The sequence below is a fragment of the Lithobates pipiens genome, unplaced genomic scaffold, assembly GCF_037356315.1.
Source record: "Lithobates pipiens isolate NorthernLeopardFrog02 unplaced genomic scaffold, aLitPip1_a1.2 Scaffold_28, whole genome shotgun sequence".
Lineage (NCBI taxonomy): Eukaryota > Metazoa > Chordata > Amphibia > Anura > Ranidae > Lithobates > Lithobates pipiens.
In genome coordinates, this window is record NW_027507789.1 from 49,097,209 (window position 1) to 49,241,387 (window position 144,179).

General features: G+C 43.9%; 1 protein-coding gene across 1 annotated transcript; it reads left to right on the plus strand.

Moving 5' to 3' along the window:
* The first annotated feature begins 37,529 nt into the window (after positions 1 to 37,529).
* On the plus strand, positions 37,530 to 93,030 carry LOC143935366 (protein-glutamine gamma-glutamyltransferase E-like). Its single transcript, XM_077459187.1, has 13 exons — positions 37,530 to 37,698; positions 47,417 to 47,590; positions 49,227 to 49,469; positions 50,688 to 50,806; positions 52,952 to 53,080; positions 57,759 to 57,936; positions 60,641 to 60,770; positions 69,497 to 69,600; positions 72,286 to 72,528; positions 79,016 to 79,381; positions 87,143 to 87,300; positions 91,662 to 91,795; positions 91,883 to 93,030. Exons 1-13 carry the CDS (start codon positions 37,692 to 37,694, stop codon positions 92,067 to 92,069), a joined length of 2,172 nt encoding a protein of 723 aa, XP_077315313.1. The 5' UTR covers positions 37,530 to 37,691; the 3' UTR covers positions 92,070 to 93,030.
* The last annotated feature ends 51,149 nt before the right edge of the window (positions 93,031 to 144,179 follow it).

The following is a 144,179-nucleotide window of genomic DNA, read 5'->3' on the forward strand; positions in this document are numbered from 1 at the left end:
AAATTTGAAAAAAAACAATATTTTCTTTTTTCTATTTTAAAAGAAATCCAATAAAATCAAATTTTGGCATAAATTTAAGCCAAAATGTATTCTGCTACATGTCTTTGGTAAAAAAAAATCCTGTTAAGTGTACAATAATTGGTTTGTGTGATCATGGACATATGTACGCAGATAATCATGTACGCAGATAATCATGTACGGATGTGTGCCGATGATCACGGACATATGTGTGCAGATGATCATTGGGACATGTGATTTTGTTGTTACATATGTGGGACAGGTGTTTTTACTGTGTGGAGACGTGTTTTGGGGACACTATTCTGGGGACTTGTGCATTTACATTGTGTGGGGACACTGGGCTGGTGATCAGTGTGTAAAAAGGTGTAAAAAACAGCTCATACTCACTGATCACTGGCCGGCTGCAGCGATCTGCTCTCCTCTCCTCACTGACAACTTCCGAGTGAGGAGAGGAGAGCCGATTGCCTAGCAACCGACTCGCTATTTACATCACATGATGGCTGTTATTGGACACAACCATCGTGTGATCAGGAGGAGGGCCAATCACAGAGCCCTCCTGCCAATCGGAGATGTGCCATGTCCCAGTGACATGAGCGTATCGGGATCGCGCCGCTGCCCAGGCACACTCGTGCGCGATACCCCTCCTTCTGAGGGATGTTCCTGAACGACCACTCAGAAGGAGGAAGCGCCCACCCGGCCATATATGTGCAGTGACCAGGTGGGAAGTAATTAAAGACTGGCTTTTCTAACATCCCTTCTGGCTACAGATCCTGCTTACTATTCCACTACTTTGATCCCTGACTCTTGGCTTGGCTTACTATCCATTCCGGTTACTGAACTTTGGCTATGTTTTGGCTACGTTTGTTATTTTTACTTTTATTATTAAACAAGTGTGATTTAACTGTACTTCTGTCTCGGTCTGACAGTAGGCGAAGGCCATGAATTTAGAAGATACAGTCAATCCACTTGTTGATATTTTTTGCAGATTGGATGAGCAAGATCATCGCATGGATCAGTTTGCCATAGCGTTACAAATGCTCCTGAGTCACACGGCTCATCTAGAATTTCCCACTGTGGCTGCTTTGGTACAACCTGAGTTGCAGGCCGTCCCTGCTGCTGCGCCAGTCTCTGTGCAGGCACCTGCCTCAAGTATTACCTCTATAAGAGATATGTCTGGTTCTGCTCCTCTTTCCCAGCAATTTGGTGGTGATCCAGTTCAATGCTGAGGGTTTCTCAACCAGGTTGAGATATACTTTGAGATGCTGCCCCAGGCGTTTCCCACGGACAGAAGCAAAGTCGGTTTCGTGATATCTTTGCTTTCTAAGAGAGCCTTGGCCTGGGCAAACCCTCTATGAGAGATGCAAAAACCTGTTGTCTTGAGTTACCCTGAGTTTGTGGCCTCCTTTAAAAGGGTATTTGACATTCCCGCACGCTCCACTTCTGCTGCCAAGTGCCAAGTGCCTCATGCCCATAAGAGTACGAGAACTGTTGCAGACTACGCCAATAAATTCTGTACTCTGGCAGCAGAGGTCACTTGGAACAATGAGGCCCTCATGGCTGCTTTTTCTCATGGTCTCTCAGATTCCATCAAGGATGAGATAGCAGCCCGAGATATACCAACTGAGCTGGAGAAGTTGATCACTTTTGCTATCTTCATTGACTCCAGACTCAGAGAAAGACTCTTTTAAGGAGCACTTGCAGAAGTCTCCTGTACATTTGCCTCTGGGCTTTGCAGTCCCACCCTTGCCACCCTCACCTGCCATGCCTCCTGGTACCGATTCGGTCAGTGAAGATGAACCCATGCACTTGGGCTTCATGTGTCTCTTTGCAGATGAGAGAACCTTTAGGAGGAGGGAGAGATTGTGTCTTTATTGTGGCCAGGCAGGTAACTTTTTGAAGTCTTGTCCTACCCATCCAGGGAACGCCCAAACCTTGAAGTCCTGTCACAGACAGACCTTCAAGTGGCGTTTTTTTCTACCACAGTTATCCAGAAGGATAAGCCCCTGGTTTCGGTCACCCTTTCATTCATCGATATACAGGCTCTAATTGACTCTGGGGCTTCAGGCATGCTCATTGATGTTGCCTTTATATCGAAGTACTCAATTCTGCTGCAGCTGCATGACACTCCACTTGCCATTGAGGCTCTTGATGGGAGACTTCTACAGCCTGCCCGTGTGACTCATGAGATGGTTCTGTTGTCCATGGCCGTAGGGGCTCTTCACCATAAGATAATCCAATTCCAATTATTTCTTCATCTAAGTTTCCGCTGGTTCTTGGTTATCCTTGGTTACAGAGGCACAACCCCTCTTTTCTGCTCCGTGCTGAGGTTCTCTCCTGGTCACCACAATGCAGGGAGACATGTTTCCAGAAGGTAGCCATGGTCCTGTGCACCTCTTTGCTGTCTTCCCTTCCGGAGGAGTACTGCGATTTTTAGCGATGTCTTTGACAAAGGTCAAAGCGGGTTGTTTGCCTCCACACCGGCCATATGATTGCGCAATTGACCTTCAACCTGGTGCTATACCCCCTCGTGGCAGGGTTTACCCATTGTTGGTTTTGGAGAATAAGGCCATGGAGGAGTATGTTGGAGACGTACTTTCTCTGCAAATCCTAGTCTACTGCTGGTGCTGGTTTCTTCTTTGTGAAGAAGAAGAGCGGTGAACTGAGATCTTGTATTGATTATAGGGGTCTCAATCACTTCACGATTAAGAATGCATATACAATCCCGTTGATTAGTTGAGTTATTTGACCGCCTCAAGGGAGCAACGGTTTTCACAAAGCTTGATTTGAGAGGGCCATACAATCTCGTGAGGATTAAGGAGGGCGACGAGTAGAAAACTGCTTTTAATAACAGAACAGGCCATTATGAGTACCTCGTAATGCCTTTTGGCCTTTGTAATGCCCTGGCAGTTTTCCAGGAATTTATTAACAATATCCTCCGAGATTTGTTGCAGGTATGTGGTGGTTTATCTTGATGATATCCTCATATTTTCCAAGTCCCTGGAGAACCACGACACAGATATCTGTCGTGTGCTTCAGAAACTAAGAGAGAACAATCTCTATTGTAAACTGGAAAATTGCGGGTTGCATCGTAAACAGGTTAAATTCCTGGGCTATGTCATTTCCACTGCTAGTCTTTCGATGGACCCAGAGAAACTTTCGACAGTCCTACAGTGGCCCTGACCCGTGGGTTTAGGTCCTCTGCAGTGGTTTTCTGGGCATTGCCAACTATTATCGAAAGTTTATTCGTAACTTCTTGTCTCTGGTCAAGCCCCTGACTGATATGACCAGAAAGCACTGCAACCCAGAGTTGGTCTCCAGAGTCCATTAAGGCCTTTGAGAGTCTCAAGGCTGCCTTTGTTTCTGCTCCTGTTTTGGCACATCCTGATCCTATGTTACCTTTTATCCTTGAGGTTGATGCTTCTGAGACTGGTGTTTGCGCCCTTCTGTCTCAACGTCCTACCTCTGAAAGTGCTATGCATCCTTGTGGCTACTTTTCCAAGAAATTGTCACCTGTGGAGTGCAATTACGAGATTATTGACAGAGAGCTGTTGGCGATCATTTTAGCCCTTAAAGAATGGAGACATCTCCTCAAAGGTACCACTGTGTCAGTTCTCATTCTTACTGACCATAAGAATCTCATATTCTTGTCTGAGGCTAAACGGCTCTCTCCCAGAAGGGCACGATGGGCTCTTGTCTTGTCACGTTTTAATTACATTGTCTCATTCTTACCTGGTATTAAGAATGTAAGGGCTGACGCCTTGTCACGACAATTTTTCTCTACTTCCAAGTTGGAGTCGGTTCCGGTTTCTGTGATTCCTTCTGATCGTAGTCTGGCTGTGGTTCGCTCCAGTCTCACTTCTCCTTTGGGTGACAAAATTCTTGCTACTCAGGTCCATGCTCCTCCTGAGAAACCTTGTGACTGCTGCTTTGTCCCAGAGAGTCTCCGTACTGCCATGTTCCAGACTTACCATTGCCCCAAGGCAGCTGGACACCCTGGGAAGAATCAACTCGTTTGGGCCATTTCCCAACAATTCTGGTGGCCTAGTCTACATGCTGATGTAACTGCCTTTGTAGCTGCCTGTTCCATGTGTGCACAGAGTAAGACTCCACAATACCTTCCGGTGGGCCCCCTACAACCCATACCCAATGGAGAGAGGCCCTGAACCCACCTGACTATGGATTTAATTGTGGAGTTACCCAACTCCCAAGGCAACACTGTTACCCTTATGGTGGTTGACCGGTTCTCAAAGATTTGTCATTGCATTCCACTTAAGAAGTTGCCCACTTCTAAGGAACTGGCTTCCATATTTGCTCGGGAGATCTTTCGCTTACATGGGCTAACCAAGGTGATTGTCTTGAACAGGGGTAGTCAGTTTGTGTCCCGGTTCTGGCAAGCCTTTTGTGCGCAGTTGGGAATTCAGCTTGCTTTTTCCTCTGCGTATCACCCGCAGTCTAAAGGGGCCGCAGAACGAGCCAATCAATTCTTGGAGCAATTCCTATGTTGCTATATTTCTGACCATCATAACAACTGGTCAGACCTATAACTGTGGGCAGAGTTTGTTCACAACAGTGCCTTGAATTCTGCTTTCCTGATTTATGGTGAATTATGGTTTCCAACCTTCCATGTTCCCCGACTCGTTTGTTCTGCAGAGTATTCCTGCATCTCTGTGGTCTTCGTTCCACTTGGGCACAAGTCCAGGAGGCTTTGCGTCATGCTAATGACAGGTATAGACTATGCTGACTGCAGACACCTGCCTGCACCTTCCTACCAGGTTGGGGATAGGGTCTGGCTGTCATCTCGCAACCTCTGACTTAGTGTTCCCTCACTGAAGTTTGCACCTCGGTTTATTGAGCCTTTCCCTATTCTTCGCAGGATTAACCCAGTGGCTTACGCATTAGACTTTCCTTCTAATATGCATATTTAGAATGTATTTCATGTCTCCTTATTAAAACCTTTGGTCTGCAACCGCTTTACCACTTCTGTGCCACGTCTTCACCCTGTACAGGTTGAGAACCATGAGGAGTATGAAGTACAGACATTGTTGATTCCCATAGGTTCTGTGGGCACATACAATACCTGGGGTACTGTACATTACCATTGAAAAGGGTATGGTCCGGAGGAACGCTCTTGGGTCTCATCCTTGGATGTACATGCCCCTGTCCTCCTCTGTGATTTCCATAGATAGTTCCCTTCAAGCCTAGTGGTCCTCCGAGGGGGAGGGGTCATTGAGGAGGGGGTACTGTCAGGGCTGGGCTCAACCCTTCCTTCTCTGAGCTGGCCGCTCAGCTGTCGGCTAATTACCAGCTCCCATCTCTCTACACAGTTACCCAGCTGTTGATGATCTGCTCGTCAGTCCTGCCTACTTAAGCTGTCCAGTCCAGAGGAGCTCTGCCTTGGTCACATCAAATGAAACTATCTCCTGCGTTCCTGTTTAAAGACGGGCTTTGCTGACATCCCTTCTGGCTACAGATCCTGCTTGCTGTTGCACTACTTTGATCCCTGAATCCTGGCTTGGCTCACTATCTGTTCCGGTTACTGAACTTTGGCTATGTTTTGACTACGTTTATTCTTTTTACTTTTACTATTGAACAAGTGTGATTTAACTGTACTTCTGTCTAGATCTGACTTCATGGTTTATGACACGCTGGTTGATTCATGCCAGATATCCTAAACCCTGAAAGTCTCTCCAGTCAGAACAGCTTTCCAGTTAGCCAACCCCAACAGGTTCCCGGTTCAATATCTATACTGGTGTCCTCTCTGTGACAGTACTGAAGTCCACAGTGACTGCCCATCCATGTTCCAGTTAACACAGGGCTCTGATTTTCTAGTCAGACCAGTAGGTCTGGGGCTTCCTTATTCAGTTAATGGTGCAGAGCTAAGGTATTTTTGCTGTCCTTTATGTTTCCTTTGTCTGGTACTGAGGCTAGGTATAGGTTATTTGCTACAGTAGCAAATATAGCTTACTGGATATTTTTGAGGGAGTTATAATTCTCCTTTTCTTTCTCAGCTTGCTTACACTTTATGTACTTTGCATGTTGGGCACATGGGGGATCCTTCCTATTTATTTCTGCTCGGGTTGATAATGTAGCTCTAAGACAGCAGGGAGCACTCAGGAGCATGCACACCCTCTACAATTTCTTGCATAGTAAGGAGAATAACTTGGATAAGCAGTGTTAATAGTCAAAGCTATACATTTGCTTCACATGGTGTATTTCTTCAATGAGTACACCTAGTTCTCTGGAATTACATTGTTAGTTTCAGATAGCTGTCAGGATCCTGAATTAGTTTGACCATGTGATATCTTCTCTACAGGCAGGCACACTCTACACTCAGTTATATTGTCCTCTATGCCAATGCATCCTGAGTAACAGATCACTGTCAGATTGTGCTTGGTGCTATTTTAACAGAACACAGTCAAATAGTACTTGGGGACTTGGATTATTAATCCACAACAGCTGTTGTGGATTAATAAGTGCAATTGTTCCCATACAGATCCACCTACCCTGTTAACAGTGCTTCACCCCATCTGTCTGAGCGACCAGAGGATCCCTTTCATTTTTCTGTGGTCTCTATGTAATTTGAGTGGGTATAATACTGCCCGGAGCTTTGATACAAGCCTCCTCATTGCCTTTGGCATTGTAGTTCTTTTAAGCAGTTGGGGAATTAGTTTGGTGCAGAAGCGGGAATGCTCTAATGCAAGCGCACCGCAGGACTTCATCCCATTTAGCTCCTGTGTGAAGGAAGTTCCTTATCCTTATGGTCCGGTTCAGCTCTCTGCTGGGAATAATTGCTGACCAATGGGCCTCTTACCTCTTCTGCTAAATCTGACACAGACATACTGAGCTTTTCTGGTTTGGGTCAGGATCTCTCGGCAGATTTGTTATTAAATATGGACTATCTGCTCTCTCTGTAAAGGAAGAATTGTTTTGATTGATTTTGGTCTGTGACTATTATGTCCACATCTGAGCATTTGTCTTCTTTTTGTTGGGGTTGTCAGCTTGTCAGACCATGGACAAATGTATGGTCAAATGGCTGTCATTTTTAATTGTAGCTATGCCAGTCCACTAAAAGCTTCCTGATTTTGCTATTGCATGGTTCCCCTGTCAGCATTCAAGCATTTTCCAGAGTGGGAGTGATGCTTGGTCAATTTTGCATTTCTGATGCTTGGGTACAGGAAATGATTTTCCAGGAGTTGTGCTCCTTCTCCCCTTTTTGGATTCTCACCTTCAGTTTTCCTATGTCTCTCCACAGATTAGCATATTTCCATGAAGCCCTTTCAGGTCTTCAGGATCAAGAGATCATTGCACCACTTCCTGTGGCATAACCATTTCATGGGCTTTACTCCAACTTGTTCAGCGTTCCCATACACAAAGGAGGCATTTGCCCCATCTTGGATCTCAAAGTTCAGAATGTCTTTATTTAAATATAAATATACATACATAAATTCAAGGACATGTACCTTCACATCTAGGTTTCCAAGGGTTTGCTGTTGGGCCTCTACACTACAAGTTCGTAGTCTGCCCTTTTGACGCTTGTTTTCACTGTCCACCACTTTGTCTACCAAGTGTTAACCCTAGTATTTGCCCTGATAAGTCATTGTGGGATGCTTAGACAACCTCCTATTGGAGGAACATGGCGCTGGCTCTTTTGGGCAATGACTGTCTAGAAGTTGCAGTGGTTTGAGTGAATCTTGATCATTCAAAAATTGTTGCTGGAACTGGTTGTTCATTTGGAGTATCTGGGTCTAGTCCCAGACACAGCTCAGGCCAGAGCGTATCTTCCACAGGAGAAACTTTAGACTTTCTGGTCTCTGAATCAATTTTCCAGTCTGGGAGTTGTCTAATTCTTTGCTACTGAATGAGAGTCCTAGGCCTGATAGCCTTCTTCAAGATTTGCCCAGTTTTACTCCAGACCTCTACAATACAACTTTATGTTGTCATGAGACAAGTCAGTTGAGTCCTTGAACAGGTTTCAAAAAGAACCAAAAACACTGCGCTATTCGAATGTGTAACCAGTATACAAACAGCAGCTAACACAACATCTAGGTGTACAAATGTGACATAATAAATTTTTGTGAAAAACATGTAGCGCTTATTTGTTTTTACCACATTACAATGTGACCAATGTAATCAATACATGTGTTAGACTGTGCACAAAACACATAAAAAAGAAATATATAAACACTCAATTACTGTATATGTAAAGCTAGAATGTCCAAGTAAATAAATATGAAAAAAATGTGTCCACAAAAGTGGAAAAACAGCATGAAAACAGATGAAGAGTTCTCCAGATTTTCCAAGGTTACTGTGTGTGACACGATGAAGTGAAAAACAGTCCTACACCTTCTCCAAAGGATAATCACACAATCACCGCGTGAACCCTCCACCACATAAAATGGGGGCTTACCAGATTTAATGGATCCTACTCAAAATTATATTTGGAGGATCATATGTGCTTGTAGGTATACATAGGCTATTTTTGGAGTGTTGTCTTTTTCTGGAAGGCTTTCAAGTGTAGCTATTTTCTCTGCGGTATGTCTCCATCCACATAGATCATCATAGGTAGTGGGATAGATATAAAGGAAGAGAGCAGGGACCAAAATAGTGTAACTCCGTTTTTCGTTTCAAATAATTTAATTAAAAATTATCAAACTCACGTGTACAAAGAACATAAGCGCTTTTTCAGTAAAATCTCAGGCTGCAGTGAAGTCCCGACGCGTTTCGTCTTAAGCAGACATCATCTGGGGTACCCCAGATGATGTCTGCTTAAGACGAAACGCGTCGGGACTTCACTGCAGCCTGAGATTTTACTGAAAAAGCGCTTATGTTCTTTGTACACGTGAGTTTGATAATTTTTAATTAAATTATTTGAAACGAAAAACGGAGTTACACTATTTTGGTCCCTGCTCTCTTCCTTTATATCTATCCCACTACCTATGATGATCTATGTGGATGGAGACATACCGCAGAGAAAATAGCTACACTTGAAAGCCTTCCAGAAAAAGACAACACTCCAAAAATAGCCTATGTATACCTACAAGCACATATGATCCTCCAAATATAATTTTGAGTAGGATCCATTAAATCTGGTAAGCCCCCATTTTATGTGGTGGAGGGTTCACGCGGTGATTGTGTGATTATCCTTTGGAGAAGGTGTAGGACTGTTTTTCACTTCATCGTGTCACACACAGTAACCTTGGAAAATCTGGAGAACTCTTCATCTGTTTTCATGCTGTTTTTCCACTTTTGTGGACACATTTTTTTCATATTTATTTACTTGGACATTCTAGCTTTACATATACAGTAATTGAGTGTTTATATATTTCTTTTTTATGTGTTTTGTGCACAGTCTAACACATGTATTGATTACATTGGTCACATTGTAATGTGGTAAAAACAAATAAGCGCTACACGTTTTTCACAAAAATTTATTGAGTCCTTGAACAGGCCTATATAGTTGGCACTGAGGGCCAGGTCGTCCTTGTACTGGTGGCTCAGGAAGCCAGCTCTGGAATAGGGGCACCCCTAATTGCTGTCTGTGTCACTGTTTGGGGGATTGCTTCTCTCTCTAATTGCCATGATCACCAATTTCATATAGAATGAAAGTGAAGGTAAATCCGACATTTGGAGTTGCCAAAAGAACATCGATAGAGGAGAAATTTTCCAATGGGGACATGGAGAACAATGAGGATTTCCCTTACTTTGGAATGATATCCTCTCACTGCCTGTTGAGTCTACAGGGCATGAAGTGAAAATAAATCTCCTTAATGGCATTACCAAAATAAAAATACAGAAAATAAAAAAAAGTTTTGGCTTTAAATATACTTTAAGTAAGTGCTGCACTGAAAGAGACCTTAACTAAAGATAAACCCATATTCAAGACTGGTGCAAGGGGAAGTTGACCTTTTGTCCTCATCCCTGCCCTGCTATATTTGGTTAAGCATTCTGTCTCTGATGCCTGTAATGGTAGATCAAATGGCCACTGTAACCCTGAGGCCCCTTTCACAAGACAAGCTCGCTTGGATCCGCCTGTCTGTTTTTCAGGCGGATCCGAGCAGGCCATCTATTGACTCCTATGTGGAGACGGATGTCAGCGGAGATGTGTCTGCCATCTGATCTGCTAAAATCAGAACATATGCTCACCATCCATCTTGGCGCATCGGATCAGATGATGTCTGATAAAAATGGACATGCTATTTTCATCCGATTTCTCCATAGGAATCAGCGGTGCTCTGTCAGGCCCCTCTCCACTCAATAAGCAGAGACCGACCTGTCATCCGCCGGCTCACTGGAGATCAACAGAGCGATCCCCTTCTGAGCTGGTGAACTCCGCTGAGTGGATCCGCCTTGTGTGGAAGGGGCCTAAATATCAACTTTTTAAAATGAGCTTTAGCTGCACTTTATTCTGATAAGTTCTGCAACAGAATTTTACCTAAAGAGGTAAAACCGGTTGACCCACTAATGTACTTGTATTGTAAAGCTTTTATACTTATATTTAATATTAGAAATTGAGTTAACGTTTAGCAGATTGCTTTTGCAAAGCACTGTCCTTAAACAATATTTAATCTAAGTATAGCCAGTAGTTGTTTAAGCTTGTTTTTTCTGCAACTGTTTGTTGAAATATACAGTCAAATTTAGCATTGCATTTGCAGTATTATAAACTTATTTGCCTGTATTCTATGATTCACATTATGTGAGAAGAACTGCATGGTACTTTTGTAAAAAAAAATTTTATTGAGAATACAAATAAATGATTGTGATTGATATTTAGTTTCAGTTTTAGTGGTCTGGTTCTCAGCTATGCAGGTTGCAGTTTGCATATTCCAGGTGCATTTAGCATTTTTCAATACATGTTTTTGATCCATTGGTGTCTGTGGAACCAAAAACCAGAAAAAAGTCCCTGGCCATCTCCATAAAATGCCATGTTAAACGGACTGTAGTGCGTTTCTGCAAAACTGAAAACGCACTAAAAAATGCATAGGTGTGAACAAGATCTTAAAAAAGACATGTCAGTCGTATTTAACTTTTGGAGTTATGTAAAGGGATTCCCTGGGTAAAGCTCATGTGCAACTTTGTGTTGATAACTATGCCATTCTGTTATGCTGACTTTAGCTTCTCTACTTCTAAGACTATGTAAGAAAATGTGACTATATGCCCAGTTTACTATATTCCCATATCACATCCCATAAAGTCTATAATGAAGAATGAATAAAATCAAAACCAAAAAATAAATAAATAAAGGAAGGGGGGGGGGGGGTGACTTTCAATTATGACCTCTCAGCAAATAATTACTTTGAACATAAAATACAATGCAAAATCTTTATTTGTATACAACTGGTTGAATTTAAAAGCCATGTATTAAGGCTATACATGGTAATAAATATTGATGTATACTTTACACCTGAATAGGTGTCTACATCAGGAGCTATAAAGTGAACTATCCAGATGTACAGATATAAATACAATATAGTGTACATCTGGATAATTCACTTACTGGCTCTTGATGTAGCCTCCTATTTGGATGTAAAGTATAGATATACATCAATATTTATTGTTCTGTACAGCCTTCTATATGGCTTTCAAGGTGGTCATACCTTGAAACATTCCTTTTTTTTCCTCTTTTTTCCTTCTTTGTTACTTCTAAGTCCTTGTACACACGGTCGGAGATTCCCGACGGAATGTGTCCGATCGGACCGTTTTGTCGGATATTCCGACTGTGTGTGGTCTACATCGGACTGTTTCCGTCGGAGTATCCAACGGTCCAAGTTTTCCAACTTGTTGGTAAAATATTCAGACAAAATGCTCTGATCGGACATACTCCGATCATGTGTAGAGAATTCCAATCGGACAAAGTGCCACGCATGCTCAGATCAAATTCCTACACCAAAGCTATTGGCTACTAGAGTGAACGTAGTCCCGTCATAACTAAATAACGTAATCACGTCGGATTTTCCGACAAACTTTGTCCGACCGTGTGTATGCAACAGTTTCGGACAAAATCCATCGGACAAAATCCGACGGACAAAATCCAATGGATTTGGTTGTCGGAATCTCTGACCGCGTGTACAAGGGCTAAGACTATAAACAAGTTTGCAGATCCAGAAACACAGAGGAAAGTCAGAGAATTTTCCGCCGTTCATGATCAATATTGTAGCCTGGGGACCATGACAATAACTCTAGGACTAATCTCCCTACCTAAATCAAGTTTTTAAGGACATAAACATATTTTATTAGTACATTGCTTTATTAAATTCACTGCTCAGTTGTTTGCTTGTTTGGATGTTTTTTTTGTTTATGTTTTTAATTAAAGTCTGACAACTAGATAAAAATGTGGGAAAGTTCTAAAAAAAATTTTATGTTTTACTTATAATTACTATATACTATACTTATAATTACTATATATATACATATACTATATACTATAATTGTATCTGACAGTTACTGTATTAAACATACAGTAGGCACACTACCATTGTCAGGCTGCTGTGGTTTATTTTTACGAATGACCTCCAGCCTGCATGTGAACACTATGATTGGCTGTCTTGGTAATCACATGATCAGGAGCCCCACTGGTTCAACATGTATCAGCATTATGACTGGCATGTAACATTGACAGAAAAATAGGTCAACAATGGCAGCTTCCATGTTTCTGTAATAACACTTTTTTTTTTTTAAGTGGAACTATACAGCATCAGAAAGCAAAAATTTTATTTTATTTTCCCCTAATTCATCATCCATGTCTACATGATTTATTTTGCTGAGAAATCACTTTTAAAAACACCCCCTAACATTTCTGGCTGTGGCCATCTTAAGTAAGGCCAAATGATTCATGTAGAATTGACTTCCTGGAATCCATCTACCCTTATTTCAGGTGTACAAACAGGAGGGCGTGCTTAGCTGAGAAAAACCCTCCTCCCCTCCAGAAGACTCCTGGGCTATATGACATCATTTGTCTAGGCAAGAAACCAGGAAGTAACTAAAGAACCGTAAAAAATGTGTTTAAAACAAGTAAATATGATATGCATTGCTATCTCTTTAAAAATGCAAGCAACATAAGGATTAAAAATAGCCAATGTTGATTCAGAGAGTAAAGTTCCACTTTAAGCAGTTGCCTTCTGTCATAGAAGCATAGGTGGCACTGGATCGTGGACAGTTAGCCCCCGTACACATGGTCGGAGATTCCGACAACCAAATCCGTCGGAGTAATTCCAACGGATTAATTCCGGATGAGGTCCGGAAGTGATGTTGCATACACACGGTCGGACAAAGTTGTTGGAAAATCCGATTGTACATAACGTGATGACGTTATTTCATTACGACGGGACTACGTTCAGACTAGTAGCCAATAGCTTTGGTCTAGAAATTTGATCTGAGCATGCGTGGCACTTTGTCCGTCGGAGAGGGCTACACATGATCGGAGTATGTCCAATCGGAGCATTTTGTCTGAAAATTTTACCGGCAAGTTGGAAAAGTTGGTCTGTCGGATATTCCGACGGAAACAGTCCGATGGAGACCACACACAGTCGGAATATCCGACAAAACGGTCCGATAGGACACATGCCATCGGAATCTCCGACCGTGTGTACAAGGGCTCAGACTTTCTAAACAATTTCCAGTCTTTGCTTTAAGAACCTAAGAATGATAATGGAAATTCAAAAAAAGGGAAATTTCCCTTGATCTTACTTTTGTTCTAAATAACCTACTTAATTCTCAATATTAAATGGTGCAATCTACCAATGAATCTTTGGATGATGACGGGTGGAATATTATTTGGACTCTAGTTTTTCAAAATGTTTTTGACAAATGTGATATTGTAAGTGGAAATCATTTAAAATTATGGAAGTGTCTATTTAAATTAAACATTTTCCCCAAAAAATAAAATTAAAATATATTTTAAGAGTATGTTTTGGTCTTATTATTTCTAAATACATGCATATTTAATATATGTTTTACAAAAAGGGTACATTTAACCATACATAATTATTTGGTTTTAGATTGTCTCTGGTTGTTGCGATGTCTGATCGACTTGTTCAAACTATTTGTGCATTTCTGCTAATCTGTATTGATAGCATGTACATACACACAGACACACACACGTATACACCCACACATTTAGTAAATACACATTAACATGCATATACGGTGACTCCTAGACCTGTTTTTTTTAGGACTGTCATATCAGGTGTGTCTAAGATGACACATTTTGTTATATTTAGTAACGTCATGTGGCATTCAGTTGTTATTTAAAACATCATTTAAGGTTATTTTTCTTTTTCAGTGTTTAAAAATCCATGTCAAAATGTATACAATCTTGAAAATCAAACATAGCCAAATATTAAAAAGGATACCATAAGTAATAAATGGTTACCAAACTGAAAAAATAAAATAAAAGGCACTCCTCAAACAATCTTTTACAAAAATTTCTGAAATGTGTTTATGGCATTATACACACTATAATTATACTCAGAAGGTGCTCAGGTGAAAAGTACTAATTGGTGTTTAGTTTTACTCATCAAAGTGTTTTTAAATATTAATTAGTCTAATAAATATATCACAGAAATCATTCACAGCTGCTGTCAGCTTTATTTGGGTAGGTGGTGTAAATATAAAAAAAAGGTGACTTCGTAAACATTTTATCAATATAATATCTCACATAAATAAACAACTGTTGTGATCAAAAGGAATTGTCTTTTTTCTTTTGCAACATTTTTTCTGAAGAAGGAAAGAAGGAAACAAACATTGTGAATTTGCGAGCAATGAAGCATGAATGACATAGTAATAGGCGTTCCAGCCTTAGGCAAGGAGATAAAAGATACAGAAAATCCAAACAAAGGCAACACGTCATCTAGTGAGATTACACAACCTGTAGACTGGGAGATCATAAAGGGATCCTAAGAGCCATAATGCCCAAACTATATATGCCCTTCTCTAGGGCTGGTGCCAATAACAATAGCTCAAAATTGATTAGGATGTCAAATGTCAGATCACTAACACTATAACATCAATTGCAAAAAGGAAAGGTGGAAACTAAAATTTTATTTATCAGGAAGTCAGATTTACATGCAACAGCACCTTGTCTATATGCAAAATTATATGACATACCATTATGTTCAATTCCAAGGGGCAGGTTAGGGCAGTATAGGGGCGGGCTAAGGCAATATAGGGATTGACTAGGGTAGTATATAGATAGGCTAGGGTAGTAGTATATAGACAAGCTAGGGTAATGTATAGACAGGCTAGGGTAGTATATGGACAGGGAACAGGCTAGGGTAGTATATTGACAAGCTAGGGTAGTATATAGACAATCTAGGGTAGTATATGGACAAGCTAGGGTAGTATATAGACAGGCTAGGGTAGTATATAGACAGGTTAGGGTAGTATAGGGGTGGGCTAGGATAGTATAGGGGCAGGCAGAGTGGCCTGGGGGGCAGTTGTCATCATGACATACAAAACTGCTGTAAAATAGATCTTGATCAACAATTTGCTGGGTAAATAGAAGAGAAGGAGATGCCATGGTTCAATTTGCTGCCCCTCTCAAAGTGCTGCATGGGTCCAATGGACCCACTGGGACCCATGATAGGGCTGGCCCTGGGTGCAGGAACTGAGCAAAGAAAGAAATAGGGGGGAAAAGGGAAGAAAATAAATTCCAGATGCTTGAGCACACTGAGCATCATACTGTTACGTGTAAAGTAATATAGGAGACCACAAGAAGGGTATCAAACACTTGGGAACATAATAGGTATTTCAGGGTTACCAGATTTCCAAATTTTACCATGGGTGCTGGCAGAACAACATGGTATTAATCAAGGTATATACCTAAACCCAGAGTTGATTCACCTTGGGGCAGGTCCACCATATTTGTAACATAGAACCTAACTGTGTACAGTCCTGAAAAAACTAGGGGGATAAAATGGTATAGATTTAAACAGGCACATAAAAGTACTTAGTACTTGTAGGAATTTTCGAGCTCAAGTATATTTCTTAAACTATTTTTGCCACTGCTGACCAAATCTCCTCCCAATCCTCGCTTGCTACAACAGTGCTGAATTACTCTGCCCTTTTTGTTTGGTAAAGAGTAGTAGTTTTGGTATGCGACTCATTAATCTTAAAAGAAGTGAATGAAAATGAAGGCAGATGAGCTTCGAGCAGAAGGTAAACATAGGGTTCAGTTGGGAATGTGGGAAGACCTTCCAACCAATACAACAAAGACTTGGATATGGTAACCTTTACATGTCACAATATACATAATTATTTTACATATTGTACAGGACGCCAAGGGTGGGTCTTGGACTGGAGATATGTGTCTCATTATTTGAGTTGGAGTTCCTTTAACACTTTTTGGACTATTCAGGGGTTCTTACACATGCAGGGTGAGGGGTTCTGGGGTGGTCAAGTTAGAGAGGAGAAAACTAATTTACAGTTCTCTCAGAATTGATGAGTCCTTATTTGGGACCCAGAATTTGGAATCTATTGGTGAGAAAGAGCCTCCAAATCTGTCAATGGAGACCTTTGTCCTGGAAGGGTTAACCTATCTGCAGGAGAGACCTGAAAGAAAGCAAGAAGCAGGTGTCTGTAAGGTGGAGTGGAGTAGGACACAGCTGGGTGAGCCCCCCTCATCCATTCATAAAGATGCACTGTAGCTTAGAGCAATGAAAAGCTCACTATGAAAGGGGGAGGTGGACCTTTCATTTTTCCGCCCGTACTCCATTTATGGAATGGATTGGATTTTATTGCTGGAGGCTGCAGTACACCTTTTCTGAATGGAGGAAGGGAGTGGACAGGCTGGGTATACAAAATGTGTCTGTTTTCTCCAATTTAAGGGGCGAAATACTTGGTGTAGAAACAATGATGTATTTCTCACACTATGACTTGACAACAAAGGCTCTATCTTTATATGTTGAAGGACCCAAGAAATTGCACCATTTTGAATAGAAAACAGTCAAAAGTGTTAGACTGTGAATGTTATGAACATTTGTACTTAATTGATTTACGTAACACATAGATAAAAATGGTTGTTTCTAGTTGTTTTTGCTTCAGTTTCTTATGTATAAAAGTACTGTAGATAATGTTGCTATAAAATGTTCTGCTACTGCTCCCATACACGAGAACACCATAAGGTATCCCTAAGTCATTTAGTGGGAACATGGCAGTGCCCACATACAAGGCGGTGCATTCTGGCTGTCAATTTTTAAAATCTGCCAGGTCAGTTTTTTTGCACTGTATGTCATTTACAGTGGCTCAGAAGTGGCAAAACCTCTGCGTCTACACCAAAGCAACTCAATTTATAAAAGTAGTCCCCTCAGGATTTTTGGCAAAAGGAACTTGGACACTACGGCGCATGCGCTGATGTCATTGGCGCATGTGCCCTTTAAAAAGTGCACATCGTGCCATTTCTAACAGGGGTCGTGCCGTGGTGGCTCCGGCGAGCATGTGTGGGAGTGACGTCACAGGACTCTGGCCAGTCACAAAGCCGGAGTCCTGGCCCAGGAAGGAAGGGGGGCAAAGATGGATGCTCGTAGGGACAACGGCGACAGCGCGGGATTCGGTGTCAGGTAAGTGACACATAATGGGCTACTATGCAATGCATAGTAGCCCATTATGCTTTACCTCGTTGTGGAAATTTTTATTAATGTATGTTGTCAGATGCCCCTCAGTGTCTGTTTTGCTGTAATACACTCATGCGAGGGTATTCACACATACAGACGCTGGTGGAAGACCATTGGATGCAGAAACCTTCCTGTGGACACGGCGGATCTGTTTGCTCTTTTAAGGATGTTTGTTTATGCCTCCCCAAGGGACTGGCCACTCCACAGTGATCGCATCTAAACTCCTAAGTAAGCAGGTCTGCGTACTTGGGAACCATAGCATAACCATACAAAATTATGGCCCACTGGGCCATAATGTAGTATGGCTCGCATCATTGGTAGCAGTGGAAATGTGCACACGGTTGTGTTTGGAACCATCTGCTCGCCGCATGGTTTTGCACACCACCGTCTGCACACGTCACTACTGCATTTCTATTTGAATATATGCATGTATATCATTGGTTCTTTTGAATGAATACAAGTATTCTTATTATTATTATTATTCACGATTTATATAGCGCCAACAGTTTACGCAGTGCTTTACAATGTATAGGGGGAACAACACAATTACAGTACAATACAAAGGTACAGGAGGGCTCTACTCGTAGAGCTTACATTCTAAAGGGAGGGGGTGGTGGAACAAAAGGTAATAGCTGCAGAGAATGATTTTCTGAAGACAGCACACTCTTTTGTTATCCATGTGTTTAGTATAAATAATAGTAGCTTAGCTATTTTGTTCAGGATCATACTGAGCTTGAGGTGATACCAGCATCTGTTTGTGTTACTTGGAAAGATAAATGAGCAAGCTTTCCCAGCATTATATAAGAGAGCTGTATTTGTGCTTTTAAGCTCAAATAAATTATATTCTTACAGGGAGAAGCTTAGAATTTCCCTGACAACCTTTGCAGGGAAATAAAGACCCACCAGGGTTTACTTCCCCTTTAACTATCCTTCATAGGAATCTGATCAGTGGTGGGGCCAGCATTGCAGCAGAAGATCACTTCTATAGTCATCTACTGCTGGCTACAATCAGCAGTAGCAGTGATCCGATGCTGTATGGCTTCCAATGTAAACATGGCACGGAAGCTCTGTGTTTACTTTCTCTTTCACAGCACACTCCTATGGAGCGATCTGTAAAAGTATCAGAAGCAGAGGAGCTGATTGTTTCCCAAAGCACCCTCCCCATATTGAGGGCATGTGGCCTGGTATGGTTCAGGAGGGGGGGGGCGCTCGCTTGTCCCCCCCTTTTCCTGTGGCCTGCCAGGTTGTGTGCTCGGATAAGGGTCTGGTATGGATTTTATGGGGGACCCTACGCCATTCTTTTTTTACATTTTGGTGCGGGGTTTCCCTTAATATCCATACCACATCTGAAGGGCCTTTATTTTATTTTAATTTTGGCACTTTTTTAAATGATTTTTATCTTTATTGCTGGGATCCGACAATACATTACAACTGCCAGCAATTTTAAATTACATTTTTTCCTTTTGAAATGTAATTTTGCTGTGGTACTGTTATGAACATGGGAAAGACACGCTATTTTACAGGCAGACTAAGGACACACCTCAGGCACAATATTTAAAGGAATATTACATTTTTATTGTTTCACTTTAAGCATTATTAAAATCACTGCTCCTGAAAAGACTTTTTTTTGCATTGATACATGTCCCCTGGAGCAGTAACCTAGTCCCCTACTCCCCACAGACTTTTTATGGCAATAACTTGCATATAAGCCTTTAAAATTAGCACTTTTGGCTTTTCATGGTTGTGTCTCATAGACTTTAACGGTGTTTGCGTGTTCACAGAAATGTTTTGCCTGTTCGCATGTTCTGCTGCAAACTGAACCAGGAGGGTGTTCGGCTCATACCTATTCCTGGGTACTAGTGGCCAAATGGTCAAAAACTGGGACAGAACTTAATGCCAGTTGAAAATGCATTTTTAAACAACGTCCCACATTTTCATTGTTTTGGTGCTTGAAACCAGTAAATTTATTGGAACGCAAAATAAAATTGATAAAATAGAGTGAAAAGCTAGCATTTTTGCCCACAGCAATTTTAGGAAACCACAATCACTTTAACCGTATGCCGACCGGGTCACGCCGATATATGTCGGCGGAATGGCTCTGCTGGGTGAAACCCTGTATGGGTACGTTGTTGTACCCTTTAAGAGCCACCAGAGGGCGATTGCTGGCACGAGCGCCAGCACGGGTATTTGTGGGTGTAAACATACAAATCCCTGTTCTGTCGCAATACTGCAGTACCGATAAAAATTACAGATCACCACAATTACTAGTAAAAAAATAACTAAATATAAAAATTCCATAAATCATTCCCATAGACGCTATAACTTTTGCGCAAACCAATCAATATACGCTTATTGTGATTTATTTTATCAAAAATATGTAGAATAATATATATTGGCCTAAATTGATGAAGATTTTTTTTTTTTTTAAACATTTTTGGGGATATTTATTATAGCAAAAAGTAAAAGAATATTGGTTTTTTTTTCAAAATTGTTGCTTTTTTTGTGTATAAACAATAAAAAACGTAGAGGTGATCAAATACCACCAAAAGAAAGCTCTACTTGCGGGTAAAAAAGGATGCAAATTTTGCATGACCGTGCAATTGTCAGTTAAAGCGACACAGCGCCAAATTGTAAAAAGTGCTCTGGTCAGGAAGGGGGTAAAATCTTCCAGGGCTGAAGTAGTTAACTAGCTGGGGACTGCAAAAACGACCAGACAAAAGCAGTCTTCCGATGACAGTGGACATGATTTCAAACGTTGGTACAATGGCACAACCTGATTATTTTTGTGATTAAAAATGGATAGGGAGGGGCGGGACTGGACGTTAGCCTGGACGGATGTGCGAGGGTTGAGCTCCTGCTATCCAGCCTATCTGCTCACCCCTGGCCACAGCGCACCCCTCTCTTGCCCGCTGGAGCTGCCCAGACTGCTGCACCATAGCCTGTAGAGTGGGTACTGCGAATCCCCGGTCCATACAGTGCTGGGAGGGACGGGAACGGATCCAGGCCTGGGAGAAGCGGCCATATTGCTCCACCCGAACGCTTGTAGCTGGGTGGTATAGCAGCCATCTTGCTACACCCAGGCGCGGGGCTGCTGCTCGCCCATAGCCATGTCACACCCCTCCCTCGCCTGATGGAGATGCCCAGGCTGCCACACCGCTGTCTATAGTGTGAGCACATCAACAACTCAGTCCCCAAAGTCCCTGGAAAGAGGTAGAATGGCCCCTGGCCTAGCAGTGGCCATCTTGCTCCACCTGGCTTCTGGCTTATTAATGTTATAGCGGCCATCTTGCTCCACCCAGTGCTACCATTCATACCTAGCCACAGTCCGCCCCCTCCTCGGCCCCAAGAGCACCCCAGACTGTCTTACCACTGCCCTGCAGCACATATTCCGGCTCTCCCCTGCTCTTACAGAGGCCTGGAAGGAGGGCTGCTCCCAGTTCCAATCTTGTGGCCATCTTACTCCACCCGGACACTAACACTGCAATAAGAGCCCACTTCCACCGCCAACACGGGCCGCATTAGCTGCTTTACCACTTCACTTATAGGTGTGTTTGGCTGTTGATGGCCGGCTGACGATATGTACCGCTGAGCTCTGTGCTATCCCGACAACTGCAGGCTGTGTTCCCAACTAATCATACCCGACTTGCTGGTGGCGGCTTCCAGTTCTAATCCTGCTGACTTTGCTGAACTACAACAAGGCTCTATCCAACGTTACCTACTTCGTACAACCTCACAGGACTCCCCTACAGAGAAAGACAAACTCTCCACAAGCCGAACCCCAGGCAAACTGAAGCCTCCTCCCCCGACTACAGCGGCTTGCCCTACCACTGGGAACAACTCGGTTGCATAGCCGACTCCCCCGATGGACCCTCTGGATCCCCTGGCCGGATTTGTACTGTCCCTTACCACAAACGTAGCCATTGTTCCAGAACAGATGCCTTCCTCAGCCTTGAGCGGGGCTCCACATCCACTGCCCTACTTTCTGCCTTCAGGGCTGACTTTGATTCCTGGGCCTCCAAAATGGAAACTTCTCTCCAAAGTGAACTGAATGCCTCCAAACAACGGGTTTCGGCATCGGAGACTGCAATTTCTACAATGGCCACCACCCAAGAAGATCATATGGCCCGTATAACGGCACTTGAGCTCGCATTTACGGCTCATCTCTCCCAGTTACGGCAACACCAGCTTCGAATAGCAGATAGTGAAAACCGGAGCCGCAGGAATTACATCCGGCTGCAGGGTGTTCCGGAGGCAACCTCGGATACTGACCTCAAACCCACTATCATTGCTATCCTAAATCAGGTCCTGGAGAGGGAAGTTACGTCCCCTATCGAATTGGACAGAGTGCACAGAGTTGGGGGTGTGGGGGGCAACGGCAGGGATCGCCCTTGTGATGTCCTTTGCCGGGTACACTACTATACCCTGAAGGAAGCGATCTTGCACAAGGCCTGGCGCCTGGGCCCACTGGACTTTCATGGATCCTCCATACACCTGTACCCAGATCTTTCCCGCAACACGCTGTACATGCGGCGAGTGGTCTGCCCACTGCTGGAATTGATTCGCCAAGTAGGTGCAACGTACACGTGGGGCCACCCCTTCAGCATCAAAGTGACCTGGGATGATAACCACAAATTTATCCTATCAGATCTGGACCAGCTTTCTGCCTTCTTTCTCTTCCTGGACCGGGACCCTATCACCGTCCCAAATTGTCTGGATCCTCCAGATGACCATCAGCGAATATCGGGTCCTCCCCTGCAACGCCGGAGACACTCACGATCTGGATTGGTATCCCCTAGTCCCAGAATACGGCGAGCCACATCACCAGAAGACTAATCTGAACTCTCTCTTTCCACGAGGAGGTTACGGGTCTTGTCCTTGATACAGACTCCCATTGACTCCTGATAATTGTGTAATTTGAATGCTATGGGTGGTTTAGCTGTCTGGCTTGGCTGGTGGAGTCTTCCATTGCCCTCCACGGGTACAGTTGTGCTAGCTGGGGCTCTGGAAAGGTGGACATTACCACTGATGTTGCTTATTGAGTTGCAGTGGACACGTTCACTGTGTCTCCTTAAAACGCTGGACCTGCGGATTGACTTGACGTGTCTCGAATACGGTCCCCTGGTTTGTCCTGGGGCTTCCAAGTCTCTCCTCAGAACCAACCCTAAATATACCTGTGGCTCAAGACCAGTAGCCCTTGTCAAGGGCAACTAATGTACATTTACACTGTTATCTGAGCTAGGCCAAGACAACGATCTTGGATAAAGCTGTTATGAATGTGGTAATTGGTGTGTCCAACCTCCACATGACCACATAGAAATACCTGCCTTTATTTTGTCCCCAGCCAGTTCATACCTTGTTTTTCACTGCTTTTATTTTTTTTGTATACTCCTATAATGTTTATGTAGCCCAAGGGTACCATGGTATTAGCTATACATTCTACCCTTTAGTGCCTAAGAAGTTGAGCATTAGACGCCATGGTCATTGGGTATGTTACACTTATGTTATATGTGCCTGCTAAGTTGTCGGGATCACAACTCAGCTATTCTAACCTCGTTCTCTCCCCCTAAATGGGATCGGCACAATTCATGCCTACTACGTGATATTTCATGAAGTGTTACGTTTTCACGGACACTCCAGGATTCTTCTGGAGCCGCCTTACCCCAGGGGCTCTCTCTGATCTACCTCTTTTCCATCTCCCCCCCCCTCCTTTCTCCCTCCCCCTCTGTCTTCGGACATCTCTTCCTTTGCTCCGCTACCCTTCCTATTATTATCATAATTGTTTTTTTTTCTTTCTTTTTTTTCTGTCACTCTATCATGGCCCACACAGTGACTTCTCAACCCAGGCTACAATTTTTTGTTCATACAATGCGAATGGCCTCAATACTGCTGCTAAAAGAGGACAAATCCTTTATCAGATGCACAAACGCCTAGTTAATGTGCTTCTGCTACAGGAGACACATTTTCACTCTGCCTCCACTCCTTCCTGTTCCAGCAGATACTTCAACAGATGGTTCCATAGTACTAACCCGACCCAGAAAACCAAGGGAGTGTCTATTGCCTTTCATAAGACGCTCCCTATAGAAGTGCTTGATCACCTGTCTGACCTTCAGGGAAGGTATGTTTTCGTTAAATTCATGTTATGGGGCACCAAATTTATGGTAGCTAATATTTACCTCCCAAATGTTAATCCATGTTATCGTCTGCGTTGCAGTACTTGAAGATTCTGTCAGGATTCCTGGAGGGTAAGCTCGTCTTGGGAGGGGATTTTAACACACCTCTAGAACCTCTCTTGGATTCCTCCACCTCGCGATCATGTCTCTCGTTCCCTAAACTGAGGGCACTGAAACGTGCATTTTACGATCTGCATCTTGTTGGCGTTTGGAGGGTGCTACACCCCACATCCCGTAACTATACCCACTTCTCTCATGTACATCACACTTATAGTCGCATAGACTACTTAATGTGTGATCACAGCTGTCTAGATTGGTCTCCTGAATGCACCATAGACCCTATGATTTGGTCTGACCACTCTCCCATACACATGACATTCTCAATCCCCTCCACTCCGATTAGGGAGTGGACATGGCGATTGAATGATTTGTTGCTTACAAACTCGGAGTGTGTGACGAGGGTTACGAATACCATATCTAACTATTTTGTTGACCACGCCTCCGATACGACGTCGCTGCCTTTTCAATGGGAGGCACTAAAAGCAGTCCTACTTGGAACCTTCATCCAACTGGGTACACGTCTAAAGAAGGAACGTTCAGCCGCCATAACAGCTGCAATCCAAACTCTTAGGAACCTAGAAACTGAATATTAACGATCCCTGACAGTGACAATGCTGGCTGACGTTTCTAGGGCGCGATCACAACTCAGAGAACTATATGAGACCTCTGCACGCACATATTCGGATAAGCTTGCTTTCCACCAATACAAGTTTCAGTATAAATGTGGTAGGTCATTGGTTAGATCACTGCATCCCAAAGCATCTTCCCCTTTTGTGCCCCATATCCGGGGGGCGCGGGGGGAATTGGTCTCCTCACCCTCTAAGATGGCTGAGGAATTCAGGGACTTCTATCAATCTCTGTACAATATCCCTCTGTCTCGACAAGTAGGTTCCCCTTCTACCGAGTTGGCAGACCAACTATCCTATGTCTTGGAAACCACGCTCCCTACATTAGATAGTGACACCATTGCTGACCTGGAAACCCCTATCACTGAGGACGAAGTTGCCAAAGCCATAGCGGGAACGCCAAGTGGAAAGAGCCAAGGCCCCGACGGCTTCACTCCTAAGTTTTACAAACTTTTCGCTGCCCTTCTCACACCCTTTCTAACTAAGATGTTCAACACCTTGACAGAGGGTTCTAAGTTCCCTCCACAAACACTCAAGGCCCACATCTGCCTCATCCCAAAACCAGACAAAGACGCCAGTCTCTGTGCAAACTATAGGCCGATATGCTTGATTGGTGTCGATTTGAAAGTCTTTGCTAAAATCCTAGCCAATAGATTGCAACCATTGTTGCCCAGGATAATACACTTAAACCAGGTCGGCTTTGTGAGCAGCCGGGAGGCTAGGGACAACACTCTAAAGACCCTCCTTCTGACTAGTTATGCCCGGTCCCATAATATTCCACTATGCCTCTTAACAGTCGATACAGAGAAGGCATTTGACCGGGTAGACTGGCAGTTCCTCCGATTATCCCTGCAACAAATAGGCTTGGGAATTAATATGGTAGCGAGAATAATGTCCCTATACTCCACTCCATATGCTAGGATTAGACTGAATGGTTCATTATCTCCAGCCTTTTCTATCTCAAACGGGACACGTCAGGGGTGCCCATTGTCCCCCATCCTCTATGTTCTAACTATGGAACACTTGGCTATTGCTCTACGCAACAATCCTTCTATCCAAGGCATAACAGTCGGGCCCACCCATACTAAACTCGCCCTATTCGCAGATGATCTGCTCCTGTAGGTGACTCACCCACGCACATCCTTACCCTCAGTATTGCAGGAATTCCAAAAATTTGGAGCGGTTAGCAACTTCAAAGTTAATTATAGTGAATCAGAAATCCTTAACATATCCATGCCTATGTCGGACATACAAAGACTCTCGACTACTTTCTCCTTCAAAACTGGTTCCACTTCCATTTGGTATCTCGGAATCCAAATACCGGCGGGCGCGTCCCAGCTCTTTGCCCAGAATTTTGCCCCCCTATTCCTTAGGGCCCAGGTAGATCTAGCTACATATACGTCCAAACGGCTCTCATGGCTAGGTAGAATGCATGCCTTGAAAATGGACGTTCTTCCTCGTTTCCTGTATTTGTTCCAAACTGTTCCTATCCACATACCTAATTCGTACTTTAAGAAATTACGCCAGCTGTTCTCCAAATTTATTTGGAATGCTGCCCTCCCCAGAATACGGTATGAAACATTATCTTATCCAAGGGTTTGGGGGGGGGGGGCGAAGCCCCGGACGCCTCCCTATACCATAAAGCAGCAGTGCTCACGCGCATACTAGATTGGTTCCACCACTCTTCTACCAAGCTTTGGGTTCAGTTGGAAACTTATATGAACCCAATAGAACTCTCCGCTCTCCCATGGACCTTGCCCACGGTCCGGGGGGTGGAGGTCGGGCCCCCTCAACGACCTTACTCGTCACACAATCCAGATTTGGGACCGTATGCTGACCAAAAGGGGCTTATCAAAATACATGGGGCCTATGACTCCCTTCTTTGGGACCCCGGCCTTTCCTCCAGCTATGTGTGTATCAAAATTCGGACCATGGCAAAAAGAAGACCATAGGAGACTTGCCCAAGTCCTTCGGGCAGACCCTACTTTAAGGACAGATACCCCTACCAGTCTGACCTCCCGACATCCCATGCAGTGGATGCAGAGACAACAGACTACCTCCTACATCCGGACTTTTCCATCCATTCCAGACATCCTTGCTGAACCGACAGGATTTGAGGAACTGATCTTGCAGGCAGAACCTCCAACGCATGTGGTATCTCAACTTTACTCCCCCTTGCTCAATATCTCCTCCCCTGACCTCCCTCCGTTTACGGTGGCCTGGGAGACAGAACTACAACACCCTATCTCTCATATTGACTGGCAAAAAAGTTTTATCCTGATGCACAAAATATCCCTCACCACTAAGACCCAGGAAAAGGGATTTAAACTGGTAACGAGATGGTACAGATGCCCATCGACTATAAACCATTTCAACCCGGAAGTACCAGATACCTACTGGCGGTGTCTTAGCTCCCGGGGAACCATGCTCCACATATGGTTGGAATGCCCTCCAGTACAAGGGTATTGGCAACAGATATTCAAACTATACTGCAAGCTGATGGTGACCTCTTTGCACCCCTCACCTGAGGTGGCTCTCTTATCTATACTCCCTGGTACATTCAAATCCATCAAAAAAGATATATTACGACACTTCCTGGCGGAGGCCAGGGTAGTGATTCCCTGTCATTGGAGTTCGACAGTCATGCCTTCCAAAAGGATTGGGCTACGGAAGTCGACCGCATAAGGGACCTGGAACGTCTGTTGGCAGAGGAATGTGGTAAAAACGAACAGTTTACTCTCACCTGGACATCATGGTCCATGTTCCCATACTCCCCTGAGTTTATCTCCTGGGCTGAACATGGCCTGGACGACGTCGCCCTGGGACCATGATAGAGTGATCCTTGTCCCCTATCTCTATGCCCCCTCTTATATGCCCCTGATCCTTTTTCCTTTCTATATATTTCCATACACCCCTAGGAATCCATCTAGCCAATGTACCATGGCTTCGACTTATCTATTGTTCCTGACTCGATGTAAGAACCCTACATAATATTTTTCATACAGATTTTTATATAATTTCGTCTGATGCTCTGCGCAAGGGGCAGCCTTGATCCCCTTGGCTGAACTGAGGACGAAGGGTACTTTAGCTTATATGCTTTATTTTTTTTATTCTATATTTTTTTTCTTTCCCCCAAACAAGGATTGTTATCACAAAAGGTTTCCTGGTAGGCTTTGTATACATGCTTTCAATCCTTTTATCTGTACCATGGACATGTTTTTGTTCAGACACATACGATGCAAATTGTTGGTGTATCTTGTGATTGTTTGTAATGTTTAACTTCTCTTTCTCAACCTTTCTACTGAATAAAATAAGATTGAATTAAAAATGGATAGGGAGTGGTTTAAATCTGAACTTTACAAATTAGGCAAAATGTACCCTTGCAGTGTTGCCCCCCCCATCCTGCACTCCAAGGGTGCCATGTTCGTTAAGCCTAGGGGGTGCTCACTGCTCACCTTGAAGCTTCAACCTGTTGGTGAACCCTTACCATCATTACACAAAATGCCGGAATATTTACCTTGCATTGTACATGTAGGAAGATAGAGTTCAACTCTATAGAGTTCAACAGAAGTGCCTTAAAGAGGCAGCAGCAGAAGATAAATTACATAGATTGAGGGGGCCTACAAGAGACTTAACAAGCAGTTTGCCTATGTCCAAGTATGTCCAAGAATTCAGCTTGCCCAAAGATTACAGTGTGATGCCAGCTATACCGGGCTGTATTTAGACAGTGTGTTGTCCTAGCCATAATCGAATGACAATGCGCATTTGTAAAAACCCCTGTTTTCCTTTTGTCTTTTTTTTTTTTTTATTGATATTAAAATGTGTACAAGGTTACCAAAAAAAAAAAAATGAAGATGACCAAACATGGCATAAAATACAGAGAGTACAGAGTCAGAGTCAAGATATATTCATACAATTGTAATTCTAGTCACTCTTTTGACTATTTTAGTTAAAGTGACACAATTAACATTTTGCATACATAATAAAAATAACTACTTAAAGCGGAGGTTCACCCTAAAAAAAAAATAAAAAAAAATTACATAACCAGGCTCCTAAAAATATATTAAAAACATTTGAAAAAAAAAGACTTTTTTACTTACCAGAAATGCCTATTGCTAGGCAGTCGTCCTAATCAGCCACTTCCTATACCGCAGCGCTCTTCATTCTCGGTCTCCTCGAGTTGTCTTCTGGAAAAAGGAGGCGCAGTGTCTTCTGGGACCTGTGTGTGTCTGCCAGCCATTTCTTTGTGCTGCCTGTCTCATGAGCAAAAGGTAAAGGTATGAAATTCCTTTCCGGAATGTGGTAGGGGAGTTAAAACATCCCGAAGAAGATCTTTGTCTTTGTTCTTGGTGTTTTGGAGGATTGATCGGATACGTAGGTATTTAAAAAGGTAATTCCGAATAATGTCGAATTTTAGTTGGAGCTATTGGAAAGATCATAATTTGGAGCCATTATAAAGATCTTCAAGTTGACGAATAACGCTTTCAATCCAGGTGCTAATGTTGTGGTCTGGAGATGAGAGCTGTCATTTCTAGAGGAACTAATGGTAGCATACTGTTGTGGATACCTGGAGCTGATTGGGCTATAAAGGACCTGTTGCAAGTACAATTGTGATTAGTATGTTGTTAGAAGACTGTTGTTTAAGTAGGATTGGCGATAATGTGGCTCTCAATACGTGAAGAACTGAGCTCTCAATCTGGATCCAGAGGAGTGCCACCGGTGTCTGGTCTAATCTAGGATCACCGACTTGTAATATGCTGTTATGTTAGGTGCACCAAGGCCTGCTAGATGAGTGGGGGTACAAAGGAGGGATGACTTAATATGAGGACACTTTTTGTTCCAAATAAAGGAGTTCAAGATAGACTGTAGTTTTCGCAGTTGCTGGGGCAAAAATCTTCCAAAAGTCCTGAAAAAGTAAAGTGTGACAGTAAAAACATTTTCGCTAAGGCTATCTGCCCAGCCCATGAGACTTTTGTCCTAAGATATGTGAAGGCGTTTATTCAATGAATCGGTTGTAGTTAACAGCCAGGATTTTGTTAGAAGGTGTTGTCAGTTGTACATCTAGGTAAGGTAAAGAGTTGTTTGGTACTTTCACCACTCGCACACCCCCCTGTGGTGTAACCCCGCTTTGCGGGAGTTACTAGTCGTCCCTGGGGCTGCCTTATGGGCCTCTAGGGGTATTATTTTTCTATACCAGGTCATATCCCCCCTCAGCATTCGTGATTTTTCTACGTTGCGGGCGGAGTTTGACCTGCCCCAATCTATGCACTTCCGATACCTACAGCTGCGACACGCACTTAGATCCCAGTTTGCTGAAGGCCTCCCAAACGTCCAGACTCTGTCCTTGGTTGAGCTGCTGCTGCGTGACACCTCGGCTCAATTGATTTCCACATTCTACAACTTATTGAGGGCGAGGGCGGCGATACAGATCTCTGAGAGAGCCAGGATTAGATGGGAGGAGGACATGGGTCCGCTGGAGGGGTCAGATTGGGATGAGTTGCTTGATAATGTTAAGCAGGTATCTTTGAAACTCCCAGACCGCCTTACGCAACTGTATGTAATTCATAGATCGTATCTAACCCCAGTCAGGCTGGCGAAATTCCAACCCGATCATAGTCCGGGATGCCCCATGTGCCCAAGTTCTTCTGGAACTTTCTACCATTTAATGTGGATATGCCCCAAGATTCAATCTTACTGGGTGCAAATAATTAACTTCCTACACGACCACATGGGGTCACCCTTACAACTAGACCCGAAAGTGTGCGTACTGGGTATGTTCCCAGACGTTGCTATGGATACGTACCTGACCACGTTTCTACAGTCAACGTTATTTACCGCGAGAAAACTGATAGCGAAACATTGGATGCGTCCGGCTCCTCCTGTGGCCCGTGACTGGATCATAGAAATTAATAGTAACTTACCATACATAAAGTTGGTGTATAGACATCGTGGATGCCCTGCCAAATACAACAAGGTGTTTGATAGATGGGTAAATGCCGTGGAAACTTGTGTTGTTTAATATGGGAACAAATAGTGGTTGTGACCTGGGGATATGGGGGGGGGGGTAGGGGGGGTGGTGGTCCTGAGTTGGGGGTGGGCGGGAAGCTCCTATCGTAGTACTATTTTGTTATTCATGATGTCTATCCTCACTGTATTGGGGGTGAACCCCTACTGGCATTTGTATTCTATATAAGATATGTGTGGTTGCACCCACTACTTTTTTTTGTAATCTTTTTGAATGATTAATAAACCTGCGTTTGTTGATAAAAAAAAAAGAGTTGTTTGGTGCCCAGGAGAAAGGAGTGAGAATAGATATCTGAGTTTTAAGAGTAGCATCAAGAAGAATATCTAGCATGCTAGATTTAGAATAATTTGTTTTGTATAGAGATACGGAGCAAAATATTTCCAAGGTATATTGCACTGTGGGGAGAGAGAGTAATGGATTCAAAAGGGTTAGGAGGATGTCGTCTGCCTATAGACCTATTTTAAATTGCTCCACACTGACCGGAAAAAACCTGATATATTGGGGTTAGATCTTATTGGGTTCCATGAATAGGGCAAATATGATAGGGGAAAGTGGGCAGCCCTGGAGAGTGGCATTTGTTAAAATGGGTCAGATAATAAGCTTGAGGTCCAGACTCTGGCACTTGGGAGACAGTAGAGGCCCAGAACTGCAGAAAGAATGGGGCCCCCAAGCCCAAATTTTATAAGGACTTCTTTCAGATACATCCAATGTACCCTGTCGAAGGCCTTCAAGAGACAGGAGCAAAGAAGGCCTTCAACCACTCACCTACTGAATTAGGTCTATAATGCATTTTTTCCCATCAGAGGCCTGGCGCCCCTCTACAAATCCTACATGATCTTTATGAAAAAGCTTTGGGACATATGGGGAGATTCTGGCAGCCAAGAGCTTCACAAAAATTTTGGTACATTCAGAAGTGAAATGTGCTTGTAGTTAGCTGGATTCTCTGTGTATTTACCTGGTTTAGGAATCTTTAGATATATCACCAGAGTTTTCATTGATGGAGAATGTCTATTGGAGATATGGGGACAACAGATCTTTGAATGTTTTTGTAATATTTGTTGCTAAGCCTGTCTGGGCCAGGGGCTTTACGTAAAGGAATTTTGGCTATTTCAGCATTTGTAAAAGGCTTAGAAAGGTCATCTATTTTGTCAGGTTGGAGAGAGGGAAAATCAATAGAGGATATAACATTTTGGATAATTGCTAGGGTTGGATGAGGGCCAGTGGGAGAGTATTTTAGGTTGTATAATTTGGAGTAAAATTCACTGAATCTATTGGCCATATCTTGGGGATTAGAGAGTCTTTTACCTTGGGAGTCTAGCAGAAAGAAGATATTGGGTTTTGCCATTTTGCATTTATATTGTCTTGCCAGAAGCGCAAAAGGTTTGTTGCCTTGGGCGTATTAAGTGATATGCAGCCTTTTGACGTAGAAGTCAAAGTTGGTGTATAGAGGGGAGTGTAGCTGAGTTCTTAATTTTTGTAATTTGGCCTCATCTTGGGGACTGGGGGCAGATTTGTTGGAGCGCACAATTACCCTGATATCTTGTAGAGTTTTAGAAATGGCTTGCTTACGTAGCCTTTTCCCCTGTGCACCAAACTTAATCAAAAGAACTCTGGTGTAGGCCTTATGCACATTCCAGAGCAGAGCATCGTCGGATACAGAGCCAGTACTAACATCGTAAAAGTTGTGGATCTCAGTTTTGATCTTTTCCTGGTAGGATAGATGGGAGAGAAGGGAGCAGATGCGTGAGATCGCTTATCTGGAGAAACGAACAGTTCCAGGGAGACTGGAGCATGATCTGACCATGTGATCAGACCTATTTGTATAGAGGTTGCAGGAGGTTTTTGTTGACCAGGAAAAGATCAAGCCTTTGCCAAGGCATGTAAGCACCTCCAGGGGTCACACAGTTTTTGTAGTTGGACATGCAAGGTAGGGTGGTAGAACGCTAATGTTAGTGGAGTCAAGAGAGTGGTCTAGGACTGTGTTAAAATCTCCACACATGATTATTTGGTTCTTGGGGTAAGGACTACATTTTTTGATGACGTTCATTGGGGGCATATATATTGACCAGGACTAGAGGGTGGTTATTGAAAATAGCTGATAAGATTAGGAAACGACCATTGGGGTCCGCTTCGACAGAGCTTAGTTGAAATGAAATGAGTCGCAGATTGCTATCATGACTCGCCGAGGTGAAGAAGCAGCGAGTGTATGTTTCATGGTGACAGATGGGAGACTTCTCGACAGTCAAATGTGTCTCTTGTATACATAACATGTCCGCTTTGAGGGATAGCGCCTCCTTCCACATGAGCCTACGCTTGAATGGACTACTGAGCCCCTTGACATTGTGTGTGACAATTTTAAGTGCCATGCGTAGTAGGAAAGTAATGCTGCAGTATGCCCAGAACAAGACTACACGTAATCCATCCACTCAAAGACCACATAATACTGACAGAAAAATATAAGTTGACAAGGCATAGGATAAAACAGGTTTAAAAAAAATGAGGAACATAACAGCAAAGTTAGCTTAACAACTTTTAACTTTTTAGCATGGCACACTAGTAACCAGGGGGTGGATTAACAAGTAATGGCTATCCTTTCTGGAGATAAGGTAGTTTAATAGGACTCGAGAAGTTGCCTTTTTATAGTTAGAGTGTGAACTTCAGTGTTCCCAACTGAGGACCAGGAGCTCGAGATTTTAGGAGGGACTGAACCCATGTTGCGATGTTGTTGTGGGGGGGTGGAACAGGGTATCCCCAGTTGTGGAGGAGTTTATAGCCTTCCTTAGGTGAATTCATCTGTAAGATTTTATTTTAGTAGGTCACTAGCAATTTAGTGGGGTATCCCCCATTGGTACACCAGGTTAGGGTCCCTGAGAGCCTTGGTTATAGGAAAGAATTCTTTCCAAATTTGCACAGTGGCGGCAGAGATATCCGCAAACAAGGTGATCTTTAAATAAGGATTAGGTAGGGTGCGCATGGATCTGGTGATTTTCATAATTTGGTCTTTAGTATGGAAAAAAATCAATGAGATCAAGCACATCCCTTGGGACGGGTTCAGGCAGATGCTTCAGTTTGAAGATCCTGTGTGCTCGATCAATTAGAAGATCTGATGGAGATAGAGAAGGAATGAGTTTGCGGAGGAGATACAGCACCAGGTCCAAATTTTTTATGGATTCAGGGATACCCATACATTTTATATTGTTCCACCTTGAACGGTCTTCCATATCTGCAAATTTGGCATTTAAGTATTGAAAATTTTCTGTGTGGTCAGCATGTGAATCAATCATTTTGTTATAAGCATGGGTAAACTCCTCCATCTATACAAGAAAAAGACAACTTATTCTGGTGTCTCGGTCTTCAAAGTGTGATACCGACAGTTTAAGATGGTAGTGTCAAAAAGGTCTTGCAGCCCTCCTTAGAATATTGGGTATTCAAATACTGGAGAAAAAAAAAGGAAGGCACACTGACCTAGTGCATTACCATAAAATATAGCTTTATTGAAAACAGAACACAAAGCAAAATGGCTACTCACAAACGAGTATTGATAAAAGGCATAATCAATATAATTGGATCCATCACACCGAACATCGACACGTCCAGATCTGATGTCAGATAAATTGATTGATGAATACCCCAACATAAACGGCTCTGTGTTCTGTTTTCAATAAAGCTCTATTTTATGGTAATGCACTAGGTCAGTGCGCCTTCCTTTTTTGTTTTGTTTTGTTTTTAAACTCCTCCATCTGCCTTTCAATTTGATCAGTGCGTTCTTCCAGCTGATCTATTCTGTTATGAATATGTGAGACTGAGGAGTGGAGTTCTGTTTGGATATCTTCTGTGGAGAGTTAGGAGCATTGATTTCAGAAAGTGTTTAGAGACTGGATTGCTAGTAGCAGGTATAGCAGCCAAAGAGATCAGGTCATCTCCCTCCTGGTTAAAATTGTCATGATCCCCCATGTGTTTCTTACTTACAGGTGCCTTGAAAGGAGAGTGAGCTGGTAAGTCAGCAGCTCTGGATTAAAATCAGGAGGCAGGGGAAGGAGCGGCGAGCGTGCTGTGTCCCTGCCATCTGTGCCATCTTGGGTCTCGACTGCCGGGAGAAGTACTCTGTGAGTTTTTGTGGTACTGGGGGCTTAAATTTCTTTTTAGATATGTCCTCCATGATCCCCAGTGCTGGCGGGTGAGCCTGGAGCTGTGAGCGGCGATCCTCACTGCTGTTAAGCCACTGTGGTTCTCCCTCAAGGACTGAGCAGAGCAGTTACACAGCCATTCCACTCTGCAGCCGAGCCAAGCCCCCTTGTATAAGATATTTACTGGCAGAAAAATAAAGGTTTTACTATCCAAAGTAAAAAAAAGGGTAGAAGATTTAATAGATATGTAGCGGGGTCTCTTTAAGGACTATAAAACTACTGTTCCCGGAACCCCGCTGGTTCCCAGGATGTTTTGAGTTATGTCTCAAAGACTCATGGGGGAGGATATATATAAGGTTCGAGTGCAAGACCTGCAGCCTGGGGACCGTGTACTGCTACGCAATCTGGGGATCCCTGGGAAGCACAAGCTTGCTGATAGATGGAGATCGGAGCCCTATGTCATTTGCAGAAAGCTACCTGGATTGCCTGTATATAAGCTAAAACCAGAGGGGAAAGTGGGGCCCTTGAAGACTTGGCACAGGAATCATTTGCTCCCGCTTACTGAAGCAGTCAGAATACCTCCAGTGAGAAATCCACCTGAATCTGTTTCCATTCTGGATACCCCGGGACCCAGCACTCGGTCTCAGACCTCCCGGGTTAGAGATGGACAAGATACCCAACGAGGTGAAGGTGGAAGAGGAGAGCTTGAGTGGCTGTGGCCTTCATCAACTCCAGGAAATTCTGCCATAGATCTCCCACCTACTGAGGATACACAGGATGGGACACTGAACCCAGAAGCTACAGAGTTCATTCCATCTAGTGGTGTGCCTGAAGGCTGGGAAGATATCCCTAGCATTTACTCAGAAGAGGGAGGAACCGATGTTGTCAGAATGTGTTCCTGAAGTAGAGCCTGTGGCACTAGAGCCTGAAGTCCCAAGAGAACAGAGAGCTCGCCGAGTTGTGAGACCCCCCAAGAAGCTAACCTACTCTCAAATGGGGGAGAGCTCTGAGGACTCTGTTGTGACTGCTAGAAGAAGTGCTGAACGCTCTAATCCTTCCACTGACCATTTGGTGGAGGGCAACCCCAGCTCACTCTCTGGCACAGTTAGGCAGGCCACTCATGTCAGTGTGACCTGTGGGACAGGGAATCCCACCTCTGAGTTCTGGTGGAAATTCCCTGTACCAACATCATACTCAGCACTTTCAAAATTGGTACAGGATATGTGTTAAAAGTTTATCTTTGGGGACCAAAGAGTTTAAGTGGGGGGAGTGTGTAGCGGGGTCTCTTTAAGGACTATAAAACTACTGTTCCCAGAACCCCGCTGGTTCCCAGGATGTTTTGAGTTATGTCTCAAAGACTCATGGGGGAGGATATATAAGGAGGGGGAGAGGCCTAGTTCTTCCTCTTTGGACACCCCCCGCTCTTCAAGCAAGAGGAGATCTGTGCTGAACTGCTGAGGCACAAGGCCTGAAGCCTGGGCCTTGTGCTCTTTTCCAAAGAGCTCTCTGCCAGCCTAGTTGCACCTGAGAGACATTTTCTCATTCCTTGCTGCAGTACACCAGAAGGATTGAAGACTCGGAGGTCGGTGGATTCCTGTTCCTAGACGAAAAGGGCAGAGAAACCGGACTTGGACTTGTCCGGGTGGTGAGAGCTGTTTAAAGACAGATGCTTTATCTTTATTATTCGTTTGGATTACAAAGTTGTTCTTCAAGTGCACCACCGAAAGATTGCTAGCGAATATTGTTTTACTGGACTTCCATCTAGATCAGTCAGGCCTGACTGCATAGGTAGACAGTGCTGGGTGTTAGTTTACCCATGTGGGGAAGTAGCTGAAAAAGGGCAGCGCTAGAGTTGCATAGCAATACTTTATTATGCTGATTACTCTGTTTATCTTTATTACTGGTTACTGCAGGGACCTTATTATGTGTTGCAATCCAAATGTTTGATTCATGTTATTCCTTTTATAAAAACAATAAGTAAAGTCAGTTATATACTTTCAAGGATTGTCTATGAGCTTGAGTTATCCACCCACGCACACACACATATTTAGAGTATAAGCGATTTAATGTGTATTGCTAGATACTAACTGTGCCAAAGTGGGTAGTGCAGATTGCCGGGGGGGTTGGCGGAGCTGTGCTCAGGACCCAAACCAAACTTGCGGCCCTCTTAAGTGAGGGTATCGCTATAGATAGATAATAGAAAGTTGAAAAAATTACTGAAGGTCCGCTTAAAGTTCAAACATAGCCACGCTCTAACAGGAAGTCAGAAAAAAAAGGGACTTGGAAGAAGCCCAGAACAATAGAAGGTAATTTTTGGGTTAAAAATATGAAATTGAAAATAATTTTTTTAAATCAGAATTGTCTGTCACCGGAAAGACTAATGCTTATTGTATTAGTGCTGACAACATGTAGTCTGCTGTCTATGCCTCAGCTGTATAAGCCACCTATTAAGAGAAAGGGAAGATTCCCCAACTAAAAAGATCCTTCTGACTCCCTCTTAACATCCCCTGCACCCCCCCCCCCCCCCCCCCATCTCCTGTGTCAAGATTTAACCCAAAAAGCCTTTTACTAAAGAAAAGGTTTTACAGTTTTTACATTTGTGATGCTTTCTGTTCCCTTTACCCCTGTTAATCCACGATTGCCAATAAAAAATAGAGCTGTGAATAGACTTTAAAAAGCAAAACATGTGGCTGGTGTCATTTGTCACAGAAGATCCTCCTGCAGGTATTTCTTGATTAAGAAATCAAGCTCTTTCTGTCCGGATCATGCTAATACACCCATAATACCTGTACAACAGGTATTAATAATGCACAGGATAATCATCTATAGATTGTCACAATGAATCCATGCAAATACTGGCTGACTCTGCTGGTTTATTAAGGTCAGCGGAGGTTTTCAGCTCCTCCTATATCTGTCTCTAGTTCAGTATCTAATTGTACATCTTTAGTTACTGTCAGTATATTCCTACACCACCTGGATGAACTCAAGCCACTGATGCTTAGCCTGGAATCAATCCATCGGCATTTACACAGCGATCTCCCAACAAAGAGCACATTACAATGGCAGGTGAGTGAAATAAATGTTTCAGGTAGCGACAAGCTGATTACACAGAATTACTATTTGAGGCGGTCTGTTAAAGTAACTATGATTATATGCTATTATTATTATAGGTCGACGCACATTACTCCCTTCTTGATTGAAGGGTGTGTGCTCCGGTTGGTCAAAGTTGCTTGGTGTAACAGAAACTTATGGACTGATAAATCTAATTTTACCTTTTTACTCCTATTTTCTGGATTTTTTTTCCAGTTTTGATTAAATAAAAGTGTATGTAAACCCATTCTTGTTTTTAGCATTGGATAACATAGGGAATGAATACAATATGTTATGTTATGTATTTTTATTTTTTGCTGTTTATATCCCACTGGGGAGATATACATTCAGCTCCTGTCCCAGAGACACAACAGGAAGTCACCAGTACAGGTGTTCCCACTGAAAGATCTCCACCCGATTCCTGTTCTAAAATCTGAGATTTTCTATACTTTCTGCACCAGAGACAGTGTCAAACTGATACACTATATCACAAAAAGTATTCGGACCCATGCCTTTACAAGCACACAAACTTTGCTGGCATCCCTGTGCAGCTATAACAGCTTCAACTCTTCTGGGAAGGCCGTCCACAAGGTTGAGGAGTGTGTCTATAGAAATGCTTGATCATTCTTCCAGAAGTGCATTTGTGAGGTCAGGCACTGATGTGGACAAGAAGGCCTGGCTCGCAGGCTCAAATCAAATTCATCCCAAAGGTGTTCTATCAGGTTGAGGTCAGGACTCCCCAAACTCACTCATCCACACTTTATTGCCAAAATTATTGGGCCCCACCTCTAAATCATTTGATGGAGGGAGGATTGTGGTGTTTGGTTGTTTTTCAGGGGTTGGGCTTGGCCCCTTAGTTTCAGTGAAGGGTATACTTAAGGTGTCAGCATACCAAGACATTTTGGACAATTTCATGCTCAAATTTGTGGGGACAGTTTGGGGATGGCCCCTTCCTTTTCCAACATGACTGTGCAGCAGTGCACAAAGCAAGGTCCATAAAGATATGGATGAACGAGTTTGGGGTGGAGAAACTTGACTGGCCTGCACAGAGTCCTGACTTTAACCAATAGAACACCTTTGGGATGAATTTGAGCGGAGACTGTGAGCCAGGCCTTCAGGTCCACATCAGTACCTGACCTCACAAATGCACTTCTGGAAGAAGGGTCAAACATTCCTATAGACATACTAACAAACCCTGGACTTGTTATTGTGCAAAAGAAAAAATCATTAGCTGGGAACATAAACTTAGATATTGAGAAACCCTAACCTTAATCTTTGGTGACGTTTGTTGAAATGGTGATCATATGACTTTACTTAAAAACAAAGGGGCAGGGTTAGTGTTGGCTTTGTGTATCAATAAAAACAGGTATTACGATGTCATTGCATAGTCACATGATGATGCTATGTCTTTGTTCAAATTTTTTTTTCAAACCAATTTTACTTAAGTAGCTCTCACGGCAAATATAAGGCTAATTTTAATGAAGTTTCATGGACAGTGAAGTCAGTAATTTTGCAACTAAATCAGCAAAATGATTGATTATTCCAATTAGGAGCCGAAAGTTTCTATGTCTACTTTTCTTTAACCTCTTTTATTACATTTAGAAGTGTATTGCACATACAGAACAAGTTACACATATTTTTATTAACCTTATAATCTCTTATTTTATTTATAACCTTTTCGAATTTCATGTTTATTTTTCTCCTCATTGTCTCTCACAAACAGCAGAAAGACTCTGGGTAAACAAAGCAAGCAATGCATTTATTAATCTCTATGTAAACTACGGTACATTAGTTCAACAGTTGAACAAGTTAATTCACTGTAGATTTAGGGAGCAAGTACAGACATATACAGTAAATGCTAGGAACGGAATTTCATTTGTTAATTCATATACTGTAAATACTGTATATACACTTTTTGTTATTAATGAAAATATCAAAATGGCTTTACTTTAGTAAGTATAGTCTGTAAATGTTGCTGTACACATATTATTTTGTTATACAGTGCAAATTGGGAAGGACTGGGCAGGGGCACTGGGGGGTGAGTGGGCATTTCCTTCCCATCGTTAGGCGAGTGCTTATACGGTTGGCTGGGCTGGTGGCCCTGAAAGGATACCTAAAAGCAGGATTTGCAGGCGTTGACATGTGCTGGACATTATATAGCTATCTTGTTCAGAGTGAAGTCTTCCAGCTCTTTGTGGCCCTGAGATATTATATAGGAAATTGGCACACCGATGATGTCAGATCACATCCAACTTTATTAAAGCAGACAAAACGCACTGCTTTGCTCCTAGGACCACACCCAAATTTTTAGGCATTCAGGTGTTTTTTTTTTGTTTTTTTAACTGACAATTGCACGGTCGTGCGACGTTGTACTCAAACAAAATTGATGTCCTTTTTTCCCCACAAATAGAGAATTATTTTGGTGGTATTTGATCGCCTCTGTGGTTTTTCCTTTTTGCGCTATAAACAAAAAATTCAGACAATAAAATAAACACAATATTTTTTACTTTCTGCTATAATACATATACAAAAAAATATATAAAAAACAAATTTATTCATCAGTTTAGGTCAATATATATTCTTCTACATATTTTTGGTTAAAAAAAATGCAATACGTGTATATTGATTGGTTTGCGCAAAAGTTATCACTTCTACAAACTATGGGAAAGGTTTATGGACTTTTTTTAATGTTTTTACTGGTAAAGGTAGTGATGTGCGATTTTTAGTGGGACTGCGACATTGCGGCGAACAAATCTGACCCTGAAGCCCCATACAGACTATCAGTTTTTGTGCTGAGTTTTTCCTTCAGGTTTACCAAAACCATGTAGTGCAAGGGCCTGCCTGATTGCATACAAATTGAAACTCCTAAGGTTTGACCTCATATTATATGGTTTGGGTAAATCTGAAGGAAAAACTCAGCAGAAAAACTGATAGTGTGTATGGAGCTTCAGTGACACTTTTTGGGGACCAGTGACATTATTACATTGATCGGTGCTAATATAATGCACTCATCAATATATAAATGACAGGGAAGGGGTTAACACTAGGGGGCGATCGAGGGATTAACTCTGTTCCCTGGGTGTGTTCTAACTGTGCAGGGGCTGGGCTCACTGGAACACCACAGCAGATCTCCATGATGTCTCCCGTCAGAACGAGGATCCGTCTTATTTACATACAGTGATCGCCGATGGGCATCGAGTCCGTGGAGCACATGGCCGCGCTCCCGCAGCGTGAAGTGGGAGTGCGTGCACCCACAGTGTCCCATGCATGCCATAATGGGTTTGCGCTATTGAGCCGACCTGCTGCCGTATATATACAGTGGCTGGTCGACAAGTGGTTAATGAGCCTATAGATATAGGTGTGTAACCATGCATTGCTTATAGATCAGTAAAAAAAATCAGTAAAAAATAAATCTGAGTTACTAGCTAGTACTTTTACATGCATATGATTGCTTATTCCAATTAGGAGCCGAAGGTTCTATGTCTTTTCTTTAACCGCAGACTGCAGAGAGAATCTAGGCAAACAAGGCAAATAATGCATTTCTTAAAGAGGGATTCCACCTACAAAAAAAATATTAAAAGCCAGCAGCTATAAATACTACAGCTGCTGACTTTTAATAAATAGACACTCATCTGTCCCGGGGTCCAGCGATGCTGGCAGCCGAGGCCGATCGATCGCTCGGCTGTCGGCTGCTGCTGCCACCATTCTAGGTGAGGGAATCAGGAAGTAAAGCAAATCGGCTTCACTTCCCGGTTCCCTACTGCGCATGCGCGAGTCACGCAGCGCAATAGGAATTGTCCGCGCTGTCTCTGGGACCCGTGTGTGTCCCAGCAGACAGCGCGGCAGGACAGGAAATGACATAGACTCCCACGGGAGTCTATGCCCGGAAGTGGGTGTAAATACCTGTCTTTGACAGGTATCTCCACCCCCCTGAAAGGTGCCAATTGTGCCACTGGAGGGGGGGAGGGTTCCGATCAGCGGAAGTTCCACTTTAGGGTGGAACCCCGCTTTAATCTCTATGTAGACTACATTAGTTCAACAGTTGAACACGTTAATTCACTGTAGACTCAGGGAGCAAGTACAGACATATTCAATAAATGCTAGGAACTTACATCTAATTTTCCACACTGTCACACTTTGAATGACAATTGTGCGGTCATGCAATACTGTACCCAAACAAAATTTTTATCATTTTGTTCACACAAATATAGCTTTCTTTGGTGGTATTTAACTGTGTTTTTTTTTATCTTTTGCTAAATAAACAAAAAAAGACTAAACATTTTGAAAAGAAAAATTTGCTTTTTTTCGTTTCTGTTTTAAAATTTGGAAATAAATAATTGTTCTTTATATAGTTAGGCCAAAATATATTCTGTTACATTTCGTTGGTGAAAATAACCCAAATCAGTGTATATTGTTTAGTCTGTAGGAGAGTTATATTGTCCACAAACTATGGTATATATCTGAAAAGGAATCAATCTTGATGTACTGGCGGCCCTCATTTTTTGAGGCACAAAAATATCAGTAGACAGTTCAAGGTATTTAGTAAGAGGCATGGCGAGTTTTTTAAAGTTGTAATTTTTTGTCATAATTTTTTGGAAAATGTTTTTACAATTTTTTTAACATACTGTAAGCAGAGCAATAACATGTTACTGTAGTAAAATTGTACTACTCTGGGGAAGTAATCAAGATTTTTTGTTTCACACATTATCATTGCTATAAGCAAGAATTTTACTGAATGAAACTGATTTATTCAGTTTGTTTTGTGATTGGCTGTGATTGACCAGAGCTAATCACATGGTACAGATGGACTGTGACTGGCCCTGTCTGTACCAAGTGATCGCATTGACCAATCACAGCTAGCAACACAATTGTACACAATGGATGGCATGAAAGAAAGCCATACATTTTTTGCAACTGCCATGTGATCTGCTGTGATTGGTCAAAGCGGTCACATGGTACCATTGGACACAGCTGGTGACAGATGGTGCCACTGTGTGGCCCCCGGGTTTGCCCGAGTGGCACCTTCTGAGAGGACATCAGATGACATCCACTCAGAAGGAGGAAAGTCCCGCCCAGCTCTCAATCTGCTATAGGCCAGATGGGAAGGTGTTAAAATACAGTAGGTATAGTTTGTATCATAAACAAGCATATTTATCAGAAATGATATAGAACCACTATATTTCAGCCCAGGATAATTGGTACAGGATTATATACTACTTCCAAACCAAAGACGCATTAGTGTTGATTTACTAAAACTGAAGAGTGCAAGACCAATCATCTTCCAGGTTTTATTTGGCAAAGTTTAACTGAACAAGCTGAAGCTAGAAGCTAGAAGCTAGAAGCTGATTGTTGGCTACCATGCACATCATTGTCTTTAGCTGTTGGTATTTAACCCAAAGAATAACATGATTGTTATGCATGCCAGAGTGACCCAAGGGACCTCACATGGGTCAATTAACTATTTATGGATCCAAAGTTACAGTTGTTGTAATAATTGTTGTAATAATTGTTGCAAAATTAGGGAGTGGGGTGCCAGATCTGGGAACACAACCATCCATTGGGCCTGTCCCTCTTTAAGGTTTCATGGTTTCACTCAGAGATGGGGGGGAGGGGGAGCAGGGAGGAAAGGCTCTTTCATGCAGTATACAATCAATGAAACTCAAGCCTTAAAGTGATACTAATGCCACGTACACACGATCGGAATTTTGGACAGAAAAAGCTCTGATGGTTTTTCCAACGGAATTCCGACGAGATTTTGCTCAAGCTGTCTTGTATACACATGGTCACACCAAATTCAGACCATCAAGAACGTGGTGACGTACAACACGTACGACGGGACTAGAAAAAGGAAGTTCAATACCCAGTTGCTAATGGATTCCATCTCCTAGTTGAATCTGAGCATGCGTGAGTTTTTGCGTGTTGGAATTGCATACACACGATCGGAATTTCCTATAGAAAGTTTTTCCTTTGGAAGAATTGAGAACATGCTCTCAAATTTTTGCTGGTGGGAATTCGGCCAGCTAAATTCCGATGGAGCATACACACGGTCGCATTTTCCGATGAAAAGCTCTCATCTGTCTTTTGCTGGCCGAATTTCCGATCGTGTGTACGCGGCATAAAGCTAAAAATGTTTTTTTACCTTAATGCATTTCTTGCATTAAGGTAAAAAATGTTCTTTACTTATCTCCCCCTTCCTTGTTTGAAGGATGAAGAGAGGGGAGAATAGACAGCGATGTGCACGACTGTATCTCTTCACCCCTCTCTTCCTCTTCACACAGCATTCAGGCAGTCAATCAAATGCAATGAGGAGGAATTGGGGGGTGGAATTAAGTCCCGCTGTGTAAGTCTATGGAGAGTGGCTCCATAAACACTCCATAGACACACAGCTCAGGAGCACGCAGACACAGTTGCCTCCATAGAAGAGGAGGAGCCAGGACCACTAGAGGGAGAACCGGGAAGAGGAGGATCAGGGCTGCTCTGTGCAATACCACTGCACAGAGCAGGTGAGTATAACATGTTTGTTAATTTAATAATAAAAAAAAAACTTTAGTAACACTTTAAAGATACATGCTATATAAACATAAATCACAAAAAATTACAACAAACTGATATAAAGTTGTTATTACAATAAACCCGCTAAAACAATAAAATATTTTATTTTTTTTGCTGATAATCTTTAACAAGAATACAAAGAAACCAAAAATAAAAGCAAACCTTATCGAGGATGTGGGTGAACTTTGAGCTTTCTCCATACTCTCCCATCTTTGAGACGTTAAAGAGGGGCTTGTCCTAGGCAGGGTTGCAGTGTGCTTTGTCCTCATCATCGGTGTGCAACTTTCTGCTTTCATTCGCAGGGCCTGGCTGGGCTCGCTTTGGTTAGCACTCAGAGTTGCAGAGGCAAGGAATTATCATACAGGCTTGGAGCAATATCTCCTCTCCACATGTCTATTCTGAGACATCATGTGATGGAATCAGGGGTATGCCGCCTATGAGGTGACCTGAGACAACTCTTTTTTTTTTCTTTAATTAAAAGAAGGCAGCAGGGAAATGTAATTTGCTTTAAGTTTAAAACCATTTTTCTTTGTAAATATCAGTGCTTTAAAAAAAATCACTGATCCCAACCCAATCAAATTTTTAAACATTTATTGCTCTGTGATCCCACTGGGGAGATTTCCCGTTACTTTCTTATTTCTTCCAACACCAGGACTAAAAAAGGAGAATAGGTATTATCAAACCAGGAGATTATAAACAATTAAAAGTTAAATAAATTACAGATAAAACAATATATTCTTTTTGAGTCAGCCAGAATAAAGTCCATTCTGCACTGAATGCTACATGCCAGTCCAAAAGTTCTAATTCTACTATAAACAGGCACCTGTTTTTAGAAGGTCAGGTTGAACTTGAGAAATTGAAAAATGAAACCTCCGCCATAGTGCTTCACACAGGAAGGGCTTGCCAGAAATATATGACCCTCTAAATATAGAGACATCATATAATACATGGAGCAACTGCTGCCCCTTACTGGCAAAAATCTTCTCCGGTTATCAGAGAAATGGCCAAAAGGATAGAAACACAAAGTGCATGATCTGGGTACTCCTCAATTCTCCTCCATAGTCATCCGGTGATCAAACTCATGCTAAGAAGAAAAATGAGCCACGCGTTCCTGCTTTATTAAAATTTGGTAGAACTATTCATGTATAATAGCATGTCACAGTGTTGGATGAAAAAATTCCTATCTGGGACAATAAGGGGACACTTGCGGGTACATTTTTCTTCGTAACATAGGTGTGATGACCAGATAACTGTTGAGAAGAAGTGAAGTGTACCCCAGTTCATGCACTTTTTGTTTGCATCCTTTTGGACATTTGTCTGGTAACCATAGAAGATTTTTGCCAGTGAGGGGCAGGAGTTGATCCATGTATTATATGACTTCTATATTTTTATCAGATTTATTAGTATTTGACACTTTATATTTTAATTGTTTTCACATTGTATTTTTTTTTTAGAGTCACAATTGTATTATCTCATCTATAATTAGCGCTGCACTTTTTGTATAGTAAAATATCTCATAGCATGCAAACTGCTTTTCATTCCACAAGCTGGTTGGTTTTTTCTACCAGTGCAGTTTCATATATCTTTGCAAAGAAGAAAAAATACATTGCAGCTTACCAGTTTCTAGATGTGGTGGCTGCCTTTTTTACTTTTTGTGCACATAGTGTTCCTTTCAGTAACACACTTGCTGCGCATAGTTGACAGCACTCACCGTCACCGCACTGTATGTATGGAGCAGAAACGTGGCCATCCACTTTTCTGGGAATAATGTAATTGATGAGATTGCCACCCAGGCATAAAAAACAGGAAGTTATCAGCTCACTGGATTAACAGATATCTTTTGCACTTTTTCTAACAACCCTTTCAATGGTATATTTAACAAATCAAACGGAAGCAAATAAGAAAAGTTCATAGTTAAAGTGGTTGTTAAGTCAGTGTTTTTTTACCAGCCACTCTGTTATAACAAGCTATACTATACTGTGTATGCATTTTTTTTAATTCTGTTGCTAAATATCTTTTTTCACATCGCTGATGTGTGGTCACCTGACTGCCGGATGCTCTCCTTCCCTGATCCAAGGACCACAGTGGGAGGGACTGAGATTTCCTTCTGATGTCAGCCGGGCGCTGACATTACCACACATTGGCGATGTAGAATAAGGTGGAATAATAAAATTTAAAACAAAATACACATACTGTGTAGTATATCTTGTTAAAACAGAGGGGCTGTCAGTAATTGTGGGAACTAAATTTACTGCCACACAGAAAAGCAGAGGGGGGTGGGGAGGGATGGTTCAAACACAGGAGCTGACAGGCAGAGAGAGATGGGGAGAGGGAAAGAAAGGGCTGACGGAGGCATGTAAACTGACCTGTATCATGGATCAGTAGCCATGATTACGGTGATCGGCACACCTAGTGGGACACAGGAATAGGCAGGATCAACCAGTTTTTTTTTTACAGTATACAAATGGACAAATGATGCAGCACAAGCACTATGAGGCTTAACATGTTTTAAAGGAACAGGATAATTTTTTTTAAGGGTTTGAACCTCTTTAAGGCTTAAATATACACAACTTAACCACTTGACGACCAGCTCACTTAGATATACTGCGGCAGTTCAGGCTCTCCTGCGCGAACCAACGTATTTGTACGTCGGTCCGTGCAAGGAGGATCGCGGGCGTGCGCGATGATATATCGGCCTAAACTGATGAATAATTCGTTTTTTTTATATAGTTGTTTTTTTAGATATGTATTATAGCAGAAAGTAAAAAAAATATATATATTTTTCAAATTGTTTTTTTTTTGGTTATAGCGCAAAAAATAAAAACCACAGAGGTGATCAAATGCCACCAAAAGAAAGCTCTATTTGGTGGTTAAAAAAATGACATATTTTGTATATGAGTACAGCGTTGCACGACTGCGCAATTGTCAGTTAAAGGGAAAATCCTGGGGCTGAAGTGGTTAAAGAAGTCCAACCAGAATGTGAAAAGGGGAAAAATGCCTTCTAAAACAAAGGGGACATTTGCCACTGGAGTTCAGAACCAATTTACTGAATGATTAATTTATATAAGATTTGTCCTTATATTTTAGAGATTTCAAGGTTGCAGTCTGAATTAAACTTTGCCAAAATTAAATTTGATTACAGCTCTGAAGCTAAAGAACTTCAGCATGGAGGAGGCAACAAACATGCATGAACATAAGACTGACTACTACAACAGCAGGAAGTTGGTGTTGAGGAGAGGGCAGGAATTCAAGATCACACTTCACTTTAACAGACCCATCCAAAAAAAAGAGCAGGTGGAATTCTATGTACACACAGGTAAAAATATATTCTGAAAATATACTGATATGACTTTCATAATTTATGATGTGGTCATCAGATACTTCTTGAACCTTGGTAGCATTTCAAAGAAATTGCAGCATAAACATGACCATAAAACTCTTTCTACCTCTTGATTGATTATTGCTATATATCACCCTAATTTCTGTTTCAAAATTGGCCAACATTCTGTCACCTATGATGCCTAAAACTGGTAATAAATTTGCTCCCACAGCCAACCTATAATGTGTATGTGAACTTATTCTTGAAACTGCCTTCTCTTGGTTTCCCTTTTCTTGTACTTCATGCCACCAATTATTGGCTGAGATAGACTCTTTCAGCACAAGAACAGCCATGTATGCACTCATGCAAACAGGTACTGTTGCATCTCTAAAATTACACCATGTAGATCTACTGTAGGTGACCACCAGTGAAGTCTATCCAAATCTGTTCATTTATCACATATCTGAAAGACTGCTCCATGTGCTTTTACTTCTCTGAAACTCTAGTAAGGTTCCACCACTATGGCATGGTTAGGCTCAGGAAGTGCATGAGATTTTGATTTCGGGTGCCTGTTTTGATTAGACCAAAGTCAAGGCCAGGTTAAATAACTTGCTTATTTGCCAGCCTTGACCTTTTTTTTTTGTAATTTTTTTTATTAACGTAACTGTTTTGCATGAATAGAATGTACACTATAACACCAGTGCAACACAAAACAGAGCCACCCAACATTTAGGCCACACAGGGTCAAAAATACAGTACAATTGGAAAAACAAGTATCAATAAAACTGTCTATTACTAACAGAGATCTAAACACTTGCCCAAAACCCACCCCCCTCCACCCATCCCAATTTGTCTTCCTTCACAGTAAGCCCTTGTACACACGGTCTGAGATTCCGACAACCAAATCCGCCAGGAGTAATTCCGACGGATTAATTCCGGAAGAGGTCCGGAAGTGATGTTGCATACACACGGTCGGACTAAGTTGTCAGAAAATCCGATTGTACATAACGTGATGACGTTATTTTGTTACGACGGGACTACGTTCAGGCTAGTAGCCAATAGCTTTGGTCTAGGAATTTGATCTGAGCATGCGTGCCACTTTGTCCGTCGGAGTAGGCTACACATGATCAGAGTATGTCCGATAGGAGCATTTTGTCGGAAAATTTTACCGGCAAGTTGGAAAACTTGGTCCGTCGGATATTCCGACGGAAACAGTCCAATGCAGACCACACACAGATTGGAATATCCGACAAAACGGTCCGATAGGAAACATTCCGTCGGAATCTCCGACCATGTGTACAAGGGCTAAGACCAACAATATACCAGGAGATACAAATAAACCAGGAAAAAGTGCCACAGGTGCCCAGTTAGACAAGGTTTGCTTCAAGTAGGGGTGCTTAGAATGCTAAAGGGAGGATAGACACGACAGTAGGACTGCCATGCCAGAAGGGGGCTGTCTTGGAGAGGTCACCTTCAGGGGGGCACCTTAAAGAATAAAAGGTAACCCAGCAGTCTGGACACTAAAAATGTACTAAATATGCCACTGCATTTTTGTATAGTGACTTACTTTGAATGTATTCATTTTTTTGTTCTCACTGCAATAATTGCTCCTTTGCCATTCCTCTATATACAGGTCCAAACCCTCAGGAAGATTATTATACTCTAGCTATATTTGAGCTCTCCAAGTCAGGAAGTAATACTTACTGGACAGCTACCACAGACTCACTCGCCTCCTCTGATGTGAATGTCACCATCTGTAGTCCAGCAGATGCACCGATTGGTCTTTACAAAACAAGCCTCCAAATATACTCCAAAAATAGGAAGAGCCATTCCAAACTCCATGATTTCATATTATTATTTAACCCATGGGCTACAGGTAGGTTTCTGAGTAATAGTTTCAGAAGTACTTTAACTTTAATGCGCAACAGAGGAGACTATGGACATGTTACAACAGACGGCCAGAGATTGCAGATACGCTGCAGGAGATGCTCAAATAGGGCAAACATGCTACAGGATGTATTGGAGACTGGGGACATGCCTCAGGAAACATTGCTAGACATGTGCTTGTTTATTCCAGGTGGCTTAAAGTGATGGTAAAAGAAAAAAAAATATTTTACAATCGGAAAACATTGCTAGACCTTAATTTGAAGGTGTGCTTGTTTATTCCAGGTGGCTTAAAGTGATTGTAAAAGAAAAAAAATTATTTTACAATCAGAAACATTGCTAGACTGGAGATCCTTTATATGAGAGTGCCATAGATTACTGCAATTACAGCCTCTTTACAAATCAATACAAAAAATTACTTGTGCCTGGATTATGGATTTAAAAAAAAATATTATACAAGATCAGAAGATAAAAACCTAACAATTTATTAATATTATTATTATTATTCAGGGTTTATATAGCACCAACAGTTTGTGCAACGCTTACAACATGAGGGCAGACAGTACAGTTACAATACAATTCAATATACGAGGGATCAGAGGGCCCTGGTCGTTAGAGTTTACAATCTAAAAGGGAGGGTCAAACAATACAAAAGGTAATAACTGTGGAAGATAAGCCGATGGAGAAAGTGAAAATACAGTTGTTAGGTTGAGGCAGGATAGGCTTCTCTGAAGAATAGGATTTTCAACGATCACCTAAAAGTGGACAGAGTCAGGCAAATTGGGGTGGGGACTGGGGAGTTCCATAGGATAGAAGAGGCTTGGGAGAAGTCCTAGAGGCAAGCATGGGAGGAGGTGACAAAGGAGCTAGAGAACACAAGGTCTTCAGAGGAACGAAGAGAACGATTTGGTGGGGGGGTAGGAACTCTTTCATATCAAGCTTTGGCCTCGTTATTTAATAGTAATTCATCAAAGGATGCGCTATATTTTCATTCTTGCGGACATTCTTTCTTCAAAATATTGGAAATTTCAGTAGTTTAGTCTATAAAATTCAAACTCAGATCTTGGTTAGAACATTACTTCCAGCAACTTTTGGCAAGCTTTGTAAATCTAGTATATTGTATAAATGTAGTATAAATGTAGTATATTGAATATTGTATATTATCATTACCTTAGAAAAGATTGAAGTGTTTAATACATGTTGTCTTCAGATGATGATGTCTTTATGGAAGATGAGAATGAGAGGACTGAGTATGTTTTGAATGACAGTGGCATCATTTATTTTGGAGACAAAGACTCCATACAAGAAATGGGATGGAACTTTGGTCAAGTAAGGACATTCTTTTGAAAAAATTATTTCTTACTATTAAAATATATTTACTGGAATAGAAATAGAGATAATCCCATTGATGAAAATTTTCTGAAAATCCTACTCACCTAGCTGTAATAATCCACTGGCTTGAGTGAATGACCAGTAACAAGCATGCAAATCAGAAAGAATAGAAAAAAAAGTAAACAATCTTTATCTGTATAGTTGTTCAAGTCAAGTGTTTTGTCATTACGTCAGCATGAAAACCAGGAAACTAGTATTTTCATGTCAACGACAGCCTCCAGGTCTCCCTTGTGGTAGGTTTCTGTGCTAGGGGAAAGTCAAATGGCTTATAGAGTTATGTATTTTTATATAACTTACAGTATCAGTTGTAATTTGTTAAACAGTATGCAGTTATGTCTTTGGCTTCTTTTCTTTTTTCACCTATCCCCAAAGTAAAAGAAAATCACATTTTCCATAATAGAAGAGAAACGGTGAGAACCTGATTATTTTTTTTACACATCTTTCATTTAGTTTATTTGCCCAATTTTCACGAATCAGTCATAATCAGTTTCACTCACTGATTCCTTGTGCAGGATACTAGTAAGCGCCATTTCCTTATATAGACAGTATAGCCCAACGGCCTTCTTTGAAGTAGGACTTTTTTGTAACTCAGTGTATGTTAATATGTAATGTTTTATTTCATTTAGCCATTTTGTTTTTATTAAAGTTTAGCCAAATCACATAAAATCAACCACAGGCTTTAGAAGATCCTATTTGTTAAATATGTTTGGATCGTTTCATGCAAAAGAACAGTGTTTATTTTCAGAGTGGTTTTAGAGTGGGAGAGTGCCATTCTTTAGCAATTTTCTGTTTAGCAGCTGTAAAAATGTGTAGCATTAATTTGAAGGTGTGCTTGTTTATTCCAGGTGGCTTAAAGTGATTGTAAAAGAAAAAAATTAGTTAAAAAAAATAAAAAGTCACACTTCCCTGCTCTGTGCAGTGGCTTTGCACAGAGCAGCCACGATCCTCTTCTTCTCGGGTCCTCCCATTGATGCTCTTGGCCCCTCCCCCTTGCCAAGTGCTCCTACAGCAAGCGAGTTGCTGTGGGGACACTCATGCGTGCTCGCTCCCGAGCTGGCTGTCTGCGTCCATAAGACACACGGAGCGTGGCTCACTGGCTGTGATTGACAGCAGCGGGAGCCAATGAGAGAGACATGGGAAAGCCTTGGGTCTCATTCACATCACTGGATCAAGAATGAGCTTAGGTAAGTTTTAAGGGGGCTGAAGGGGGAGCTGTATACCGAAGGGTTTTTACCTTCATGCATAGAAAAATAGAAAAAAATTGGTGTCCCAAATTTGGGCGGATGCATTATAAGGTTTTAAAGTAAAAGATGTGTGTGCGGAATGGATAACCCATATTAACCAATTAGTAATTATTGTTCATTGCTCTTGTACATTGTGAAAAACTTTAAAGCAAATGTATTTTGGACCTAAATTTTGTAAACAGTCATTTTTATCCATTAGCAGGTATTGGTGATTCAATCCTGGTGATAGCTAACATAGCCTGGGAGCCCTTACACCCAAATGAAAATTTACTTTTACCTAGAAAATCATAATTTAACCCTTACTTTTTCTTCCTCTCTAATGGCCCAGTACTATGATAGGTGGCCTAAATGACTAATATAAACACAGGAGGTGGAAGGGACAAGCCAAAGACAATGTGTAAAGTAAGAATTTACATAGTGGTGTCTCCCTGGTTTTAAGACTTTGAGGATACTTTAGGCTCCATGCACACTGGTAAAAAAAAAAAATTCTTCTACGGGAGTTTTGTGTTCTGCCTGTAGAAGCAACTCAATGTTATCTTATATGTCCGTGCACATTAGGATGTTTACAGGCATATTTTGAGATCAACGTTTAAGGGCAGGAAAAAAAAAAACCTTCTCATTTGCGTTTCTTATTGGAGCTCACTGGCAGAAAGACCAGTGTGCATGGAGCCTGAGACAAAAGACTACCTGCCTACATACACCAGGACATGCTTCTACTGGAAGAGCTTGTGTATGACATATAGGACCACTGCAGATACTCTTTAAGGTGAAATCCGATCTGTGGGTCCCTAGAACTTTCATTCTCCATGAAGCTAATTTTCCTGACATTATGTTTTAGTATGAAGATGGAATTTTGGAGACATGTCTACAAATGTTAAACAGAAGTTTAAGCTATAAGGAAGATAAGACCCTGGACTGTTCAAGACGATGTGACCCTGCTTATGTGGGTAGAGTGCTCAGCGCAATGGTACGTTTCCATATAATGAAACTAAAGATTTGCTATAAACAATGCTTGAATAGCTCTCAGATGCTGGCATTTTAAAGTTTTAAGTCATAATGGGTCAAATACAACAATTAGGAGATACAGCCAACATCTTTTCATCCTTGGACATTTTCTGACGTTGTGATATCTTCTGACTCTTACCATGCTAGCGATACTCTGCCAGTTTCCTGCTGTGCTACAGTGGTTATCTGTTGCCATTCCCACCATCAGAAAACCAGCTACCCCCCTTATTCAGGAAGGTCAAACAGCACTTAATCAGATCTCTGATCCATTGGAGGGAAGCCCTGATATCATCTCTAATGGCCACAGATGGTGTATACCGGAAGGCTCGCAATAAACCAGGAAGCAGTATTAGAAGACCATCAATGGAACTCGATGTCAGAGTGTATATAAAATATAAAACTCCATATAGTGTGATACTCTATTAATATCCAATTTATTTAAATAGTAGTGCACTTATATTAAAACAGTGAAAATAAGTATGTAAACATGTCAAGATCCAAACCAATCAGTTTCCCTCAAGCAAAATGGCCAATCAGCAATCGCGCATGCACAATAGCGTGTGTACGTGACTCTTCCCTGAGCATTTCTGATCGCCCATTTCTCTTGAGGGAAACTGATGAGTTTGGATCTTGAGATGTCTACATGCTTATTTTCACTCCTTTAATGTAAGTGCACTACGATTTTACTAAATTGGATATTGATACAGTATCACACTATGTGGAGTTTGATATTTTATATGCACTCTGACATCGAGTTCCATTGTAGGTCTTCTGATACTGCTTCCTGGTTTATTGCGAGTCTTCCAGTTTATCTTGGTCTCATCAGACCAAAGGACATAGGTTCCAGTAATCCATATCCTTAGTCTGCTTGTCTTCAGCAAACTGTTTGCAGGCTTTCTTGTGCATCATCTTTAGAAGAGGCTTCCTTCTGGGATGACAGCCATGCAGACCAATTTGATGCAACGTGAGGCGTATGGTCTGAGTACTGACAGGCTGACCCCCCCACCCCTTCAACCTCTGCAGCAATGCTGGCAGCACTCATATGTCTATTTCTTAAAGACAACCTCTGGATATGACACTGAGCACGTTCACTCAACTTCTTTGGTTGACCATGGCGAGGCCTGTTCTGAGTGGAACCTGTCCTGTTAAACTGCTGTATAGTCTTGGCCACCGTGCTGCAGCTCAGTTTCAGGGTCTTGGCAATCTTCTTATAGCCTAGGCCATCTTTACAGTGGTGTGAAAAAGTGTTTGCCCCCTTCCTCATTTCCTGTTCCTTTGCATGTTTGTCACACTTAAGTGTTTCTGAACATCAAACCAATTTAAACAATAGTCAAGGACAACACAAGTAAACACAAAATGCAATTTGTAAATGAAGGTGTTTATTATTAAAGGTGAAAAAAAATCCAAACCATCATGGCCCTGTGTGAAAAAGTGATTGCCCCCCTTGTTAAAACATACTATAACTGTGGTTGTCCACACCTGAGTTCAATTTCTCTAGCCACACCCAGGCCTGATTATTGCCACACCTGTTCACAATCAAGGCATCACTTAAATAGGAGCTGCTTGACACAGTAAGGTCCACCAGAAGATCCTTAAAAGCTACACATCATGCCGAGACCCAAAGAAATTCAGGAACAATTAAGAAAGAAAGTAATTGAGATCTATCAGTCTGGAAAGGGTTATAAAGCCATTTCCAAAGCTTTGGGAATCCAGCGAACCACAGTGAGAGCCATTATCCACAAATGGCGAAGACATGGAACAGTGGTGAACCTTCCCAGGAGTGGCCGGCCGCCCAAAATTACCCCAAGAGCGCAGCGACGACTCATCCAAGAGGTCACAAAAGACCCCACAACAACGTCCAAGGAACTGCAGGCCTCACTTGCCTCAGTTAAGGTCAGCGTTCATGCCTCCACCATCAGGAAAAGACTGGGCAAAAATGGCCTGCATGGCAGAGTTCCAAGGAGAAAACCACTGCTGAGCAAAAAGAACATCAAAGCTCGTCTCAATTTCTCCACAACACATCTTGATGATCCCCAAGACTTTTGGGACAACATTCTGTGGACAGATGAGACAAAAGTGGAACTCTTTGGAAGGTGTGTGTCCAAGTATATCTGGCGTAGAAGGAACACTGCATTTCATAAAAAGAACATTATACCAACAGTAAAATATGGTGGTGGTAGTGTGATGGTCTGGGGCTGTTTTGCTGCTTCAGGACCTGGAAGACTTGCCGTGATAAAAGGAACTATGAATTCTGCTGTCTACCAAGAGATCCTGAAGGAGAATGTCCGACCATCTGTTCGTGTACTCAAGCTGAAACGAACTTGGGTTCTGCAGCAGGACAATGATCCTAAACACACCAGCAAGTCCACCACCAAATGGCTGAAGAAAAACAAAATGAAGACTTTGGAGTGGCCTAGCCAAAGTCCTGACCTGAATCCTATTGAGATGTTGTGGTATGACCTTAAAAAGGCCGTTCATGCTCGAAAACCCTCTAATGTAACTGAATTAGGACAATTCTGCAAAGATGAGTGGGCCAAAATTCCTCCAGGACGCTGTAAAAGCCTCATTGCACGTTATCGCAATCGCTTGGTTGCAGTTGTTGCTGCTAAGGGTGGCCCAACCAGTTATTAGGTTTAGGGGGCAATCACTTTTTCACACAGGGCCATGATGGTTTGGATTTTTTTTCACCTTTAATAAAAACACCTTCATTTACAAATTGCATTTTGTGTTTACTTGTGTTGTCCTTGACTATTGTTTAAATTGGTTTGATGTTCCGAAACACTTAAGTGTGACAAACATGCAAAGGAACAGGAAATGAGGAAGGGGGCAAACACTTTTTCACACCACTGTATGTAGAGCAACAATTCTTTTTTTCAGACCCACAGAGAGTTCTTTGCCATGAAGTGCCATGTTGGACTTCCAGTGACTAGTATGAGAGAGTGACAGCAATAACACCAAATGTAACTCATCTGCTCCCCATTCACACCTGAGACCTTGTAACACTAATGAGTCACATGACACCGGGGGGGGGGGGGGGGTGGCTAATTGGGTCCAATTTGGACATTTTCACTTAGGGGTGTACTCACTTTTGTTGCCAGCGGTTTAGACAATAATGGCTGTGTGTTGAGTTATTTTGAGGGGACAGCAAATTTACACTGTTATACAAGCTGTACACTCACTACTTTACATTGTAGCAAAGTGTCATTTCTTCCGTGTTGTCACATGAAAAGATAATGTGAGGGGTGTACTCACTTTTGTGAAATACTGTATAAATTGCTGTCATTATCTCAGATCAATTAATTAAGAGATTAATTCTTGCCAACGTCTTTTCTCATCACACTGGCTAATTTTTTCAGCTCTCTTGTTTCACTGCTATGGTTAATTACAGATACCAGCTGCAATGACATCTAACTAAGGTCCAGTTCACACTTAGGCAGCACGACTTTCAGCACGACTGCCTCAGGCGACCTGGACACAACCGCTGCCGCGACTTGCAAAACTACTTCTGTATAGAAGTCAATGCAAGTCGCCCCCAAAGTTGTACAAAGACCTTTTTCTAAGTCGGAGCGACTTGTGTCGCTCCGATTAGAATGGTTCCATTGTACAGAACGGGATGCTACTTGTCAGGTGGCTAAGTCGCCTGACAAGTTGTCCCAGTGTGAACCGACTCTGAAGGGCAAAAAATGTAATATACTTGTAGCTTACCACTCCTTAGAATGTACTATAGAGACTTCTTGTCCTAAGGTCACAATGCTCACTCACACAACTGTATCTATGGAGGAGCAGCATGATCACCCTAGACTACTCTTTTGATTTGGACTACACATAAATCTTCCTATCTTATTCTCTTCATCGCTATTGCAACATGGAGAATTTGTAGTCTACACATATTGGGCTGTCTTTAAGATCTGCACATGCCTTCTGCAGATCTTAAACCTCAGATAAGGACTTGAAGTCACTCAGGGTGTAATATGATGATTCTCCCCACCCAACGAACTGGACTGCAAGATGAAAAAACTGTGCCTTAGTAGTCATGTGACCACCGATTTAAAAAAAAAATGTGTTTTAAAAAATGATATTTGGGAAAATGTGCACCATTTCATTTGATTATGTTGGTGCAATTTCTTCCATGATTTAAGTTTACAGGATCAAAATATATTTCAGACATCCAGATTGTTTCTTACCCATTTGCAAACTCAAGTCATCTTTTGGTACCATTGTTGAAACAACACAGTTGGGAATATGCAAATGAAAAATTATCCTGTTAACAGTCCTTGTCAATGGGACTCAATCAGAGCTCCCCTTTCTTTAAGAAAAAAAATAAAATAAATTCTGATTGATTGCCAAGGGAAACAAGTCCAGCAATAATGCGTATTTTAATTTCTCCAGATTCATTGTATCAGTAGAAGTTGCGTCGAACAAGCCTAAATACTATGAAAAATGCTATCAGATTATTATTCTGGGCTACAGGCCCAAAATGTCACCTTGCCAACTCATATGCTTGTCACAGTTGTGTCATTGCCACTTTAGGTCTGTTCACTACAATTGTGCAACTATCAATGCAATGCAACCCAGAAGCACTAAATTACACAGTTTTCGTTTCCAGGCATAAATTAAGTTATAATGCCTTCCTTTTCCAGATAAATAGCTTTGATGATCAGGGTGTTCTGGAAGGAAACTGGGATTTTCGGTTCTCAGGTGGTGTTGATCCTTCGGACTGGAACGGAAGTGTTGAGATCCTTACCATGTGGCGTAAACAAGGATATAAGCCAGTTAAATATGGGCAATGCTGGGTATTCGCTGGAGTCTTATGTACAGGTAACTTACAAACAAAAGTGAGATCTATGAATACATGGCTCAATATGGACATGACATCTTCTCATTGTTAAATGTTCATTTTAATGAAGGCAAACAAAAAAAATGGTAGTATAGAACATCACAGCAATCTGCCAATAGGTTTTTAAAATGTATGTAGAGTGGTTAGTAAAACGTTTCATAGTTCTATTAATTAATAATTTATAAAAAACTGATTTTAGTGCCATATTATATAAATTGGGGTACTATTTAATCCACTGACATCAAAGATGGAACACTTTTCATCCCACTGACAGCATAGATGGGGATTATTCTTTCCCCTAATACCAATGATGGGACACTATTCCTCCTACTAATATCAATGATGGGGCACTATTCCTCTCACTTACACCAATGATGGGGCACTATTTCTTCTACTGATACCAACGATGGGGCACTATTCTTCCAACTAATACCAATTATGGGGCTCTATTCCTCCTGCTACTCCTCACAAGCATTATATAATTTTTTAAACTCCTTCTAACCACCAAGTTTGGGGCATTTTCTACCCTTACTGGCCCTCCTAAAGTAAACTGGCCAATTGCTTAGAAAGTTTGGAGATTTCTGCGATACCAAAACTTCAGCTACACGTGTAGCATGTCCTCAAGCTCTCAATACCTTCAGGAGTGGTCGGCCTTCTCTGACAATCCTCTGTAGCACTGAAAATTATGCATCACCCCCCTGGGCATGTTAAGAGTTCCAGTTGACATTCCCTATAGCTAGTAAGTTGGCCCCCGATTTCTAATACAATACACACTTATACGATAAGCCAATACTGTCTTTTATCTTTTCAAAATTCATTCCTTTATTTGGTATTATAAAGCTGATATAATCTATCACACCTATTTAGTAAGGGCCTAACTTTGCGGGAATCACTCACACACAGAATGTGATGCATTAAAGCATTCTATATCAACCATGAGCAGGCTTTTTAGTACAGAAGATCAACCAGTCCTTGGCACTAGATACAACAGTACAGTGAATAATCAGCCTCAGCATATATCAAAACATATAACTTCAGGTGAAATACAGGACTCTATAAAAACACGTGGTGTGTCTGTTTCAAGATGCACAATAAGGAGGCACTTGAAGAAAGATGGAAGCCATTACTACGCAAATGCCACAAAGTATCCCACTTACAATACACTAAAAAGCACAGACAAGCCTCAAACCTTCTGGCACAAAGTCATTTGGAGTGATGAGACCAAAATTAAGCTTTTTGGCCACAACCATAAACGCTTCATTTGGAGAGGAGTCAACAAGGCTTATGATGAAAGGTACACCATTCCTACTGTGAAACACGGAGGTGGATCGCTGATGTTTTGGGGATGTGTGAGCTACCAAGGCACAACATTGATGGCAAGATGAATGCAGTATGTTATCAAAAAATACTGGAGGAACATTTGCATTCATCAGCGAGGAAGCTGCGCATGGGAAGTACTTGGACATTCCAACATGACAATGATCCAAAACACAAGGACAAGTCGACCTGTCATTGGCTACAGCAGAATAAAGTGAAGGTTCTGAAGTGGCCATCTCAGTCTCCTGACCTCAATATCATTGAGCCACCCTGGGGAGATCTGAAACGAGCAGTTCATGCAAGACAGCCCCAGAATTTCCAGAAACTGGAGGCTTTTTGCCAAAAGAAATGGGCAGCTTTACTATCTGAGAAGATAAAGAGCCTCATCCACAAATACCACAAAAGACTTCAAGCTGTCATTGATGTTAAAGGGGTCAATACATGGTATTAAGAACTGGGGTATGTAAACTTTTGATCAGGGTCATTTGGGTAGTTTTTGTTGTCATTATGATTTAAAAAGAGTAAACACAGTTGATTGATAATAAATGGCTTCAGCCAAACACTAACCATGAGTGAAAGAAAAGTTTTTCTGTTATCATTCATAGTCTCTAAAAAATGGCCAAGAAATTTAAAATTTTGCCAGGATATGTAAACTTATGAGCACAACTTTATATAAGAGTAATAGTCTTAACCCTTCAGATTCTTTGATAAATCAACATTTATATTTTCTCTTATAATGTCATGGTGAAAACTCATTGTTGCTGTGAAGTATTTTCCAGTTCCCAGCCAAGTAGGCCTTCTTCTGCCAGGCACGTAGTTAAAGAGGAACTGCAGTCTGCTCACATAATTTGTACTAAAAACATTTTTGCCATTCTGAAGCTTCCCTCCAACCACTTTGCATATTATTTTATATATACTGTGATTCTGTACTTGCCAAATATGCTGCAGAAATCTCCCTCCACGGAGTATGGCTGCATCCATTTTAACTGTGGGCAGCTGAAGCTACTGCCTGTTCACTTCCTGAATTTACACAGACACACGGAGACACACTTCCAGCTCTGCAGCTCGCATTGTCCCTCTTATGACTCACCCCGCCCCCCCCGCCCTCCTGGCAAACTCTCACGAGAGTGAGAGAGAGCTGTGCATGATGTCATAAGCCTAGGCTTTTTACCAGACAAGAAACAGGAAGTGGGCTGTATAAGGTATTTACTGGCAGAAAAAAATGTTTTACTATCCAAAATTAAAACAACAAGGGCAAGAAGATTTAATAGATGCAAAGATGAAAAAATGACTGAAGTTCTGTTTTAAGGGTTTGATCTGTATATCTTGATACAAGTTTGACATGTAACTTTCTCTCACAATTTCCAGCACTCCGAAGTGTGGGGATCCCAACCAGAGTGGTTACAAACTTCGTTTCAGCTCATGACAAGGATTCAAATTTGAGTATTGACAGCATATACAGCAGATCTGGCAGATCGATGGGTAAAGACAGTCTGTGGTATGATATTGTTCTTTTTATGTTTGGTAACATTAGATTGTAATAAACTGCATAAAGCACTGCTTATATCTAAGGCAATTTAACTGCCTCAATACAGGGCACTTACATCCCCTTCCTGCCCAGGACATTTTTCAGCTTTTAGCAATGTCACACTTTGAAGGACAATTGCACGGTCATGCTACAATGTAACCATGTGAAATTGTTATCATTTTCTTCACACAAATAGAGCTTTCTTTTGGTGGTATTTAAGCACTCCTGGGTTTTTTATTTTTTCCTATAAAAAAAAAAAAGACCAAAAATTTAAAATAAAAGTTTCTTAGTTTCTGTCAATAAATTTTGTAAATAAGTAATTTTCTTCTTCACTGATGAGGAGGCATGAATATCCCACACTTATGGGCACTGATAGGTGGCACTAATGAGCACTGATAGGCGGCACTGATGGGAGGTGCTGGTAGGCACTAGGCACAGATAGGCGGCACTGGTGGGCACAGATAGGCAGCACTGGTGGGCACATATAGACGGCACAGCTAGGTGGTACTGATGGATGGCACTGATGGGCACTAATGGGCATTCATGGGTGGCATTTATGGGCAGCAGTGATTGGGCACAGATTGGTGGCAATTGTGGGCACTGGTTGGCACTGATTGCTGGCAGTGGTGGGCAATACTGCTGGCACTGGTGGGCATTTAATTGTAATCAGGGCACTGATGATCAGTGCCCTGATTACATACCTAGCTGTTCCCTGTGAGGAAATGCTGCTGATCGGCTCTCCTCTCCTCACACTTTGTCAGTGTAAGGCAAGGAGTGCCAATTACCGGCATCTCCGCGTTTACATGTGACCGGCTGTGATTGGACACAGCTGATAACATGGTTAAAGAGCTGCGGCCAAGGCTCTTTACACAGATGGGTGTTACGCCATGTTCTAGCAACACGTCACGGCCCTGATCGCTGTGCTGTGTGGCCCCAGGGTTTCGCAAGAGTGGTCGTTCTGGGAGGCCGTCATATGACGTCCACCCAGAACGGGAGCTGCACTGCCCAGCCGTCATTATTTTCTCATTTTCATTAGCATAACATATCCTCACTTCCTGCCCTGTTTCTAATAGTTTTACCAATCTGGAAGTAAAGGAAAATCTGCAAAAGCAGCACATAGAGAATTAAAAAAATGTGACAGTAGTTCTAGCTTTCCCATACAGTACTAAAGAAAAGCATTAACATTTCTGTACTGCACTAACCTCTGTTCACCAGAGCTCCTGGTGGAGATGGGTTTTGCTGCGTGGTACTACCGGTCCTCAGGATCGTTCCATGAGGAGGTGAGCAAACTGGGGTGCAGAAGCAGATATAGTTGGTAGGAATGAAGCAGAAGCGTAGTCAGTAAACCAGCCAAAGGTTAGTAACAAGTGGTCACAGGTTGGAATCAAGCAGAAGCATAGTTATGGAACAAGCCAAAGGTAGGTAACGAGTGATAGCAGAGACACACATGGCAGCAGGAATGACAAGAGTAAGATATTGGCTGGAGACAGCACAATAATCTAACAAACAGGAAATGCAAAGGCATGGCTTAAAGTGTTACTAAACACAGGGCCCTGCATTCACTATATCCGGTCTGCCATAGTACACAGAAAACAGAAATGCACCTATTTTAGTAAATATAACCTGCTAAATAGGCTGATTTTAGCTTTAGAACATGTTCTATTTCTAGGTCAGTCAGAATTTTCGAAAAAAAAAGTCTGATTATGCATACACACGATTGGAATATATGATGAAAAACTTCCGTCTGACTTTTTCTGTCGGACATTCAGGTCATGTGTACGCGGCATTTGACCCAGGTCCTGACCAGGGCCAGATTAAGAACATCATGGGCCTGGTGCTGAGGATTTTGGTGGGGCCTTTTATAAACAATAAAAAAATAAAAATGCAAACTATTTTTTGTTATAACAAATTAAATTAAAGAGAGAGAGGGAGGATGAGAGAGAGAGAGAGAAAGGGGATGAAAAAGGTGTGAGGGGTAAGGGATGGAGGATGAGAGAGAAAGGGGGGATGAGAGAAAGAGGATGCACATGAGCATGTGTGGGAATGACATCAACGCAGCCTGGCCAAGGCAAGTGACCGAAGGCACAGAACCTAGAAGGAAGATTGGGTGAAGATGGAAGATGCCCGGGCCACGTCGGATTGATCACAGCACAGCACTGGAGGGCTCAGTCTGACAATTTAAGTGTACCCTAATGTGCTAATATGCTGTGCATACTTGTACATTATGGCATAACCTACCCCAGGGCCTCTAAAAAGTAGTAATGTTAGAAAAGTTTATTACCGCTTTAATATCACTGGAGCCTCTCATGGGGCCCCCTACTGACCTAAGTAGCTGACATCCCCTATGTTCCTCTATATATCACAATAGTAATTACAAAATTAAATAAGTACTAATAATGGGGCAGAACAAATATGAGGACTGTGAGATTTCCTCTAGTTGAACTAACAAAAGTGAGCCCATTCTAGAGCTGGTAACATTGAGGATATTCAGTATAATTTTATGGATGGTATAAAAGTGGGAAGTTTGTGCAGGTGAGGGAGAGGAATGTGGAGGGTCTAACAGTGGGCACTATGTACATGAGAGGAGTGCAGAGGGTATGGCAGAAGGCACTATGTACAGGAGAGGAGTGTGAACGGTATGACAGTGGGCAGTATGCACAGCATAGAAGTGTAGAGGGTATGACATTGGGCACTATGTATAAGAGAATAGTGTGGCGGGTATGACAGTGAGCAATATGTACAGGAGTGCGGAGGGTATGACAGTGGGCACTATGTACAGGAGAGAAGTGTGGAGAGTAGGACAGTAAGCAGTAATTATAGGAGAGGAGTGTGGAGGGAGAGTATGACGGTGGGCACTATATAGGAGAGGAGTATGGAGGGTATGATAGTGAGTAGTATGCACAGGAGAGGAGTGTGGAGGGTATGACAGTGGGCACTATGTATAGGAGAGAAGTGTGGAGGGTATGACAGTGGGCACTATGTACAGGAGAGAAGTGTGGAGGGTATGACAGTGAGCACTATGTATAGGAGAGGAGTATGGAGGGTATGACAGTGGGCACTATGTATAGGAGAGAATTGTTGGAGGTATGACAGTGGGCACTATGTATAGGAGAGAAGTATGGAGGGTATGACAGTGAGTAGTATGTACAGGAGAGGAGTGTGGAGGGTATGACGGTGAGCACTATGTATAGGAGAGGAGTGTGGAGGATATGACGGTGAGCACTATGTATAGGAGAGGAGTGTGGAGGGTATGACAGTGGGCACTATGTACAGGAGAGAAGTGTATGACAGTGGGCACTATGTACAGGAGAGGAGTGTGTAGGATATGACAGCGGGCATTATGTACAGGAGAGAAGTGTGGAGGGTATGACAGTGAGCAGTATGTACAGAAGAGAAGTGTGGAGAGTATGACAGTGGGCACTATGTATAGAAGTGAGGAGAGTATGACAGTGGGCACTATGTATAGGAGAGGAGGATGAAGTAATCTGGGAAGGAAAAATGTAAAGGTTTGTGGAAGGATGTTTAGGGCCTGCGTAGTGGTTAAGCGGGTATACATGGATTGAAATTACATCAATTAAGCAGAGACCAGCCATAGCCGATCTATGTATGGGCTAGCTGGTTTTACACAAGTCAACCTACTAACCAACTTCAGTACAACCAGCCTGTCAGGTTTTCCCCAAAACAACCAGTGCTGCCAGCTATAGTTAGCAACACTAATCATTGTATTCACTGGCAGAACACAATAACACTCCGGGAGTGATTGCCCCATTCACAGGTTAGCAGGTTAGAGGGTGTGTGGGGACAGGCTGGGGAGAGATACTAGTCAGTCCCTGGGTAGGCACTGGTTAGTATCAGAGCCAGATACACACAGGTTACATATGCCACGATCGTTAGAGCGAGAGTAATAATTCTAGCACTAGACCTCCTCTGTAACTCTAAACATGTAACATGTAAATAAATGTAAAACATCGCTTAGTACACAGCAAAAAGTCTTGCTAACTTTAGTGTTTTTTTTTTTTATGAATGAAACAGTTTCTTTCCAAAAAAAAGTTTGAAAAATTGCTGCGCAAATATCGTGTAGCATAAAAAGTTGCAAAGACCACCATTTTATTCCATAGGGTGTCTGCTAAAACAATGTATAATGCTTGAGGGTTCTGAGTAATTTTCTAGCATAAAAAATTATGATTTTTACATGTAGGAGAGAAGTCTTAGAATGGGCCTGGGTGGCAAGGGGTTAATTATCATAAGTAATATACAAATAATTATTATAAGCTCTGTGAGTTCATCCTCTCGGTCTGCTGCAGAGTGTTCCAGCTTGTATTTATACTGCCGCTCTGTATGTAGCTTCTGACAGGCTGCGCAAGCAGCCCTGTATTTCCAGGAAACCATGGATGATAGCAGCCCCATATTTTAATCAGTGCTGGAGTGGGTCTTTAGCTACCTACCCCCCAAATGTGGGGTCTCTGTGAAGTCAATCTTTTATTTTATTTTTATTTTTTTGGGCGAATGGGCCTATCTTGAGAAAGGGGCCTGGAGCTGCAGCTCCAATAGCCCCTATGTTAATCTGGCCCTGGTCCTGACAGTAGGAGTCACACTGGTCTAAAGTTAGTGGGCATCTAGGTTGTAGCTTTCCTAAGCTCTGAATGTTATTAGTTTCAACATTTGTAAGAGCCGGTTCACACTGCGGGCGATGCGAGGCGAGGTGACACGACTCGCCTCGCTCTCGCAAGTCGCCCCCGTTCTGTACAATGGAACCGTTCTGAGAGGAGCGACTCGAGTCGCTCCGACTCAGAAAAAAGGTTCCTGTACTACTTTTGGGCGACCTCGGGGCGACTTGCATTGACTTCTATACAGAAGTCATTTGCAAGTCGCCGCTGAGGCCGCGGCAGGTCGCGGCGAGGCAAGTCGGAGTCGCCTCGCCTCGCCTGCAGTGTGAACCGGCCCTAAGGCCGCGTACACACGCGGGGACTGTTCGCCCAACTTTGTCCGCTGAACAGTGTTTCGGCGGACAGTCCGCTCGTGTGTGGGCTTTCAGCGGACAGTTTCAGCGAACAGTCTGCTGAACAAAGTTTTTCGGAATTTCCGAAAAACTGTCCGCTGAAACTTTGTTTGAGCGGACAGTCCCCTCGTGTGTAGGCTTGTTCGTCAAACTAAGTTCCGCGCATGCTCAGAAAGGATTTACACGCCGAAGTTTGCATTGCAGTGTATAGGACGTCGTTTTCTAGTCCCGTCGTACGTGCCGTTCACGTCATCGCGCACGGTTTCAGCGGACTGTTCGTTCGTCGTGTGTGGGCAAGTCCGTCCATGCTAATTTTGAGCGGACTGTCCGCTGAAACTGTTTGACGAACAAGGTTGAGCGAACAGTCCCCGCGTGTGTACGCGGCCTTAGGCTTCCCCTTAGCTCAGAACATATTTTGCTTATGCCTGGTGATGGGGGGTGTACTCCAGTAGACAGAGTAATATAATATGACTTACAAATAATTATTTCACCTAGGCAAATCACTGAGAGATTAATTGCCAGTGATGTGGGCTGGGGATCAAGTTACATATTAAGGGAGCCCTTCCGAAAGGATCTTTGCCTCCCAGACTTTGTCTAGATAGGAGATGCACTGTAAGTAGTCTTTTTTGCTGCTCAGGCCTGCTGCCAGGGTAGAGTTAATCAACTTTAGAATCCAGCCCCAGAGAATGGCAAATGGGCTTATAGTACGGTCTAAAAGGTGGGATGAGAACTTAGCAGTTCCTTAGGAAGTCATTGCTACAACCACTCAGCTTTACACCAGAAAGAATACAAGCCTTTATGTAAAAGTCCCACAACTTCTGTCAGGATTCCGAAGCAGAAGAAAAAATGAATGTTCTACTTTGTGAACATTTCTTCATGCATTGACATTGTTTAGTAGCGCTGACTCAGAAAAACAATTTAAGCCCTGTGTTTTATTGCAAAAAGAATGCAGTAGAACAGGTTGGCAATGACACATCCTGCTCACATGTTAGGCACCAGTTGGCAAAAGATGAGGTATTTACTTACTATCCTATCTTACACTAACAAGCAGGGAAGTGTCCCAATACAACCCCCATATAGTCTCACCAAATGCTACAGTATGTAGTGTGAGGCTTCAGATGATTGAATTTAAATTGAATGGATTTTTAGGGCCGGTTCACACTGCAGGCGATGCGAGGCGACACCGACTTGCCTCGCCGCGACCTGCCACGACCTCAGCGGCAACTTGCAGATGACTTCTGTATAGAAGTCAATGCAAGTCGCCCCGAGGTCGCCCAGAAGTAGTACAGGAACCTTTTTTCTGAGTCGGAGCGACTCGAGTCGCTCCTCTCAGAACGGTTCCATTGTACAGAACGGGGGCGACTTGTCACACTGCGGCGAGGCGAGTCGTGTCGCCTCGCATCGCCCGCAGTGTGAACCGGCCCTTAGTCTAAGTCTAAGTTTATAAAAAAAAAAAATTAAAATTAAGCACAAGGGCTCCCCTTGTGGCTTCGAGCAGTACACCCCCCAAAGATGGTACAGAAGGTGCAGTGCCCAAAGAAGCACATGGGTTCTGAAGAGTAGGACCGATGGTTATCTGATGTATGCTGGATGCAGCAGGATACACAGCTGGGCAAGAGTCTCTTAAGCCTCATACACACTATTAGATTTTCTGCTGATTTTTGTCTTCCGATTTACCAAAACCATGTAGTGCAAGGGCCTGCCTGATTGCATACAAATTGAAACTCCTAAGGTTTGACCTCATATTATATGGTTTTGGTAAATCTGAAGGAAAAACTCAGCAGAAAATCTGATAGTGTGTATGGGGCTTTAGAGAACCTCAGCAGTACATGGCAGCAATGCACACAGAAGACGGTAGTGAAAGCCAGGCGGAGCCATCAGGAGCAGAGGCAGGTAGCAGAACAGCAACTAGCCGAGTTCATACACAGGAAGGCAAGCCGGGAATAAATAGCAAAGTCTGTAATGCAAGCGGAGGGCATTGGAGACAGCAGCAGTCAGTAGAACAAGCCAGGGGGTGAAAGCCAGGAGAGCAGATCAGACAGGTCAGGAGAAAGGGAGTCCAAGGGTAAATGCTCAGGGCTCAGGAACACAGAAAGGCTGATGACAATCCAGCAATGTGATGAACTCAGAAATAGCCTTATATAAGCCAGTTATAGGCTGCATCTGTCACGCTATGCGACAGCCGAAGCGTACATTGCGTACATGCATTCGCCAATTCACTCTGTTGTGCATGCACATTTGCTTATTCACATTTCCGTGCGACTGTTCAATCCTCTTGTGCCAATGCACCCATTTCCAGTATTGCCAACATTGCCAGTTCTTCTATGGGCATTTCCCTGACATCCTGTTATTTCATGTCCTGCTGACATAATTTTAGGACGCAAGGGTAACTTTTCAACATCAACAAAGACAGAAATATAAAAAAGTTTTTTTTAGCAGAATAGGGGAATGCTAGAACCCCTGTCAGATTTTTATTTCTGTCTCAATCCCTATTTTCCCTCACTTTCTGGTAAATCTAGGACAGAAACTAAAATAAAAAAATAAAAATAAACGGAGCAGCCCTGGAAAACTAGAAATGGGTTATTATCCTTCTCCACGCTATCAAAATAAAAGAAAATAATTTTGTGGCTAGACATACACTTTATAGAAAATTGTAGACATTATGCAATTAGACAGTAACATCTATGAGCATTCTCCCTCAATACACAGCTATTGTCTTCCTCTGCTGATCGATCATTTTGTACATAATCTTGCAGAGTGTGCAGGAACTGAGCGATCACATAACAGCCTTCTTGGAGTAGAAGTGTAGGAGAAGGAGAAGTGGGTGCTCTGGAAGTCTATAAACATGGCAAACATTTTTATACATGCACAAAATGCGTGACAAACGCGACAAAATGGGCTGGAAAAAATATGCAAATCTCAACACGCCAAAATGCCCTATGAGCTACTTTCCCACATTTGTTGCATGTAAGACAGCTCATTTAAATCAATGGGCTGCCCTATGCATGTTGGGGGATAAGCGCACCAAAAAAAGTGTGCTCCCACTACGCTGTGTGAATGGGGCCTAAAAGTGAAATTGGTGTGTTTACAAAAGAACCATAACAGCGAGTTTCTCCACCCACTCCCTACCATGTATTTGTATAAAGCTGGCTATACATTATGCAATCTGATTGTACAATCTCTGTACAATTTCCTTTAGATTTACCAAAACTATGGAATAAAAAGGACCCAGCTGAACAATCTAATCTATTTGTATCAAAGGCAGGCCCTTGCACTACATAGTTAATGGTAGAACTAAATGAGGTTGTACAAACAAATTGTACAGTGTATGACCACCTTGAAGGAAGAAGTAGGAAAGTGGATGGAAATAAAATAAATGTGCTGTACTAATAAGGGAGGTATGGTCCAGAGAAGTAAAACAAGCCCTAATGACTGATGCAGTAAGGCAGTGCACAATGGGATATGAAGGTTCCTGGATGGTCACATCATGCTACAGGAAGTCAGGACTCCTAATGCATTTTTTGAAATTTTGAACAGAGAGGTGCAGATTGAAGGCTGCCATGGACTTGGTAAGATAGAGATAAGAACATTGGGATGGCTTGGACAGAAAAAACATTAGAAAAGGCTTCTATTTATTATGAACATTTAAATTGTGCCTGAAAAGGTGAACCTAGCCTTTCACATTTTTTATCTGCAGGAACTACCATGTTTGGAATGAGAGCTGGTTCACAAGAACTGAGTTGGGTGAAAGTTATGGAGGATGGCAGGTACTGGACGCAACACCACAAGAATTAAGTGGAGGTGAGTTTTTATAGTACCAACTTTAGGCTTCACACTCAGGGATGTCCTAATGCATGGGGGCCCTATGATAATAATTACATATATATAATTACATCATACTTGCCAGCTGTCCTGGATATGCCAGGACAGTCACGCTTAGTAAGCTGTCCTGGGATGGCCATGTCCTGGGCAGTGTTCTGAAACCTGTACTGTGCCCTCCTGATCCTAGTATTGTACCCTACTGACCTCCCATGTACTGTGCATTTCTGTCTCCCCCGTACTGTGAGCTTTATGTTGATTCATCTTTGATTCATGTCATGTTTTCAAATTTTTAAAATACATGTTATTAAAAGTACTAATAAATATATGTTTAATTCTATTAACCATTTATACTTTAATTCTTGAGAGCAGTTGCGTAAATCAGGGCAGGCTGATAGTGGCCCCAGTGCCTTACTTTGCCCAGGGGCCCATAATGCTATTAAGATGGCCCTGTTCAAACTCCTGCATCTCCTCAGTGTCCCCCCACTTTCCATGAAGACACCCACTCACCTTTTCCGAAGTCTTCTGGCTGGTCATGTGATGCCACAGGATCCTCTTCAACTTTGACACTTTTCCAGGCTGGTCAGTCTTCAGTGCTGTGTCAGCACTGCTCACTGCACTGTTGTGATTACTTGGCGCAATGAGTGTTGACCCATGATGCCGTCTGCATGTGATGAAAATAGATCACTGAACAGACAGCTCTGGAGGTAATTTTAGTAGTGCAACGTGAGTCTTTTTTTATATATGGATACAAGCTTCGATGTAAGTTTAAAAAATTGTAGAGCTTACCCCCAAGGGAGCCACTTGATGTGTTGGGTCCTATGCCCATGCAGGGCTGCTGATAGAGGGGGGGGGGGCACTGGTCATCTTGTAGGGGACCTGGGCCCACACAGGGAGGGGGATTTGTGATGGACCATGGTTCCAAGACTTATCCTCTAGCAGCTAGCAGCTGAAAGCTAGTCTCTCCCCCTCTCCTTGCTGCCAGCTTTTATCTGCTGAGAAAGAGACAGTTGTCACTCACTAATCCCCCTCCCAGCTCTGGCCCTAATGTTAGCTCTGCTTCTGAGTTTGTTATCTCTGTAATGTTGTTTCTCACCTTCTGTCTCTCTGATCCCAGAGCTCAGCCTGTATATTTTTTTTCATCTCATCTTCATTTTTATTTATTAACTCAGTTTTATCTTTTAGATTTAGCAGAAATTTTGTGGGTTATGTTGTATTTGGTCTGCTAATAATGGTTTTATTGTATTTTTAGCGAAATATAGCTTTAATATTTTCTTGAGGGGGGGCTGTCAGGTAGTCTATACAGGGCCCCGTAATTTCTATTAGCAGCCCTGCAGCACTGTGCTCTCTGACATATCTGCCTAGGATTGGGAAGTATTTGCAGACACCTGTGCATATAAGTACCCCCAAACATAGCTATATATACAGTATACCCCACAATATTTTAAAGCATTAGAAGAATAAACTTCACAATCAAACAACATAAAACATAGTTAATGCTACAGGTAAACAGTTTACTGAACAGGTAGCAAACAGTAAATGTCCAAGGTTGCACCTTTTTCTTACACCTGCTATAGGTAACCCTAACCAGGGACATGGCCTATAGGTGATCACCTTGGCAACAGTCTGTAATCATAATCAATAGTACTCCTGCTCTAAACCTCCTGCTGGCCAGCTAGGTAGGGCCCCTTGACACCACATTGGAGGGTTGTGGTATTGTCCCTTTAAGAGTCTATTCATGTAATGGTCCAGTGTGCCTAGTCTCTCTGCTGGTAAACTAGTTTATGGTTGGCCATCAGCTGCTCACCAGTTCTGTGTCAGCTAAGGTTCTATTTTCACTGGCCAGGCAAGGGGATCTGTTGCATTCACTGGTGGTATCCTCAGCATCAGGCCCTTTAACTGCACTACAGGCTCTCTGAGGTCCTGAGGTCACTTCTGGGGTTCTAAAATAGTGTCTGATCTCCCTCCACTGCTCTCAGGTAGGTTTCAGTCTGTCTCAGTCTAGTCTCCCAGCAGAAAAAGAGAGTTCTTCCTCATCCAACCAAGAAAAATCACTCTTGTCCTTTCCTTTTAGTGTTTCTGATGTGGGAGTTGCAGTTTTCCAGCCACTCTGTGGTATAGCTTTGTCCTTCCTGCGAACAAATCTTTCCACTATCTGCCACGGTATTTTGAAAAGTCTCTTGTAATCCATGTGTCCCTGGGTGCCCTCTAGTGAATGGAGGCAAGATTGCACTGGCTGTTGCAATTCCACAGTAAAAGCCTCTGCTAGAATTGTGTGTAGATAGAAGTCCTTTGTGGGCACACAGATAGAGGCGGCAGCAGATAAAGTGGGACTGCAACTACCTCTCTTCCGCCACTATAATACCAGGTCACAAAAAAAAGAAAGAAAATGGGTGAAACAGCTCTTGCCTTTACTTATCCTCAAATAATGATGTATTTTATAAAAATGAGAGGCAATGTGTTTATTGGCACGAACCCCAAAAACAGGATCATTAATCAAGTATTGTAATAAACACTGTTTATGCTCGTTCCCTGAACATCCTGAAGTTCACAATGTTACCATCAAAAAAGTACTATTTATACAAAAGGATAATTGTTTCAAATGCTCGGTGTTACTAGTGCAGCATTGTGATAAATTGGCATTTCATTGTGTCCTCTTAATTGTAGGCATTCACTGTTGTGGGCCGGCCTCAGTACATGCTATTAAAGAAGGAGACGTTGACCTGAAACATGATGGCCCCTTTATCTACTCAGAGGTGAATGCTGACCGTAACACCTGGATCTACTATGACAAGGATGTGAAGGAGAAAGTGTACACCAACACTGAGTTTGTGGGGAAAAACATTAGTACAAAGGCTGTAGGAACCGATGAAAGAATAGACATAACAGAAAGCTATAAGTACCCAGAAGGTAAGTGGAACAAATAACAGTCACTGTTGGCTAACAGCCATTGCTGAATAAATGGCACAAAATTCCCTTTATATTAACAGATCACCTTCTTTATCACTATTGACAGAATAAGCTGTAAATTCTTATTAGGAACTTGATAGAGAAATATGGGGGATGCTCAGGGCCACTGATAGAAACAGTCTACAGCCTTCCTGATGGGGCCCCCTTCAGCCCCACCCCTGGTCCCTCCTTCTGCCCCACTCCTGTCCCCGTCTCTGGTCCCTCCCCAGACCCCGTCTTGAAACAAAAATGCAGGTTTGTCTATAATTGTCCATAACCATTAAAAAAATGTAAAAAAAATCAAATTTCTTCTATAGTTTAGGCCAATATGTATTCTGCAACATATTTTTGGTAAAAAACAATCCCAAAAAGTGTATATTGATTGTTTTGCACAAAATTTATTGTGTCTACAAACTATGGGATGCATTTATTATTTATTTTTACTAGTAATGGTGGCGATCAGCGACTTGACAGCGGGACATGCCAATGCCATAATGTGTTGCAGACAGTGCCACCCATGCCACCAATGCCATAATGTGCTGCAGACAGTGCCACCCATGCCGCCAATGCCATAATGCAATTTGCAGCATGGGGGGCACTGTCTGCAGCACATTATGGCATTGGTGGCTTGGGTGGCACTACTGCCTGCAGCACATTATGGCATTGGTGACATGGGTGACACTGTCTGCAGGCAGCACATGCGCTATGCCTGCAGAGACAATGCCACCTATGTGCTGGAGGTTGATGATCGGTCATGGCTGGAGGAATTTATTTAAATTTTTTTCTGCAATCATTCTTTCTCTGTTCAGCTTGCCAAACCCCCCTTCTGGCTGGGCCTGGCACAAAAGGGCCAGTTGTACTGGCCTATCAGCGGATTTGGGAATGCTAGTTGCCTCTGGCTTTACATCTTTCTTAAATACTCTGCAAGCAGGCAACTAGTGAAGTCAGGGTGAAGTCAAAATTTCTGAGTTGCACAAGTTTCAGATCAGTATGTCAAAAGCATTGAAACCATTTAATTAGCATGGCATCCAGGCAACTACCAATTAAATCTGCACTCCAGCACGCAACTCACTCCCTAGTATTTGTGTAACCAGTTACAACCAACACACACACTGCTTACTCTTCAGTATCCATACCCCCAGTAGGATCTGTACTGCAGCACACACATCTTACACCCCAGTATCCATGTCACCAGTGAGATCTGCATTCCAGCACACAAATCTCATTCACCAGTGTCCATGCCACCAGTGGGATCTGCACTCCAGCACACATACTGTAGCTCACTCAGCAGAATCCATGCTACAAGTAGATGCATAGCTAAAGATACCATTTTATTTATTTTTTATTTTTATTTTTTTTTCTGTTTCAATCATTTTTGTTAAAAATAATTTTAAAGAGTAAAATCAATATGAACATTGTGCAGAGCAGCAAACAATCCTTGCCTGCTCTGTATAAACAGTAAAAGCTGGTTCGTGAGAAGGGGAAAAACAAGAATACAGAAACTCTCGAAAAATTAGGGATTTTTTTTTCTAACCTCACAGGTGAGCATTTAATCACCATCAAATAAATAGATACCAATTTTGGAATATTAGTGGACCTTTGCTTTCCAGGATCTTAAGGTGAACAACTTCTAGCAGTAAGTAAGCTGCACATAAACCCGCCAATCTCCGGAATTTTCACACCACCTCCTATTTTCTTCTAAAGGAACTCTTTACAGAGACTGCCATTACAGATCTGTTTTAACAGTAACGGCTAGCATTCTCAGTCCTTAAAATGGAACATGTATACAGATTACAACATCAGATTAAAGCCGGAAAACTGGAACTGCAGTTACTGTACATATCAATATCTCCAAAATGAATGAAGCCATTGGATTCAGGATTACAGCTGGGCGAGTAACATTTCCAGAAGGGAAGGGCAGCAAATACTAACTTCCATATTTTCCTAGTACAGTTCTTTTAAATAATGAACATGAGATTGCCCCCTATTCAGGGGAAAAAACAATGGCCTTAAAATGTCTATCCTTGTCACAACATTACATTTACATAGGATAACTGTAATTAGAATAAAAATGAAAACAGCGCACTGAAATTGAGCAATAGTTAGTAGCCAATGATGTAGGAAAATCTTGTCCGAGAAGAGGTTAAAAAACAATGCAATGCTGTCCAATATTAAAGAAAAAAAAACAAGTCTTTAATAGTTGCAAAGGTGTGTAACAATATGTGAATACTTTCTCGCTGGACCCGTGGTACTAAAATCTTCTGGTGGGATGTGGAGAGCATGGTGTATTTGTAGATTGCCTGCTCGATGGTCCCACGGTGTGCACCAGGCTGGCTTTTTTGGGTCCTCTCAGTCATCATCTACACTTTGGTTCCATGGATGTTACATCCGGCCGAGTGGTGACATCACTTCTGATCGCAGACATCGTGACCCTAGAGATCGGCCACACTGTTGGTTACCTGTCAGTTACCTTGCAGACATTGTCCGCATACAACAGCGCATTTGACTGGAGAACCCTGTGGGTCGATTACTAGCGCTACCTTGGTGCGCACTCCGGGACCATTGAGCAGGCAATCTACAACCACATCAGGCAATCTACACCTATTACCATAGGTCCGGTGACTAAGCATTGATATACCACCTATACCCCCATAAGGCGGTTGTTTTATATGTTGTTACACACTTTTGTAACTTTTAAAGACTTTTTTTCTTCAATAATGGACAGCATTGCATTGTTTACTAACCTCTTCGTGGACTAGATTTTCCTACATCATTGGCTAGTAGCTACTAACTATTGCTCAATATCCGTATGCTGTTTTCATTTTTGTTCTTGGTTTGAATTAACTTGCCTCCTAGGAGGTTTATACAGCTACATCTGATACTTGTTGATCCACTACTTAGCACTTAGCCCCACTCTGTTTTTTAACTGCAATTAAAACTGTTTTCCTGACGCCAACATGGCAGCATACTAGTAATAGAGCTCCGCCTCTTGACCACTCCCTCAGGACCAGTGAATAGCATAAATGATGACCTGGTTAGCCACCACGACATTCTTCCTTTTTTCCTAATACCTCCACACACCAGTGATGAAGTAAGGAATTTTATGTCCCCCACCCTGCCTCTGAGCAGTAACCGGCTGGGTTCAAGCCTCTCCCAGTGCGTAGTCTCAGTGCTTGGGTTGCTAACATCGCACTAATAAACCTGAGAGACCCTCGTCTGTGTGGTCTTGATGGGTCCCTGCAGTGTGAAATCTGCCACGTAGCATGACTTGGTTCCAGGAGCTTTGGTGGGGCCAGCCTGTCATTTCCTTTTCTAGGGGCTTCCTTGTCCATTATTAAGGCTATGTCTTTACCTGTTTTATTCAGTTCCTGCACTTCTCATTTCTTATTTGGCTTTTGGTAGGTTCCGGGTGAGCGAGGAGGGGCCTGCACCATGCAGTAGGTGTCAGGGTCTCCCTATAGGTGTGGGGCAGCCGCCCAGCTCCGTATTTACCGGCCTAGGGCGCTCCCAGTGACATCATAGGTATTGCACATGAGCACTGCCCGACAGAAGCTCTGGGTGCCATTTTGGTTCTGGGCAAACGATTCGTTTTGCCCACAAACAACAGTTGGAGCCTGGGGGCTGGTTCTGCCTATCCCAGGATCACTTAAAAGTTCCAGTAGGCTGCTGTGGGATGGGCAATATACAGCCTCCTGTGTCTTCAAACTGTGAAGTTTGTTCCTGGATCCAGTCTCAGCATCCTTCTGTGTCATCTACTGGTAGGAAAGTTTTTTTTTCCCTTTGGTTTTCCTTTGGTTTATTTCAACTGGTTTTGCTTTGGTATAGTTTTCATACTTTTTTTGTTAGAAGATTACTGGCAATCTCCCTCTGTATATCTTTCAGCTATTTCTCTCTTTTTCCACTGGCTATCCCTTATTCTCTACTACCATGAGTCAGTCACCACTTATGCAAGACCCTCAGTAGAACAAAAGAGGACAGGCTTTCTGCAAAGGAGCATAGCTCCAGACGTCGCTCCCAGTAGAGGAAAAAATCCAAAAGAGCATGTTGTGCCTCCTCTTCTCCAGAGCAATACAAGCGCCCCAGCAAGAAATCATGCTGGGCTTGTGGCCAAATAAGAGAGTCTTTCCTCAATGGGATCTGTCAATTCTACTAGATTTTCTTTCAGCACATCCCTTTGCTCCAACTGAGGATTGTTCCCTTTGGGACATAACTTACAAGGCAGTTTTCTTAACAACAATTACCTCTGGAAAGTTTCGGAGCTTCAAGCCCTGGGAGCCTCAGAGAGGCATATAAGATTCTTTCCAGATTGGGTCGAACTAAGGCCAGTCGATCATTTTGTTTCAAAGGTGGCAACAACGTTCCACCAAACTGGTATTTGGGCCTTACCCAACTTCTCAGAAGAGAGTTCAGGAATTCTGCACGAATTGGATGTCTCCAGAACGTTAAAAACATACCTTTCTGTTACTGCACCATTTAGGTCTTCAGAGAAACTCTTTATAATCCCAACAGGGAGATACCGGGGGAAGGAAGTCACTGCAAGAACCTTGGCAAGATGGATTGTCAAACTCATACGTAGAGTGTACAGAGCGAGGGGCAGTGGGCTTCCTACAGCAGTGACTGCACACTCCACCAGGGTGGGGGCATTCGAATGTATCTATGGAAACTATCTGCAGTGCTGCATCTTGGTCTTCGCGAAATAAGCTCTTAAGACATTATAGAATCGATCCAGGTGCTTTGTCGTCTGTAGATTTTGGAAGGAGGACTATCCAGTCCTCTGTTATGATTTAAAATAAATTTGTTTTGTCAAGCATTACTCACCCTGTCAGCTAGTTATTTATCACTAGTATGCTGCCATGTTGGCGTCAGGAAAATAGAAAATTGTATCAAATACTTACCGTAATTTTCCTTTCCTGACGCCAAACCATGGCAGCATATGAGCCCACCCATGTGCATTCCGGTATGTGGCTTGTTACAAAGAATGGGGTGGTGGCTAACCAGGTCATCATTTATGCTATTCATTGGTCCTAAGGGAGTGGTCAAGAGGTTGAGCTCTATCACTAGTATGCTGCCATGTTGGCGTCAGGAAAGGAAAATTACGGTAAGTATTTGATACAATTTTCCTTTTTCACTGTGATCTCCCCCATATTATGATCTGTAAACCAGGTGGATGATGGCAACAACTTTCTACTGTGATCATACTGACGCCTTTAACCACTTCCCAACCATGCTATAGCCAAATGACAGCTACAGCGTGGTCATCCATTTCTGGGAGGGTGTCTATTGATATCCTCCCAGAACAACTTCACCCCCGTGCGCAGGCGCGCACTGCATTTCACACCCAGTGCACTCTGTGAGCACAAGTCAGGGAAAAGAGCCCATCACAGTGGCTCTTTACCACCTGATCAGCTGTGTCCAATAACAGCTGATCAAATGTAAACACAGTTGCTGGTTATCGGCATTCCTTTCCTTACTCAGTCACCGCTGAGAGTAGAGGAGAGCCAGTAACCATGTAGTGTGAATGGGGACATCTGCACTGATCACCAGTGTCCTAATTATCAGTGCAGCTCCAACAGTGACCATCAGTGCTGTCTATCAGTGCCCATCAGTGCCTCCTCATCAGTGCCACCTATTAGTGTCCATCAATGCCACCTATCAGTGAAGCCTATCAGTGCCCATCAGTGGCACCTATCAGTGGCCATCAGTGCCGCATATCAGTGCCATATATCAGTGCCCACCAGTGCCGCCTTATTATAAGTATCCATCAGTGCAGCCTATCGGTGCTGTTTATCAGCACCCATTAGTGCTGCCTATCAGTGCCGCCCCATCAGTGCCCATCACTACAACCTATCAGTGCCCATCAGTGCAGCCACATCAGCGCACATTAGTGAAAGAGAAAAATGACCTGTTCACAAAATTTTATAACAGAAACTAAGAAAAAAAGTTATTTTTTTCAAAATATTTGGTCTTTTTAGCCAAAAAAATAAAAAAACCCAGTGGTGATTAAATACCACCAAAATAAATCAATGTGTGTGAAAAAAAATGATGACAATTTGATATGGGTACAGTTCAAAGTGCGACACCACTGAAAGCTGAAAATTGGCCTGGGCAGGAAGGGGGTGAAGTTGCCTAGTAGGCAAGAGGTTAAGGGGATCCTCCTAATTTTCTTTGTGTCTCTCCAATACTTTTCCTGTTGCCAGGAGCAGTCCACACATCTCTTAGAAAATGTACTCAATGAAATACTAGGTCAAAGTTATACAGTATGTGCTCACGCTTGTTGGAAGAAACTCAATACCGAAGTAAGAGAGGATGGCAGACCTGGTAGCCTAAACAGGGCTAAGGCACTATATATTAAAAAATATTCTAGTAATATATGAAAAATGTGCAGATGAAGCAAAAAAAAAGCTACATTAATAATTTTTAAAGAAATATGATTGATCTTCTGTTTTAGGATCACCTGAGGAAAGGGCCATTTACCTGAAAGCACGTGAAAAGCTGATAAAAATGGGGATCATTAGTAAGGATGGCCTTAGCAAAAGAGGAATTGGAAAGAAACGTCGCAAAAAGAGGAATGGTGAAACTCAACCTGATGAAGCTGAAACTGTGAAAGAAAAGCTAGACATTGATGGAAAGTTTGAGCTGTTATCATCCACAGCATTTGGCGATGACATAAGTCTAACTCTAACCCTGACGAACACTGGCAAAAAGACTGAGACTTTAAACGTAGAATTAAGTTCATCCTCTATTGAGTACACTGGCAAGCCAATAGCTGAATTATTTTCAGATCAGACATCTCTCACACTGGCACCCAAGCAAGGTAACATTGTTTCATATTTAAAGTTATCTTTAATTAATTAACTCCTGTCAAAAATGAATGCATACAGGTAACTACATCCCAGTATTCTGTTGTTCATTTGACTATGGTGCCACCAGAAATTACCTTGGTACTATTAGTATGGGGATTCCATTTTCTGCAGTTTTCGGATTCATGACAGGTATTGTAGACCCCATCCAATGCAGTCCCTGTTATGACTGCAATGCCCAAGGTCCATGTCAGTGACATTTTCACTCAGTACCCTCCATTCAGCTACTAGCTCTCTTGCTTTCTCTCTTCCCTTTCTTCTGTTCTCCTCCCATCCATCCACACTCCTTCCTGCCCCTGACCATGTCTTTTTGAGCTAATCTTGAGGAATTTAGGTGATTACCTTTCTTCTATCTTGCAGGACATTCTTACTCCATACTGTAGAAGCAACTTTTTGAAACATTGATGTGGGATGTATAGAACTGCTCTTAAACCCCAACATCAGCCACAATCTTGGAAAGAGCATTGAAGGGATAAAGCCTTTATCATATCTTTATTTGCAGTCTGTGTTCTGATTGGGAATGTCTGACCTCACTTTCAGTCACAGGTACAGATTACTATCACAAGGATGAGCAGTGAAGTGAAATCTCCACAATGGGGTCACAGACAGCAATAAAAACCTGAAAGAAGTATCTACTCTTCTTAAGGTTATTAAAAACTAAAAAAAAATCTACCTGGGCTTTAACCTCAACCTGTGACTAGGCTATTAATAGAGTATTTTCATACTCTTAACAAGCAGTAAATGAGCATTAAAAAGCCTCTCCTAACCTCTGAAGCTACAGGCACTGTGGAGAAATGTATCCTCAATTTCATAGCAAAAGCATTAAAGTTCAAGTTATTTTCTTAGGAACTCAGCTCACCAAGCTCCCACCTCTCAAGCACTGACTCAGCAGCCTTCTAGCCTTCTTTTTTCTTATGTAAGAACAGAGAAGGAGTTTGGAAAAGGGAGCAAGGTGAACATCAACTTTGGAGCTTCTGCAGTGTACTTTGAGGATGAACTACTCAACACTGCCTGGCTTCTGGGGTTTTAGAGGAAACAAGAGCATTGTACCAATGTTCCCAGAGTTCAGAAGCAATTTGTCCTAACGTAACTATCCAGAGTAGGAAACACCCAAAACATTTCAGGGGTTTTACAGTCTCCCTTCATCATGCCTTGACCAAGTGTGTTGGTAGAGAGAGATGATGGACTGGTACGTTTTAGAAAGCAACATTGCTCCTTTTAAACAAAGGGTGAGCTTCAATAGTTGTTTACAACACAGACAGCAATAAAGTATTAGTTAATGAAAGTGAAAAAATAGCACTGGACCTATGGTGGTCATCTTGGTGGTCATCTTGGTGGTCATCTTGGTGATCTTGGTATTGCTATCTTAAAGTATTGATGTTGATGTAAATAATCTGATTCCTGGGCAGACTGCATATACACTCCAGAGGCTTTCCACAGTCTCCATGGCTTGTAGTGTAATGTAACAAACACTGCTAAGATGTCCAGATACATCTTTATTCCAATAAAAGTCAGGAGAACAATCCAAAGAGTAGCCAAAACATTTCAGGGGTTCAAAAGTACCCCTTTCATCAATGCTTGATTGAAAACAATGTGAACTGGATCTTTAACTGCTTGCAGACCAGCCCACGTACATCTACTATGGCAGGGCGACTGCTGTGCACTAGATCACATATCAGGTACACGATCAACACTTCTGGGTAGGGGGCGCACATGCACAAGCTGATAACAGCACAAGCCAACCAGCAGGTCCTGGCCCACAATTGATTACTGGAAGCCGCTGATCGGCTCCGTCATTCATGGAAGAGAGCTCTATGTTGTAAACAGCACAGAGCTCTGTACACTGACAGAGCTTAGCAAAGAAGGGAAAAAAACAAGATAGATAGTAAAAGTAACACATATTACACACGCTGTAAGGCACAAAGCTAACTTTTTGATCCCCTAGATGTTAACCCCTTCCCAGTCAGCGTCGCTATTGATGTCATTGTCAGTTAGTCAGATAGTAAACCCCCAGCCAGCCAGTATCAGCTAGGGTCATATTGCTTGCCACACTATAACAGTCCCACTATAAGTCACTGATCACCGTCATTACAAAAATTCCAGTATATATACCATAGTTTGTAGACGCTATAACTTTTTCACAGAAACCAAATAATATACACTTATTGGTATTTTTTTTTTACCAAAGACATGTAGCAGAATACATGTTAGCCTAAACTCATTTTTTATTGGATGTTTTATAGCAGACATTTTTTAACCACTTGAGACCCGCGCTATAGCCGAATGACGGCTACAGCGCGGATCTCCTTTTCCGGGATGACGTCTATTGACGTCGTCCCGTGCACGAGCGGCCTGCGCGCCCCCTAAAGGGGCGCGCGCGGCGCGCTCTGTGATCGGCGAGTCTACGAGACTCGCCTGATCACCGATCCGTGCAAGGATCGGTGACAGCTGATCATGTTATATAACGGAGCCGGTAATCAGCTATTATTCCTCCTCGCGCTGTCAGCGCAAGGAGAAAAAAAAAAGCCGATCACCAGCGGCCGTGATCGGGACATCAGTCCCTATCACGGCCAGCCCTGCTAGTGCCCACCTGCCCCCTGCCAGTGCCCACCTGCCCCCTGCCAGTGCCACATTAATAAAAAGTGCCCCCCGTCAGTGCCACCCAGCAGTGCCCACAGTGCCACCCAGCAGTGCCCACAGTGCCACCCAGCAGTGCCACCCAGCAGTGCCCACAATCTGCCTTAACAAAGGTGCTGCACCCCAGTGCCACATATCCGTGCCCATCAGTGTCATCTACCAGTGCCCAGCAGTGCCGCCCATCAGTGCCCAGCAGTGCCACCTATCAGAGCCACCTATCAGTGCCACCTATCAGTGCCCATCAGTCCCATCTATCAGTGGTACCTATCAGTGCCCCTCCGTGCCACCCATCCGTGCCATCTTATCTGTGCCCATCTTTGCCCATCAGTACCACCTTATCTGTGCCCATCGGTGCCGCCTTATCTGTGCCTATTAGTGCCGCCTTAACTATGCCTATCAGTGCCCACCAGTGCAGCCTATCAGTGCCCACCAATGCAGCCTATCAGTGCCCACCAGTGCAGCCTATCAGTGCCGCCTCATCAGCGCCCTTCAATGAAGGAGAAAAATGACCCGTTTGCAAAATTTTATAACAAACTATTAAACATGGTTTTTTATTTTTTTTGCATTTTTTTTGTTTGTTTAGCAAAAAATAAAACTCCGAGCTGTAACTAAATACCACCAAAAGAAAGCTCTATTTGTGGGAAAAAAATGATAAAAATTTAATTTGGGTACAGTGTTGTATGCCCGCGCAGTTGTCATTCAAAATGCATCAGCGCTGAAAGCTGAAAATTGGTCTGGGACTGAGGGGGGTTTAAGTGCCCAGTAAGCAAGTGGTTAAAAATATATATATTTTTTCCCAATATTTTTTGTCTTTTTTTCTTTATGTAAGGAAAAATAAACACCAGAGGTGATGACATACCACCAAAAGAAAGCGCTATTTGTGTGAACAAAATATATAAATCTGGTTTGCGCACAATATTGCATGACCGCGCAATCGCCAGTTAAAGTAGTGTAGAGCCTGAACTGCAAAAGATAGAGGTAGAAAAGGAAGGAGCACACAATCTCCAATAAAATGCAAGTCGAGAGGTCAATTTAAGACAGTTTATTACAAGTAACAGCAAATGGTCAAGCCAACGCGTTTCAGGGGTAAAAGACTCCCCCTTCCTCAGGGCTGCTGCTACCTGCTGATGGTGAAAATCCCAAATGGTTGTGTCTGTGACACCAAAATCGGAATGCTCTGTGTTTGCAGCGGCAAACCTCTACCTCTCCTAGCACATGTGGAAATAAGCTCAAGGCCGGACCCAAAGGCAGCAGCCCAGGCACCCAAAAAAGGGCTAACCATCTTTGTCTGGTGTAGTGGGGCAGAACGCATCAGAAGAGAACTCTTCTTATCTGCCCTCAACATCACCCAGCCATTGACCCACAACTGATTGAGTCTGTCCAGCGCGATCTCCAACCCTACAAAAGAACTGTAAAAGATGGCCTGGTCATGAAGGGGGTTAAACCTTCTGGAGGGCAAGTGGTTAAGACCTTGTCAGCAGATGGTTTGGCAGCCATTTTGGAATCAAGTTGTATATGGACCTCTTAGCAGTGGTGTGGCACTTCAATTTCCATTTGTGTTAGCAATAAAACATTGAAAAGAGATAAAAGTAAATGTAAAGAGATTTCACATTGCGTCTGTCCCTGACAAGAAATCTTTACAATAGGGACACAGATGGCACTAAAACCTGACTGAAGATGTAACTCTTCCCTACTTTATACAAAACAACTACAATTTTTTTTAGCTGATACTAGGTTTTAAATCAATATGAATGTAGAATTTTATAATGCATAGTATATAACATTTACATGTCTGTACCGCTGAGTATAACTTTGAGTTACATGCCATCTAACTGATATAAAGGGAATGACAATGTAAACAATTCTTATGATAGCTCTATATGACACATATTAACCTTTTCTCACTAATCATTAACAATCATTAGTATCCTTACTCACTCACCCAAAAAAATGTGTAGAGTAAAAAACAAAGGAGACAGTAAGGCCCAAATACCAGTTTGGTGGAACGTTGTTGCCACCTTTGGAACAAAATGATCGACTGGCCTTAGTTCGACCCAATCTGGAAAGAATCTTATATGCCTCTCTGAGGCTCCCAGGGCTTGAAGCTCCGAAACTTTCCAGAGGTAATTGTTGTTAAGAAAACTGCCTTGTAAGTTATGTCCCAAAGGGAACAATCCTCAGTTGGAGCAAAGGGATGTGCTGAAAGAAAATCTAGTAGAATTGACAGATCCCATTGAGGAAAGACTCTCTTATTTGGCCACAAGCCCAGCATGATTTCTTGCTGGGGCGCTTGTATTGCTCTGGAGAAGAGGAGGCACAACATGCTCTTTTGGATTTTTTCCTCTACTGGGAGCGACATCTGGAGCTATGCTCCTTTGCAGAAAGCCTGTCCTCTTTTGTTCTATTGAGGGTCTTGCATAAGTGGTGACTGACTCATGGTAGTAGAGAATAAGGGATGGCCAGTGGAAAAAGAGAGAAATAGCTGAAAGATATACGGCTAGCCCTGCTAGTGCCCACCTGCCCCCTGCCAGTGCCCACCTGCCCCCTGCCAGTGCCACATTAATAAAAAGTAAGTGCCCCCGTCAGTGCCACCCAGCAGTGCCCACAGTGCCACCCAGCAGTGCCCACAGTGCCACCCAGCAGTGCCACCCAGCAGTGCCCACAGTGCCACCCAGCAGTGCCCACAATCTGCCTTAACAAAGGTGCTGCACCCCAGTGCCACATATCCGTGCCCATCAGTGTCATCTACCAGTGCCCAGCAGTGCCGCCCATCAGTGCCCAGCAGTGTCACCTATCAGAACCACCTATCAGTGCCACCTATCAGTGCCCATCAGTCCCATCTATCAGTGGTACCTATCAGTGCCCATCCGTGCCACCCATCTGTGCCATCTTATCTGTGCCCATCTTTGCCCATCAGTGCCACCTTATCTGTGCCCATCGGTGCCGCCTTATCTGTGCCTATTAGTGCCGCCTTAACTATGCCTATCAGTGCCCACCAGTGCAGCCTATCAGTGCCCACCAATGCAGCCTATCAGTGCCCACCAATGCAGCCTATCAGTGCCCACCAGTGCAGCCTATCAGTGCCGCCTCATCAGCGCACTTCAATGAAGGAGAAAAATGACCCGTTTGCAAAATTTTATAACAAACTATTAAACATGATTTTTTTTTTCTTTTTTTTATCTTTTTTTGTTTGTTTAGCAAAAAATAAAACTCCGAGCTGTAATTAAATACCACCAAAAGAAAGCTCTATTTGTGGGAAAAAAATGATACAAATTTCATTTGGGTACAGTGTTGTATGCCCCCGCAGTTGTCATTCAAAATGCATCAGCGCTGAAAGCTGAAAATTGGTCTGGGACTGAGGGGGTTTTAAGTGCCCAGTAAGCAAGTGGTTAAAAATATATATATTTTTTCCCAATATTTTTTGTCTTTTTTTCTTTATGTAAGGAAAAATAAACACCAGAGGTGATGACATACCACCAAAAGAAAGCGCTATTTGTGTGAACAAATTATATAAATCTTGTTTGCGCACAATATTGCATGACCGCGCAATCGCCAGTTAAAGTAGTGTAGAGCCTGAACTGCAAAAGATAGAGGTAGAAAAGGAAGGAGCACACAATCTCCAATAAAATGCAAGTCGAGAGGTCAATTTAAGACAGTTTATTACAAGTAACAGCAAATGGTCAAGCCAACGCGTTTCAGGGGTAAAAGACTCCCCCTTCCTCAGGGCTGCTGCTACCTGCTGATGGTGAAAATCCCAAATGGTTGTGTCTGTGACACCAAAATCGGAATGCTCTGTGTTTGCAGCGGCAAACCTCTACCTCTCCTAGCACATGTGGAAATAAGCTCAAGTCCGGACCCAAAGGCAGCAGCCCAGGCACCCAAAAAAGGGCTAACCATCTTTGTCTGGTGTAGTGGGGCAGAACGCATCAGAAGAGAACTCTTCTTATCTGCCCTCAACATCACCCAGCCATTGACCCACAACTGATTGAGTCTGTCCAGCGCGATCTCCAACCCTACAAAAGAACTGTAAAAGATGGCCTGGTCATGAAGGGGGTTAAACCTTCTGGAGGGCAAGTGGTTAAGACCTTGTCAGCAGATGGTTTGGCAGCCATTTTGGAATCAAGTTGTATATGGACCTCTTAGCAGTGGTGTGGCACTTCAATTTCCATTTGTGTTAGCAATAAAACATTGAAAAGAGATAAAAGTAAATGTAAAGAGATTTCACATTGCGTCTGTCCCTGACAAAAAATCTTTACAATAGGGACACAGATGGCACTAAAACCTGACTGAAGATGTAACTCTTCCCTACTTTATACAAAACAACTACAATTTTTTTTAGCTGATACTAGGTTTTAAATCAATATGAATGTAGAATTTTATAATGCATAGTATATAACATTTACATGTCTGTACCGCTGAGTATAACTTTGAGTTACATGCCATCTAACTGATATAAAGGGAATGGCAATGTAAACAATTCTTATGATAGCTCTATATGACACATATTAACCTTTTCTCACTAATCATTAACAATCATTAGTATCCTTACTCACTCACCCAAAAAAATGTGTAGAGTAAAAAACAAAGGAGACAGTTTTTGAGAAGTTCTTTATTTAAAAAACAAAAATAAATGCCCGCTCCCAAGTAGATCCATTCTCAATCATGATGCTCGACACTACTGCTGACCCTAAGGAAAAAAAAGAGTTTTGCACCCAACAAAGGCCCCCACCATCTGATAGGTCCGCCATCTGGCAGTTCTTAATAACTAAGGGACGGCCACTCGTTGACATCACCGGTTGACCCATCCCTTGTTATGTAATCGAGCCAGCATGCCCCAGGTCAATGAGGTCACAAGGGGGTGGGGTCATGTGATGTCATCTCACCTCAACTTTGAGTCAGTAGCATCACCATTCAGTAAACAGCTAGCTTTCCTGATAAAGTGCGTGATAAAATACAATTTGACATTCCGTGATGTCAGAATGCCAGATGGAGGTTGTCTTATTACGGTGGAAAATAAAAATTAATAGTAATGTACAATGCTCAGGCCTATAATATGTAATTCTTTTAAATTTGTACAGAAAAACAAATCCCAGTGAACCTATATGCCTCACAATATGAAGAGGAAATCATAAACCACAATCTTATTGAAGTTGTTGCTTTGTGTATATTGAAAAGTGGAAAGAAAATGCTTGTTCGGAAAGTACTGTTTATTGAAAGACCTCCTCTGAAAATTCAGGTAAAGAAATTAGGATGGGATAAACACAATTGGCTAATTTCTTTGTACAATCTTCTAGTTACATTGTAGCTCTCTCTTACATTACTACCTAGAAACAGCATAATAATGTGTATCAGTCTAAACTTGCCTTCTCAGTGGAAGAACTGGTCCTCTTCTATAGGTCTCAATGGCAGAGCCTACATATGATAAAAGTGTAAAACCACATCTTGATTAAAAAAAGAAATTGGAAGAAAAAAGTAAAAAATGTTTACCATGACTTTCAGATACTTCTTTTAGGCAAGGGTGACATCACTGGGCCTGGAAGGTACCCTAAATCCTGCTAGAATGTGCTACTGTTGTAACAGAATAGGTAATCAGCTGAATGATGAGATAGAGAGTAACATACATAACGTAATAATAATCTCATATAAAATGCCGCGCTGTGTATGACAATCCAAGTGAATACCAATTCAATAAATTGTACACCAATAGTAATATTTCAAAACACAAAAACACAAGATACAATAGTATATGATATGATATGACATGCAGTGATGAATATAGTCCTTGTGAATGCAAAATAAAATATTCCACTCATACCCCCCCCCCCCCCCCCCTATTGAGTAAAGGCTCACCTCAGAGAATGTGACCCCTCACCTAAGTTGGGTCAAAAAATGCCTGTGAGCCACTCCAGGGCTCAATGAGATGGAATCAGGTCAGCTGGTTCCTGCAATCTTCCAGCAATCTCCCCCTCAGTGGTCAGCATCAGAGTACATGTAAATATAAAGGGATGCCAATAATGCTTATACCGTTTAAAAGTTTACATTTTTTATAAAATAAAAAAGGTTACTCACATGTTGCTGGTGCTGCCAGCACACAAGACTATAAATTACATTGGTGTATAAAAAAGTTCTGCAGAGCCGCCCAACCGCTGTATACCCAACTAGCCACTTGCTCCTTGTAAGTGTCCGGGTGCCTTCACCGTCCTTGCCCCTCTCCTAAGTGTGTCGACACAGGGTCACGTGTCTTCCGCAGGGGGATCTCTCCCCGTTTACTGAATAGTCACAAAACAGGTTCAAGATGGCAAAAACATGCAAACACTGCAGAATAACAGGAAAAACAGATTATGAAAACTGCACTAACATGGGCTCTTCACAGCATTGCACCAAGGCTCATTCGGGGTAAAATGTGGGTGCATAGCAAGTCCATGTTATTGCTGGTAACAAAGGGGTACAGCTGGAGGCATCCAAAGACCAAAGATGAAGTGTCACCCCAATGTAGCTGCATTGTTCTGGTAGTAGTTGTAAAGCTGTATCTTATTAGGCTCTGTGCTGACTGATCACATACACTGGTACTGACAGTGGATGGTCTGTCCAGACCACTTGCCCAGCTAACCCTGTGGAAGTGGAGCTTACTTATACAAATTCTTTATCTACCAAACTTAGTGATAGAGTTTTGTCTGTTGGAGGCAGCGGCTTAAAAAATCACTGTAATTCTACGGGCGGGAGCATTGTCATTCAAAGACAGGCAGGTCACTTCCGGGTTTCGTGAAGCAGCCGAAAGCCGGAAGTGACGTCGGCGGCTCCGTTCCTCAGCCCGAGCGGAGCTGCAAGACAGTGAGGTGAGGGGCATTGCTGTCTCTGGAAAAAAAACTAAATAATTAATTTGCAAATAATAATTAATTGCCAAATGCACCCCGGCCGGCCTAAGCCTTTACTAGACCACTCTGTTGTGCAGGAATTATTAGAGCAATTTGTAAAAGAAACAATATAAATTGAAAAAAGAACATAATGCTTCTTGCAGGAGGATCACATCATGCCATGCGGTATTATTCTTATTCAGCAAAGTGCAAAGTAATGGTCTGCTCTGTTGCTTGTTGTTACTCACAGTTAATTTGCTGGCAAATAAACCTTTTTTGCATTTTAGTGTAAATATGAGATCTGATAACTTTTTGACCCAGATCTCATATTTAAGAGGACTTGTCATGCTTTTTTCTATTACAAGGGATGTTTACATTCCTTGTAATAGGAATAAAAGTGACACCATTTATTTTTTTTTAAACTGTGAAAAAATAAATATAATAAATAAGAAAAAAAAAAGTTTTTTAAAGCACCCAGTCCCGACGATCTCGCGTGCATAAGCGAATGCATACGTGAGTACTGCGCCCGGCCGCCCACATATGAAAACGGTGGTCAAACCACACATGTGAGGTATCGCCGCGATCGTTAGACTGAGATCAATAATTCTAGACCTCCTCTATAACGTAAAAGATGCAACCTGTAGAATTTTTTAAACTATAGGTGGAAGGAAGTGGAGTACAGGGGATGGATTGGGTGAATTATATAAGGGGCGTGGTTAATGAGAAGCGGGAGGGGCCAAACTGATGGGCGGGGTTTGGCGCCCCCCATCCAAAAACTTCACCAGCCGCCACTGCATGTGACTGCATAGCATAGGCTCTGTAAGACTTTATAAACAGAGAATCTAGCTTTAGCAAAACTAGAGAACACAGCTACTTGGGATTATCCTCATAGACAGTGTCCATCACAGTAAAGTCCAGGGTAGTGCTGGTAACAAAGGGGTACAGCTGGAGGCATCCAAGGCCCAAAGATGAAGTGCCACCCCACTGTAACTGCAGTGTTCCGGTAGTAATTGAAAAGATGCATCTTATTAGGCTCTGGCCTACTGACCACACACACTGGTACCGACAGCGGAGGGCCTTACCAGATCACTTGCCCTGCTACCTCTGGCTCAACAGGTGTTTCCTCCCTGAGCTGCCGAGTGAGGGAAGTGCAGAAATGTATCTTCTCTGGGTGTGTCCAGGAATCTAGGGTGGGAAAAGGAACTGGAGGGGACTGTGCCTGCATCGGAACCTGGTGAGTAAATAAACACTGTGCCACATTGTACTCTGCATTCTCAGAGGATCTGGGATGCTCACCTTTCCCAGGATCCCAGGAGCAGGCCCAGTGAGGTCACCCTTTGATTGGACAAGCATCCTGGAAATGGAATGTAAGATTTTTTTTAATTTTTTCTTCTATTTATTTTTTCCTCTTTAACCTAGATGTTTTTTTACTGGGGGTGGGGGCTATATAAATGAACCATGCATGATAAGTCAACACCAAGAAATTGTTAAATACAAGAGAAGCTGTAATCATATCTGAACTGATTTTCTTTATAGAAATAGTAATTGTGGAAAGTTATTCACTCTAGGGTCATTGCATGGGCACCATTTGTGTCTGGAGAAAAAGAGGATTAAAGTAGAAGTAAAGCCATAGCTTTAACAGTTTACAAAAACAGTTACATTTCCGGCATGTGATGTGCTCTCAACCAAACTGGCAAGCCACCCAATGGCTGGTGTCATAACTGGTCACATGTTCCGCATAATGGCAGATGAAGATCAAGCAGAGGCCAAGATAGCGCCTTTCTTGGCTGAAAATAATAGAAGGGTTTACTTCCACTTTAAGCTTCACATGATAAAAAGGATTTCATTAATCATACAAACTGTGAAAATAAAGAATAGTTGCTAGAACAGAAATGTTTTTCCCCAATCACAGCAAAATACTTTAAGGCCTGTGCCTATAAAGGTTGCAGTTTGCATATTGCAGGTACATTTTTTCGTTTTTCAATACATGCTTTTCATCCATTTAAGTCTATGGAACCAAGAACCAGAAAAAAGTCCCTGGTCCTTTGCATAAAATGCACAGATGTGAACTACATCCATAGGAAACCATGTGATATGGACAGTAGTGTGTTTCTGCAAAACTGAAAATGTGCTAAAAATGTATATGGTGAACCAGGCCTAAGTGCAGATTGAAGGTTCTGAGGATGCAAGGTTTTTTTTTTTGGTTGAACTCAATGGACCTGTGTTTCTTTTTTTCAACCTGATATATTATACAGGCACAATTCAGATAATACTTTGCATCTCCTCAGTGGATGCAAAGCCTTCTCTGGATGAGGTGGAAAGGTGGGGTGGTGTCCTGCTTTACACCTCCTCCAACCAGTGAACACTTTGCATTCATTCAGAAAATGCGAAGCATTGAATGCCGCCCATGCTAAGCATCTCAGTTCGGGCCCAGAAGCAAACAGAAATCACTGGGGTAATGGTGTCTACTTCAGTGATTTGCAGCTTCCATTGGCATTGGCCAGGTATGGTATGTACATAGATGCATTGGTCCAAGCAGGACCAATGTAACTATGTAAAAATATACCATGCCTGGAATTTTTCCTCAAATACAAAATTTAAATATAGAAAATCTGAACTTTTCTGTGAGTGGCCAGCATAAGGGTGAAATCAAAATGAATCAGAAGATAAATACATCTACACTTTAATACTTACTATCTAAACTGCTTGTATCACTTTAAGAGCTTTATTTTCTTTCCCACAGATCCTCGCAATTGCATTAGTAAATAACCCTGTGGAAGTGGAGGTTACTTATACAAATCCTTTATCTACCAAACTAAGTGATGGAGTTTTGTCTGTTGGAGGCAGTGGCTTAGTGAAGAGAAAAATGAAGAAAAAGTAAGTATGATCTCTGATATTCAGCATGATTATTAATAGAAAAAACAAGTAGTATACGCAATATTGACAACTGATTCTTATTTTTAGAGTTCCAGATCTGGCGCCCAGAGAGACACGCACTGTGGTGATAGAAATTACTCCTTCAAGAACTGGCAAAAAGCAGCTTATGGTGGATTTTACTTCCAAACACTTTTCAGCCATTAAGGGTTTCCATACCATAAATGTAACAGATGTAGATGTAGATGTAGAAGCTGATGACGAATTATATGAATGAAACAGTAACTGGCACCCCATTGTAAGCTCTGCTTACATTGACCTTTGCTATTCTCTGGGCATATAGAATTGTGTAAGCTTGTTATTGCTCCCTCTTTCATATAACATTTCTATAGCAATACCAAGAAAGCAGCTGTGAAGACTCTGTATAAAAAGTAAAAATCAACTTCAACTGTACAGAAAGTCTTGCTTGATACAATGACTTCATTCCTCCAACTGCAAAAGAAGGTGCCATTGTATATTGGTAATCTTACTTGCACATTGGAATTGCAGATCTGCCTTCTGAAGGTAAATTTTTTTTTTAAAGCCTGGTACATGTACTACACACTATTCTTTTTTTCCGTTCATGCCAGTGGGTTGAAGGGGAAAAAAAACCCTGTCAGCTCTGGTCGGAGACGCTGTACTAACGATCCAACGTTAGTTCAGCGGTCTCCCTCACTGGGCTGTTGTGTTCTGACAGGGGGACGCCCCCCGCCAGAACACCCCGATCACACTCTCAGTCACTGGCTGAGAGCACTGATTAAGAGCCGGTCGGCTGCTGGTTTTTCAGCATACTCATTCGACAGAAGCCAACCAAACGGCTGACTTCTGTCGGACCGAGTGTCTTTCACACGGGCTGAATGTCAACGGTTTTTTATTGAATTGGTCAGCATTCAGCCCATGTGTAAGGGGCTTTAAACAGAGTTTTAACAGCTGCTAGGGACTGATAAGGATTGATAGCAAGAGAGCAATAAAGAGCTTACAACAACTTCAATGCAGATGTAATCCTAGAGGGGATAGCAAGAGGAATGACATGTGACATTTTGACTAAATGGAACCTGTGAGGTTAAACTAAAATGACAGAATTTTTAAAAGGAAACTTTCTCCATTTTTTTGTCCTGTTTTTAAGCTGATGTTTTATATCTGTTTCTTCTACTATATGCAATCTGTGTATTACAAATAAACTTTTACTACTTGGCAAAGGATTCTCTAAGCACTTTATAGCTAAACTCCAATCAGAAAACTTTCATTGAAATGTATTTCTTGTAGGGGTGCACCGAATGGGTTTTTTGGTGCCGAACCCGATACCGAAAATGAAAAATACACTAGGCCGAAAACCGATACCGAAAATGACCGATACTGAAAATGACTGTTTTTAAAAAATATTTTTACACAGATGGTCAGAAACTGGAGACATGGTACAGGAGATGGTCAGAGACTGGAAACATGGTACAGGAGATGGTCAGAGACTGGGGACATGGTACAGGAGATGGTCAGAGACTGGAGACATGGTACAGGAGATGGTCAGAGACTGGAGACATGGTACAGGAGATGGTCAGAGACTAGGGACATGGTCAGAGACTTTGGACATGGTACAGGAGATGGTCAGAGACTGGGGACATGGTCAGAGACTGGAGACATGGTACAGGAGATGGTCAGAGACTGGAAACATGGTACAGAAGATGGTCAGAGACTGGGGACATGGTACAGAAGATGGTCAGAGACTGGGGACATGGTACAGGAGATGGTCAGAGACTGAGGACATGGTATAGGAGATGGTCAGAGACTGGGGGCATGGTGCAGGAGATGGTCAGAGACAGGGGACATGACGCAAGATATTAATGCAGCCTCACAAGTGCCCATCGGATTCAGCCAACCTGTGTCCCCAATGCAGCCAGCCCAGCCTGCCAGTGTCCCCAGTGCAGCCAGCCCAGCCGGAAAGTGTCCCCAGGGCAGCCAGCCCAGCCGGCCAGTGTCCCCAGGGCAGCCAGCCCAGCCGGCCAGTGCCCCAGTGCAGCCAGCCCAGCCGGCCAGTGTCCCCAGGGCAGCCAGCCCAGCCGGCCAGTGTCCCCAGGGCAGCCAGCCCAGCCGGCCAGTGTCCCCAGGGCAGCCAGCCCAGCCGGCCAGTGTCCCCAGGGCAGCCAGCCCAGCCGGCCAGTGTCCCCAGGGCAGCCAGCCCAGCCGGCCAGTGTCCCCAGTGCAGCCAGCCCAGCCTGCCAGTGTCCGCAGGGCAGCCAGCCCAGCTGGTGCAGCCAGCACCGCCGGCCAGTGTCCCCAGTGCAGCCAGCACAGCCGGCCAGTGTCCCCAGGGCAGCCAGCCCAGCCGGCCAGTGTCCCCAGGGCAGCCAGCCCAGCCGGCCAGTGTCCCCAGTGCAGCCAGCCCAGCCGGCCAGTGTCCCCAGTGCAGCCAGCCCAGCCAGCCAGTGTCCCCAGGGCAGCCAGCCCAGCCGGCCAGTGTCCCCAGTGCAGCCAGCACAGCCGGCCAGTGTCCTCTGGCTCAACAGGTGTGGGCCTCCCTGAGCTGCCGAGTGAGGGAAGTGCAGAAATGTATCTTATCTGGGTGTGTCCAGGAATCTAGGAATTTGGGTGGCAAAAGGAACTGGAGGGGACTGTGCCTGCATCGGAACCTGGTGAGTAAATGAACACTGTGCCACATTGTACTCTGCATTCTCAGAGGATCTGGGATGCTCACCTTTCCCAGGATCCCAGTAGCAGGCCCAGTGAGGTCACCCTTTGATTTGCAAAATTTTTATAACAAACTATTAAACATAATTTTTTTTTTTTGCATCTTTTTTTGTTTGTTTAGCAAAAAATACAACTCCCAGCTGTAATTAAATACCACCAAAAGAAAGCTATATTTGTGGGGAATAAAAAGATAAAAATTGAATTTGGGTACAGTGTGGTATGAGCGCGCAATTGTCATTCAAAGTGAGTCAGCGCTGAAAGCTGAAAATTGTTATGGGCAGGAGAGGGGTTTAAGTGCCCAGTAAGCAAGTGGTTAAATATATATTATATTATATTGTAGTTTGACTTCAGCTTTACTGTGTGGAAAGTCCTGCTTCCAGCTCTAAAATTCTCAGAAGGCTCCGCTTACCAGTATTAGGACTATGGTAAAGTGAAAGTGCTGACTACTTCCATCATATGGATAAATACCGTTCTGCATTCACAGTAACAATCCATAGTGTTACACTTTGATAAAATAAATAACTCATGGATGTGAAAGTTACATAGTTAGTCAGATCCATCTAGTTTAACCAGAACGAGAAAATGCCTTCTAACTAAACATATACAGTATACTGTAAGCTGCAAAGGTCTGCTTCAAGAAGAAGACCCTAGTAGGAAGAGCAACCCACTCTTCCATAATGGTGAGAATAGGGGATATTCTCGACGGTCCAGCGGCTAATATATCTAGGAGCCCAATTCGACACTCTGTACTATCTCTCTCCCGGATGAAAAAATACCGGCAATATGTGAAAGAGGGAGAATAGGGGATATCATTCATTCCATGTTGCATCCTGCAGACTCTGAATAGGCTAATGTACAATACAGTATATGTAAACCCTTCCTAACTTGATGTCATTTATTTACTAAAGCACTTTGCCTCATGATGAACTATTGTCACATGTTTTTTACATAAACATATTGAATCCACATTGTTTTCATATTTTCGTCATGTTTTATTGCTGCTGATCCAATTCCTGTCTACATGCAATGTCTGCATGGCATTTCTCAGGGTGTGTTTCCTAGTAGTGACAGTTGAGAACCTTGCTAGCATAGTGTGTTGAAACTGTGACTTGTTGTCTTCATCAGAAGCCTGTAGGCAGTTGAAGTTTATCCCCCCCCCCCCCCCCCCCTTTAGGTGGCATTGTTTTGCTGGCCACTGTACAGAGGGAATGGAGGATGAGAGTTTTGTTCCTATAAAACCTCCGTAGGTGCCATCAGGGAAGCAGCTGTCTAACTGGACACTTCAATACTGGATGACCTCCATGGCCATCTTTAGTGAGAGCAATGTTAATAAATAGAACTGCCTTACTGCAGTTGCCACACATTTGTGCAAAGGATAGAGAAAGGATAGGATCCCCAATGGTTAAGGAAAGTGTATTGAGAGCTAGGGAGAAGTTCCTGTTAAGGAAGAACAAAACAGTGATTCTGTAACTGAGTCCACTATCTGGAGACTCTAGAGCTGGGACAAAGATCTTTCTATTGGTATGCAAAGTGCACCAACACCAATGCTTTCCCTATCTGCCACCCCTTTCAGATGCTGCTCTGGTAACATAAGCATTATTAAACTGACACCTCAGGTGCTGGGACTGTATTAAAATACCACCAACCTTGCTTAGAACTGTTTTACTTGAGTCGCACAGTTGTAACCTGCAACGATATAGGGCCGCCTTACTCGAACTTCCACACTCTGGTAGCAATCAGGGAGCTGTTCCCCAAATAGCTGGGTCTTTTGGACACAGCTGCATGCTATTACTCTCTGGCATGACTGGCTGCATGCCAGTTCTGACAGTGGAGGGCCTCTCGCCTGGCTGCAGATCACCTGCCCAGTTACCTCTGCCTCATTAGAAGTAGCCTTTATAAACTAATGAGGAATAGAGGCAGAGAAACCTACCTTCCTTCCTTCTTTCCTTATGTGTGCTCCCAAGATGCTGCTCTTTGTGCCCCGTCCCTTCTCTCTCCTCATTGGCCCACTGGCTGTGATTGACAGTAGTTTAGTCTCAGCCAATAAGGCGAGAGAGTCCCCGGAGAGCTGAGATATTCATACACATTACTGGATCAAGATGGAGCTCAGGTGAGTATTTGGGCAGGCTTGGGGGCTGCTGCACACAGAAGGTTTCTTACCTTTCTGCATAGAAGGCATGAAGGTAAAAAAGACCTTCAGCCTGTACAACCACTTTAAAGCTAGTGGGTCAGCAAGGCACCCAAGTAAATGCTTTTAAAATTTCAAATTTATTCTCTGAGTGCAGAAGGAAATTGAGGGACAGGGAGTCCTGGAGCAAAAGAAAAAGAAAATGTGCGTAGGGACAGCATGACAGGGTGGATAGTAGGAAAGCTGGGTAAGGGTAAAGATTGGTAGGACAGTTAGGTCTCTTTATGGCAGGGGGTTGTGGCTGGAGCTGGGAGGGGTCCCAGGAAGTTTAGGGGAGTGGGGAACGGCGAGGGGCCAGTCGGGTGCTGTACCAGGAAGAAGAAGCTTCCCACCCGCCCACCGTATAGGTTTGGTTTTCCAACACGGCTGTCATGGCAGCCTGGCAGTGGTTGGTCTTTGGAGGAGGAAGAAAAATTCTGGATTATAGAATGGTCAGAACCCATCAGTGGTATGGGGTTCTTGTGTACATTCCGGTTAACGAGGGGTTTAAATCGGAATAGGTCACTGCACATGATGAGGACTGTCTCCGAGCCGGTGGGTTGCAGCTGGAGGCATAAGTTTAAGAAAAAGTTTGTCGCAGTGAACAGGTTGTGTGTTTTTGCCCTCAAGGATGTTATTTATGGAAGTTATGTATTTTTGTTAAATAAAAGGCTGCAATGGCCATTTTACTCCAATTAACCTTGTCAAGTCATTTATTGTATAGTTGGGGTGTTGTAGGAAATGGTCTAGTAGGTTTGAGCAAGGCTGGAGGTTATCTACCCTACACATGCCATGATTACAGGGAGAAACACCGGAAGCACTCAAAGCCAGAAGGATTGCCGAGGATGCTTTATATGTATAACAAAAAAGACTCTGAGAAGTCCAAAATAACAGGTAGCCTAAAATATTCCATGTCTGGGTGTAATCACTAAACTATTACATATTGTCATAGACATTGTACTGACACATGCATGCCAGACAAAATCAGTCAACAAGCTGATTAAGTCACGATCTACAGTAATTGATCACTGTAAATAATATTATAGGCTTAATAACACAGTGATCACCTTCCATCAGACACAAAGTCATGCCAGTGTAAAGACCTCTAACTAATCAGTAATGCCAGATTAATAAATATGGAAATGATAATTTTAATTCTTTTGGATCATTTGTTTATAGGGTAGGTTAACCTTTTTACAAAAAAGTGAACTAACTCCAAAAATGCTGGCAACCCCCCAAACTCTGCTGCATATAGTGGCCACATTTCTCCATGCTGGCGGTTTATTGATCTGTACACGATACACCACAATACAAATTCCTTGAGTGAGTATCCATCATAATCATAGGTCATTGGTCACGTGAGCATGCTGACCAATGAGAAGTGCATCTGAGGCTTCTTCTTCTGGTAGGGTGTCCCAGAAGAAAAAAAGCAAATTTTACACAACAGAAACTACCCAAATGACTGTGATCAAAAGTTTACATACCCCAGTTCTTAATACCTTTAACATCAATGACAGCTTGAAGTCTTTTGTGGTATTTTTGGCTCCTTATCTTCTCAGATAGTGAAGCTGCCCATTCCTCTTGGCAAAAAGCCTCCAGTTCCTGTAAATTCTTGGTCTGTCTTGCATGAATTGCATGTTTGAGATCTCTCCAGAGTGGCTCAATGATATGATTTAAAAGGAGTAAACACAGTTGATTGATAATAAATGGCTTCAGCCAAACACTAACCAAACACTAACCATGAGCGAAAGAAAAGTTTTTGTGTTATCATTCATATTTTCTGGAAAACGGCCAAAAAATCATAAATTCTGCCAGGGTATGTAAACTTATGAGCACAATTGTATATGTACAGTGCCTTGAAAAAGTAGTCATACCCCTTGAAATTTCCCACATTGTGTCATGTTACAACCAATAACTTAAATGTATTTTATTGGTATTCTATGTGATACACCAACACAAATTGGCACATAATTGTGGAGTGGAAGGAAAATGATAAATGGTTTTAAATTGTTTTTACAAATAAATATCTGAAAAGTGTGGTGTGCATTCATATTCAGCCCCCTTTACTCTGATACCCCTAACTAAGATCTCTTGGAACCAATTGCCTTCAGAAGTCACCTAATTAGTAAATAGTGTCCACCTGTGTGTAATTTAATTTCAGTATAAATATATCTATTCTGTTTTTTAGAGAACCTTAGTGAACAAACAGGATCACGAAGGCCAAGAAACACACCAAACAGGTTAGGGATAAAGTTGTGGAGAAGTTTAAAGCAAGTTTAGGTAATAAAAAAAATCCCAAACTTTGAACATCTCATGGAACACTGTTCAATCCATCATTCGGAAATGGAAAGAGTATGGCACAACTGCAAACCTACCAAGATATGGCTGTCCACCTTAACTGACAGGCAAGAAGAACATTAATCAGAGAAGCAGCCAAGAAGCTCATGGTAACTCTTCAGGAGCTGCAGAGATCCACAGCTCGGGTGGGCAAATCTGTCCACAGGAGATCTATTAGTCGTGCTCTCCACAAATCTGTGATGGAAGAGTGGCAAGAAGAAAGCCATTGTTGAAAGAAAGCCATAAGAAGTCCTGTTTGCAGTTTGCAAGAAGCCATGTGGAGGATATAGAAAACATCTGGAAGAAGATGCACTGGATATAGAAAACATCTGGAAGAAGATGCACTGGTCAGATGAGACCACAATTTAAAGGGTAACTCCACTTTCATGGGAAAAAAATAGCAAATAAAGAAAAAATAATATAACATGTAATTGCGACATTAATCATATTGTAATTTAATGTTGTTAAAAATTAACTTTCCGTTTCAATCTGCAGCCACTGTAATCTTCTGAGAATGCATTGCAATATGGCTACATGGAGTTGTTCTGTACACAGAGTGTGTACTGACCACTCCCCAGAAACATAAATTCCTGCTTGTGTGATTGGCTCACAAATTTCCCCAGAAGTCTGCCTAAGACACATGTCATATTTCAGGCATCCCCTGCAACAAAAATGTCATTTTTGGAGAGAAATTTCCAATAGGAGCATGTATAAAGGGATGCAGGCCCAGCATATTTCCCTATTAGTGCCCTGCAGCTGCACACCTGACAGTTAATTATGAAACCACTCCCATTAGACCCACTCAGTACAGAGGCACAGACAAACACACATGGATTACTTCAGAATAACAAAAGGTAGGTATCTGCAACAAAGGTTGTTATAATTCTTGCAATGTACATCGATCACCCAGGGGGAATGTTTTTTTCTCAACAAAAGTGGAGTTACGCTTTAACTTTTTAGCCTAAAAGCAAAATGTTATGTGTGACGGAAAACTAACACTGCACATCACCCTGAACACACCAATCTCACTGTTAAACATGGTGGTGGCAGCATAATGTTGTGAGGATGCTTTTCTTCATCAGGGACAAGGAAGCTGGTCAGAGTTGATGGGAAGATGGATGGAGCCAAATACAGGGCAATCTTAGAAGAATCTCTGTTAGAGTCTGCAAAAGACTTGAGACTGGGCAGAGGTTCACCTTCCAGCAGGACAACAACCCTAAACATACAGCCAGAGCTACAATGGAATGGTTTGGATCATATCAGTCAGGGGCTTGACCAGAGATGAGAAGTTAGGAATAAACTTACAATAATAGTTGGAAAAGTCAAGGAAACGCTGCAGAGGGTGTAAAGCCATGGGTCGGGCCACTGTAGGACTGCTGAAAGTTGGGTCCATCGAAAAAACAGCAGTGGAACTAACCCAGGAATTTAACCTGTTCACGCTGGAATAGCCAGTAGCCAATAGCCGTCTCATACTTGCTTCAGAGCATGTGTCGTTTTTGGTCCGTCGGAACAGCATACAGACGAACGGTTTTCCCGATTGGAATTGGTTCCGTTGGAAATATTTAGAACATGCTCTATTTCTAGGTCCGTCAGAATTTTCAACGTACTAAGTCCAATAGATCATACACACGATCGGAATATATGATGAAAAGCTCCCATCTGACTTTTTCTGTTGGACATTCCGCTTGTGTGTATGCGGCATTATAGAGGTAGTAGTCGAGGCAGGTGCCTGCACAATGAATGGAGTAGCTTCAGGGACGGCCTGCGACACAGGTTGTACTGGAGCAGCTACAGTAGGAGATTCTAGGTGAGCTCTGTGACTCAGGAGCGTTTGTAATGCCATGGCAAACTGATCCATGTGGTGATCTTGTTCATCCAATTTAGAAAAAATATTACCAACAAGTGGATTGATTGCATCTTCTGAATTCATGGCCTTCGCCTACTGTCTGAAACCATGAATCAGACTGAGAAAGAAGTACAGTTAACCGCTTCCTGCCCGCCCTATAGCCGAATGCCGGCCTTAGGGCGGGCGGCTCCCGTGCCTGGCCGTCCCTGGACGGCCTGGTGTTTACTTCCGCAATGCGCGCCGCCGCGGGCGCGCATCGCGGAAGTTCTGTGTTTGCCGTGTCCCCCGGGGACAGTCAAACACAGATCGCTGTAAACGGCCAATCACAGCGGCCGTTTACAGCGTGATCGGCGTGTCCAATGGGAGATGATCTCATATGTAAACATATGAGATCATCTCTCAGCGCCGCTCTCCCTCCTCACACAGACAGCGTGTGAGAGGGGAGAGAAGAACGGCTGCAGCAGCCGTCAGTGTAAAAAAGAAAAAAAAAAAAAAAAAAAGTAAAAAAAAAGTTTAATAAAAAGTGCCATCCTCCCCCAGAGCCATCCTCCCCCAGTGCCACCCCCCCCCAGTGCCATGCCCCCCCCCCCCAGTGCCATCCTGCCCCAGTGCCATCCTGCCCCAGTGCCATCCTGCCCCAGTGCCATCTGCCCCAGTGCCATCCGCCCCAGTGCCATCCTGCCCCAGTGCCATCCGCCCCAGTGCCATCCGCCCCAGTGCCATCCACCCCAGTGCAATCCACCCCACCCCAGTGCCACCTGCCCGCAGTGCTATCTGTCCCCAGTGCCACCTGTTGTCAGTGCCATTTGTCCCCAGTGCCATCTGTCATCAGTGCCACGTATAAGTGGCATCTGTCATCAGTGCCACGTGTTATTAGTGCCACATAGTGCCATCTGTCATCAGTGCCACGTATTAGTGCCATCTGTCATCAGTGCCACGTATCAGTGCCATTTGTCATCAGTGCCACCTGTCAGTGTCACGTGCCATCTGTTGTCAGTGTCACGTGTCATCAATGCCACTTATCAGTGCCATCTGTCATCAGTGTCACGTGTCATTGGTGCCACGTATTAGTGCCATCTGTCACCGGTGGCACGTATTAGTGCCACGTATTAGTGCCACATGTCATCAGTGCCACGTATTAGTGCCACGTGTCATCAGTGCCACATATTAGTGCCACGTGTCATCAGTGCCACGTATTAGTGCCACGTGTCATCAGTGCCACGTATTAGTGCCACGTGTCATCAGTGCCACATATTAGTGTCATCTGTCATCAGTGCCACGTATAAGTGTCATCATTGCCACGTATCAGTGCCATCTGTCATCAGTGTCACGTGTCATTGTCCTGGTATTTCAAAAGTGTAATAAGTAGTCAACAAGTTAGATGTGTAATTTATGCTCCTAGAACACGTGATGGCGCTCCCTGCATGTTGGGCCTCTCTATGTGGCCAGGCTGCGAAAAAGTCCCACACATGTGGTATTGTAATACTCAGGAGGAGTAGCAGAATTTTTTGGGGGGTGTCATTTGTGGTATACACATGCCACGTGAGAGAAATAACCTATTACAATGACAATTTTGTGGAGAAAAATAAAGAAAATGAAAAATCTTCATTTTGCAAAGAATTGTGGGAAAAAAATGACAACATCAAAAAGCTCACCATGCCTCTTACTAAATACCTTGGAATGTCTACTTTCCAAAAAGGGGTCATTTGGGGGGTATTTGTACTTTCCTGACTTGTTTGGGTCACAAGAAGCGAGATAGGCCACCAGTACATCAGATGTGATCAATTTTGTGCGATTCGCACCACAGCTTGTAGACTCTCTAACTTTCACAAAGACCAAATAATATCCACTAATTTGGGTTATTTTTACCAAAGATATGTAGCAGTATAAATTGTGGCCAAAATTTATGAAGAAAAATTAATAATTTGCATAATTCTGTCACAGAAACAAAGAAATATGCGTTTTTTTTCAAAATTTTCGGTCTTTTTTCATTTATAGCGCAAAAAATAAAAACCCCAGAGGTGATCAAATACCACCAAAAGAAAGCTCTATTTGTGGGAAAAAAAGGACACAAAATTCATTTGGGTACAGTGTTGCATGACTGAGTAATTGTCATTCAAAGTGTGAGAGCACCGAAAGCTGAAAATTGGTCTGGGCAGGAAGGGTGTTTAAGTGCCCAGTAAGCAAGTGGTTAAATCACACTTGTTTAATAATAATAATAATAATAAAAAGGGAAACAGAGTAAACATAGTCAAAACACAGCCAGAGTTCAGGAACGGATAGTCAGACAAGCCAAAACGTCAGAGAGCCAGAGATGAGTGTAGTAGAACAGTAAACAGGACCTGGAGCCAGAAGGAATGTCAGCCAAGCAAGTCTTTAAAGTGGTTGTAAACCCTCCCTCCTGACTTTTAACTATAGTTATGCCTAGAATAAGGCTTACCTATAGGTAGTGGAAATATTTCCTAAACGTGCGCCGTTTAGGAGATATTTCACTTGTAGTGCGATGATGATAGTGTGCCGTTTCTTCCCCAGCATGTGCCGTTACTGCCGGCTCCCGCGTGCATGCACGGGAATGAAGTCACGTGGCTCTGGCCAGTCACAGAGTTGGAGTCTGTGGCCCCCGGAAGGAAGAGGGGTGAAAATATACGCAGCCTGCACAGGGGACAGCGATGGATTAGTTTGCAAGTAAGTATCACATAATGGGCTGAAATGCGATGCATACTAGCCCATTATGCTTTTAATTTACAGGCTTTCCAGGGAGAAAAAGAGGAAGTAAAACCCATCAGGGTTTACGTCCTCTTTAACAGGAACACAGGAGAGCGTCTCTAGAGATGTGACCAAGGTCAAGGCAGAGATCATCTGCGCTGGACGGCTTAAGTAGGCAGGACTGACGAGCAGGATATCATCAACAAGTGAGTCACTGTGGAGAGAAAGGAGCTGGCAATTAGCTGACAGCTGAGTGGCCAGCTTTGAGAAGGAAGGGCTGAGTCCAGCCCTGACAGCCGCGCAGACTGCAATACTCATGTAAGCTATTACAGGGGGCAAACCCCGCTCTGTGATCAAGCCAGCTCTCCACTTCCTCCTCACATCTTCCACTATGATGATCCGGCCACCCTCTCTGCACAGGTGAGGCTGCAATGATGGATACAGGTAAGGCTGTAATGATGGACACAGGTGAGGCTGCATGGTTGAAGTTGCAATGGTGGACACAGGTGATGTTGCACTGGTGAGGCTGCAATGATGGACACAGATGAGGCTGCACTGGTGAGGCTGCAATGCTGGACAAAGGTGAGGCTGCACAGATAAGGCTGCAATGCTGGACACAGGTGAGGCTGCACTGGTGAGGCTGCAATGATGGACACAGGTGAGGCTGCATGGATGAAGCTGCAGTGATGGACACATGTGAGGCTGCATGGATGAAGCTGCAATGATGGACACAGGTGAGGCTGCACTGGTGAGGCTGCAATGATGGACACAGGTGAGGCTGCACAGGTGACTCTGCAATGATGGACACAGGTGAGGCTGCACTGGTGAGCCTGCAATGATGGCCACAGGTGAGGCTGCATAGGTGAGGTTGCAATGATGGACACAGGTGAGGCTGTGTTGGTGGGCACTGGTCATGCTGTGTTGATGGACATGGGTGAGGCTGCGTTAATGAGCACGGGTGATAAAGTTGTTGTTAATATTTATTTGTGTAACTTAATGCTGCATAAAACATTTAAGTGTCATTCCATGACAATTTATGAGGGCGTGTATAGGAGCGGGATTGGGGGCAGGAAATGGTAGGGGTTGGGTGGGGCAACTGGTGGTGAGTAACCCTTAAGGCCTGGCTAGTAGCAATGTTGAGCCCTGATTTAAGGAATTCTTTGCAGCTTCAGCCCCAGCTCTATTGTCGAAGGTAACAAAGCCTACAGGCTGTTTTTAGGTTAATTTGATCAATCATCCTTAATAACACTAGAATGGTCGAAACAGCAAATAAAGTTCTCTGGGTTTGATGTCTATAGGTAGGCCACTGGCAGAGAGGGTACAAACCTCTTCTTCCAGGTTATTATTGTTGTGCTCGCTGTCTGTCTTCAGAGTGGTCATGGTGTATAAACTAGCGATGGAGTCCTCAGCAGAGTCCATGGTGGTGGGTGTTTGGCTCCTCTGCCAGTACAGAAAGTGTCTCCTCATTCCCGGTGCCGCAAGTCTGGTGCAGGATGGAGCGGTGAGGTGTAGTCTGCTCAGGGTGAGGTGGAGCGGGTCTGTGAGTGCTGAGGTTGGAGAGGCACATCACCCTGAACACACCCGATCTTGTCTGATTATCTTCACCTCTTGTTGAGGTGTCAACTATAAAAAAAAAAAAGAGAGGGGGTAATTGTACTTATTGGGGGTACAGACAATAAAAACGAATCCTTCTTGAATTCAAAACAAAAACGGTTTTGGTCTTAACCCACTTTAAAAAGTATTACTTGAATTTGGACTTTAATTTGTTGCTTACCTAAAGTACATTTAAAACTACCTGTACACATCCACCTAAGACATTCTTTCCACAGGGTGACAATGTCTCTGTGTAATTTCCATGCAACCAGTTAAAGAAAGTAGATAAATAATGGGACCTGCTGTCAGGATCAGCAAGTAATAAAACTATATAACAGAGGGGGCTCAGAAAAAACAAAAAACACTATGCTAATGCTAATGGCAGACTGCAGCATATGTGTCATTTTTTTAATTTTTCCTATAATTCCATTTTAATTATTTCCCTGGTTTTCCATCAAATTGAAGGTAGTATAAGAATGATAAATAGGATAAAAATTCCCAAGAACTTCAATTAGATATAAATATACACTCTGGTATATAACACCTCTTATAATGTAAAATAATAATTGTTTGAGCTATAGTAAGTGTTCAGGGATGTGATTTCTGTCTGTCCGGTAATTATTTACCAATAGTAATAAACTGAACAGGAATTGCAAAATTTGGTGCAAAATAAAGTTATGTCTGGCATTTTTTGTTGTGCCATTAACATTACTATATCATTGTTAAAACAAGCCATACACATTTAGATCCAAGGTATGTTAATGGATCCTTAATGGTAAAACTGCTTGTAGCATGTGACTAAAGAATGTAGCTGCTTATGTAACCCCCAAGTATGTTGCAATTTGTCTATAGATAAACAGATGTTAAAAACCCAATGATAATGTGGTATAGCTACCACAAATAGAGGAACATCACTGTTGCTCTGCAATATCAAATTTTAACGGTACACCATGAGGCAATTCAGCTTATCATAAAATCATATATTTTATTCACAAATCTTAAAAACATGCATAAGAATCGCCATGGTTTTGCATATACCTATACAAGTATTAAAACCATGCATAAAACAAATGTACAACAAGGTTCATATGCACTGGCTAGGACACGCCAAGGATATCAATAATCAAAAGTTTATGCAGTATTCTAGTTGACTCTTAATTAACTTAGTAGTCTTTCCCATACAGTTGTCAATGTGTTTTATGGTCACACTTCCTCAGGATAAAACAATTGCTGTATAGTTGCAAGGCAAACCAGATTCCCAGCACCAGGAAAACAGTGCGGGCCTATGCTCATGCTCATGCATGTGCGCATTGCACACATGTTTATATTTCTGAGCAAAGAGGCAATGTCAAACACGCTATTCCCAGTTTGCTGTGCTTGTGTTCGTGCACGAGCGCAAGTGTGCATGCCCAGTGGCCTATTTAAACTGGTCTGCCAATGTGAACTGTTACTGAATGGTCTTCATCTTGTTCCCGTGTTCCTCAGTGTAACTGCTTGTCTGTGTATGGCCTGGCTTGGCTACGGACTCCGCTTCTGCTCCTGTCTTGGCTCAGTTCACCTGATTATTCTGACTTTTCTTTGACTGCTGATTCGGTACCATTTTACTCCGCTGTTACTGACCTTGGCCTACCTCCTGGACTTGCTCTGCCTGTCAATTTGGTCCCTTGTTGCATCCTGTTCCGAGAACTGCGACTACCAGCTCTACCCACTTACTGGGAACCTCACCAGCCAGCTACTCCAGGGCTCGTGCCACTCGTTGCCTTTATGCCACGTACACACTATCAGAATTATGGTTGGAAAAAGCTCTGATGGTTTTCCTGATGGAATTCTGACGGAATTCTGCTCAAGCTGTCTTGCTTACACACCAAATTCCGACCGTCAAGAATGCAGTGACGTACAACACTATGACGAGCTGTGAAAAAATCAAGTTCAATGCTTCCGAGAATGCGTCAAATTATTTCCGATTATACGTAGGAATTTTGTGCATTGTTACAGATGATCGGAATTTCCATCCATGCTCTCAAATTTTTGCTGGCGGGATTCGGACAGCTAAATTCCGATGGAGCCTACACACGGTCGCATTTTCCGATGAAAAGCTCCCATCAGTCTTTTGCTGGCCAAAATTCCGATATTGTGTGTATTGCCGCGTACACACGGTCGAACTGTTTGACGTACTTAGTCCGTTGAAACACATTTCAGCAGACAATCCGCTCGTGTGTGGGCTTCAGCGGACTTTTTCAGCGTGCAGTCCGGAGTACTAAGAATTTCGGATTTTCCAAAAATCTGTCCGTCGTACTTTGGTTTCAGCGGACAATACGGTCGTCAGTATGCTAGTTCGACGGACTAAGAATGGTGCATGCCCAGAAAGGATTCACACGGCGGAAGGGTGCTTTGCTGTGTCTTGGACTTCCTATTTCTAGTCCCGTCGTACGTGCTGTACACGTCATCGTGCAAGCTTTCGACGGACTGTTTGTGCATCCGTGTGTGGTCAAGTCCGTTCAGTGGAAAGTACGACGGATTGTCCGTCGGATTGTATGACGGACTAAGTACGTCAAACAGTTCGACCGTGTGTACGCGGCATATGCAGCATTACACTTTCTGTCTCCACCTACAGGAGTGTTGGGCAGGAGTTGCAGAAAAGGCCTCCACAACATTTCAGCCTTTACCAGGTACGTGATAATAGTACACGAAATATAATAAAAAATTAGAGATTTGTATCACTAAAATGACAAAATTTAATGCAGAAAATTAAGAATTTCTAAAGCATTTAAGCATTCTTTCACATTCTTAGGTACTGTAGCACTGGCATAACAGTCTCCTAGGTGGACATAGGGGCAAAAAGGTGCTACAGCAGCAGGCACCCACGGAGGAGAGGATCAGCCAACAGAACCCTAGTCTTCAGATAAAATATGATATCCAAATAAATATAGCGTTAAATGTCACAAATCTACATAAAGGTCCCTTTCACACTGAGGCTTCGGCAGTAAAGCTCCGCTGTGTAGTGTCACTTTACCGTCATTTTTTGCAGAGGTTTTCCGACGCTAGCGGGGCGCTTTTAACCCCTGATAGCAGTGAAAAAACGTCCCTCTCCAGGGAAATGAATTGAAAGCTCTTCAAAAGCAGCTGAAAAGCTCTTCAAAAGCGCTCAGCTTTCAAGAGCCGATCACAGCAATTCATCTGATATTTTTAGAACGGACAAGCATGAAAATTTTCCACGTAAAATACCAGATCATGCGATTTTCGTTTAGTCAGTACAGGTATCGTCTGAAAATACAATACAAATACATTACAATAAAATGACATCACTTTTCTGTCGTACCAGAATTTTTGTGACTTTAGTAACCTATTCAATTTCTACTTGCTACTATTAAAATTAAAATGTCGGACGATCTGTCGCTTGATTTTCGGATCATGTGTACGGGCCATTAGGCTGCTTTCACACTGGGGTGTTGGGGGAGTTGGCGGTAAGCACCGCTAAAAAACACTTTACTGTCATTTTAGTGGCGCTATCCAGTTGCTAGTGGGGCGCTTTTAACCCCTGCTATCGGCCGAAAGAGGATTAAAACCGCTTTGCTGGCGGTTTGGCGATTTCAATGGGCAGGGGTGCATTTGGGGCGGTGTATACACCGCTCCTACAGTATTGCAAAGATGTTGCTTGCAGGACTTTTTTTACCGTCCTGCAAGCCCACCACTCCAGTGTGAAAGCACTCAGGCTTTCACACTGGAGTTAGAGGAGAGGCTCTTTACAGGCGCTATACAGGTGCTATTGTCATGAAAAGGTCCACCCGTTGGTGGCGCTGTTGGTCTCTTTGATTGCAGTACCAGTGTCCACCAGCGGGTGTCTTCTAACATCCAGGGCCTGTAATAAGAGGACATACCTCTTGGTGGCACTGTTGGATCCTTGGGCTGTAGTACCGGTGTCCACCAGTGGGTGTAGTCCGGCAGTGTGGAGCAGACAGCACCTTCTGCACTCAGCTGTTACGTGAGGGTAATCATTGGTAGTCTTATAAATACCCGGCAAGCCCTCACATGCTTGCCTTGGTATTGCTCTCTCCGTGTGCCCTGACCTTGTTGCCTGAACCTGAACCTTGAGCCTGTATCTACCTGACCTGTTCCTTCCTGATCCTGAGCCCATCCTGGACCTGTCCCTGTGCCCGCTGTCTGCCCTGATGTGCCCGCTGTCTGCCCTGATGTGCCCTCATCCGTCGTGCGGTTTGAGGCCATTAACTTTGGACAATTTCACCTAGTTGGAGCATCTGGAGACCGCTCCTTTGAAAGGGGGGGGGGGGTACTGTCATGAAAAGGTCCACCCGTTGGTGGCGCTGTTGGTCTCTTTGATTGCAGTACCATTGTCCACCAGCGGGTGTCTTCTAACATTCAGGGCCTGTAATAAGAGGACCTACCTCCTGGTGGCACTGTTGGATCCTTGGGCTGTAGTACCGGTGTCCACCAGCGGGTGTACTCCGGCAGTGTGGCGTAGACAGCACCTTCTGCGCTCAGCTGTTACGTAAGGGTAATCATTGGTAGTCTTATAAATACCCGGCAAGCCCTCACATGCTTGCCTTGGTATCGCTCTCTCCATGTGCCCTGACCTTGTTGCCTGAACCTGAACCTTGAGCCTGTATCTACCTGACCTGTTCCTTCCTGATCCTGAGCCCATCCTGGACCTGTCCCTCTTGTCTCCTGTTACATAAATCCCTGTTCTGCAGCCCATCCATCCGTCCTCTCCCTTTCCTGCTGGTTCCCCTTCCTTACCCATCTACTTATTCCCCGGTGTATGACCTCGGCCTGGCTTTTGTTGACGACTCTGGTAGTTCCCATTTATTGTATATATTACTTGTTTTTTGTGGTTGGTAGTGCACTGTTTGTTTTCACTTTCTTTTTATTTATAATAAACACTTTTGTTATTTCACTTACATGTGTTTTGGGTTTCCTCTGTGCAGTCCACACAGTCTGGTCTAATAATTCCTTGATAGCTATCTATAGTGCCTGTAAAGCACCCCAGTGTGAAAGTAGCCTAAGCGTCCCCCCTCACAGTATATCCATATGTTACATACAATAAAAAGAGGACGTACATAGGGAACAATAGTTTTAAAAAGTATCACAACAATCCACACTATTTATCCTGGTAGCTAATATGAACTATTTCAAAGCTAGAGGCAGAAAAGAAAACCATATAATATTGATGGCTATTTCCACAATCCCCACCTCAGCTACACAAGTGATCCTCCTAGTACACTATACAGTGTATATATAGACTGGATACAGTAATTACCTTATTGTATTTACTCCCAAAGCTTCCAGTTACATTAGAGTCCAGCATAAAAGAAAAAGGAGGCAGAGGGAGGGGAAAGAAGCCAGTCCCTTTCTACCATGGACAAGCCTAGTTCTGTCCCAAATCAAACACGCTGGAAACTATAGCCACACCAAAGAAACATCACCCAGTGTTTATATGGATCCATCAATAGTGCCCCTCTCTCAAATCCAACATCTCCTTTGTAAAAAAAGAAAAAAAATATTTTAGCCGTCAATCATTGCATTAAACTGTTCATCCAAGTGGTCCCCATATATATCCTCCATAGCGCCAAAATATGCACCGGGCACCCGCCAATCAGGTGGGGGAAGCCTTCCCTGCTGGGAGAAGACAGTCACAAGCGAATCCAGCAGGCTGGTTGTATCCAAGATGATCGATTGATCAACTTGGTACATTCAGCCTGTCCATTAACGGTTCAAATCTCAGCCAGTTCCTGCTGAGTCGGCTGAGATTCAAACCATGTATGGGCAGCCTAAGAGTCATTGACTGTAGGATATACTCCACATTAATGGCCCTGGGTGCAGTCTCACCTCATGTAGCATTGTGTTCCCTACTGTTGGCTTTCGGTATAATGTTGTCCTCAGGTCACTCCCATCTTGTATAAAGAACTTAGTATCGGGGGAAGCAATTCACTTGTAATCACTCTACATTAGGGATTTCAGATTAAATGCATACCCCTAGGGTGGACATAAAATCAGTCAACTGTTGCTCTGTTCCAGTCCAAAACATTATCTCATCATCTATGTACTGATAGCAGAGCAGTATAATCGTCCAGAACCTCATATATATTTTTTTAAGAATATTGTGCATTCCCACCCCTCAGGTACAGGTTGGCATATGAGGGTGCATAGCAGGTGTTATACCTGAAGGGTTTCACATGTACTGCCACTTTAAGACTGGCTCCACCCAGGAGTGATGCCAAGGGTCAAGGGGTATAGTAGCCATCTTGGATACATGTAAGCAGATAATAAGATGTACTGTCCTGAGATGCATGTTGCAGTGTACAGTGAGTACTTAAATAAACATCCATTGTTCCAGACCAGAGTCTTGTGTCTCTCACAACACAGAGGATATAACAGTGGCGACGAGGATGGGATTTACAAAGTGTCTATCAGTCTGAGATAGAGACAAAGACATTGTGGATTGTTACCTAGATAAAAGCAATCACAGATCCCAGCAGGAAAATGTCATTGATCGGGACATTAAAGCGGAGGTCCACCCTAAAGTGGACCTTCCGCTCATCGGAACCCTCCCCCCCTCCGGCGCCACAATTGGCACCTTTCAGGGGGGTGCAGGTACCTGTACAGTACAGGTATCTGCACCCACTTCCGGGATAGCTCTCTGCGGAAAGGGGCGTAGATTACGCCCCTTTCCGAAAGTCCCCTGCTGCCTGCTGGGAAACACACAGATCCCAGAGGCAGCGGGTCCATCCTTATTGCGCAGCGCGACTCGCGCATGCGCAGTAGGGAACCAGGGAATTAAGCCGAAAGGCTTCACTTCCTGATTCTCATAACCAAGATGGCGGCGGCAGCACCCGAGAGACGATCGAGAGATCGGCTTCGGATGTCAACATCACGGGCCCGCTGGACAGGTAAGTGTCACTATTTTAAAAGTCAGCAGCTGCAGTATTTGTAGCTGCTGGCTTTTAAAAAAAAAATTAAAAAACGCGGAGTCCCGGCGGACTCCCGCTTTAAGTGAATTTGGAGGAGAACAGACATCCTGGAGTTCCTGGGTGGAGAGACTGGAACCATCCCAGGTGAAAGGCAAGTAGCAGTATTTCTGACAGTGGTCGGTGCTCAGACATATGACACTCTCAGGGATCTCCTTTTTCCTGTAAAACCAGCAACTAAGACATTGGCAGAGCTCCTGACACTGTTAGAGGGTCACTTCCAGCCTAAACCACTAGAGATTGCAGAAAGATTTCGTTTTTATCAGAGGCGGCAGCAGCCGGATGAAGAAATTAAAGCTTATGTGCTCGCCCTTCGCAGACTAGCCTCTACCTGTTCTTTTGGGGAGTACCTACCTACTGCACTGAGAGATAAGTTTGTCATGGGACTGAATTGTGAGTCTAGCCAAAAGAGACTGTTAACAGAGAAAGACCTTACCCTTGCAAAGGCAATTGAGATAGCTTCAATGATGGAAATGGCTGTGAAAGATACAGAGGAATTGAACCCCCAGGGCAGAAGAGAAGAGGTGAAGCAGGAAGTTTTCAGAACAGCAGTCAAGCCCACAGTTGCAAACTGGAAATACAGACCTCCACCAAGCCGGGGGTCAGCTTGCTACCGTTGTGGGAATACAGACCATGATCACAAAGTCTGCAGGTTTAAGGATCAGACCTGTCATAATTGTGGTAAAACAGGCCATCTGAAACGAGTTTGCCGAAGCAAGAAGGTGTGAGATAAACAACCTCTGAACCCCAAGACAAAGACATATATGGTGGGGAGATATACATCATCATCTGAGACAGAGGATGAGGAAGTGCTCCACAGATTAGACATACATCATATGCATTCAGCACCCTCTGCAATGACTGTAGAGGTAACCATTGAGGGAAAGAAACTAAAGATGGATGTAGACACCGGAGCTGCAGTTTCAGTTATCACTCAGAAACAATGGAGACAACTTCAGACCCGAACAACTGTCCACCCAACGCCAATCAAACTGCAGACATACTCAAAGCAGATACTCCACCCACTGGGTTATGCAAAAGTGCAGGTATTGTACAAGGGTCAGACAAAGAGACTGCCATTATATATACTAGCAAATGGGGGACCCCCTCTCTTTGGGAGAGACTGGATTGCTCACTTTGGTATGCCAGATCGCCATAAATCCCTGTAACACTGTCACAATTCCATTAGGAGATAATGAGAGATGGGTGGTGTCCCTGAAGCAGCTCCCAAAGATCTTTGATGACCAGTTGGGGAAAATAAAGCATGACTGTGTGAGACTCAAGCTGAAACTCAACGCCCAGCCTAAGTTCTTCAAAGCTCGCACAGTACCTTTCGCACTCCGAGCAGGAGTGGGAGCAGAACTAAGTCGGCTGTAGGAACAAGGTGTCATCTCAAAGGTAGAGCACAGCGAGTGGGCATCACCTGTTGTACCAGTGAAGAAAGCGAATGGGGACTTGCGCATTTGTGGCGATTTCCGCATGGCACTGAACTCCCAACTGTAAATAGACCAGTATCCTCTACCAAGAGTAGATGAAATTTTTGCCTCTCTTGCAGGGGGTCAAAAGTTCACCAAGCTTGATCTCAAACAAGCATATTTACAGTTTGAGGTCCATCCTTCTTCCCGCAAGTTTCTGACCATCAACACCCACAAGGGACTGTATGAGTACAATCGGATGGTGTTTGGTGTAGCCTCTGCCCCAGCCATTTGGCAACGGAAGATGGATGAGATTTTGGCGGACATTCCTTTCACGCAGTGCCTGTTAGATGACATGCTCATCACGGGACGGACGGACCAGGAACACAAGCGAAACGTGGAGCTTGTGTTGGAAAGACTCCAAGAGCAGGGTCTGAAAGTGAACTTAGCAAAATGCCAATTCATGGTGCCTAAATTGGAGTTTTGTGGCCACCTTGTGGATGCAGACGGTATACACACCACAGAAGCCAAGGTTGATGCCTTAGTCAAAGCTCCTGCCCCAACCAATGTCCAGCAGCTGCGATCATACCTTGGCTTGCTGAACTATTACCACAAATTTCTGCCAGATCTGGCACACACCTTGTTTCCGTTGAACAAGCTTTTGGAGAAACACTCCAGATGGGACTGGTCGGCCGCATGCCAACGTGCTTTTGAAGTCTCTAAGCGGAAGCTGTTGGCGTCACGCATGCTTGTTCACTATGACCTCCAGAAGCCTCTGACCTTGGCTTGTGATGCCTCACCCTATGGTCTGGGGGCTGTACTGTCTCACATCTTACCAGATGGGTCAGAAAAACCAGTGGCATTTGCCTCCAGGTCTTTGACAAAAGCAGAAAGCAATTACTCACACATTGACAAAGAGGCTCTTGCGCTGATATGGGCAATTAAGAAGTTTCATCTTTACCTGTATGGTAGGGAATTCACCATACTGACAGACCATAAACCACTCCTTCAGATCTTTAGCCCTGACAAAGGCATCTCTCAGACTACTGCGGCCCGCCTCCAACGCTATGCCCTGTTCTTGGGAGCGTACAGTTATAAAATCCAGTATCGTGGTCATGATGACAATGCTAATGCGGATGCAATGTCCTGACTGACAGGGAGGTCAATGGACTCCTCTCCACCGGTCAAGAGTTGTGGTTACACCAGCCTGTCCTTCTTGTCTTCTGGGGAGATAGCGGCCCATACAGCCATGGATACCTTTCTGAAAACAATACTCTCCTGGGTACGGTCCGGTTGGCCTGCAACCGTCACACAGGATTATGAACCCTATTTCCGTAGGCGTATGGAATTAACTGTGGCTGGCAACTGTGTTTTATGGGGAGACCGAGTGATCATTCCACAGACCCTCCGGAGACACATTCTGGACTTGCTATATACTGGTCATCCCGGGGGCACGCGTATGAAACAAAAGGCCCGAGGCTATGTGTGGTGGCCAAACTTAGGCCGCGTACACACGCGGGGACTGTTCGCCCAACTTTGTCCGCTGAACAGTGTTTCGGCGGACAGTCCGCCCGTGTGTGGGCTTTCAGCGGACAGTTTCAGCGAACAGTCTGCTGAACAAAGTTTTTCGGAATTTCCGAAAAACTGTCCGCTGAAACTTGGTTTCAGCGAACAGTCCCCTCGTGTGTAGGCTTGTTCGTCAAACTAAGTTCCGCGCATGTTCAGAAAGGATTTACACGCCGAAAGTTGTAATGCAGTGTATAGGACGTCGTATTTTCCGTCCCGTCGTACGTGCCGTTCACGTCATCGCGCACGGTTTCAGCAAACTGTTCGTTCGTCGTGTGTGGGCAAGTCCGTCCATGCTAATTTTGAGCGGACTGTTCGCTGAAACTGTTTGACGGACAAAGTTGAGCGAACAGTCCCCGCGTGTGTACGCGGCCTTAGACTCAGATATCACAACATATGTGAATGCTTGTGCTGGATGTGCACAAACTGCAAGAGACCCTCCTTGAGGGTGCGTCCAGCCCTGGACTTGGCCCACGGTTCCTTGGTTTCGCCTACACTTGGACTTTGCAGGTCCGATCAGAGGACACACCTTCTTGATCATAGTGGATGCCCATTCAAAGTGGCCTGAGGTAATTCCTGTTACTCAGCCAACAACTAAGGCAACAGTTTCTATACTGTTACATCTCGCTGTCACATTTGGATACCTCAGAGAAATCGTCACAGACAATGGTGCACAATTCACCAGTCAAGAGTTTCAGCGTTTCTTGACTGCCCACAACATCAAGCACAAGTTGACCGCACCTTACCAGCCAGCTACAAATGGGCAAGCAGAGCGCTTTGTGCAGACTTTTAAACGCTATTTCAAAGCTACAGTGGCTACAAGTAAACAACAGTCCCTGTCACCCCAGCAGCTGGACTCCTTCCTTTCTGCTTACAGAAACACACCGCATGCAACCACCGGGAAAACCCCAGCAGAACTCCTTCTGGGTCGGCAGCCATGGACTGTTTTGGACATGCTCCGCCCTCAAACAGTCCAGGAACATGTACTGCAGTCCCAAGACAAGATGGTCAAACACCATGAAATCCCCCGATTCACAGCCCAACAAAAGGTATTGGCCCGATCTTATGGGACTTCCAACACCCGTTGGCTTCCTGCTGTCATTGCAGAGACTTTGGGACCCAAGATGTATAGGGTCTGCCTGGAAGATGGTTCCATTTGCAGAAGGCATGCTGACCAACTACGTCCTCGTTTTCAACTGCACGAATCCCTGACGCTGGCTGAACCACCAGTGTTGCAAGGACCTGCTCCCAGCGGGTCAGAATGCATGGGAACTGATGATTGGGCAGACTCTGAACTTTTGAACTTGGCTCCAACAGAGCCCTCCAGCCCTGGTCCTGAGGTTGGTTCACCCACTGAGCTGGGGGATCCCTTCTTGGCACTGCCAGTGCCCATTCCGGCTGACCCTGTTTCCTCCGATCCTGAGTCGATGGCTGCCCGCCCTTAACGACACTGTCGCCCTCCTGACCGGTTTCAGCTTCAAGACCGGTTACGAGACTTTCGCCGGGGCCGCCGAAAGTGATCCAATGACATTGTATCGCCGCAACTGTCCCTGGAATCTTGCTCTCACATCTGGGTTTGGAGGACTGTTATTGGACAGTTATTAGTTAATGTTTTGTGCCTTTTCTCGTTTTGTTGTTTTTTTTTTTTTTAGGGATGGATGGAAGGTGTTTCACATGTACTGCCACTTTAAGACTGGCTCCACCCAGGAGTGATGACAAGGGTCAAGGGGTATAGTAGCCATCTTGGACACATGTAAGCAGATAATAAGATGTACTGTCCTGAGATGCATGTTGCAGTGTACAGTGAGTACTTAAATAAACATCCATTGTTCCAGACCAGAGTCTTGTGTCTCTCACAACACAGAGGATATAACAGCAGGTGCCCATACCATCCCCCTGTACCTTAAGGTAGTGCGAACCAGCAAATGTAAATATGTTCTTATTAAGGACATGTTACAGTGATATCAGGAGAAACCTACTGTGGTATAGCTATAAACTTAATGTATGCCTGGACAAACAATGTATATGCCAGGTCAAAATTGTGTCAGATGGCACCCCCTAGTGGAAGAATTAGACATTGTCATTTAACTGCAATGCTCTTGGCTACAGTTCACTTTATTATACAAAGCAGAAACACTGCAAGGGTGAGGGATTGAAATTCTCGGTGTGTCCAGTGGCCCACCTAACACACACACACACACACACACTATAAAGATACCAGAGTGTAAACCCTTCTTAACCACTTTCAGACCGGACCATTTTGCTGGTAAATGACCAGAGGTCTTTTTACACTTTGGCACTGCGCTGCTTTAACTGGTAATTGCGCGGTCATGCAATGTTGTACCCAAACAAAATTTGCGTCCTTTTCTTCCCACAAATAGAGCTTTCTTTTGATGGTATTTGATTGCCTCTGCGATTTTTATTTTTTGCGATATAAACGTAAAAAGACCGCAAATTTTGAAAAAAAATGATATTTTCTACTTTTTGTTATTAGAAAAATCCAATAAACTCAATTTTAGTCATACATTTAGGCCAAAATGTATTCAGCCACATGTCTTTGGTAAAAAAAAAGTCAATAATTGTATATTTATTGGTTTGCGCAAAAGTTGTCACATCTACAAACTAAGGTACGTTTTCTGGAATTTACACAGCTTTTAGTTTACGACTGCCTATCTCATTTCTTGAGGTGCTAAATTGGCAGGGCAGTACAAAACCCCCCCAAATGACCCCATTTTGGAAAGTAGACCCCCTAAGGAAATTGATAAGAGGCATGTTGAGCCCATTGAATATTTTATTTTTTTGCCTCAAGCGATTGAATAATGACAAAAAAAAAATTTTTTTTTTTTTTTTTACACAAAGTTGTCACTAAATGATATATTGCTCACACATGCTATGGGCATATGTGAAATGACACCCCAAAATAAATTCTGCTGCTTCTCCTGAGTACGGGGATACCACATATGTGGGACTTTTTGGGAGCCTAGCCGCGTACGGGGCCCCGAAAACCAAGCACCGCCTTCAGGCTTTCTAAGGGCGTAAATTTTTGAGTTCACTTCTCACTACCTATTACAGTTTTGAAGGCCATAAAATGCCAAGATGGCACAAAACCCCCACAAATGACCCAATTTTAGAAAGTAGACACCCCAAGCTATTTGCTGAGAGGCATGTTGAGTTCATGGAATATTTTATATTTTGCCACAAGTTGCGGGAGAATTACAAACTTTTTTTTTTTTTTTTTTTTTTTCACAAAGTTGTCACTAAATTATATATTGCTCATGCATGCCATGGGCATATGTGAAATGACACCCCAAAATAAATTCTGCTGCTTCTCCTGAGTACGGGGATACCACATATGTGGGACTTTTTGGGAGCCTAGCCGCGTACGGGGCCCCGAAAACCAAGCACCGCCTTCAGGCTTTCTAAGGGCGTAAATTTTTGAGTTCACTTCTCACTACCTATTACAGTTTTGAAGGCCATAAAATGCCAAGATGGCACAAAACCCCCACAAATGACCCCATTTTAGAAAGTAGACACCCCAAGCTATTTGCTGAGAGGCATGTTGAGTCCATGGAATATTTTATATTTTGCCACAAGTTGCGGGAATATTACAAACTTTTTTTTTTTTTTTTTTTTTTTCACAAAGTTGTCACTAAATGATATATTGCTCACGCATGCCATGGGCATATGTGAAATGACACCCCAAAATAAATTCTGCTGCTTCTCCTGAGTACGGGGATACCACATATGTGGGACTTTTTGGGAGCCTAGCCGCGTACGGGGCCCCGAAAACCAAGCACCGCCTTCAGGCTTTCTAAGGGCGTTACAGTTTTGAAGGCCATAAAATGCCAAGATGGCACAAACCCCCCCCAAATGACCCCATTTTGGAAAGTAGACACCCCTAAATTTACGGGTACACTAGTGAGACTAGGTAATAAATGGCGGGTGCCCTGAAACTATAAAAAAATAACTAACCAACCAGCGTCACCTGTAACAGTTATATGGTGATCACTGGTGAAAGGGTTAACTAGGGGGCAATCAGGGGGCTTTATGCGGTAGTATATGGGGGTCCCTGGCGCTATAAAAAGCTGCGGCGAACCTAAATACCTACCTGCCTAACTAGCGTCACCTGTGACACTAATACAGCGATCAGAAAAACAATCGCTTATTAGGCTGGGTTCACACTGGAGCGATGCGGGAACGCCACGAATGCGCGGCGGGTTCCCGCATCGCATGCCTCCCGGCGGCAGTTCACACTGCCCTATGCGAACTGCTGGGAGTGTCAGTGAAATGTTAATGACACCCCCAGATCAGTTCGCATATCGCAGTGCGATCTGCAAACTTGGATCGCATGGTGTGAACACCCATGCGATCCGATTCTGCTGCGGACCAAAAAAAGGGTCCCGTGCGAGTTTGCGGCGGGTGCGACACGAATTCAGCCATACTATCTGTATAGCTGAACTCGAATCGCACAGAGATCGGATGTGATTTGCACTGCAGTGCGGTGCGAATCACATCCGTTCTCATAAACCGCTGCAATGTGAACCCAGCCTTAGTGACACTGGCGACGGGGGGTGATCACGGGGTTAAACCTTTATTGGGGGGGTTAGGGGGGTACCTTAGAACTAAAGGGGGCTAACCCTAACTGCCCTAACAGTTATTAGTCACAAATGACACCCGCCGGGTGATCAGGGGGTTAAACCTTTATTAGGTAATAAATGGCGGGTGCCCTGAAACTATAAAAAAATAACTAACCAACCAGCGTCACCTGTAACAGTTATATGGTGATCACTGGTGAAAGGGTTAACTAGGGGGCAATCAGGGGGCTTTATGCGGTAGTATATGGGGGTCCCTGGCACTATAAAAAGCTGCGGCGAACCTAAATACCTACCTGCCTAACTAGCGTCACCTGTGACACTAATACGGCGATCAGAAAAATGATCGCTTATTAGGCTGGGTTCACACTGGAGCGATGCGGAAACGCAGCGAATCCGCGGCGGGTTCCCGCATCGCATGCCTCCCGGCGGCAGTTCACACTGCCCTATGCGGACTGCTGGGAGTGTCAGTGAAATGTTACTGACACCCCCAGATCAGTTCGCATATCGCAGTGCGATCTGCAAACTCGGATCGCATGGTGTGAACACCCATGCGATCCGATTCTGCTGCGGGCCAAAAAAAGGGTCCCGTGCGAATTTGCGGCGGGTGCGGCGGGTGCGGCGGGTGTGGCGGGTGCGGCGAATGGCTGAACTCGAATCGCACAGAGATCAGATGTGATTTGCACTGCAGTGCGGTGCGAATCAAATTCGTTCTCATAAACCGCTGCAATGTGAACCCAGCCTTAGTGACACTGGCGACGGGGGGTGATCACGGGGTTAAACCTTTATTGGGGGGGTTAGGGGGGTACATTAGAACTAAAGGGGGCTAACCCTAACTGCCCTAACAGTTATTACAGTCACAAATGACACCAATGCAAAAAAAAAAAAAAAAAAAAAAATGACATTGGTGTCACTGTGACTGGGGGGCAGGGGTAATTGGGGGGGTGATCGGGGGGTAAAGGGGGGGTGTGAGTGTGCCTGGCATGTTCTACTGTGTGTGTAGAGTGTTGGTGCAACTCACCGATCCGCTCTCCTCCGTGTCGGAACGAAAAATACCGACACGGAGGAGAGAATACATCACTTCCTCTCCTGTGTTTACATTACAGGAGAGGAAGTGATGTCACGGGGGATTCCTATTCGTCGGGAGCGATCGCGTGGGGGTGGCCATGAATGAATGGCTGCCCCCTCGTCCCGGATCGCTCCCGGACGAAAACCGACCGCCGCAGGCACCGGGCGGGGGCCCGATCGGGCCCCCGACCCGCGGGAGGCAAGGGACGTACATGTACGCCAATATGCCTGCCCGTGCCATGCTGTCGACGTACATCGTCGTGCGGCGGTCGGCAACTGGTTAACCAAAAAGCGCAGTGGTCCTTAGTTTGCCGGGGTAGGGTGTATGACAGTGGGTAGTTCTTACACTGGAAGAACAGGTACAACTTAGAAATGCAGTTATTTTGGTGCAACATAAAATAAAGGATGCAATTTTCTTTAAAAAATAAAATAAAAAATCTGTTTAGTGTTCAGTACAGTTATCCTTTAACCAGTTGACAATAACAATTACTCAGTCATGCAACATTATACCCATATGAAATGTTTGTCCTTTTTTCACACAAATAGAGCTTTCTTTTGGTGGTATTTAATCACCGCTGGGTTTTTTATTTTTTGTGCTATAAAAGAAAAAAGACTGAAAATTCTGTAAAAAAATGAATTTTTCTTCGTTTCTGTTATAAAATTTAGCAGATTAGTAATTTTTCTTCATACATTTTGGCCAAAATTTATACCACTACATATCTTTGGTAAAAATAAGTACAAATTGGTGGATATTATTTGGTCTTTGTGAAAGTTATAGAGTCCACAAGCTATGGTGCCAATATCTGAAAATTGATCACACCTGAAGTACTGACGGCCTATCTCATTTCTTGAGACCCTAACATGCCAGAAAAGTACAAATACCCCCCAAATGACCCCTTTTTGGAAAGAAGTCATCCCAAGGTATTTAGTAAGAGGCATGATGAGTATTTTGAAGTTGTCATTTTTTCCCACAATTCTTTGCAAAATCAAGATTTTTTTTTTCCTTTTTTTTTCACAAAATTGTCATATTATCAGGTTATTTCTCTCACACAGCATATGCATACCACAAATTACACCCCAAAACACATTCTGCTATTACTCCCGAGTATGGCGATACCACATGTGTAAGACTTTTACACAGCGTGGCCACATACAGAGGCCCAACATACAGGGAGCGCCATGAGGCGTTCTGGAGCACGCAGGCCAATTCTGACATTTCTCTCCTACATGTAAAAATCATCATTTATTTAGAAAATTACATAGAACCCCAAAACATTATATATGTTATTTTAGTAAAGACCCTGAAGAATACAATGGTGGTCGTTGCAACTTTTTATCTCGCACGGTATTTGCACAGCAATTTTTGGAACGCGTTTTTTTGAAAAAACAAAACAGTTTTGTGCTTAAAAAAACAAAAAACAGTAAAGTTAGCCCAATGTTTTTGCATAATGTGAAAGATGAAGTTACGCCGAGTAAATAGATACCTAACATGTCACCCTTCAAAATTGCACACACTCGTGGAATGGCGCCAAACGGCGCTACTTAAAAATCACCATATGCGACGCTTTAAATTTTTTTACTGGTTACGTGTTTTGAGTTACAGAGGAGGTCTAGGGCCAAAATTATTGCTCTCGCTCTAACATTCGCAGCAATACCTCATGTGTGGTTTGAACACCGTTTTCATATGTGGATGGGACTTGCGTATGCTTTCGCTTCTGCATGTGAGCACATGGGGACAGGGGCGCTTTAAATTATTTTATTTTTTTATTGTTCATTTTACTTTTTTTTATTTTAGTTTGACATTTTTTTTCCCCAAAAATAAATTTTTTGATCACTTTTATTCCTATTACAAGGAATGTAAACATCCCTTGTAATAGGAATATGGCATGACAGGTCCTCTTTACAGTGAGATATGGGGTCAATAAGACCCCACATCTCACCTCTAGACCGGGAATCCTGAAATAAAAAAAATAAAAAAAGGATTCTGGCTTTGATCGTATTGGCGAGATGTTAGAAGCCCCGGAGGGTGGCGGGAGGGGGGGATGTCCCCTCTCGTCTCCTGTAAGAATGATCAAGCAGTGGAACAGGCGCTATGATTGTTCTTATGGTGTAGGGAATCGCTGGCTGAAAAAGCTGATATCTGAATGATGCCTGTAGCTATATCCCCGCACAAAGTCAAGGACATCATATGACGTCCGGTGGGCGGGAAGTGGTTAAAATACTTTTTTTTTTTAACACAAAGTTGTCCCTTTATACAATATTTCTAACACATAGCATGTACATAGCAAAAATGACACCCCAAAATAGATTCTCCTTCTCCTCCTGAGTACAGCGATACCACATGTATGAGACTTCCACAGCCTGGCTGCATACAGAGGCTGAGTACAGCCAAGCATGGCCAAGCATGGCCGAGTATGGCTGGGTATTGCAGGGTATCAGAGTATGGCTGAGCATGGCCCGAGTATGGCTGGGTATTGCAGAGTATCACCGGGTATGGCTGGGTATTGCAGGGTATCACCAACTATGGCTGGGTATTGCAGGGTATCACCGACTATGGCTGGGCATTGCAGGGTATCACCGACTATGGCTGGGCATTGCAGGGTATCACCAAGTATGGCTGGGTATTGCAGAGTATGGCTGGGTATTGCAGGGTATCACCGAGTATGGCTGGGTATTACCGAGTGTGGCTGGGTATCACCGAGTATGGCTGGGTATAGCAAATTTATGGCAGAGTATTGGCAGGGTATTGCAGGCTATTGCAGAGTATTGCTGGGTATTGCAGATTATTGCTGGGTATTGCAGAGTATTGGCAGGGCATTGCTGGGTATTGCAGAGTATTGGCAGGGCATCTCAGAGTATTATCAGGGTATTGCAGGGTATTGGCAGGGCATTACTGGGTTTTGCAGAGTATTGGCAGGGCATTGCAGAGTATTGGCAGGGTATTGCAGAGTATTGCCAGGGTATTGCAGAGTATTGGCAGGGCATTAATGGGTATTGCAGAGTATTGGCAGGGCATTGAAGAGTATTGGCAGGGTATTGCAGAGTATTGGCAGGGCATTGCTGGGTATTGCAGAGTATTGCAGAGTATTGGCAGGGCATTGGTGGGTATTGCAGAGTATTGGCAGGGCATTGCTGGTTATTGCAGAGTATTGGCAGGGCATTGCAGAGTTTGGCAGAGTATTGGCAGGGTATTGCAGAGATTGAGGGGTTAATTGTCGGTGAGCAGCACTGTGGGCACTGCAGATCCAGCCCACAGTGCTGCTGACACCGATCTCTCCCCCTCCGCTGTACCGATGTACCAAGAGTATTGGCAGGGCATTGCAGAGTATTGGCAGGGTATTGCAGAGTATTGGCGGGGCATTGCTGGGTATTGCAGAGTATTGGCAGGGCATTGCTGGGTATTGCAGAGTATTGGCAGGGCATTGCAGAGTATTGGCAGGGTATTGCAGAATATTGGCAGGGTATTGAGGGGTTAATTGTCAGTGAGCAGCACTGTTGGCACTGCAGATCCAGCCCACAGCGCTGCTGACACTGATCTCTCCCCCTCCGCTGTACCGATCGGTACAGAGAGGGGAGGGAGGAACTGATGTCATAACATGGCGCCGGTTTGTTTACAAGTGATCGCTCCGTCATTTGACGGAGCGATCATGTGGTAAACAGCCACGTGGTAAACGGATGCTCTCGAGTGTGCGCCCATGGGGGCGTGCGAGAGCGGAATTCTGGGAGGTCGTCATATGACGGCCTCCCAGTGTTAACCACTTGCCTACTGGGCACTTAAACAACCCTCCTGCCCAGCCAATTTAAAGCTTTCAGGTGCTCTCACAATTTGAATGACAATTACTCAGTCATGCAACACTGTACCCAAATGAATTTTTTGTCCTTTTTTTCCCACAAATAGAACTTTCTTTTGGTGGTATTTGATCACCTCTGGGTTTTTTATTTTTTGCAATGATCCCTCTTTGGAAAGTAGACTATCCAAGGTCTTTAGTAAGAGGCATGGCAAGCTTTTTGAAGTTATATTTTTTTCCCACAAGTCTTTGGAAAATTGAGAAATGAAACAACATTTTTCTTTTTTTTTCTCAATTAATGTCATAGTAACAAGTTATTTTTCACACACGGCATAGGCATACCTGCAACTACTCCCCAAAACACATTCTGATACTCCTCTTGAGTATTGAGTGTGGCGATACCACATGTGTGAGGCTTTTTTCACAGCCTGGCCACATAAAGAGGCAAAACATTCAAGGAGTACTTCAAGAATTATCAACTTTAAGACCAGGCCTTCTGCCAATACTTTTTGTTTACAAGTAAGTAGACATCGATATTTTTGCTACAACATTACTTAGAACCCCCAAACATTATATATTTTTGTAGCAGATGCCCTAGAAAATAAAATGATGGGTTTTGCTAATTTTAATGTCACATGGTATTTGCACAGCAGTTTTTCAAATGTGATTTTACACAGTAGGCATAAATATACTATAATGAATTTCAATGCACACAAAGAAAATATAATGCCCCAAATTTTGATAAAATATGGTGTTTCAATGGGTAAATAGATACCAAACATGTCATGCTTTAACATTGCGCATGCTTGTGAAATCATGCCAAACTTCATTATTTAATAATCTCCACATTTATAGTTTATAGTTACACATGAGGTCTGGTGCTATAAATATTACTCTTGCTCTAACGCTCACGGTGATACCTCACATGTGTGGTGTGATCACCATTTACATATGCGTATGGGACCAATGTGTGCATTCATCTTTGCACGCAAGCACAGGGGGTGGGGGGTTGCTTTAAATGTTTTATTTACTTATTGGTGGGACACTGGTACACTGATGCTGCGTACACACAATCGTAATTTTGGTCGGAAGAAGCTCTGATGGTTTTCCCGACGGAATTCCGACGGGATCTCGCTCAAGCTGTCTTGCATACACAAGGTCACACCAAATTCCCGACCGACAAGAACACAGTGACATACAACACATACGACAGGACTAGAAAAAGGAAGTTCAATACCCAGTAGCCAATAGCTTCCATCTCATAGTTGAATCTGAGCATGCGTGAGTTTTTGCGCATCGGAATTGCATGCACACGATCGGAATTTCCAATAGAACGTTTTTCCGTCCGAAAAATTGAGAACATGCTCTCAAATTTTTGCTGTCGGGAATTCGGCCAGCTAAATTACGATGGAGCATACACACGGTTGCATTTTCCGATGAAAAGCTCTCATCGGTCTTTTGCTGGCCGAAATTTCAATCATGTGTATGCGACATTACAGATGTTTTTGTGCACTTGCACTTCTTGTACTCTATGACAGAAGTTGATTGTCCACCGGCAGACACTGATGTTGCACTGGAATACTATTGCAGATGTTTTTGTGCACTGGTACAGATGTTCATGGGACACTTGGACAGGGACAGGGACAGTGGTGCTTAGTGTACTGTGTAGTGATGGCTGCAGTCTGTATGATCTCTGTGTAACTCTGAACACTAAAATAATCAGTTACACAAAGCTGTCCCAGAGGCCGCAGGATCCCCCGCTAACAGCCCCCACACTGAGCTTTCACTGAGCTCAGCTGGGAGAACATGTGTCTCTGTTTACATGGTGTGAAGGCTGTGAATGGACACACAGCCATCACGTGATCGGGAGGGCCAATCACATTGCTTATGTCCTGACCTGTGATATACTGTGTCCGAAGATCCGAAGAGGGTGAATCTCCATAACAGGGGCACAGACAGTAATAAAAATCTTACAGGTGTTCTATTCCCTCTCCACAATATCCAAACCGTAAAAAAAAGCTTTGCCTTTATGTAGCGCTACCCTTGCAGGAGAAGCTTGGTAATTTGGGTTCTCTGTTCTGTGCCTTAACTCCAAGAACAACCTGAGCCCCTCTGGCACACCTGGTTGAATGAAAGTTACTGCACGCACTGTTTTCAGAACACAAGCATAATTACCTTTAACTCAGCAAGAGTGGACACGAGACTGTTTAGTGGTAAGTGAATTCAATGTATTGGTATGGGTTAGAGGAAATGGTGAGCTGAGCATAAAGAAGTATAAAGAAGGATATACACAGTCCACTAGACAGTATAATCCTTATGCCAAAGTGAAGTAAAATAGAGTTCGGTACCAATAGACTGAAATTAACACATAAAGTAAGATCCCTTTCCCACTGGAAGCATTTTTCAGGTGCTACAGCCCTGAAAAATAGCACCTGCATAGCACCTGAAAAAAGCCTCAGCTGCAAACCCAATGTGAAAGCCCGAGTGCTTTCACACCGGGGCGCTGTGCTGGCAGGGCATCACAAAAAGTCCTGCCAATAGCTTCTTTGCAGCGGTGAAAACAATGGGGAAGCACTGTGATACTGCCGGCAAAGCGCCGCTGCAGCTAGAGCAGCTAAAATGCCAGTAAAGTGGCGCTAAAAATAGCGCTGCTTTACCGCTGGCGCCCGGGTTGGCTCAGTGTGAAAGGGGTCTAAATCAGCAGTCAGCAATAAACAGTACATACAGTGCCTTGCGAAAGTATTCGGCCCCCTTGAACTTTTCAACCTTTTGCCACATTTCAGACTTCAAACATACAGATATAAAATTTTAGTTTTTTGTGAAGAATCACCAACAAGTGGGACACAATTGTGAAGTGGAACGAAATCTATTGGATATTTTTTAGCAAATAAAAAACTGAAAAGTGGTGCGTGCAAAATTATTCGGCCCCTTTACTTTCAGTGCAGCAAACTCACTCCAGAAGTTCAGCGAGGATCTCTGAATGATCCAATGTTGTCCCAAATGACTGATGGTGATAAATAGAATCCACCTGTGTGTAATCATGTCTCTGTATAAATTCACCTGCTCTGTGATAGTCTCAGGGTTCTGTTGAAAGCGCAGAGAGCATCATGAAGACCAAGGAACACACCAGGCAGGTCCGTAATACTGTTGTGGAGAAGTTTAAAGCTGGATTTGGATACAAAAAGATTTCCCAAGCTTTAAACATCCCAAGGAGCACTGTGCAAGCGATCATTTTGAAATGGAAGGAGTATCAGACCACTGCAAATCTACCAAGACCTGGCCGTCCCTCTAAACTTTCAGCTCAGACAAGGAGAAGACTGATCAGAGATGCAGCCAAGAGGCCCATGATCACCCTGGATGAACTGCAGAGAACTACAGCTGAGGTGGGAGAGTCTGTCCATAGGACAACAATCAGTCGTACACTGCACAAATCTTGCCTTTATGGAAGAGTGGCAAGAAGAAAGCCATTTCTCAAAGATATCCATAAAAAGTCTCGTCTAAAGTTTGCCACAAGCCACCTGGGAGACACACCAAACATGTGGAAGAAGGTGCTCTGGTCAGATGAAACCAAAATCAAACTTTTTGCCCACAATGCAGAACGATATGTTTGGCGTAAAAGCAACACAGCTCATCACCCTCAACACACCATCCCCACTGTCAAACATGGTGGTGGTGGCAGCATCATGGTTTGGGCCTGCTGAAGATCCCAAACATACAGCAAAATCTACAAAGGAATGGTTCACAAATAAACGTATCCAGGTGTTAGAATGGCCAAATCAAAGTCCAGACCTGAATCCAATCGAGAATCTGTGGAAAGAGCTGAAAACTGCTGTTCACAAACGCTCTCCATCCAACCTCACTGAGCTCGAGCTGTTTTGCAAGGAAGAATGGGCAAGAATTTCTGTCTCTCGATGTGCAAAACTGATAGAGACATACCCCAAGCGACTTGCAGCTGTAATCGCAGCAAAAGGTGGCTCTACAAAGTATTAACGCAAGGGGGCCGAATAATTTTGCACGCCCCACTTTTCATTTTTTTATTAGTTAAAAAAGTTTCAAAAATTCAATAGATTTCGTTCCACTTCACAATTGTGTCCCACTTGTTGGTGATTCTTCACAAAAAATAAAAATGTTATATCTTTATGTTTGAAGCCTGAAATGTGGCAAAAGGTTGAAAAGTTCAAGGGGGCCAAATACTTTCGCAAGGCACTGTATAAGCATTAACTGCAATGTGAATAGTAATACTATTCTAGAGACAGGGGGTTCAGGCAGAGCAATTTTTCCTGTCATAAGTAACTTTTCTGCAGGAGTAATCAGCAGCTGAAAACAGCAGTTTAGCTGAAGCAAGATAATGAAAGCAGCAAGAAAATACCACAAAGAACTCTGCTCCACCCTGGATTGCCAATAAACCAACACTTTAGAAGGCATCCTGCAAATCTGAATCTTATACCCTCTACCCCTTAATTTGTGCCCTCTACTCTGCCTTCTCATACTGGTATCCTCTGCTTTTAAATTATCACTTCTCTCCTCCTCTTCTCCTCCAAAACTTGTACATATCACCATCACTTCTAGCCTCTCCCTACTACGGCTCTCACCACCTCCTGCTAATACTTTTTTTTTTAACATAAAATTTATTTATTCATGGCAAAACAATAAGTACAATCCAAAAACAGTCAAAATAGACAGATATTACAAGTGATGATCACAGATCCGGAAACTTATTTAGTACATCTAAAATACGAATGGTCGTGTCTTCGGGGCCACAGCCCACCCACAAGGTTGTAAACACAGAGGTAATGCCAGGGCCCAGACCACTCTCCACCGCTCATCCCCATCCGCCCACCACTCCAGCCACTGCACGGCGTCAGAGCAAATTTCAGTCTCGGTCAATCCAGATAGGAAACATCGTTACCCAATAGTCACCTGTTTTGCCTCTACCCAGGCCGCCCACACCCTATCAAACTTTCCAGGGCAATTCCTTCCCATATATGTTAATTTATACAGAGGCAGCGCCCTATTAAGAAGCATCAACCATAGCTGTTTGGTAGGAGGCTGAGCCTGGTTCCAGTGAAGCATAATTGCCTTCCTAGCGTACATAGCGGCGTAGAACACAAACAATTTCTTCCGCTGGGGGGCTTCTATGGAAGACCATATGCCCAGGAGAAGGGGAAGGGGGCTATTTGGAACATGTAGCTTACTGACAGATATGATATCATCCAGGACCTCTGACCAAAAATTCCTAATCAGCGGACAGGACCAGACTATGTGAAAGAAATCTGCCTCCCCTGCTCCGCATCTGGGGCATGCCGCTGTTCTGTCCGGATCCATCCTGGCCAGGCGTTTCGGGGAAAAATAAGCACGATGTATAAACTTTAGTTGGGCAAATCTATCCCTGGAAGAAACAACCAGGGTCAAATAGTGCTGGATCCCCTCCTCCCAGTCCTCCCCCCTTAGATCTGGAATGTCCCTTCGCCAGGTCTCATACAGCTGGGAAACCCTAGAAGTGTCCAAGAGTGACAGTATATTATAGATATTTGACATTATTTTAGTCCGTTCAGGAGACCTAAGCTCTTTCTCCAGATCCGACATTCGGAGAGTAATAGGTTCAGGAAATTGGGACTTATAAGCATGTCGGATCTGGAGATACCTGAAAAACATGCGGTTTGATAGGCCTCTAAGACCCTTCAAGTCATCAAACGTGCGAAGCCGCCCCTGGGACACTATATCCCCCAGTGTGGCAATCCCGTATCTAGTCCAGACAACCGGGTCCGGGATGGAGTAGAAGTGAGGAAGACGTCGGTTGCCCCATAATGGCGTCTCAGGGACCAGGTGTGTGGTTGTCCCAGCTTTTTGGTCACCGTGTCCCAGACTTGAATTGTTGCCTTCATAGGCGTCGTCACCCCCGAGTTAGATCTGGGCCCTCTATAAATTAGATTCCGCAAGTCAGAATGGGTCCCCAACAAGGCCCCCTCCACCACCACCGCCGGATTCGCCTGTTGCCCACCCAGCCACCATTTAAGTGTCACGAGAACCGCCGCCCAGTAATATTTTAGGAAGCAAGGAAGGGCAAGGCCCCCCATTGCAACCGGGAGCTGTAGGGTAGATTTAGCTATCCTGGGAGCCTTCCCATTCCAAACGAAGGTGACGACTACACTGTCCAGTTTCTTGAAGAAGGAGGTGGGTATGGGGACGGGAGTCTGCCTAAAAAGATAGATAAGTTTAGGTAGTATAGACATTTTAATTAAATTGACCCTACCTACCGGGGTTAGGGGAAGAGACCTCCAAGCCGCACATTTCTGCGTGATCTGAGTCACCACAGGGGCAAGATTAAAAGCAACGTATTGCCCAAGATCCTTACTGATCTCCAGGGGTCAAGTCCTGGGGAAAAAAGTGTGGGAACTCCCACCCAAGATCTACTCCCCCACTAAAAAAAAAAAAAAATGATACGCTCATATGCACGAACACTTCAAAAGTGGTATTTTTCATCCAATTTTTGTATTGTGTATATGAAGCTTAACTGTTAGTACATAAAAAAAAAAAAAACAATCCTCAATAAACATAAATACGGTAATTCTCTGAATAATCAGCATTCATTCAATTGTGCTTCCATGCAAATGTGAACATCATGTTCTGATCTTTATTGGGGAAATTTATTTTGTATATAGAGTGTTTATGTGGTGAGTTTACACTTTTCATTGAACAGAGTTTGGATAACACAGGGTTAAACGGAAAGGTCCTAAATGAACTGCACATTATCTGGACAGAATGCTTGGGGAGATAGTGATGTGCTCCTGCTTAGGAGATGTATGTTAGCTTGGGGGGCTGCAAACTCTGCAGGGCTCCAACACACACTCGCTGCTATTCCAACCCTTCATATATTTCCACATAAACTTCCCTCCTGGCATTAAACTTTGCCAGGTATTGTGCTCAGCTTACCACCCCAAACTGATGTTCCTCCCTCAGCTCACCTCTCTCCCTGCATGTCCTGTGAGCAGAATAGCTGATCTACCCGTCAGCTAGACCTGATCTACCCGTCAGCTAGCTGTGATTGACAGGTAGATTGAAGTGGAAGCTCTCATGGGGCCCCCTACTGGCAATGTCTGAATGGTCAGGTGTGCGGCACTTATTATTGCGAGCTGTGTCGGCAGCTGCTGGTGTAGCACCTGCCACACAGTTTGCATACTTCAAATTCGTGGAGGACACGGCTGCTAACGGGAACTGAGTTCCTGTTGTGAAAAAAGTACAGGAACTCCGTTCCCATGCGTTCCCGCAGGACTTGAGCCCTGCTGATCTCCACCCCCAGGTACCGAAACTGGGATACTCGTTGGAGCTGCCCATCAGAGTCTACCTGGCCCACCCCAGAATGGAGCGGGAAAAGCACGGACTTACCCCAGTTTATCCGGACTCCCGAATAGTGCCCATACCGATCTATAACCGCAAGTGCTCGCTGCAGGGAAGCACCATCATCTCTAAGGTACAGCAGCGTGTCGTCCGCATAGAGCGACACTTTTTCCGTCAGGGGGCCTACGTCTATGCCCTTCACTTGGGTCGTGGATCTGAGAAGGATGGCCATAGGCTCCACCGCCAAGGCAAAAAGCCCCGGCGATAGAGGGCAACCCTGTCTCGTCCCCCTTTGGAGGGGGAAAGGTGGGGAGAGGACAGCACCCGTGCGCACCCTGGCAGTCGGGGACCTGTACACGGCCTCAACCCAGGAGAAGAAGATGGGACCAAAACCGAACCTGCGGAGGACCTCTCATAGATAGGCCCACTCCACGGAATCAAAAGCCTTTTCCGCATCCAGGGAGGCCACAACCGCTTTGTCAACATCTCCGACCCCCGAGGACAAGACCGCATACAGTCTCCGAAGGTTAATGTCCGTCCCCTTCCCGGGCATGAAGCCCGATTGGTCGTGATGAACCAGGGTAAGAATTACCTCGTTGAGGCGTCTAGCTAGGATTTTAGTCAATACCTTGGCGTCAGAGTTAAGAAGGGAGATAGGTCTGTAAGAGGAGCAGAACTGGGGGTCCTTGCCAGGCTTGGGTATTACTACAATAATAGCTTGAGCCATAGAATGGGGAAGGGCATCACCGGACAACGTCTTCGTGAACATGTCGTGGAGCCTGGGCACCAGTTCGTCCTCGTATTGTTTAAAAAATTCAGGTGGGAGCCCATCCGTACCGGGGGTCTTTCCCGATTGGAGGGATCCCAGTGCAACCCACACCTCCTCTAACGTAATTGGACTATCCAGGGCCTCTCTAGCTGCAGGGGTCAGGGTCGGAAACAGCACATCATGTAAAAATTTGTGTAACTGCTCAATGGAATAATCCATTTTAGAAGAATACAAATTAGCATAGAAGTCTTTAAAGCAACCATTAACGTCTGCTGGGTCAGTGTGTATGGTCCCATCCGCAGATTGTATCCTAGCTATGGTAGACATCGGGGATTGTTCCTTAGCTATCCAGGCCAGCATCCTCCCCGTCTTCTCCCCCTGTTCAAATATCCTCTGTGTCTGAACCAATTGCCTCTTGTGAACCTTAGCTACCCGCAGGAGCATCACCTCCCTGTATGCTACCTTCATATCCTGTCCGGTGATCGGGTTAGCCGTACGGGGAAACTGTGCTTCCAAGGCCTGGGCCCTAGCCTCAGCCTCTTCAAGGGCGATTTGGTCATTCCTGCGCTCCCTAGCAATAGATGAAAGGTAGCGTCCCCGTATATAAGCCTTAAAAGCATCCCATTCAATGCCTGGAGAGGCGGACCCGGCGTTCAGCCTCCAGTATTGCTGTATCAGCGCCCCTACTTCAAATTCTATAGTGGGGTGTCTAATCCAGAACCTGGAGAGGCGCCAGATTCTATCAGGGGGGGGAAGTAGCTGTTTGTATGCTACAGAGCAAAGGGGAGTGGTCCGATATACCTCTAGGGAGAATAGTAATATCTTTAAGTTTAGGAAGCATAGCAGTACTTACATAAGCAAGGTCGATTCGCGACAACGTATTATGGGGAAGGGAATGACAGGTATAGGAGCGTTCCCCGGGATTTTTCCACCGCCACACATCCTCCAGACTGAATATTCCTGCCCATTTAGATAGACTAGACTCAGTGGAGGCACCAGCAGCCAATCTATCCAGGGATGGGTTCGGGGCAATATTAAAGTCGCCCATCATAAGAATATTGTCCGTGGGATATTGTGCCAGTATGGGAACCATGTTGTATAGTAAGGACATGTCAGCCGGAGGGGGTAGGTAGAGACCCACCACCACCAACTCCAACCCGTTCACGCAAGCATGTATAATGACATAGCGTCCCCCAGGGTCCAGCTTGACATCCAGCAATTCAAAGGTAAGAGATTTACGGACCAAGATGCTAACCCCTCGAGAGTATCCAGTGTGAGTAGCGTGAAAATGTCTGCCGACCCATGGTTGTTTGAGGCTAAGAATTTTGCTGCCCACCAGGTGCGTTTCCTGTAGGATGCAGATGTGGGGGTCATACTTTTTAAGGAACTCGAAAACCAGTGAGCGTTTGATTTTATTATTAAGACCCCTGACGTTCCATGAGAGAACCTTCAGCTGGGCCATAACACGGGTCGAGTTGGATAACACTCGGGGAACTGTAGACAAGCCGGGCCCCGGGAGGACAGCCCCTCCCCCCATAACCCAAGAGCCCAAACCCACCCCTCAAAAGCCGGACGTAGTCGTGGGGCGACACCCACCCACAAGTACCACTTGTACACATGAAAATATATCTGTCTACCAGAAAGTGAAGCTATAACATCTTGGAATGTAAAAACAAAAAAGCAAACTTTAAACTCCCAACCCCCCCCCCCCCCCCACACCCCGCCAACTGTAGTGTAAGGTGTCTGCATACCCAAACCAACCAAATAAGACTTACATAGGAAGGTCTCCTATTGGGACAGCGTGGCACAGCAGCCCACCGTGGAGACCAGAGATAGATGGAATCACCAGAGAAAGAGAGAGCAAGAGTAAAGAGCGAGGAAAAAGAAGAAGAGAGAAAAAAAAAGAGAGGGAGGGGAAGAAAAGACGAGGGAGAGAGAATCTGGGAGCTCCACCCTGCAACCCTGCACAGAATCAGCAAGTATAGGAGGCATCACATACCTCTAATAATTAACAGAACATATGCATTAACCGTCTCTTAGCATACACAAGGGCACCAACTTATGTTCCCACCGCCCGCCTCAGTTCCATCCATAAAAGTCATTCCAGGCCCCACCGATCTCCATAGAGACCCTCAGGGGACATCTCACCCGCGGGGAGAAAATCCCAGCACCGACAGTCCCACCGCCCACCCCACCCCCCATCCAATGGGCTGATAGCCGTGAACAAGTCCAGAGGGGAGCCAGTGGAAGGGGGGGGGGAGAGGGCGCGAAGGTGTCCAGCCATCAGAAAAAAGGAGGGGGAAGTCCACTCACGCTCCCCGCGGAACGGCCCCATCCTGAACCAGAATAGTGGCTTCGCACCAGCCCCCCAGAAAAGTCATCCAGTCCCGCAACAGGTTGGAGTCCCCCATGTCCCTCGAGCCCAAGGCGCCGATTTGCAGTCCAACAACCCAAAGCCCCAGTACATTTCTGCCAGCACCAAACACAGCCCCAGGGGGAGAAGGGGGGGGCGAACAGGGTTAAGCGGGGATCCATGTGGGGTACCCACGGGTGGTGAAGCCCAGCCAGTCAGTACCTACAGCAGGATAAGGTCACAGGCGTCGGGAACAGAGAGGCCGCAGGCGCGGCAGGAGCGTCACCAACCTCCATGAAGAGCGGCAGGTCTAACGGTCCCGAGGCAGCAACTCAATCCATCGAGAAGCCTCATCCGGCGACCCAAAGAATCTGACAGACTCGCCATCGACCACCCGCAGTCTAGCCGGGAACATCATGTTGTACTTCAAGCCTCTGGCGCGGAGCTGTGCCTTAACCTGATCGAACGTGCGATGGAGGCGCTGTGTTTCAGTCGAATAATCCGGGAAGATCATAATCCTGGCGTTCTCGTACCGCAGCTCCCCCATCTTCCTCGCCTCCCGCAGCACAACATCCCGGTCACGAAAGTTCAGGAGCCGGAATATAAAGGTCCTCGGCGGCGTCCCCGGCGGTCCCTTTACCATCCTGTGCGCTCGTTCGACCACAAATTGGGGGGAGAAGACAGCTTGGGGTAAAAGGGTGCGCAGCAGGTGTTCAGCAAAAGTCGCCGGTTCCCGGCCCTCCGACCCCTCTGGGAGGCCCACCAGGCGGAGGTTGTTCCTCCGATTTCTGTTTTCCTGGTCTTCGGCACGGGACTCCAATACCCTCATCTTCACCTGCAGGGTCCGGATAGATTCGCCATGCGAGTGGACCGCGTCTTCCGTATCCCCCACTCTCCGCTCAGCCTCAGCAAGCCGGTCCCTGTATTTGTCCATATCCCTCCGGATCAAACCCATCTCCATTTGCATCTACTCTATTTTGGCCGTCAGCGAGGTCTGGCATCCCGTAATTGCCTGCATAAGAGCGGTGAATTGGTCGGTCCCCAGCGCTGCCGCCTCCGGGTTATCCGTCTGGGACGCCATGTTGAGGGAGAGCGCACGTGCGTCCCGGGGATCCGGCGAGGTTTTTTGGGCCTGCTGCCGCTTCTTCTGTGAGCTGGGGTGCCCTCTTCTCATGCCCAGAGTCAAGTGGCACAATCACAAGGTTAGACAGGCATGATAAATCCTTTTCATGCGGATAAATAATCAGTGCAGCGCGGAGCTCCCTTTACACACATCCACTCAGGTCGCCATCTTGCCACGCCCCCCCTCCTGCTAATACTTAACGCACCTGCTGACCCACACACCAGGACAGGGAAGTTTGTGCACTCATACACATCCTACTTCCATCTCTACTTCCATCTCACAGCCGCAATACTCTCAGTCTTATCTCGAACCCCCTGCTCCCAAAAAACACCCTCCCCCTTCTCATGTGCTCTCTGGAAAGCCTGCTCTGTCTGCAACAAGTTTGGTTCTGTCGATTACCTTTTTGTCTCCCACTCCCTTAACCTTCTTGCAATTACGGGAAACATGGCTTCAAGATTCATACTCTGCCTCGCATGCAGCCCTCTCTCATGGAGGCCTCCACTGGAGTCACTCACCCAGACCCAGTGGAAGGAAAGGAGTTGGAGTTGGTTTGCTTCTATCCCCACTTAGCACCTTATATGTCCTTCCCAGCCCTCCTTCTCTATCCTTCTCTTCTTTTGAGACACACTGGGGTTATTTACTAAAGGCAAATCCACTGTGCACTGCAAGTGCACTTGGAAGTGCAGTCGCTTCTAGATTTGAGGGGGACATGCAAGGACAACAAAAAACAGCATTTTTGCTTGCACATGATTGGATGATAGTGTAGTACCCTGATGTTTAGGCAGGGTTTCTATGAAATTTAGTTGCCAGGTGATAGTTGCCTTGGCCAATTCTTCAAATTGTGGAGATCCATTGATTCCTCTCTAAATTTGGACTTGTTGCAACCTTTCTCTTCTGTCACTAGGTGGCAGAATGCTAGTGGCATTAGATAAGACAGGGACTTTTCAAGCTCAGGCATGAATGGATGGGGTGTCTCAGCCAATGGGCAGGGATTTTCTTTGGTTCGTTGGCCTGCTGGGAGATCCCATTTATTTGGATGGAGTCAGGTGATCCGGGGTTCTGTGCCACTTAGACGACTGCCCCATTCTGCTAAGCTGTAAGCTTGAGGTCTAGGCTGGCTAGGCTGTCTGAGGGCCTATCCAGAAGCAGGAGGGCAACGTAGGGTTGGGACTACCGGCTTGTAGTCCAACGAGAGGTAGCCTGTCAATCTCTCCTTGGGGAACGTAGATCAACACAGTAGGTCTCTCTCCTCTGGACTTCAGTTTCCACGGTGCATTGCTGTCTGACTCAGTCTATTGAACTCTTCTTGCTCAGCAGCTCCCTATTTTTACTGAAATAGCTGTTAACCAATTAAGCACCGCAGGGACGCAGCTACAGAGAGCAACTGCAGACAGTGTTTCTCTCACTCTCCATTCTTAGCCAAGCACCAATTTTGTCAGCGGAAGATGGTCCAAGTTCAAGTTTATGCTTGAACTCAAAAAGTAACAATTTGCTATGTTATAGGGAACATTTTAAAATGTTAATTGTGCCTAAGCAGCATCTTGAAAATTTTACCTTTTTTCTGGAATTGCTTCTGAAAAGTTCCAATGCACTTCCTGGTATGTGGGTGTGCCTAGGCACTCCTGTGCCTACAGCTTGTAGCAGTATATCTGCATAGCTGTATATCTGTAGTGTGATATTTAAAGAACTGCTGCCTCTGGTTGCCAGCCTCAGGAGAATTGGTGAAGTGGCTATTGTGCTGCTCATTGTTCTCCTTGCTGCAAGCTCTGACAAAAGGAAACAACATTTTATCACAACCAAGATGGCTGCCTTCACACAGACACACAGTGCAGAATAAGGCAGGGTATGTCAGTAATGAGGAAGAGCACAGGCAATACAAACAATTACAAAATACAAAAAAGGGCGCAGTGCTAACCAAATGAGTCTCTAATATAAAAGTCTCTAATATTAAATTCACATACCAGTCAAAATAAACAATAGATAGTGTAGAATACCCATTCCAGCTTCTGTGGAAAAGATGTACATGCACACTCATCACCACAAGCCTGCCTACCAGAACCTGTTGACCCTCAAATTATAGAGAGGTCAGCAACAACATGTTAGAAATCTAGGGCCAGATGAACAACCAAAATCTCAGTAAGATCATAGCATCATCCATCACTGCAGGTCACTAACTATAATATGCAGGTCTTATGATCATCAACCAAGAAGACCCACGATGCGATAAGATGACAACAAACACATTTCAAAGATGTCCGTGGCAAGTTGCATGCTTACATCATACGATCCAGGCCTGGCTTACGCCTTTCTTCACATTCTGATGTCAATGCTAACATACATATACCGCGGCAGGGCATCATGTGCAGGCACAATCACGTACATGTATATTATGTGTCCACACCAAGTTTAGGAGCCCCTCTGCATGTGATCAGACACAACAGATTGTGGATCCTGGTACGTGGGGCCCAGTGATTATGTGAAGTAGCGCGATTTCAAAGCCACACTGGTGTGAATCAGGGCTACAGGTCAGTCTAACTAAAACCGATTTTTCTCAGTCTAGGGGTTGATTTACTAAAATTGGTAGTAAAACATCTGGTGTAGCTGTGCATGGTAGCCAACTAGGTTCTAACTTCAGCTTGTTCAATTAAGCCTTCACTAAAAACCTGGAAGCTGATTGGTATCTATACAGCTTCACCAGATTTTGCGCTCTCTAATTTTAGTAAATCAACCATTAAGGCTGGGTTCACATATGCTGTGGCTGCGGTTCGCAGCATTTAGTCTGGTGCGTCCCTGTTTATCGATTCAGGTCCAAATTTTTGCCTGAATTCGTACCTGAATCATAACCAAAGACACACACTACCTTTTTAAATGTGGCTGCCCTAGAGCTGTGTGAACTGACTCCATTGAGAGCCGTTCACACTCTCCTGTCATGCAAATCACATATATGTGAACCCGGCCTTAGTCTTTTATATATCTTGGAAACTGTAACAGCAAGATATTCCCTCCAACTCCGTTGCTTTTCACCATGGAGTTTTGGATTTTCATGGCCACTTTTGAGTTTTCCAGCCCCTCCAGCCTCTACATTGGTCATAAACTACCAGTAGAGTCCCACAGAGATATGAGAATCCAAACTGTAAAGAGTTGACCATAGCAAAAGACGCAGGAATAGGCACAGGGCTGGCATGACAGGGAAGCAGGGCAAGTAGGCCACTTAAGGGTTAACCTGGGGGTTTCAGTTGGTCAGTGTGGTGAGGTAGCCAGAATAGTTCTGCAGTATAGTCGGGGGGGGGGGGGGGGGGGCAGTGTCTGGTGGTCAGTCGGAGGTCACCGGACAAAGAAACAGCTCTTCCACTCCTGCCTGCCATTAGCTTTTTGGTCTGTGAGTACCCATTGCCGAGGTAGATGGTTTCCTCACCCAACTTAGAGCGGTTGCTGCCTCCTAGGGCACTGCCTGGCTGCAGCAGAAGATCACTTCTCTGTCACGAGGGGAGACTGCGGCAGCAGGAGAGTCTGGGGGCCAGAGTGCTCTGAGGTCTCGGCCTCCGGAGCGCTTTTCTCCCCCCTCCTCCCCCCGAGCTCAGCGCCAACATGAGAGCCCCATTACAAGGGACCCTCCAGGCGCATTGGCACAGCTATCCACCCAGCCGGCCGGTGCCAGTGCTGGGAGGAATTCCAGGCGGAGCTCTTCAGGCAGGGACCATGGTGGGCCGATACAGCGAAGGAGTCGAGTAAGGTTCCAGACACCGTTCGCTTGGCTGACGCAGCCAAGTGTGAGATGTATGTTTGCTTTGATGGCTCTTTGGGGGCGCATCTCAAACCGGAGGTATGGGATAAAATATGGAGGGGTGAGTATGTGGAAGTTTTTTCCTTGCTGCCACTTGAGAAGTTTAACTTGGACTGGGTTAAACCAGATGAGTCAAAAAAGGAGGAGGAAGAAAAGCATTGTTATCTCTTTATTCCCCGCTCCTGGCTACAGGCATTCGCTATTTTAGCGAGCATGATTGGCGAGAAAAACCATGAGAGCTGCTCGGTGCTCTTTTGCTACATGTATGCCATTGGGGAGGCTCAGAGGGTGTATGGGGGTCAGGCGTGGCTGCGGCATGACAAACAATTTTGTCAGCGGAAGACGGTCCACCCCTCCCTGTGCTGGAACCACAAGGACATCAACTTATGGATGAAGCTTATGTCCTCGGCGAGGGCCTCTACATCATTTTCTCCCAGCAGGGCCAGAAGTTTGGATGCCCTAGGACAGCTGGCTTCAAACGACGGGGGGTGTGTTGGCAGTATAACGAAGGGGCGAGGCAGGTTTGGAAACGGTTGCTGTTTCAAATATGAGTAATCCGGCTACGGGGGCAGTCAAACTCTGTCCCGGTGTTTTAAACAGGGAAAAGGCCATTCCGGAGATACTTCAGGAAAAGGGTATGACTCCATTAGGGTGCATGTGCATCCCCCCGTTGGGGGATTTAGTGGTTTCACCATTGAGGGTGGTCCCCTAGAAGGAGCCCCAGAAATTTTGTTTGATTCATCACCTGTCTTTCCCTAAAGGGGGCTCGGTTAATGACGCGATCAACCCTGGTGCTTGTTCTGTATCATATACCTCCTTTGACATCGCGTTTTTTTGGGTCCGTCATTATGGACAGGGTGGCTCATGGCGAAAATCGATGTGGAGACGATCTTTCAGCTGCTGCCAGTCCATACGCAACGTTTTTATCTCCTGGGGTGTCAGCAGGATGCCTTTTTTGTGGACCGATGTCTGCCTATGGGCTGTTCAATCTCATGCTCCCTGTTTGAGACCTTCAGTTCATTCGTGGAATGGGTGGTGCGGGATGTGTTGGATATCCATCATTCATTATCTTGACTATTTTTTATACCTGGGCCCTCCTTCCTCTAGGTTGTGTGGCATCTTGCTGGCTACTCTACAGCATATTTTGAACCGCTTTGGTATACCGCTGGTGCTTGACAAGACTGTTGGCCCAGTGGTCGAGCTTAGCTGTCTGGGTACAGTTTCAGTTTCCCAGGCGATGAAATGTCATTTGCCAGGTGACAAGTTGCTTGCTCTGCAGGCAGAGATCTGCGTGGTGGTGGGTAGGCGCAAAATTCAACTTCAGCAGCTACAGTCCCTGTCAGGAAAGTTGAACTTTGCGTGCAGGATCATGCCTATGGGAAGAGTGTTTTGTCGTCGCTTATCAGCTGCAACCGTGGGTGTCTCCTCTCCAACCCATTTCATTATGCTGACGTAGGATCACAGGGAGGACCTGCGCGTTTGGCATGTTTTCCTAGACTCTTTTAATGGCTGGTCACTTTGGATGGAAGGGGCATTGAGTAATTTTGATTTGGAATTTTATACCAATGCGGCTGTGTCATCGGGATATGGGGCCAGAGAGCTGGTCGGAGGGCTGGCGGGGGGGGGTGGGGTTTCTCAAAAATCTTGTTCTGCTAGAACTGTTTCTGGTTATTGTTGCAGTGGAGCTCTGGGGTGAGTTATTTTGTGATCCATCTGCATTGTGACAATTTGGGGTGGTTCAGGTCATCAATCAAGTGGCAGATTTGTCAGCACTAGTGGTACGCCTGTTGCGGCACCTGGTGTTGCATTGTCTGCGATTAAATGTTTTTATGTATGCAGTGCATATTCTGGGAATGATTAATGCAGTGGCTGATGCTTTGTCTCGGTTTCAGTGGGACAGATTCCGGGGGTTGGCACCGGGAGCGGAGCAGCGCGGGTATCCATGTCCCCAGCAGCTGTGGCAAATTGCATTGGAGTCATCGCAGGATTTATCCGGAATTCCATGAGCAGGAGTACATGGTCTGCCTATGCAAAGATAGCGGGTTTAGCCTTTTGGTTCAAACTAACGGGGGGTTTTGATTTTACAAAAGCCTTTTTGGTTAGGTAGGCCTTGAAGGGGTATAGAAGAGGTAACAAAAGGACAGTCGGCGCCCGGTCACTTTCTCCATTTTGCAGCAGTTGCTTATACAGGTAAGTTTGGTATGCGAATCTAGCTACGAGGCCTGTTTGTTTAGGGTGGCATTCACACTGGCCTTCTATGGGGCTTTTAGGGTGGGTGAATTGGTTAACCCCTCTAGAGCAGCTCAAGGGGGACTCCTGGTAAGTGAATTACACTGTGGAAGTACTTAGTGACTCTATTTCTACGCCAGTCAAAAACGGACCGGTTGGAGAGGGGTAAGCATGTACATGTCTATAAGGTCCCTGGTTCTTCCATTTGCCCAGTGGCTACAGTTCAGAAGTATATGGGCATTCGCCCATCAGTTGGGGGGATCCTTTTTAGTGCACTGGGATGGGTTGTCCTTATCTGTGTTCCAGTTTGGCTCAGTGTTTCACCGATGCTTGGGGGCAGCAGGTTATGACCCCCTGGCTTATTGAGTGTTTCGCCGATGCTTGAGGGCAGTGGGTTATGACCCCCTGGCTTATTCTTCTCATTCCTTCTGCATCTGGGCTGCCATGAGGCCCCCCAGTGGAGATTGGAGCCTACAGTTATAAAGTGCATTGGGCGATGGGAATCTGACCGAATAAAGCTTTACGTACTCCCCCATTTGGTCTAGGTCATCCAGGTTTGCATTTGCTGTGATACGTGCTGGTTCTCCATGTTGGTTTATTTTATTTCTATGTTCTATGTTCGTCTTGTGTGAATAATGGGACACTCTTATTTATTCTGGGGGGCAAAAGGGGCGGATGTACGGCCCAACAGCCGTCAGTTAGGAGTCCCTAGGGAGGTGACCATGGTCCGTTGGATTGGGGTCCTGGGCATGTTGTGGAGCAGGGTGTTGCCAGAGATACATAAGTACGCCCGCCTGGATCGGGCCCCGGGCGTCTTAGTATTGCACGTCGGGGGCAATGATTTGGGAGTTAGGTCTATGCGGTATTTTATTAGGGACATTAAATTTGATGTCCTTTGCATCAGCACGGATTTTCCCACATGGTCAGACATGGTCTTGACGCTGGGCTAAGTTGGTGGACAAGGTTAACAAGGCCCGCATTAAAGCTAACAAGGAGGTTGGCAGATTCATTACAAGTAATAGTGGTTTTGTGGTTAGGCGCCGGGATTTGGAGGTTGATACTAGCCAGTATTTGAGGGGGGATGGAGTACATCTTAATGCAGTTGGCATTGATTTTTGGTGCTTGGTCCTGCAGGAGGGCATCCAAAGAGCCCTGCATTTTTGGGGGCATCCACAGGTGTAAGGTTTCACACCTGTGGCGGTTGGGATCTTTGGAGGCCTTCTAAATTAAGACCAATATGTCATAGTGGGGAACCATCTATGGTATGGGATCCTCGATATGATGCCAGTTAACTGAGCTTTAACTTAATTGACCATTTAAAAGAAATTCTTTCTGTTCATTGATCTGTAAATAGTACAATGCAGGCTATTACAAAATCAATTAGAACAATAGGAGGCCTACTATATAATACTGATTTCACATGGAGGATTTGCACAGATATTTCTGACAGTAGTCTCAAACAGTTACACGTGGCGGTGAAAAATGAAGAAGGAAAACAACATTGATATGAAAACCTGAAATACAGGTCAATCAGATAAGGATAGACATTCGTTGGTATTTGCAAACACATGAAAAACAGTTTTGTACCCTTGCAGGAATTAAAATATCTCACCAATCGCAATATGACAGCAAACCATTGTCTTCCATCATAGCTGACAAAAAATTTTTATTCACAAAAACATAATGGACTGATTTACTAAAGCAAATTGACTGTGCACTTTACAGCAAAACTGCTGTTTTTCTTTTATTTTCCTTGCATGCGACTGGGTATTCTTTGCAAGTAAAGCTTAACCCCATTGATATCGACCTGACACAATATGCAACCCCACTAGATTGGGTCTCTTTCCCATGGGGCCACATATGTGTGTATCTCCATTTGTGCTGGTAGTGTGCCGCATGGCACGCTCCCAGCACAGAGACCAGGGTCTCACAGAGATCCCCGGGCCCCATACTAACGATAGGGACCTAGAACACCCAATTCAGATCAGTTACTGTGAAGTCCTGGTTCC

Excerpts from the sequence above, each read along its gene's own strand:
- LOC143935366 (XM_077459187.1), top strand. Across the intron at positions 49,470-50,687 it reads ATTTAACCCATGGGCTACAG|ATGATGATGTCTTTATGGAA; the intron begins GTAGGTTTCTGA and ends TGTTGTCTTCAG. Across the intron at positions 87,301-91,661 it reads GACCTCCTCTGAAAATTCAG|ATCCTCGCAATTGCATTAGT; the intron begins GTAAAGAAATTA and ends TCTTTCCCACAG.